The sequence below is a fragment of the Euleptes europaea genome, chromosome 18 (assembly GCF_029931775.1).
Source record: "Euleptes europaea isolate rEulEur1 chromosome 18, rEulEur1.hap1, whole genome shotgun sequence".
NCBI lineage: Eukaryota > Metazoa > Chordata > Lepidosauria > Squamata > Sphaerodactylidae > Euleptes > Euleptes europaea.
The window spans coordinates 33,603,116-33,747,294 of record NC_079329.1 but is presented as its reverse complement, the minus strand read 5'-3'; the positions used below and the strand labels follow the sequence as shown (position 1 = coordinate 33,747,294).

Genomic DNA, 144,179 nt, shown 5'->3' with positions numbered 1-144,179 from the left:
TTACTTGGAGTACAACACACAGTCCTGGTTACTGCATCTCAGAAAAGCTGGAAAAGGTGTGGAACACGGCAACCAAAATGATTATAGGGCAGGGGCGCCTGCCTTATGAGGCAAGGATCAAGCATCCCTCCCTCTCCGGGAATACTAGAACTCAGAGGTTACCTTGCAAAACCAATTGGTAGTACAGGTTGAGCATCCCTTATCCGGACTGTATTTCGGATCTTTCCGTATTTTAGAATATTTTGGAATTTTTGCAAATACATAATGAGGTATTTTGAGGATGGGACCCGTCTAAACACGAAATTCATTCATGTATTATATATGTTTTATATCTATTTTATACACATAGCCTCAATGTAATTTTAAACAATGTTTTAAATAATTTTGTGTACACTGAACCATCAGTGGCACTGCTGAGGGCCTGTGAGTAATGCCTGCATGCCGGCTCAAAAGGTCTGGTTTTCGGATCCATCAGGATATCGGACGTCCAGATAAGGGATACTCAACCTGTAGATCCAAGACAAGCAAAAGGAGGTATTTCCCAAAAGTTGTGTAGAACTCGCAGCCATGAGAGCAGTGCTGGCTACTGGCTTGGGTTTGTTCTAAGGGATGGGATAGACTCATTTTTGGAGGACAGATCAACTGCTAGCTATGAGCCATGATAGCGCAATGGGGTCTTTGTGTTCAGAGACAGAATGTCTCTAACTCTCAGGCACTGGGGAGTATTCAAAAAAGGGAAGCCTGTTGCCTGGTTCAGTAGAAGGCTTCATGAAGCCTGTGAGACTGCAGAAGTACATAAGAGTAGCCAGACTGAGTCAGACCGGTGGGCCATCTAGTTCAGCCTGCTATTTCCATCAGAGGGTACTCAGATTACACAGGTCTAGATGGATCTGATCCAGCCTGGCAACTCTTACATTCTTATGCAGCATAAGAACAACATATGAAAAGCCCTGCTGGATCAGACCAAGGTCTATCAAGTCCAGCAGTCTGTTCACACAGTGGCCAACCAGGGGCCTCTAGGAAGCCCACAAACAAGAGAACTGCAGCAGCAGCATCCTGCCTGTGTTCCACAGCACCTAATGCAATAGGCATGCTCCTCTGATACTACAGGGAATGGGTATGTATCATAACTAGTATTCATTTTGACTAGTAGCCGTGGAGAGCCCTATCCTCCATGAACATGCCCACTCCCCTCTTAAAGCCTTCCGAGTTAGCAGCCATCACCGCATCCTGGGGCAGGGAGTTCCACAATTTAACTATGCGTTGTGTGAAGAAATACTTCCTTTGATCTGTTTTGAATCTCTCACCCTCCAGCTTCAGCAGATGACCCTGTGTCCTGGTATTATGAAAGAGGGAGAAATGCTTCTCCCTGTCCACTCTCTTCATACCATGCATAATTTTAAATACCTCTATCATATCTCCCCTTAACCGCCTTCTTTCCAAGCTAAACAGCCCTAAGCATTTTAACTGCTCCCCTCATAGGGCAGTTGCATTTCATAGGCTTCATGAAGCCTTCCACTGATCCAGCAGGAACATGTGGTTTATCGTCCTGTTCTTAACCACAGTTCCACACCAGCTCTCTAGAATGGAGACAAATGCTGGGGTAAGGGGGCATGAAAGAAGGACACACAAAAATAACAGTGATAGTTACAAGATATTTATAGGAGAGGAAGTTGCAGAGGTGAAACCCAGTTAGTTTGTAGGAAAGGAACGGGAGAGAAGACGACCAAAGCAGGAGAAGGTCTTCAGAAGAAGGGATGGGAGTCAAGCTGGCAAAGAAGCAGAAACCAGAATTTGGACTCACTGTGAGAGGTGGGGCAGCGTCGTCCATTGAACCCAAACCGAGTTAGAGTCATGTCAAAATCAGAAATTACCTGGAGGCATTTTGGAAGAAAATAAAAGTACCTACAATTAAAAAAATGGCATCTGAAGATCTGGAACCTCTTCATCCTGGACAAACTTTCTTCTCAGCTTAAAATTCCTGAGAGTCCACCTAACACAACTAATTTAACAAACTCCCGCCTGGCTCTTTCTTGCATTTTTCTAATATAGGGGCCTCTTATCTTTTCTGCTTTATTGCCCCTGGGTCACTTGCTACTAACCAAAACCTCCCCAGGATCACACCTGAAAGACAAGCGGCTAAGCCTTTCCCATACACTCTTCCAGTGCCTGTGGCACAAATTTAAGATGGTATTTACTGTATTGATAGTCTGCCTTTCGCATAGATTCAAAGCGGATCACACAGTGTAAATCAATACAATCAACACATAGAGACATCTAAAAAGCTATGGACTAGGAATACCGAAATCTGATGAAGCAGAGCATATTAGGCTGATACAGAGTGCAGATATAATGCAGAGAAACTACTTTATCAGCAGAAAACAATGCAGAGACAACAGGGTAATAAGCCCAGCAAACAGATAATAACAGTAGAAGAAGAAGAGTTGGTTTTTATATGCTGACTTTCTCCACCACTTAAGGAAGAACCAAACCGACTCACAATCACTTCCTCTTCCCACTACAGGCACCCTGTGAAGTAGATGGGGCTGAGAGAGCTCTAAGAGAGCTGTGACTAGCCCAAGGTCATCCAGCTGGCTTCACGTGGAGGGCTGGGGAAACCAACCTGGTTCACTAGATTAAAGTCCGCTGCTCATGTGGAGGAGTGGGGAATCAAACCCAGTTATCCAGATTAGAGTCTACCGTAGACTAGTACAACAGATAACAGCCTGCTGCCCCTTTCTTTCTAGAAAAATACCTTTCTGAAACATCCTGGTACACTATAGGCCTATTACCTTTATAGAAAAGCCCTCATGATCTCAGTTTTACATCCTTTGTGGAATGGCAGAAGTATGACAGTCCTCCTGGCCTCATACTTCTGGGAGCCAGCGTGGTATACTGGTCAAGAGCGGTGGTTTGGAGCGGTGGACTTGATCTGGAGAACCGGGTTTGATTCCCCACTCCTCCACATGAGCAGCGGACGCTAATTTGGTGGACTGGTTTCCCCACTCCTACACATGAAGCCAGCTGGGTGGACTTGGGCTAGTCACAGTTCTCTTAGAGCTCTCTCAGCCCCACCTACCTCACAGGTGTCTGTTGTGGGGAGGGGGAGGGAAGGTGATTGTAAGCTGGTTTGAGTCTCCCTTAAGTGGTGGAGAAAGTCGGCATATAAAAACCAATTCTTCTTCTTCATGAGGCAGGCCATTCCACAGGGTGGGGGCCCCAGCACTGAAAGCATGGGTACAGGCGGTTGTTGATCTTGCCTGTTTGCAGGGCAGCACCCGCAGAAGGCCCTGATGAAGCTGTCATGGCGGAACACAGATGGAGAGGTAGTCCTGGAGGGCCAGTTAGCACTTTGAATTGAGCCCTGTAGCTGATGGGCAGCTAGTGGAGTGACTAAATGGAAAGGCTTACTTTTAGATAACAAAATCGTACAAATGACCCATCAGCAAAGAAGGACTCCCTCGGGGTTTCTAAGTGAGTCCTGGGAGAGCCTCTGGACAGTGGAAACAGAGACGCAACAGGAAAGCTCAACCAAGGGTGGGTACATAAGAAAGGCCCTGCTGGATCAGACCAAGGTCCATCAAGACCAGCAGTCTGTTCCCACAGTGGCCAACCAGGTGCCTCCAGGAAGCCCACAAGCAAGGCTTTCTCTGTCCCATTTGCACACGGGACCGGCCCAAGTTCGCCCAATCTGATGGGTATCTCTGCTCATACATAAAGACAGGCTGCTGAAGCGTGTAAAAATTTGCCTCTGGCTGCGGAAACGATATAATTCCACCCGACCACGCTGCTAAAACTTGTTTATAGAAAACAGATATGTGGGAAGACATAAAGACACCATAAGGCACATTCACCTGAAGGTGGTCCGCTCCCCCTTTTTTGAGCCTTGAAACAATCTTTTTTACTTGTTCAGCATCTTTCATCCGGACAGTAGCTTTCTCCAGCTCAGGCACCTTGTGGGAGAAAGACATCAGATATGAGAACATAAGAAAAGCCACGCTGGATCAAACAGAGATGAAAGAGGAAAGCTCAACTGAGGGTAGATACATAAGAAAGGCCCTGCTGGATCAGACCAAGGCCCACCAAGTCCAGCAGTCGGTTCACATAGTGGCCAACCAGGGGCCTCTAAGAAGCCCACAAACAAGACGACTGCAGCAGCACCATCCTGCCTGTATGCAACATGACTAGTATCCATTTTGAAACCCTCTATTAAGGAATGGAGAGAGAAATTATGGCTGTATATGCGGATGGCCAAAATTACAGATTCGTTACATGGTAAAGATATGGAACAGTTTAAAAAAACATGGTCAAAGGCCGCCGCATATTGGGATAAAGTGGCGAAAATGAACTTTACAAGTATAGTTAATGAATTATAGATTAATATTTTTTATTACATAATGGAGATAATAATAGTAATTTTAGATACTGTCGAAACACTTCTCCGGACGTCCAGTGGTGGTGGGAACACTGTTTAGGGGGTGGGGGGTATTAGAGCACTGTATATTTAGCAATTTATATTATAATGATTCTGTGATGGTGTTATAAGTGCTTTTTTCTTTTTATATTTTTGTACTTTATATGTTGTAGTGTTTTGTTGTATGTATATTATAATTTTTTCTTTTCTTTCTTTTTTTGTTATTAAAAAAACAATAACAATTTATATAAAAAATAGTATCCATTTTGATTAGCAGCCATGGATAGCCCTCTCCTCCATGAACATGTCCACTCCCCTCTAAAAGCCTTCCCAGTTGGCAGCCATCCCCACATCCTGGGGCAGGGAGTTCCACAATTTAAATCTGCATAAACATAAAGGAACTGCATTGCTCAACAAGGTTGTGTGTGTGGTTTTATTTGAGGGGGGGGGATGTGTGTGCATGTACCTTTCTATAGTCCTTAGTAATTACACAAAAGGGAGAAACAGGTCACAGAGGGTCCAAGAGACAGCATCTAAGGGGATATGTTGTCTCCGGTAAAGCAGCAATTGAATCCTGCTCCCAAGACTAGTATGGCCAAGCACACATGACCCTCCTGCCCTTGAGTTTAGCTTGGATCCCCTCATATGTCTTTCCCAGACCCTCAACTTCCCCCCAGTTTTTCTCATCGACCTTGCAAGGTCCAACAAGATTTCACTGGACTTACAAGGGCACTGTGCCCTTGTAAGTCCAGTGAAATCTTGTTGAACCTTGCAAGGTCGACGAGAAAAACTGTTAGTCAGTCCCACGCCCCAAACAGTCCCTTGACAAGGCTGCTTCTCCATGCCTCTTGTCTATTTTTTTCTATGCCCCCCATGCTTTTGAGACAGACCCACCCACTGCCCCCCCTCAAAATCAGCCTAAATTCTTCCCTCTTTCTACTAGGACCACCTCTCAGCTTCACACACCCCTGGTCATCGGCAGGGGGTAGGGGGGTAGGGTTGCCAGGTCCAGGTTGGGAAACTCCTGGAAATTTGGGGGTGGAGCCTGCAGGGGGAAGGGACCTCAGTGGGGTACAAGGCCACAGAGACCACCCTCCAAAGCGTCCCTTTTCTCCAGGGGAACTGGCCTCTGTAGTCTGTAATTCTGGGGGACCCCCAGGTCCTACCTGGAGGCTGGCATCCCTACCCACCCCAACCCTCTACCACCCATCATCCACAGCCTCCATCCGCAATGACTTTGTGGCTGCTGTTTCATTTAGAAGTAGAAGAGTTGGTCTTTATATGCAGACTTTCTCTACCACTTAAGGAAGAATCAAACCGGCTCACCTTCCCTTCCCCTCCCCACAACAAACACCCTTTGAGGTAGATGGGGCTGAGAGAGCATTAAGAGACCTGTGACTAGCCCAAGGTCACCCAGCTGGCTTCATGTGTAGGAGTGGGGAAACAAATCCAGTTCACCAGATTAGCCTCCGCCGCTCATGTGGAGGAGTGGGGAATCAATCCTGGTTCTCCAGATCGGAGTCCACCACTCCAAACCACTGCTCTTAACCACTACACCACACTGGCTCTCCGTTGCTACGGCAGGCAAGTGGGCAGCAGCCTTCTGGGCAGCTAGCTAGCCAACAGGTGAACAACCGCACACATGGCTGCCTCTTCTTGGCATCCCTCTCCAGAAGGCTGACAAGTCTGGCTTGGGAAGTTCCTGGAGATTTTAGGAGCAGAGCCTGATAAAGGCAGGGTTTGGAGCAGGAACAGGAGCTCAGTGGGATACAATGCCACAGAGTCCATCTTCCAACGCATCCATTTTCTCCAGGGGAACTAGGTTGCAAGATTCCCAATGGCAGGGGATATTGGGGGTGGGGGTGGGGTAGGGCTACCAGATCCAGTTTGGGAGACTCCTGGAGATCTAGGGATGGAGCCTTGGGAGGAGAGAGACCTCACTGCGGTACAGCCCCATACAGTCTGCCCTCCCAAGCATCCCAGGGGAATGGAGCTCTGTAGTCTGGAGACGAGCTATCATTCCAGGGATCCCCAGGTCCCACCTGGAGGCTGGCATCCCTTGCAAACATCTCTGAACCCCAAGGGTTTCCTGAAACCGCATCCTGACCGCTCCCCACAATATTTTCCCCACCTAGGGTTGCCAACCTCCAGGTAGTAACTGGAGATCTCCTGCTATTACAACTGATCTCCAGCCGGTAGAGATCAATTCCCCTGGAGAAAATGGTCGCTTTGGCAATGGCATTGAAGTCCCTCCCCAAACCCCGCCCTCTTCAGGCTACCCCCAAAAAAAACATCCTGCAGGTGGCAAAGAGGGACCTGGCAACCCTACTCCCACCCCAAACGATGCCCTACAGGGCGCAGGCAAGATGTGTGTGTGTGTAAAGTGCCGTCAAGTCGCAGCCAACTTATGGCGACCCCTTATGGGGTTTTCAAGGCAAGAGGCGAACAGAGGTGGTTTGCCAGTGCCTTCCTCTGCACAGCAACCCTGGTATTCCTTGGTGGTGTCCCATGCAAATACGAACCAGGGCTGACCCTGCTTAGCTTCCGAGATCTGACGAGATCAGGCTACACCATGCTGCCTTCCATCCTACAGGGGAGATACAGGGGGCTAAGATCGCCTCTGAAGCCTGTACGCAGGCTGACTGCCAACCAAAGCTGCTGAAAACCCTTTACTTCCCAAAAAATGCACGCGCATCCTTCAGGTGCAAATTAACCCCCGCCCCTCCTATGAGCTCCGCTTCACACATTTAAGGGCATCCCAACACCTCTTTCCCCCTAGGGTCGCCAGGTCCCTCTTCGCCACCGGAGGGAGGTTTTTGGGGGGCGGAGCCTGAGGAGGGCGGGGTTTGGGGAGGGACTTCAATGCCATAGAGTCCAATGGCCAAAGCGGCCATTTCCCCCAGGGGACCTGATCTCTGTCGGCTGGAGGTCAGTTGTAATAGCGGGAGATCTCCAGCCACCACCTGGAGGTTAGAACCAGAAAGAAAAAAGGCCCTGCGCTGTGGGGTATTGCTGAGAAAACAAAACCAGCACACAATTTCAATGCAATACTATATAATGAAGTGCAAGATACCCAGTGAATACTTATTCCTTGGTGGTCTCCCATCCAAATATTAACCAGGGCTGACCCTGCTTAGCTTCTGAGATCTGATGAGGTCAGGCTAGCCTGGGCCATCCAGGTCTACTTAACTACAAAAGAACAATATGTACACTATATACAAAAAATACAAAATACAAGGTACACAAACGTAAGTCAATCAAATTGGTTCTTCTATTAAGGTAAGTATTCTAGATCTTTTCTTAATATTTTTTGGTTTTGAGTATATAGTGTACATATCGTTCTTTAGTAGTCAAGTAGACCTGGACGGCCCAGGCTAGCCTGACCTCCTCAGATCTCAGAAGCTAAGCAGGGTCAACCCTGGTTAATATTTGGATGGGAGACCACCCAGGAAGTCCAGGGCTGCTGTGCAGAGGAAGGCGCTGGCAAACCGCCTCTGCTAGGGCGAAAACGCACGGTCGCTTGAGCCTCCTTTACTCCCTGTTCCAGCCAGGATCCAGCCAGGATTGAGCGTACGTTCGGCGGTTCGATCCTGGCTGAAACAGGGGATAAAGGAGGCTCAAGCGACCGTGCGTTTTCGCCCTTGAGCCTCCTTTCTTCCCTGTTCCAGCCAGGATCCCGCGAAAACGCACGGGCGCTGGAGCCTCCTTTCTTCCCTGTTCCAGCCAGGATCCAGCCAGGATCGAACGCACGGCCGTGCGTTCGATCCTGGCTGGATCCTGGCTGGAACAGGGAAGAAAGGAGGCTCCAGCGCCCGTGCGTTTTGGCCCTTAGTCCCTTGCCACGAAAACCCCAAACGGGGTCGCCATAAGTCGGCTGCGACTTGACGGCACTTTACGCACGCACATTCGCCGGGCATCTTGCATTTCCTTATATAGCAGCATTGCCTTGAAACGGTGCGCTGGTTTCGTTTTCTCAGCAGTACCTGGAGGTTGGCCACCCGACATCCCCCCTCCCTTGTGCAGCTCACCATGCTCTGGCCTGGGAGGGAGGCGGAAGACCCTCCTGTGCTGCGGGAGCGCCGGGGAGCGGAGCGCGCGCCGGGCTGGGCGAGCGGCTCCGTTGCGCGCGGCGGGGCGGCGGCTGCAGCTGCTGGACGAGGCCGGCCCTTGGCGAGCGGAGGCCTTGCGTAGCGTCCCTCCACCGCGCCCCCCGCCCCTGCTTTCCGGGGTGGAGCCGGTGGCCTGCTGGCGGCCGATAAGCTGCCCTGTGCGCCCTCCCGTGCCGGCGGCGGGGCGGGGCGGTGCGCTGCGCTCCTCGGGGGAGAGCCGCTGGCTTTGTGCTACGCTTTGCGCGCAGGAGCCGCCCACCCAATTATTTCGGGGGGTCGAGGCCAAACCGGACTGTGAAGCGCTCCAAAAGGATCCCCTCCGAAGGACCAAAAGGATCCCCTCCGAAGGACCAAAGTACGAAGAGAGTTGAATGCGGTCCAAGACCAGCATCAAAACAGACCAGATATGTTTTGGATGCAATGGATGCAATGTTGGATGCAATGTTGGATTGCAATGTTGGATGCAAAAAGACAATCCCTTCTTTACTGGCACAGATCACCCAAAACAAGGCAACTCAGGCTCCATTAGGAGGAAAAGGTCATGTATTTTAACGCCGGCAGGAGCATGCGAGTCTCACGACTTAAAACCACACCCTCGGATCGACTATACAAAATGTAGGGATCTTTATACCCTTTGTGAGTTCTTTGTTCGATCCCATTGCAGGAGGTCCATCTCCCCTCCCCTGAGCGCAACCCACCATGACTTCCACCATCTCGTGATATTTTTGTGTACTTGGCCGTGCTAGGTCCAATTTTAAGATTAAAAAAACACCTGTTTAAAGCAGGGGTGGGGAACCTTTTTTCTGCCGAGGGCCATTTGGATATTTATAACATCATTCGCGGGCCATACAAAATTATCAACTTAAAAATTAGCCTGCTATATTTGGTCAGACATTTAGCCAAGAGCAGCATCCTTCTGAGCTAGAGATCTGCCAGGACCCATGAAGGGCCAGACCAAATGATTTCGCGGGCCTTTTATGGCCCCCCGGGCCTGAGGTTCCCCACCCCTGGTTTAAAGCTTTGTTAGGATACACTACTCTCTACTGGCTTATATGAAACTACAGCTTACAAACATAAAATGATGTGGTTTAATGCTTTTTTATATATTTCTTGTAAATTTCTAATATGCTAAGATTAAATCAATTAAAATCCTACGCTCCCCACAGTAACGCATATAAAAGCGCATCAAGTGTGAGCCCCGATAACATCTTACAATCTCTCACTCGTAAAAGCCGTTAAGCGCTTAATTAAAAAATATTACATGTTTGGAATTAGTATAAATATAACTATAAAATCACTCAACCATTAAGTTCAACCCATGCACGCCTGATCCTCATTGCTTGCCACCCAAATTTGGCCACGTTAAAAGTTATTTCCATACCCTTGTCTGAGAGCACGTTAGAAAGACTAAAAGCTCTGGATCGCCCTGGGAGGTCCGATAATACAGAAAGAATGGCTTCTTGTATCTTGTTGTAGATTTTGCGTTCAAACACAACGTGCGCAAGGGTCTCAGTACTCCCATCAGAGCAGGGGCATAATCGTCCTGCATATGGTATCTTTTTGCATCTCCCAAGACGGCTGAAGGGAGTAGGATCTCTCCAGACTGGAGGAACGGGCATTAAAATGGCAAAGGAGATTCAATGTGAAGTGATGCATAGTGGGGCAAACAATCCCAACTTCACATATACACTGATGGGATCTGTGCTGGCAGTGACAGACCAAGAAAGAGATCTTGCGGTGGTAGTAGATAGCCCAGTGAAAATGTCAACCCAGTGTGCAGCTCAGTGGTGGAACTACTATGAAACTAATGAAGCATCACCTTTGTGTGTGTGTGTTAAGTGCCGTCAAGTCGCTTCTGACTCATGGCGACCCTATGAATGAAAGTCCTCCAAAATGTCCTGTCTTTGACAGCCTTGCTCAGATCTTGCAAATTGAAGGCTATGGCTCCCTTTATTGAGTCAGTCCATCTCTTGTTGGGTCTTCCTCTTTTCCTGCTGCCCTCAACTTTTCCTATCATGATGGTCTTTTCCAGTGACTCTTGTCGTCGCATGACGTGACCAAAATACGACAGCCTCAGTTTAGTCATTTTAGCTTCTAGGCTTAAGCTTTAGGGCCCCTAAACCCAGAGGGGTTTTTTTAATGAGTGAATTTTTCAACAAAATCGATGAAGTGTTTTAAAGTGTTTGTTATTAAAATAAAGCTATTTTAGTACTCAAATCATAAGCCAATGGGTTGAAGTACTTAATATTGACTTTAGAATATGCTCTAATGCCCATTTCATATGGCCTCAAAATGTCCCTGTAATTGGTAAAATTTCAAAATTTTCTTGGGGGCTTGCAGCTCCTGAACCCCCAGCTGTATGGGCTCACCGAGCTCACCAGAATCTATTCATAGCCTACATTTTGGCAGCTGTATCCTCAAATCCTTTGTTGGTGCACAGCTTAATAGTTCTATAGCTCAGCCCTTAGGCCGGGGAGGGCAGCTATAAATCACACAATAAATACAATGAATAAAAAGACATCTGAATGCTCAATTCAGGCTGCACTTGTCTCGCTTGTGCATTTTAACACCAAAAATCAGATTTTCATCTCAGTATCCTAACGAGCCCCCTCTGATGACCTGCTACCTCTCTATTAGAAAATGAACCAATACATCTGCCATAGAACGACCCCATTGAAGAAGATAACAGTGGTTACCCAGGCCTAGTTGTTGGTTGCAAAGGGCCCCAAAAATGTAGGTTCGCCACTGGTGCAGCTGCTGTGAAAAAGGCAAATTCCATGCTGGCCATAATTAGACGAGGAACAGAATAAAACTGCTGCTATCATACTGCCCTTGTACAAATCTATGGTGAGACCACACTTGGAATACTGTGTACAGTTCTGGTCACCACACCTAAAAAAGGATACTGCAAAGCTTGAGAAGGTGCAGAAAAGAGCAACCAAAATGATCAGGGGACTAGAGCCGTGGTCGGCAAACTTATTAGTCAAGAGAGCCAAATATCAACAGTACAACCATTGAGATTTCTTTTGAGAGCCAAATTTCTTAAACTTAAACTATATAGGTAGGTACACTGTTTATTAACTTAATAAACTTTAATTAGTTTTAAGTCTTAATTAAACTATAGGTACACTGAATAAAACTTGATATCATACTTAATAATGATCTTATTTATTGATAAAAATTAAACTGTAAGTAAGGTATCCAGACAAGGATGTATTTTATCTCCCTATCTCTTCAATCTATATGCAGAACATATAATTAGGAAAGCTGGATTAGATTTAGATGAAGGTGGAGTGAAAATTGGAGGGAGGAACATTAATAATTTGAGATATGCTGATGACACTACATTATTGGCAGAAAATAGTGAAGATTTGAAACAACTATTGCTGAAAGTTAAAAGAGAAAGTGCCAAAGCAGGACTACAGCTGAACATCAAGAAAACAAAAGTAATGACTACAGGAGAATTACACAACTTTAAGGTTGACAATGAGGAAATTGAAATTGTTCAAGACTTTCTATTCCTTGGCTCCACCATTAACCAAAAGGGAGACTGCAGCCAAGAAATTAGAAGGAGATTGAGACTGGGAAGGGCAGTGTGAGGGTCTCTGTCTTTGTGTCTCTGCTTTCCATCACCTGCGGTGTTATCAGTGAACTCGTAAAAGCAGTTCACACCTTCTGGTCTCAGGCGCCAGGCCTGATGGCCCATGTATCTTCCCCCCCGCTGTTCTTCCTGCCAGTACTCCCTCAGGCCGGTGCGGCCTTGGAAGTGTGATAGCCGCACCAGACTTCCTGGGATCCGTCTGATGTTTTGTATTATGCCAAGCTTGTAACTTCCCATAACAATAAGTGTGAACCCCAGTGCCCCAGTGCCCTGGAGTCAATATATTCTGTAAACCCGTATAGCCCCTCACTTGCAACTTTCTACCTGTGCCTGTCTCATCTCCTGAAGGCTTCAATAAATCTATTGTTTCTGTATCAACGTCTGAGCAACTGATTTGGAGAAGCAAACTCAGAGAGGGGGATCTCTCACATTAAGTTGCAAGTCCTTGCCTCTCGGACTGCAGCTGTACCGCTTTGGACAGAATGTCAGCCGACGAGGACACCACCCCTAACCCCGATGCCCCCAAGGAACCGGACGAGCCGGAGAAGCCGGACCCGAAGGAGGAGGGAGCCAAGCCAAAGAAACCGAAGGGTCGCGCCCCCGACCAAGATCGGGACGAACGTCCCCGGGGGCTTACTTATTGGCTGGACTCTCCCAAGGGCTGGTCGCTCTCGCGGACTGCGGCGAAGGATCGCCGGTTGGCCTTCCCCAGCACGGGACTCGAAGGGGACCCGGCCCGCAAAGAGGCCCTCATGGAGGAAGAACGAAAGCAGTGGCAGGAAGACCGCCGGGCTATGCAGGAGCAGATGGAGACCATGCAACGCGTAATGGGTGAGATGGCCACGACCCTAGATGCGCTGAAGTTGCAACCTCCAGCCGGTGCTCCCCCAGACGGGGCCCCGGTAGTTCCGCCCGCAACCCCTGCCCCCCCGGCCCGTCGGGACCTGAAAGTCACGTATGACGGGTCGGGAGACCAGTTGACCTTTTTTATGGTCCAAGTAGACATTTTTATGCGGGAACAAGGCCGAACCTTCGTTTCTGAGGAGTCCCGGGTGCAGTACGTGGCTTCCTTACTGCAAGGGGAGGCGGCTGCCTGGATGGTGTTGCAGTATGAACTCCGCTCGCCGGTGCTGCGAACCCTGGACGAGTTCATGGTAGCACTCCGAAACCGTTTTGAGGACCCGACTCTGGGTGAGCGGGCTAAAGCCTCCCTGATGCAACTGCGCCAAGGGACTAAGTCGGTGGCGCAGTATGCAAGTGAGTTCCAGTCACTGGCTAGCCGAATTCTGGACTGGAGTGAAGCTACCTTGGTACAATGTTTCAGGGAGGGTCTCAACCCAGACCTCCAACATTGGGCCTTCATGCAAGGGAACCCCCCGGATGTGGAAGGTTGGGTTCGCCATGCTGCTGACATCGAGAATCGCAAACAACTCCTGAACTTGTCCAAGCAACGGCTTGGGCGAGACCCCAGGCCCCGAGGTGACCGTAGCCGGGAACTCCGGCAAGGGGGTGGCGGGGGTCTCTCGGCCGCGGAACGCCGCAAGCGGTTCGAGGCCGGCGTCTGCCTGATCTGCGGGGGAAAGGGTCACTTTGCATCGCAATGCCCCTCTCGCTCAGGCCGTCCGACCCCCCCCCGCCAAACCCAGGCCGAGCCGACGAAACCGGCCGCCGACAGCCAGCCTCGCCGCAGAAGTGGACCACTGAGCCGGCGCTCCGGCGCACCCTCCGCTCTCCACGCGCGCCCCCAGGATGGGGCATCCGACTCTACGGTCCCATCGGGGTCCCGGATTACAAATGCCGTCTTTGATTCGGACGGCTCCCCGGAAGCCACCACCCCGTCCCCCTCTTCCAGCGAGGAGGAAGAGTGGGAACAGCCGGCAAAAAACGCCGTCGGTCTGCTGTAGAGGGGGCTCCGCAGCAGACCGTCCCTATCGTTGTGCAAGGAGCTCCACCGATGGTAAGCGCCCAAGAGGACAATGTATTTGTACGTGTTCATCTGTCCCTACCCAAAGGGGGTCCCCCGTTAGAGGTCCCCGCGTTGGTCGACTCGGGGTGTGCCCGCACCATGATAAATGAGGAAACTGCCAAGAAGTTGGGTGTCCGGCGCAAGCGGCTTCCGGGACCCCTCCGTTTTTCCCAAATGGACGGGAGTGACTTTAAACGGGGCCCTGTGACCCACAGAACTGCAGCCGTGATTATGTCCGTGGGGGAACATTGGGAACGGTTGTATTTCACCATCGCCCCTATTGTAACCCCTGTGGTGTTAGGGATGAACTGGTTAAGGGGACACAATCCCTCCATTGATTGGGTTAAACGGGTGCTTTCCTTCCCCGAAAACCCCTGTGGGTTGCATGACAAGGAACGGGTACTCAGAACTCCAGCCGCCGCACTGGTAGGGTCCCCCGCCCCAGTCTCTCCTCAATTACCCTCTGAGTACTCGCAGTTTACTGATGTTTTCGATGTTAGAGAGTGCGACGAACTGCCTCCCCACAGAGAAACGGACTGTGCCATCGAGATTGTAGGGGAAGGCAAACTGTCTAAGGGAAAGGTTTACCCCATGAGCCCTAGTGAAAAGACTGTATTGCGAGACTATCTGGATGTCAATCTGGCGAGGGGTTTCATACGCCCCTCCAAGGCTCCTTATTCAGCCCCAGCTTTCTTTGTAAAGAAAAAGACGGGAGATTTAAGACTGTGTATTGACTTTCGCAGACTGAACGCAGTCACCCAGTCTAATGCTTACCCCCTCCCTCTTATTCCTGACCTTCTAGCACAATTAAAGGAGGGCCGAATCTTCACCAAACTGGATTTGGTAGAAGCCTACCACCGCATTCGCATCAAAGAAGGAGACGAACCCAAAACGGCCTTTTCCAGTTGTTTTGGGATGTTTGAGTACCTAGTCATGCCGTTCGGACTTTCGGGGGCTCCGAGTGTCTTTATGCAATTAATTAATGAAGTTTTGCATGATTTACTGTTTCGGGGGGTGGTGGTATTTCTCGATGACATTCTCATTTACTCTGAGACCATGGAAGAACATGTGCGCCTAGTGCGAGAAGTGCTCCAGCGGCTGCGGGAGCACAAACTGTATGCTAAGGTGTCCAAGTGTGAATTCCACCAACCTTCTATTACATTTCTGGGGTATGTGATTTCCCACCAAGGGTTGGAAATGGACCCCGCCAAGGTCCAGGCGGTGCGGGACTGGGAAACCCCCACTACCCGCCGCCAACTTCAACAGTTTTTGGGGTTTGCCAACTTTTACCGGAATTTCATTCCCAACTTTGCCCAAGTTGCGCTTCCCCTCACTGCCCTGTTGCGTACCAAGGACAGGGGGGCTAGCGCCGCACTCCCCTCGGCCCGTCTGCAATGGTCTCCCCAGTGCCAGCAAGCTTTTGAACGTTTAAAGCTACTTTTTTCATCCGAACCCGTTTTGGCTCACCCGGATTGCACCAAGCCCTTCGTGGTGCAGGTGGATGCCTCGGATGTAGCCATGGGCGGGGCCCTATTGCAGAGGGATGAGGGGGGACGGTTGAGGCCATGCGCCTACTTCTCCAAGAAGTTTTCCCAGTCCGAAATCAACTGGGCCATTTGGGAAAAGGAGGCAGCAGCGGTCAAACATGCCCTTACCATATGGAGACACTTCTTGGAGGGGGCCGAGCTGCCGTTCGAAGTGTGCACAGATCACAAGAATCTTGAGGCTCTCAAGGGAGCTAGAAAACTCAATGCCAAACAAATTCGGTGGGCCCAATTTTTTGCAAAATTCCGGTTCACCCTCAAACATGTCCCTGGCAAAGAAAATGCCCTAGCTGATGCTTTGTCACGACTTCCCCAGTATCGCAACGATTTCGATCGCCCCGTCGACTCCCTGTTCACTCCCGAACAGCGAGGGGAGGTCCCTGGCTTGGCCGTCACCACCCGATCCCAAGCCCGCCAACCGGAGACCCCCCCTACGCTCAAAGGTATCCCGGAAGCATTCCAACAGCGACTCCGGGACGCCTCCTTACAGGAGGAGGAGCACCATCTCCTCCCCACTGGCTTGGAACGAACCAACACTTGGTGGGTGCAAGGGGGGAAACTATATGTCCCATCTTCCCTTCGCAAAGAAGTATTGGGACTTGTACATGGGGCCAGGCTAGCGGGTCATTTTGGTTTCATAAAAACGCTTCACCTGGTTCGAAGGCAATTCTGGTGGCCCGGTATGAGATCTGATGTAGAGTTGTATGTGCGCAGCTGCCCCACCTGCGCCACAGCCAAGAAACGGATGGGAAAACCCCGGGGCTTCTCAAACCGCTTGAGAACCCCTCCCGTCCCTGGGAAGTCATCGCCATGGATTTTATCACCGACCTACCTCCAAGTCGGGGGAAAACGGTTCTCTGGGTTATCACAGACCTCTTTTCCAAACAGGTTCATTTCGTTCCATGTGCAGGTCTTCCTTCAGCCCAGGGCTTAGCTAAACTGTTCATCACGCACGTCCTCAGGCTACACTCGATCCCGAGGAAGGTCCTCTCCGACCGGGGGGTCCAGTTTGTTGCCAAATTCTGGCGGGCTTTCCTAAAGTTAATGGGAGTGGAGGAACAGGGCCTTTCTTCCGCCTATCACCCCCAAACGGATGGTCAAACGGAACGAGTAAATGCGGTAGTAGAATGTTATTTGCGTTGCTATGTAAATTTCCACCAGGACGACTGGGTCGACCTGCTGCCATTTGCCGAATATGCGTACAACAATGCGCCTCATTCCTCTACCGGCTTTAGTCCCTTCCAAGTTATATACGGGACGGATTTTGGCCCTTTCGGTTCTGCCCCCGTCTCGCCAGAGCTCCAGTCTACCCCTGATCTTCAGGAGTGGATTCAGGTGGTTAAATCCACCTGGCCATGGTTGCTCAAAAATCTGGAAAGGGCAAAAAGCAAGTACAAGGAACAAGCAGACAAACACCGGTCTCCGGGATGGGAACTCAAGGTGGGGGAGCAAGTCTATCTGTCCACCAAAAACCTCCGCTCTCTTCGCCCCTGCAAAAAACTGAGCGACCGTTATGTAGGACCTTTCCCCATTACCAGAGTAATCAACGAGGTTACCGTGGAACTGAGTCTCCCTAAGACTCTCAAGGGAGTTCATCCAGTCTTCCATATAAGCCTCCTCAAACCTTATGTAGCAGCTCCCCAGTTCCACCCCCCTCCCGCTCATGAGATTCCTACCGTAGTAGGAGGGGATACCCATTTGGAAATATCCAAGGTTTTAGATTCCAAATGGAAGAAAGGGAAACTGTTTTACTTTGTTCGCTGGAAAAACCTTGGCTCCGCTCATGACGAATGGGTGGCCGCACCCCACATGGCAGCTCCTCGCTTGGTCCGAGAATTCCACCTCGCTTATCCCGATAAGCCTCGTCCTCTCGGAGGGGGGCCTTAAGGGGGGCAGAATGTGAGGGTCTCTGTCTTTGTGTCTCTGCTTTCCATCACCTGCGGTGTTATCAGTGAACTCGTAAAAGCAGTTCACACCTTCTGGTCTCAGGCGCCAGGCCTGATGGCCCATGTATCTTCCCCCCCGCTGTTCTTCCTGCCAGTACTCCCTCAGGCCGGTGCGGCCTTGGAAGTGTGATAGCCGCACCAGACTTCCTGGGATCCGTCTGATGTTTTGTATTATGCCAAGCTTGTAACTTCCCATAACAATAAGTGTGAACCCCAGTGCCCCAGTGCCCTGGAGTCAATATATTCTGTAAACCCGTATAGCCCCTCACTTGCAACTTTCTACCTGTGCCTGTCTCATCTCCTGAAGGCTTCAATAAATCTATTGTTTCTGTATCAACGTCTGAGCAACTGATTTGGAGAAGCAAACTCAGAGAGGGGGATCTCTCACAGGCAGCCATGAAGGAGCTAGAAAAGATTTTGAAGTGTAAGGATGTGACTCTGGCCACCAAGACTAGATTAATTCATGCCATCATATTCCCTATTACTATGTATGGGTGTGAAAGCTGGACAGTGAAGAAAGCTGATAGGAAGAAAATAGATTCCTTTGAAATGTGGTGTTGGAGGAGAGTGTTACGGATACTGTGGACTGCCAAAAAAACAAATCAGTGGGTTATAGATCAAATCAAGCCTGAACTGACCCTAGAAGCTAAAATGACTAAACTGAAGCTGTCGTATTTTGGTCACGTCATGAGACGACAAGAGTCACTGGAAAAGACCGTCATGATAGGAAAAGTTGAGGGCAGCAGGAAAAGAGGAAGACCCAACAAGAGATGGATTGACTCAATAAAGGAAGCCACTGCCTTCAATTTGCAAGATCTGAGCAAGGCTGTCAAAGATAGGACATTTTGGAGGACTTTCATTCATAGGGTCGCCATGAGTCGGAAGCGACTTGACGGCACTTAACACACACACACAAGGTATCCATAAAATTAAATCATGACAATGACTGACAAACACTTAATGTGAACAATGGCCTTGCATCTCCTTGGAAAGTTTGGGTAAATCAGGTTTGTATGTTGTTTTTAATTTTAGGCATGATTCCAGGTTCTCATCAATAAGACGACTTCTCAATTTACTCTTGATGAGGTTCATGCTTGAAAAAGATTGTTTGCATGAATATGTAGAACCGAAAAGGGAAAGAACAGCAAACACTAGTAGAGGAAGGGAGGGGGGAGGAAGGGAGAAAGGCAGGAACTGGGAAAGGAAAGAAGGAAGAAAGGAGGGAGGGATGGAGAAAGAAAGAGGAAGGAAGGAAGGAACTGGGAAAGGAAAGAGAAGGAAGGAATTGGGGAAGAAAGGATGAAAGGGAGGAAGGATGGAAGAAAGAGTGGGGGAGGGACAGAAAGAAAGGAAGGAAGGAACTGGGAAAGGAAAGAGAAGGAAGGAACTGGGGAAGAAAGGATGAAAGGGAGGAAGGATGGAAGGAAGAGTGGGGGAGGGACAGAAAGAAAGGAAGGAAGGAACTGGGAAAGGAAAGAAGGAAGGAACTGGGGAAGAAAGGATGAAAGGAAGGATGGAAGGAAGAGTGGGGGAGGGTCAGAAAGAAAGGAAGGAACTGGGAAAGGAAAGAGAAGGAAGGAACTGGGGAAGAAAGGATGAAAGGGAGGAAGGATGGAAGGAAGGAAGGAAGGAAGGAAGAGTGGGGGAGGGACAGAAAGAAAGGAAGGAACTGGGAAAGGAAAGAGAAGGAAGGAACTAGGGAAGAAAGGCAGCCTGGAGCTGGATTTTTGGGAGCCGCCTGAGGGGGACAAGGAGGAGGAAGGCGGCGAGGAGGAGAGTTTACCCCTTCCAAGTGGGCCGGTGATTAAGGCGCGAAATCCGCCCCCCCGCCCTGGAAGTTCCCTCGCAAGATCCCGGCCGGGCAAGACGCGGCCTGCACGGGGGGCGGGAAGGCGATGCGCCGGACCGGCTCCAAACTCTCAGTCTGAGGCGCGGGGAGGGCGAAGCGAGCTCGGTCCTGGCCCAGGAAGCATCGTCGCCTTCCCCACCCGGGGCCAGGCGGAGCCAACAGGAGGAGGAGGAGGTGGGGGGTGAGAGGTCACCCAGCTCTGGTCGCCCATAGAGACAGAGGAGGGAAGGCGATGGTGGCAGCCGAAACGAGGATCGGACAGCCACGCCTCACTCCTCGCGGTGGAGGGAAGGGAGGGAGGGAGGAGTCCCCTCTCTGCCAAACCAAGGCGCGCAGCCGGGTGGCAAGAAAAGACAGGGGGGTGGCAGCTGAGGGGCTCTTGTTGTTCTCCGGCCGCCGCCACCGCAACGGTGGGAGGCGGGGACGGCGCTGGGGCGAGAAGGAGGGCCACTCCTTCCTCTCTCAGAGACCCTCCCACTGCTTCGGCCGGCCTAGGGAGCTGCTTCCGCACATGGGAAGAGCCGCACTCAGGGGCCCAAAGAGCCACTTGCGCCTTGGGAGCTGCGCTTTTGCGACCCCTGGATTAGAGCAAGTGCCCTATGAGGAGCGGTTAAAACGCTTAGGGCTGTTTAACTTGGAAAGAAGACAGTTAAAGGGAGACATGATAGAGGTCTATAAAATTATGCACTGTTTGGAGAGAGTGGACAGGGAGAAGTTTTTCTCCCTCTCAATACCAGAATGCGGGGTCATCTGCTGAAGCTGGAGGGTGAGAGATTCAAAACTGATAAAAGGAAGTATTTCTTTACACAACGCATAGTTAAATTGTGGAACTCCCTGCCCCAGGATGTGGTGATGCCTGCCAACTTGGAAGGCTTTAAGAGGGGAGTTGACATATTCATGGAGGAGAGGAGTATTCATGGCTACCAGTAAAAATGGATACTAATCATGATGCATACCTATTCTCTCCAGGATCAGAGGAGCATGCTGAATATATTAGGTGCTGTGTGTGAAACACAAGCAGGATGGTGCTGCTGCAGTTGTCTTGTTTGTGGGCTTCCTAGAGGCACAAGGTTGGCCACTGTGTGATCAGACAACTGCTGGACTTGATGGGTCTTGCTCTGGTCCAGCATGGCTTTTCTTATGTTCTTAAGGCCTTTTCTTAATTTGGAGTTCAGTTCGTTTGTTGCAGCCCCAACAACGAAGGACACCTGAACGACAGCGGCACCTGCCATGTGTAGATTGGCTTTGTCAGATGCATGATGTGCAGGGTTTGCCAGGTCCATAGGGTTGCCAACCTCCAGGTACTGAAAAAAGGCTGCTAACTGCGAGTCATAAAAATAATATTGTAACTAACAGCTACAAAGCCAATTGAATTACAAGTGAATAAGTTACAAGTACAGTTACAATCACTCCGAGGTTGAAGTCTTCAGTTGAAGACTTCAGTTGGTTGCTATTTATGCCCTTTGAAGAGTTTTTCAACAAGAGAAGAAATGTTGAATCTATAAGAGCGGATATTGAGCAAATAATCAATTCATATGGAAAATTGTAAGTAAAAATATATAGATCTTTATTAATAGGTTAGGTAGTAATTTGATAATGTATTGTCAATTATTATGATGTATTATTATTCACATATTGTACAGAAACTGGACTGAGGAAGAATTCAAAGAATTGAAACGATCGTATCCCTGTTTATCTTTTTCTGGTTACCGTGAAGGTTCTATGAAAAAAGCCCACAAGAAAAAAGCCCACAAGAAAATTGCCCACAGAAAAAAAACCATGGTCATAAATGCACACAAGAAAAAAGCCCACATGGAAAAAAGCCCACACGGGAAAAAGCCCACACGGAAAAATACTCAAAGCAGAAAAATTTTGCCAGAAGCAAAATGAGGGAAGACATGGGAGCAGTAAGTGCTACTCCTCGCAATGTGATGGGAAATGTGTTGTCAGCGTTAAATAATGATATATTGGCCCATATGCCCAGACAATCATCCCTCGCAAGTTTTCTCTATCACAGAACAAATGGTAATTTGCCTAACCCCAAAACCATAAATTTTGACATCCCTGAAAAGTACAGTCAACTCATACTTCACGATTCAGGTGTGGAGAATCCAGACAGAATTCTGGTTTTAGGTGATAGAGATCTTATGCTCGAATTGAACAAAGATACCATCTATGGAGATGGCACATTTTACCAACTGTACACATGGCATGGCAAGGTGGGTAATTCATATCCGCCATGTATTTACATTTTACTCCAAAAAAAGAACACAGACACCTACAATAGAATGTTTCAAATAATGAAGCTATTGATTCCAAATCTGGCACCTCAAAGGGTTTTAGTCGATTTTGAGAAGGCTTGTATGAATGCAGTGAAGATTGCCTTTCCACACGCTGAGGTCAAAGGGTGTTATTTTCATCTGTGTCAGAGTCTCATTAGGAAAATCAACAATGTTGGCTTGAAGACTGAATATGAAACTAAAATGAACATAAAAATTACACTGAAGTCTCTTGCTGCATTAGCCTTTGTCCCAATAGATGATGTAAGAAATGTTTTTGAAAAGCTTGCCGCCACATTTCCAGATGAAGACAGCTACAATGAGGTGCTCACGTACGGCTTTTCTACATATATCGAGGGTGCAGCAGGAAGAGATCCACAGTTTCCTATAAGAATATGGAATCATCATGATGCAGCCCTTGAACGGTCACCAAAAACTACCAACTGTTGTGAAGGATTTCATGCCGCTCTTAATTCCCTGTTCCACTGCAGTCATCCCAGTGTGTGGTTTCTATTTGATGGACTGCAGAGGGACCTGGCTTGCCACAAATTAACATTGGCTAATGCACAAGCAGGTCGCCCAGAGGTGAAAAAGAGAAGATACCAGGCACTACATGACATGGTTGCCACTTCTGTGCAGGAGTATGAGCAAGTGGAAGATAAACTTACTTAAGAAGATTGGCTAATTTGCAGTAAAGATTTATATCTGAATTATTATTTACTCGACTTATTATTGAATGTTGGTCCCTCATTTAATCCAGGGGGTCCCCATTCATTCCGGGTTTGTTTTCAACAGCTGGCAGAGATATAAAAACAGTGAAATAGCTTCATTTTCATGACAAATGAAAAAATTGGCAGGGATATTAAAACAGTAAAATGGCTTTAATTTCATGTCAAATAATCACTGTAAAGGAATAAAGTATATAGTTAAATAACAAATAAGACTTTCACAGAAGTGTGAATAAAATTAATGTTAAATGTAAGAATAAAAAATGAATAATTATCAGGTATTATCATACCAGTACAAATAGTGTTTTTCATGATTTGGAAATAATAAAAAATGGTTCTTTCTGATCTAGTTATTTTTTATTAAGTAATTGTTAATGTTAATAGTTGTGAAAGTTATGTTATGGGTTGTAAAAATTATGTTATGGCTGTAATTTTTTAAAAACAAAATAAATACTATGAAGTATTCAAATGTGAGTACTTTCTGTGTGGGCTTTTCCCCATGTGGGCTTCTTTCCGTGTGGGCTTTTTTCTGTGTGGGGTTTTTTCTTGTGTGCATTTATGACCGTGGGCTTTTTTTTGTGAGCAATTTTCTTGTGGGCTTTTTTCATGTGGGTTTTTTCTGGTTTCAGTGAAACATATACCCAAACATTGGGTAACAAATAGCTTATTGGAAATAAAAAGGTGGGTTGGAAACTCCACCAAAGCCTCAGAAGAGAACTGAAAATTTGATTGAGAACTGATCTAACCAGACAGCAAAAATTAAGATGCTTGTTCTAAAGTAGCATAATGTGCATCAGCTTGCAATTTTCTCTCAACTCTTGGGTATGTTTACAATTTTGCATGTAGAAAACTAAGGCTTTATAACTTAAATTCTATATATATGGAAAATAGTGCATTTTTATATCAAAAGTATAAATGGTTTCTTTTTAAAGTTGCTAAAGCAGTAAAATTTAGTTTAGGTTTGCTAGGACATTAAGTGTGGCATATATTTCAGTTCCCCCCCCCCCAAATTTGTTTTTACACACACACACACACACACACACCCCTGGGGAAAACTTTCCCCCTGTGGCTTCAAAATTTCACATCTCCAGTGAACAGCAGGTCTCTCTGTACTAGATCTTCTACCCAGCTGTAGGCTAGGACCTTCAGGGTAAGAGCCAAAAGACAAGAAGCCCTCTGGCTCACACCCTCTGAGCACACCTGTGAGCAGAAGAAAAACAAACTCAGCCAAGTCTTACTCGACAGCTGCTGGCACACCTCCTCCCCCACCCTTTCTACCTCCTCAAGAATCTACCACCTCATTCTACTTTGTGTGTAGTGGACCAGGCCTTCACCGATCTCCACCCTAAATGAAACTGCAGGGTGAAGTCATCTGGGGCTTTAAGCTGCGATGCCATCAATATGTGGATGACTCTCACGGCTCCTTCCCCTTGTCCTAGTATGGCGAAGCGGCAGATGTCCTGAACAGGTAAGCCTAAACAAACTTAGTCCAGGGAAGACTAAACTGCTGTTTGTCAATGTGTTTGCACACCCCTTAACAAGCAGGCACACAGCATGGAGGTACTGGATGGCTCCTACAGAGAGGAGGTACAAGTCTCCTCTGTAGCACTGTTCACAGTATTTGCTTGGTTCTACAGATGTGATACTCCCTTAAGGGGCATGATTCGACTAGTTATTCATGCTCTGATCACATCCAGGTTGGGCTACTGCAAGGCAGTCTATGTGAGCTCCCCCTCACTGGCAGTCTTTAAGCAGAGGCTGGACAAGCACTTATCAGGGATACTCTAGGCCAGCGATTCCCAAACTGTGCTCCACGGAGCACTTGGTGCTCCGCTAAACATCTAATGCTCCATGAAGAGGTTGGAAAGAAAAATAAAATGTGATCTCAAAATTGTGAATTTTTGCGGCCATGAACTGTGAGTAGGTAAGCATCGAGTAGAAATTATTTCGCTCCTGCAGTGTGCTATGAAACAGTAACTATAAAGGGCTGGTCAGCATTCATTGTGCCAAACTCAAAGTTTGTCTCTGTTGCCCATCAAATCAGCCCTTCAGGTGCTAGGTGAAAATTAGTGCACCGTGATGAATTTCTCTCCTGAAAAGTGCTCCATGACTCAAAATGTTTGGGAACCGCTGCTCTAGGCTGATCCTGCATTAAGCAGGGGGTTGGACTAGATGGCCTGTATGGCCCCTTCCAACTCTTATGATTCTGTGAAAGTGCTTTTGACTGTCTGAGACTCCAACTGGTTCAAACACAGCAGCTGGACTGCCAGCTGGTAGAAGAGGCGGTTTGTAAAGCTCTACGCTGGCTGCCCCTTCACTTTTCAGCGCAATCGGAAGTGCTGGCCTTGATCTGTAAAGACTTTCATGGTCTGGACAGACAGTATCTGAGGAGTGACTCACCCCTCAAGAGCCAGCACACCAGGTGAGCTCTTCAGAGGCCCCACTCTGTGCACTAACATGTTCACAGGCTAGGCAGATAAACAAAAATGGAGCCTTTTCTGTAGTGGGGCCTAAACTCTAGAATTCCCTATCACAGAAGCTGATCTGGTTCGGCCTTTGCAAGCTTCAAGGCACCAGTGGAAGATGTTTTTATTCCCCCCAGACTTTTAGAGCCCCTTCCTGTTATCTTGTTTTACAGTTTTTGCAATTTGTATGGGTCTAAACCAGCTCACAGATTAGAGGCAGAGTATAAACGTTTTAAATAAAATAAATAGATAAGCTCGGAATATTGAGCTCTATCAATCTCCCCCCAAGACTGGGAGACGAATCATGAAATTTCCAGCTTGCTCTTCTTTATACTTGTTCCAAAAGTGTGGGAAGCCATCCCCTTCCTGCCTAAAGAACACCATGGCTACAAGCTGAAACTGGAGGCAGACTGCAGAAGCCAAGAGGTTTGAAATTTCTTTGTTTTGTTGGAGACTACAAAAGTAGAACATGTGCAAAAACAGCTTTGAGTAGAACAGATGCACCCATGAAAACAGTAATAGAGAAATAAAAGGTTTATTGAAATCAGATTTAGTGTTACAGAACCTTAGTACAGCATATATTGATTGCAAACATTTTAATAAGACTTTGTGCACATCCTTGGCTTAAAAAAAAGACTACACAAAGGGAGGGAATTCTGCATTTCAATTGACAAAGCTGATGCAGCTCTACTCAGTGAGCAGCAGAGCTGACTGGGGTCAGGATGAGGAAGAGAGCATGCGCTGCCTTTCGCGATCCCTGATCCATAAGCATTCCTCAGGGCTACCACCTAATTTACTGCTACATCCGTGTCTCCTTATTGGGATTTAGGGGAGGGAAGGAGTTGTAGCAGCAAAGTGCCACATGACTGGGATGTTGCCTTATTGGCAAGGGTCCCATTATTGGGGAAGGAAGAGGCAGTTAAGACTGATACGCACAATACCAGTTCAGCTCTGCAAACTCAATGGAATGTCACGACAAGATGGCTGCCTATCATACCAGCAGCATATTGAAAACAGCCCATGGGACACACTGCAAGCACTGGTATTTTACATCTTGTTGACAACCTGTGCTCTTGTTGCTGTAAGCATCGCCGCAACAAAAGTTCTTTATGGCCATGTTAGCAGCAGGTTACCTGACTGACATGACGTCAACACATCTGTTGCTTTTAATTACCCTAGCTGGACACACACACACACAAATATAAAAGCATTTGAATCTTCTAATGGGAAGATTATTTGCAAACCTATATAACCTACAGGCACTATTACTCCAGTAATAATGTCGGGTTCAGGCATCATCAAGCATTCTACTCTATTTCACGAATGTGACAAAAAAGGCAGCAGAGTGCAAAACATGCATCATAGCAGAGGATCAGGACAGCGCTTCCAAATGGAATGAAGGTTGCCTATAGAGCTTGGCAGCTGGCACATCTGCATGCCCCGCAACCCATCAACTGCAATTTGAAGGTATTCTGCTAGAAGCGGTAGGACTCCTCCGACAAGCAGCCCATTCCTAACCATGTTTGTTCAAACACACCCCACTGATCCCAGTTGGACTTTCTCCACGCTGTGCTTAGGACTGCAGCCCAGGGTTGCCAACTCCCCCCAACCCCCAAGTGCCCTTCTGAGGATTTCCCTTTGCCAGACGGCAACTGAATAGCAACGCCTTTCATCCCTACTTCTACCCAAGGACTTTGGTGCATCAAGAAGTGATGTGACTTAACAGAGGCAAGACTTTCACAAGCACCACAAAAGCTGTGCGAGAGGCACTCAGAACAGGGAGCAGGTTTGTGACCTAACAGCCAGCCAGAATTTATATCAAGAAATCCCAGCATTTGACACTACTTGCGTCAGTGTGACAGTATTGTAGATTATAAGCGATTGGCATTCACAAGCAATATCCAAGATGACAAGATTTGTTTTTAAAAAGCAAAGCATGCCAGTCAGCTTGCACAAAAACATTATCAGCAGTCAAGACATTTACAAATTTGCGGATACTGCCAACTATTCGCATTTCACACAGCAGGCCAGACATGGCTGTTGAAAGGTCTAAAAACTTGTGTTGCTTTTCAACTACAGACACATGTAGGACCACGCCTACGCTACGAACTTAAACGGATTCTTAGTCACTCTTTCCGGTTGAGATACTTAACAGAAATTTCAACAACCCTAGAAAAGCAATCAGAAACCCAATTAAATTACTAAGCTTTCCACATTTGTGTCCATAATTGACTAGGTTAATGGCCTCATGCATTTCATTTGATCAGCACCTGTTAATGGTATGGGCAGGACTGTTCATAGTCCTGGCTTGGGGTGAGAGAGTTACCATTAAGGGCTGGGTCTCTCCAGTTGTTCTGCCTCACCTACTTGCCCAAGAAGCCTTTACGAGGGAGTGCCTTTGAGAAGGGCAGACAAAACTTGCTGGGGGGAGCTCTGGTGGGAACCAGATACCCTTCTCAGACACACAGGGGACTCCACTTTCTGCTGAGCAGAGAGTCTTTCCAGCCATCATCTTCAGCTTGTACTAACAGATCAATATGGATGATCATGAAAACTGGTGAGAACTAAATTATATTTTATTTTAAATTCAAAGCTTTTTCATGAGCTCAAGACTGGTAGGCACTGATAATGATTTGGTGCATGCTTTAATATTGAGCTTGCTGGGTTGGCAGCTCACCAAAATTAACCCCCAGCACTGTTTTTAATAGTACCCTGAATTACCAGATGACAGAAGAAGCTGGTGATACTATAGATATGAGCAATAATGAAGTTGGCTCTTTACAGAAACAAAGATTACTGTTCTAAGAACAGACACCTAGTAAAAAAGCCTGAATACAGGCCAGACTCGGCTGTTGAAAGGTCTAAAAACGTGATCACAGAGTGATGTGGCAAAAGTTATTCCACAGATTTTTAGATCAAATGAAACCTCCACTCCAGATGATAAGTAGAGACGTTGTGGAACGAGAACCTGTTTCAAATGAGACTTAGTATTCTACTTCTGGCCAACTTATCTTCTAGCGAGAATGAACACTACATCTTGACTTCAAGGTTAGCAGTGCAGTTACTTGGAGAAGAAAAGGACATTAAGCAGTTACGAGTCAGCATCCAATATCATTTTAGATTTTAATTCCATTAGTTGAACTGCTAGTGGCAAATAGACAGCCTGTGTATAACAGATCAACTACACAGTGATCTGTTGGAGATAACTTATTACAAAAGTTAGGCATTCTCTTCAGGGAAAGCAGGCTGTTGCATTGTGTTTGGGTAAGTGCATAAACACTAAAAAGGAGATATAAAGCAAACAAACAGGCCCCCAAACTTCACAACACAAAGTGATGTAAAAACAAATCCACACATTCATTCAGCTCTGTCACTTTGGAATGTCGATTTTAACTCTGACCTTAGTCCATCGGTTTCCAACAGGTTAATGCCAGCCTTGCAAAGAACCCACCGTCACCACAAATGACTGGCTGGTGCACAAATGACACTGACACCAAACAAGCGGACGCTGCTTGGGATCTGATTTGTGACTTGGTTTTACAAAGCTGCATTAGTCTGAATTTTATAGCCAGTTATTTAATGCACACTAGTTTCAAACCACAATATATATATATATATTTTAGCAAAAGGTAGTATTAGGGGAAGAAATGCAAGTGAAGCCAACCTGTGCACACCCATGCAATAGAAAGACTTACCGCATTACCAGAGACAAGAATTAAGGCTTCTGGCTAAATTGGAAACACAAGAATAGACAGACCTTAAGATACTATTTCTCTCTCAAAACAAAAATGGTTGCAAGATAAACACTGTTCCAAAGATATATTAAATAATTCCCTTTTAAAGGCTACGTTCAGCAATTGGGATAAATGGCAAGAAAAATTAACTCTCCAGCACAAACCTTTTGGGGTCAAGACTGTTTCCCTCCAGACAGAGACCAGGGTTCTTTTTCTATTTAGAAGATGTATAATGTACAAAGCAACTACCCAAAGGGTAATATAACCAAACAAAATGTACAGGAAAAACCTTCATCTGATCAAATCCCCTAGTTTAAAATGTCTTCAATTGCAAAATTTCATAAATACCCCAGGTATTTAAACACAAACTACCACGGAGGTAACACAGTTGGAGAAGATAACAACCCTATTCATTTACATAAAACTCCATCTATTCTATACAGAATATCAAGGACATTCTTGGCACACAGCTCCCAATTTTGTGTAAAAATGAGAAAGAGACATTAGCTTGCCTTTTGATTCCACTGTGTGGCCTCATAGGGTCTAACTCACCTTTCTTTTCTGCTTCTATTAGTATAAGGGCAATTTATTTTAAAATCTTCATGCAATTGTATTTTACCTCAACAGGCTGCAACATATTCACAAAGGAATTTCTGTGTTAAATAAAATTTGGGGAAACAGGTACTTACTATCAGACCTGGTGGCTCTGTACCAAAATTCAACATGTTCAAAAAATTATGGGACACTATTTCCCTTCAAGCCAAACTAACCCCTTTGGCATATACATGGGATAAACAGGTTCCTCCAACTGGCAAGAACCTATAAACTCACCTTTGGTGGCTGCCAAATAACAAACAGCTCAAAAGTGAATAAAAAGAAAGATAAACCTACCTACTATTTCAACCTGGTCCTTCAAAATCTGGGAAATTGTGGTGTTAGATAAAATATCATCCCAACTGAAAGGTATGGAGAATCCTATCTATTAATGGCTCTTTCCTTTTGTATATTGAACCCAAAGACAATTTCTGTGAAAAACACACTACGTTCTGGCCAATCGATATACTTTAAACACAAATTGAAGCAACACATATTTTCTCCTGAATATAATTCATTGGTCAAAACTGATCTTTACATTCTTACTACATACTGAGCTACTGCAACCACTTTATTTTCTTGCTTCTGTCTTATGTAAACTGTGCAAATTTGTTTGGTTCCTCTGGGCCTTTTGTTATCAGTAACTTGTGAGGAACCTGTATTTAAGTACCAAAAGGTGTTTTGTTTATTTTAAAAGGTCAATTTGACAAACACTTTCCAAATTTTAATACACTGCTGTTTGCCATTCAAACAGTGATTTTACCATTAACTTTCATACTAATCTTGGCCAACTGCAGATTTTTCACATCAATTTCTCATTCTCCCATCTAAATTCTTATAAGTTACACCCTCAAACAAACCTGGAACAGTTAAGGCGGGTGAGGGTAAGAACAGAACCAAGGTGAAATAACTGGGATCTTCATAGAAAGCTCTTTTTAACTATGCCAAGAAAGGCTGGTTTTATTCTAAGTATTCAATTTCACAAAAGTCAGATGGCTACTTCAGTCAGTACTTCATCCCAAACAAGTATTCCCCTTGGTTGCTATGGCTACTCCTCTTCAGCTTCTGCAAATCTTATCACAAAGTCAGAATGCTACAATAGAAAAGGAAGGACTGGTACTTGCTGCAATAGCTCTTAGAAGATAAACTAAGTTTTGATCCCAAGAACAATCTGCAGCAGCCAACAGGAGGGGCAAGAAAACTATCAAGGTATATTTGTGGGAGGAGGGGGAAAAGAGAAAAAGCATGGTTCCTTAGCCATACTGCAATACAACTGCCTTGGACAGCTATGCATTTTGTCAGAAGAACATCACCACATATGGATCACAAGGGAGAAAATTAACAAAATAATTAAAAAAGACAAATGAAGTGTTTTGTCACATCAGTTGCTGGTAGAGAACTCTACATTTCACAGAACTCCTTACCATGCAATTTGCCTGCCTAAGGAAGAATTTTCTGAAGCTCCCAACTTTGGATAGAGAGACTTCACTTACTTTCACTTTTTTTTTTTCAAATCAACTGCACCCTTCAGAAAGCCAGGATCTTGCTTTTTGAAGGGAGGGGAAGCAGGAGACAACGTCTACCATTTTCAGAAAATTCTGCTTTACAACAGCTCAGCTCAATTGCCTGCTGGCAAAAAATAAGACACTGAAAAGACAGTAACCTTTACTGTCAAAAGTTGTACTTAAGCTGAAATTGGTCCACTCTAAAGGAAACGGCATATCATGAAGGCCAAAAGATTTGATTGTCAAAGGCAGGTTGGGTGGAAATCTTTCAAATCAGATTTACTGATTTAAAAAAAAAATTGCCATCAAGTCACATCTGACTTAAGGCGACCTAGTTGGGATTTCGGGGCAAGAGACATTCAGAGGTTGGTTTGCTGTTGCTTCCCTATGTAGCGAGCCTATACTTCTCTGAAAACACATATACTCACCCTCCCCCAAATACATATTCCCTATTTTCTAGAAGGCAAACAATCTGAATGTCTCTTGCCTTGAAAACCCTACAGGGTCGCCATAAGTCAGGTGTGACTTGAGGGCGAGCGCGCGCACACACACACACTTTCTAGAAGTTCATTCAGCTTTCTCCCTGCATTGCTGAACCCACAATTTTCAGATTTTGGGTTTGTAGAGCTGATCTATTTGGTCTTTTCACTAATTTCTTTAAGGCCACAGTTCTGAACCATTTACATACTATCCATTTAACTGAAGTAAATGGGTTTACTCCAAAGTAGTAAGAGAAGCTTCCAAAAATTACAGCAGATCCCTAAAAGTAAAAACCATCCAATATAGGACTGAGGATGATCCAACTTTTAAAATTCCATTTTCATTAACAACCATTAAGTAAGCTCTAATATCGCTAGATAAATACAACTATAAAATATTTATAAACAGAGCAACATTCTGACATTATCTAGCAAGGGATTGTGCTTTACTCATAATTTTAACTATTGCACATGGCTCCAAGTGTCAAAAAATTAAGCAGATTCATACTAACTACAGAAACAAATAAAGTAAATGCTTTAAAAAAAAGCCTGGAGTGGTGTTATGAAATTTTCCACAATATGGATGTGTTAAGAAGAAACCTCTGCTAAACACAACCTGTATGAATGCTTAAGAGGCTAAACAAGCCCCAAATGACAGGAAAATCCTTTAACCTCACTGGATTAAAGGGGCCCATACAGGAGGTGATCCTGGAAAAGGGGTCAAAGGGCCTTTGCTAAAACTGGACTTTTTCTTCAGAGACGGTCCTTCTTCTGGCTTTTGTTCTATACGGTATTTCAATGGGGAGGGGGATCAAAGATTCCAGCAGTCTGGTATGTTTGTCTATCACATACTATAGCTAAAATACATTAACTTCTCCCATGATGCTGGCAATCCTGGCAAATTATTTAACACCCAGCAAGTGAACCTCCATGAACCCCCCAATGCTTTATCCAAATGGTTTATGTTACTATTAGGGGACCACATGGCAACACAAACAGGTCTTCCTCAAACTCTGTTTATTCAAGTTAGCACTCTATCTGGGACCGCGGCATCCTCCTCAAGCTTAAGGAATGACGGTGTATCTCCTGCATCTGCCGAATCCGGTCCTTCTGCCACATTAAGTTTTGTGGCATCGGGTATCGCTGGGTACCGTGCAAGGACCGGAACGGGATTCTCACGTGACAGGCTGTTGCTCGACAGCGAGGCTGGGGCATGGGAGGTAGCAGCATCCAGCGCTTCCTCTCAGCACAGTAGCGGTAAGCCTCTTTCCTGTACTGTCTGTCTATGTCATCGCTGTTCTTCCACCCACCTATGATGAACACGTCGTCTTTGTAATAGCATACGGCCGCCCCTTCGATGCTAAGAACCTCCGGGGGCAAGCTTTCCAGAATGTCATCGGACACTGGGCCAGCAATCTTCCTCTTGGCTTCTTCATGGTCCATGGGGTAGCTTCTGGGACAACATGAGGCTGTGTGATAGAAGTTGGTGTTGGCCACGGCCATTTGGAAGCAGCAATAATTGTCCAGGAGTGGCAGAGACTCAATATCCTGCCACTGTCTTGCATCTGCATCGTATCGTATGATGACAGCCCTCAAGCCATCTTCGCTATCCCCATCCACTGGTGTGCGGGCAGCCATGTAAACAAACCTGTCATCTACAGTGATCACCTTGACATCTCGAAGTATCTTTGGTGCCGACTCTAAGTTTTGCCACTTGTCTTGGTCTGGATGGTAGACAGCTACGTCTTTAAAGCCAGGTATAAAATTTCCATGCCCCCCAATGCTGTACAGGTTCCCCTTGACCTCAGCGAGACCAAAGGAATGCTTCCTCGTTATCAGATTGGAAACCTGCTCCCACACATTTCGATTTGGGTTGTACCTTTCCACAGTCTTGGCAAAGCCAGGCTCCATGGAACCTGCTACGTAAACATAGGATTCTGTCACTGCAACAGCATGTCCGTCAAGGTGATTGTGTATGTGTGGCAAGTTCACCCACCTGTCTTCATCGATGAAATACCCCACACATTCACTCAAATAGTCACCTCCTTCCGACACGCCACCAATGACCATAATAACATCCATGTTTTGTCCGAAGCGAGGCAGCAAAGTTACGGGCGACGTGACCTGTTGAAAGGTACCTAACTGCAAGTTCTCAGCCCTCAAAGCATGGCTTTCCACCGCTTCTGACACAAGTTTGAGGCAAGCCTCATTGCCTGATACAAGCCTTTCAGATTTGACATGGCGGGTCAAGTAAGTGGGCTTCATCTGCGACAGCCGCAGAAGTTTAAAGAGTTCCCCAAAGTACTTTTCTCTGTCGTCAGGATTCCTTTGAACCCACTTTACGACCATCTCAAAAAGAACTTCTTCGGAGTCCACTGTGATTTCCAAGTCTGAAAGCCAGTCTCTGATGAGGTGGAATGGGAGAGTGTAGAATTCCTCATCTTGGATGACTTTGTAGAAGTTCCTCCTGATCATATCTGCAGCTTTTAGAGCCAGCTGATTCAAGGAATACATGTGAGCCAAACTATGGATTGCCACAGAGTTGGAGAGACTCAGCTTCTTCTTGAGAAATTCTCCACAAAACTCTTTCAAACGTAGCAGTAAAAACCTGCAACATAAACACCAGCTTAGAATCAGCTCAAAGAGGAGCAAAATATTTTAAGTAAAACATTCAAAACCTGCTTTTGTATAAGCACAAATTCCCAGTGAGTGCATACTTCTCTCTGCAGACACACAATGGGGAATATTCTCCTCCCTAGTTTTCTCACAGCTTTGTTAAGACTCTAACTGACCAGATGCAGGAAAGAAAAGGAATACCCTGCAAAGCTCTGATACAAAAGGCCACAGATGGCAGCTAGTATTTGCACTTCCACACAGGAAGTAAACTTTTCTCTCTCTTTAGTGCTATTTCAATTCAATCAGCTACTAAAGGAAAGAAACTGCTATACTCCTGCAAATGGTGTCAATGTTATTGCTGCTATGTTATTGGTGTTAGTATAGATATATTAAGGCACCTGGTTTCATTGTTAAAATTTTATATAAAGAATGAACGATTTTTAAATTTTCTTAAAATGTTGTTAGTCGCTGAGTCTGGCTTTGTCCTGGAAAGGGCAGCCTATGCATCTAATAAATCAAATCAAAACTAGCTGCAAAGGCAAAGAAAGGCCCAAGGTAGCAGAATGGACAGCAGAACATCAGACTGAAGATGGAGGACCACTGTGCTAAAAACGCAATGCAAACAGCAAACTAGCACAGAAGAAGGAGAGGGTAGAACTCCCCCCTTGTGGTAATTTTCTATCTACACAAAGGGTTGTGTTGTTTTGAGAGCCGGTATAGTGCAATTGTTAGTACATCAAAATAAGATCTGGGACACCCAGTTTTGAATCGCTGGCAAGGAAGCTGACTGAACCAGTCACTCACTCACACACACACCTTTATTGGCATAATTACATGCTTTAGCCAATGATCGAAGCAGGATATAAGTACAGCACCCTTTAAATTAGGGATTAGTAACAATCCCTATAAATTATGATTTACAAAATATACTAGTTAAAAACAGTTTTAATCTTCAGCACCGCAGCAAGAAATTGAGCTCAGCCACTCACTCTAAGCCTGAACTCTCTTGCAAGGTTGTGAGGAAGGGGCGCCAACCTCCAGGTGGGCCATCTCCTGCTATTGCAACTCATCTCCAGATTACAGAGACCAGTTCCCCTGGAGAAAACGAACGCTTTGGGGGACGGACTCCATGACATTGTACCCCAACCGAGGTCCCTGTTGTCCCCAGGCCCCATCCACAAATCCCCAGGGGTCTCCCAAGCTGGAATTGGCAACCCGACTCCCCCACCCCAGTGGCCATGGGGGCCCGAGGGACAACAAGCTCGCAAGCCTCCTTGGAGAGAAAAGCCAAGTGTGTGTGTGTGTGTGTGTGTGTATATATGTAGGTAGGTAGGTAGAATGTATATGTGTGTATGTATGTACACACACACACACACATATATACACACATACACATACATATATATACTCACATACACACACACACATACATACACACACACATATATATACACATATACACATACATATATATACTCACATACACACACATATACATACACATATACACATACATATATATACTCACATACACACACACACACATACACATGCATATATATACTCACATACACACACACATACATACACACACATATATATACACACACATATATATACACACACATACATATATATATATATATATACACACACATATATACACACATATATATACATATTAACGTGCTTAGAAACATTTATAGGCAGAGTCCCTTTTCTCCAGTCTGAATTGCTGCACCCCGTTCTCCTGCACGTGCGAACGGAGCCTTTTTAACACGCGATTCCGCCCCCCACCCACCCACCCCGTTTTCGCCGTCCCGGCCGCGCTCTGCTCACCTGTCGGCCAGCTCCAGGACCTCGTGGACGTTGCCGGGGCTGACGCGGACGCGCCCCGTGTACATGAAGCTGATGACGGCCTCCACCGTCTCCGAGTCGGGCCCGGGCTCGGAGCTCCATTTGCGCAGCTCCACGCGGCCCGAGCGGGACTCGGCGAAGTCGCCCGAGAGGAGGGGCGCGAAGTACTCGGTGGCGGCCGCCAGGACCGAGCGGTGCGCGCGGAACTCGCGCGGGGGCGGGTCGCCGGGGGAGGGGGAGGCGCCCCCCACCTCCCCGTCGCCGCCGCCGCCGAAGGCGAGCGTGACGTCACAGAAGAGGCCCAACCGCCGCTGCTGGTTCTGGCGCCAGGCCAGCTCGGAGCAGTGCGCCCCGCACGAAAACACCTCCGAGTCCGGCTCCGCGTCCGACCCGCCGTCGCCTTCCATCGCGAGAGGGTTGCCCTCGGCGCCATTGCCGCTCCCGTCGGACTCGCCGCCGCCTCCTCCAGCCGCCGCCATCTCTGAAACAGGACTGCTTCGCTTCCGCTCCGTTGCCCAAATACGTCCCGTACGTAACCATAGAGAGGAGACAGAAAGACAAGACTTCCGGTACTAAACTTGGGATAGCGGCCATTGGCTCTCGTGCCAACGGTCCCGCCCGTGAGAAACGGCCGTTACTTGCTGGCTCCGCCCACCAAGCCGTTGAGTCTGTTTCTTCTTGCTCCGCAGGCCGGAGTGTGGCCCCGCCCCTTTCTCAGTGCTTTACCTCAGCAGCTGCTGCGCATGAGCGGCGCTTTCCAGCGGCCTGTGGAGACAGAGACGCCTTTGACACCGGAAGTGATGTTAAGTATTATACCGGAAACAATATTGACTCAGAGATCTTTTTTGATGAATGCTGCCACAGCTGCAAGATTGGTTTATGCAGCAAAATGGAAACGGTCTGAAATACCGGACAAGACTGGCTGGATAAACAAAATGTTGGGACTATTAGAAATGGATAAACTTACCGCATTAGTAAATCAAAAAGAAAATGCGGAATTGATGGGAGGATGGGAGGCATGGCCAATACGCTGTGTTAACGAATTTAACTTGGGAAATATTAAAGGTTTTGATCTAATTCAAATGATCTAAGTAGGAAAAATATTATTGTTATAATTTAGATTACAAGAAAGTGTGATATATAGTTAAATTTATGCATGAAATATTATAATGAATTAGAATTTAATTACAAAGGGAACCACAGATATATAAAATAGATAGAGGAGGGGAGAGGGGAAGTCAATAAGATAGAATTATTTGCAGCGATTAGACAAAGATTGTTTATGTTATATGTTAATTGAATGATGAAACTAAATGTGATATAAGTGGAAAATAATAAAAAAAAATTAAAAAGAAAAAGATGTGCGTTTGTTTGTGCTGATAAGTTACCGTAAATGAGCGCTACGGACAGACGACACACCCCTAGACGCTATTTTAAATGTTTCCTCGTAAAATCATTCTTCAGAATTGGCTGACAAAAGATAATTTACATCTCTCAGAGCTAGGGTTGCCAACTCTGGGTTGGGGAATTCCTGGAGATTTGTGGGTGGGGAGGGCAGATTTGAGGTGGGGGGGGGGGCTCAGTTTGGAGCTCAGTTGCAATTCTGGGAGATCTGCAAACCCTGCCAACACTATTTTAGACCCTAATCCTAGTGATATGTCTGTATTATTGTATTAATTCTCAATGACAACAACACAGTAGGAGGTTGAGAGTTCAAAGCAGTTTGTTTATTAGGCCCAATATACACACCGGGTGAGAATTGCCTCAAATGCACAGGACAATTCACACACCAGAACAAAGGATTGCAACAATGTTTATAACTTCTAGTCAGGGGTGTTACAAATATGTCATATAGTGTGTAGAAACAAAGACCCAATAATGGATACATTTGGATTAGCATAACCTATCAGTGTGGTTTTGAGGCACTGGCACCTGATTCATAATGGCTGCTAGTTTATGCTAACTCAATGATCACACAGGAGTGAATAGGAACCAAAGAATACTACTTGACCCCTTATACATGGGGTATTGCCATTATATATGTGTGCAGAATATGGTATTGTGCTAGATGCTAACCCTTATGCCCCGGGCTTAGCATCTTTATAAGTGTGAGTATGCGGACTGAGTATAAAAGCATACATTTTCAATAACAATGAAGATTATAGACATTACACTAGCATTACCTCACTAGGTATTCCCAGCGATGTATCAAGAGTTTGAAAATGTTATTAAAAACATCGCTTTAAAAGGGTTTATGGATGGGGGTTACCGCACTTGTATTCCCAGCGATGTATTAAGAGACACTGTCCTTCAGTGTTACTCCTCTGAAGATGCCTGCCACAGCTGCTGGCGAAACATCAGGAAAGAAAATACCAAGACCACGGTTACACAGCCCGGATAACCTACAAGAACCAATGAACTCGGACCGTGAAAGCCTTCGACAATATTTTGATGTATTAAGAGCTTGAAAACATTATAAAAAATACTCTTCGCACTTTCTATGTATTCCCACCGATGTATTAAGCATTTGAAAACGTTATAAAAAATACTCTTCGCACTTTTGTTTGGCCCCTTTAGCTGTGAAGACATTTTCCAACCATTTATAAGCCGTGGTATCCAAAAACCCTTTTAAAGCGATGTTTTTTACAACATTTTCAAACTCTTAATACATCGCTGGGAATACAAAGTGCGGTAACCCCCATTGTTTACTTGGGAGTAAGTCCAGAGAATTTCAACAGTACTTGCAACCAAGTTCTAAATTGCAACCTTGCAAGCCCAATGCAGAGACGCCACGTCATGCATTTTAGATTATTCTATCTCTCCAGAGAGCCTGCTTTGAGTGCCTTACAAAGTAAAGCATAAGAACATAAACACCCTAAAAATTGTAGCAGCTTAAATGCTCAGCATGGGCATACAAACATAAGCTCAAAACATAAAACACATAGTACCTTACCACGAGTCTCAGAAAACACTATTCTCAGGCTAGAAGCAGGCTGCACAATCATGTTTAAAATATCAACCTCTTAATTAAAAGATGTTTTAGCCTGGCACTTTTAAGTAGGGTAAGTTCCAGGTCTCAAGAGGGAGGGTGCCACCATTAAGATGAAGCCTTCTCAAGTTCTCTCTGATGGGCACCCTTCTCACCTCTGAAGGCAGTGGCACAGAGAGTAGGCTTTTGTTTTGTTTTATTTGTTTATTCCCCATTTTTCTTCCAATGAGGACTCAAAATGTCTTACAACAGATTCCCCATCTTGGAAGCACTTGGAAACGCTTACCTCCACATTCCTAGGGTTGCCAGGTCCCTCTTTGCCACTGAAGTGCCAGCCTAAAAAGGTATTTTACCTATGGCACTGTGGAATGCCCCTGTGTATATGAACAGAGGGCAAATACCCCAGAAAGCTTTGTTTTCCTCCATTTCTCTGCCTGCTTGTTATTCAACACGTCAGCATAAGCACATACACACACTAACCGCCTTAATGTTGCAAAGCAAGGGACATTCGCTCCTCTCAGCTGCAGAGCTGGTTCAATCTAGAATTGCTTGTCTATTGTTTGCTAAGATCACGCCATGAGAACTGTCCTGATGTATCGAAATGAAGATGCTCTGAACAGAACTGTATAAAGCTTACTGCCTGTAGAACAGAAAGTTTGATTTATTTTTGCAGTCTGACTCTGTGTGGGGTTGCAGAGATTTTAAATCCCAGCTTCTGTAACTGTTTAACTTTGTACTATTAAATAGAAAAGCTGTTAAACTAATTCCTGAACTCCGGTCGCTATCTTTTATCAGAGTCATTTAGATAGCGTTTTTCTAGGTGCAACACCACCCACAGGTTTTTGGGGTGGAGCCTGAGGAGAGCGGGGTTTGGGGTGGGGAGGAACTTCAATGCCATAGAGTCCAAATGCCAAACAGTCATTTTCTCAAGGTGAACTGATCTCTAGCGGCTGGAGATCAGTTGTAAAAGCAGGAGATCTCCAGCTAGTACCTGGAGGTTGTAGCAAATGAACAGCACGTAGGTTCAAGAATCAAAGCTTAGTTTTCAAAGCTAAAGCAAAAAATACTAATCATATCATCCTTTATTGGAATAAAATCACTGTACATACGGTAGCGTGTAAAAATATAAATATTTCAGATATAACCTTAAAAATATAACCTTTATCATTAATACTAATGCAGACTTCTCTAAATGACTAATACACAATACACATAAAACCAATGGAAAAACAACGATATTCCAACCAGGGCATTAAATTCATGCCAATTCCAATCAGAGCATTAGATTCATGCCACTTCCTAGTTATACATGTAAGCTACAATATTCAATTCAATTCAATACCTTTATTGGCATATAAGAAAATATTCAGAATAGCCTACAACCACAATATCCCAAATACAATAACACAGTGGAGAAATGTACCACGCTATTGCGGGTTGTCAGCAATAGTGACATATAAAGTCTCTAGAGTAAAAATCTTGAACCAGACTTGGCTGGCTTGACACAGAACAAATAGACCAGACAAGACCGCAAGGTCGATCCAGCAGGTGCGTTTTGCAAAGCTTCCTCGGCTTGTTGTCCAATTTTTGCTCAATGAAGAGTAAATGAAATCACAATGAGCGCCATTTTTCTATCTTATTTTGCTTTTTTAACTTTTTTAGCATCTTCTGCCGCCCATACGGGCTGAATCCTCAAAGAACAGGGTCAAACACTTGAGCAGCTGGAGATCAGTTGTAATAGCAGATCTCCAGCTAGTACCTGGAGTTTGGAAACCCTACACATTCCAGACATTTATGTGTAGGGACACAGCACTGATGTTGAAAACAAGGGTCAAAGCTCAGCCTTAAATGCCAGCTTTTCCTTTGTGGGTGATGTATAGGGTGGTCCCTGGAGAGGGCTGAGGGCTGTTTCCAGTTGCAAATCTTCCCCTTTCCCCTTGCCATGGTGGTGGTCTTGGAGTTCCACGTCATGGGAGGCCATGGACAGACCCTCCTCATCCTGGGGCTGGAGACAGATGCGGCAGAGGTGAGTAGCTGACCCATCCCAATGTGGACAGCAGGGTAGATGTGCTGGTATTGGAACTGGACATTCCTTATTCTGCCCTGTTGGGGTGAGGAAGGCTTCTTTCAAGGGTGCATACTGCAAAATCAGTTTATTACAGAATATTTAATCTGATTGAATAGTCCAGACTATCCCAGTCTCATTGGATCTTGTAAACTAAATGAGGTCTAAACGAGGCCCTGGTTAGAATTTAGATGTGAGATTCAGGTTTCCTCTGTAGCACATAGCACTTTTTATCAGCTCTGGCTGGTTAGCCAGCTACAGCCATTCCTTGAAAAGTGTGATCTGGCCACTGTGGTCCATGCTCTGATCACATCCAAGTTAGATTACTGTAATGTGCTCTACATAGCGGGCCTCCGGAAAACTGTTTGGAAACATTAATTGGTCCAAAATGCAGAAGCTAGGCTACTATCAGGGTTGGTTTGTATCAATCCTGTGCTAAAAGATCTGCACTAATTACCCATCTGTTTCCAGGCACAATTCCAGGTGCTGGTTCTTAACTTTAAGGCCCTTAATTAGGGTTGCCACCCTCCAGATAGTTAGGAAATAAGCACAGGAGTGACACAACAATGTAGTTACAAAATGCAAAAAGATTCTATTGGAAAAGTTACACATAGTAAGCAACAATGCAAAAACAATGGGTCTAACAAGATCCTATATCTATAATAGTAAAGTCCAATAGTCACTGATGTATGTATTTTCAAGATAGTTCAGCAGAAGAAATATTGTTTTCCAAAGATGACACGGGAATACGGCCGTTTCAAATTTCTTCAATACAATTCATCAGTCCCCAAACATCAAGAAAACTTGATTCATATCATTTTTGACTGCAGTTAAAGATACAAGATAGTCACCACGTTCCACTTAGGATACATTCAGTGCAGCAGTAAATGTATCCTAAGTGGAACGTGGTGACTATCTTGTATCTTTATCAACAGAGATCAGTTCACCTGGAGAAAATGGCCACTTTGGAAGATGGACCGTATGGCATTATATCCCACTGAAGTCCAATCTGGAGCTGGCAACCCTACCCTAAATGGCTTGGGAAACAGGGTATCTGAAGGACTGTGGTTGCCAGCCCCCCTTTCATCTGCACACCCTGCCTCTCAGCCTGAATGGATGTAACTGCCAAACTGACACCAAGAGCAAGTCCCAAGGGGCGCACGCCAAACATGGGAAGCAACTGCCATGTTTTGTGTCTAATGGGACCATGAAGCAGTGAACACCACAAAGGATCCTGGGAGAACAACCACACCAATGCTTCCAAAGAAGCATCTCTGGGAGAAATCAGGGTGTGCCACAGCCATTAAGCCACACCAGGCAACAAGACAAAGAAGCCTCTCCCTGTATTGTCTTTTACATGAGATGCAATCACTGACCATTGACACAAGTTAAGTTCCCTGTTACAGTCTGGAACCTCCAACTCAAAGCTTCCCATTGTCCTCCAAACTCCTGCCCAATAATTGACTCACCTTAATACCTTCAGCTTTTGTAATCCTGAATCACAATTCAATCAAAAACTGCCCTACCTGATGCCCTTTAGTCAATTCTATAGTTTTCTCTTGATTACTCTCAAGTGTTCCTTTATCCTCTGTTGTAATCTTTTGTTTCCTGAACCCATTTTATGCTATGGGCCAAAAACAGTACAACTAACCTGGCTTTAGAACCAGGAAAAAGTCTCTCTCATCCTGGATACCAGCTGCAACAGACTCCCAACACACACTGGATCCCTCCTTCCTCCACCTGACTTCTTTGCAGAATAGGACAGGTAATCTTTGCTCTCCCCCTGATCTATCCCCCCGCCCTTATTTTCCAAACCACTATTTCCCATTTTCCACTTCTTCGGCTCAAACATTACCTCCTGCTCTAGACTGGAGTAGCTCTGCTGAATATTTGTCAGTTGTTGCTATATTAATTGGGATAAGGAATGTGTTTGTGCCTTGGTTTAGTATTTGCTTAGGATAAATCCCCCCACTATTGTACCAAATCCCTCAATAAACACTATATTCTTTTAAAATCAGATCTCATCATCCTTTTCCTACTAAAGGACTTGCTACTCACAGCCACCTCTTTAGGTAAAAGATCCCGGTTTGCTGCACCCTGCACACACACACAAGCTAATTCCCAATGTTAATCTGAATGTATGTCCACGTGTTTGTGGGGGTGTGGTAACAATTGCCTTCATTCTAACAATGGGTGGGGTGGCTGTTATTAAATTATGAAGTTTTCACACTTAAAGAACAACTGCCCTGTGCCCTGAGGATCTTCCACAAGGCTTCTTCAGGGAGATCTGTATATTAGAAATTTTGTGAATTTAAGTTCTTGACTTAAAACACTTCTATGCAAAACAGAAAACAGGCCCAAAATAAACCAGACCAAATAAAATAGATCAACTTCACAGAAACATTTTTCTGTTAATATGTATTATATTTTCACTTACATGACGCTCAAGTTTGGCTTTGACTGCCCCTGTCCCCCTATGTTCACAGAGTTCAGCAAATATTAACTTTATTGTTGTACTATTTATTTCAGATGGGTTACAGTGATACAGATAAAGCATTGATTATTATTGTGGATATAAGTTAAGAAGCCCCAGAGAAGACCAGTGTGGTATAGACACAGCCACTCCACAGGCCAGCAGTTGCAAGAATTGTGGGTTCACGGAAAGTTTTGTGATAAGTAAAAATCTCAGCTGCATAAATACAGGTGAAGTTTCACAGTTTTGAACAACAGTCTATGTTACAAGTTTACATTTTAAAATTACTACACCAGACTCAGAATGGCTTGTTAAAGCAGCGACGGGGCCCCCGACCAGAAAATACAATCAGACTGCAAAGATGAATACAGAGGAGTAAAAAAAAAGAAAAAAGGGGGGGGGACAAATGTACCACAAAATTATACAGCTTGTGAGAACAACGCTCAAGGTTTCTGTAATGTGGGTTCAATGACTGTCTCCAGCTCTTCAAGTCATAGGTCATAATTAAAAAAAATTAAAACATGGTGAGAAACACACTGCAGAAAAGCGGCGGGAAAAGAAATAAAAACACGCACAAAAAGCAGGCAGACACAGTGCAGCTGCTTTGACATTAAATACGGTAGGACATAGTAAGGGGTTTTGGTTTCTCATAGGATCCTGAAGGGCTGTAGAGGCCGCCTTGCAAAGAATCTCAGTCCGCTCAGTTCTCTTCCAGACATCAGCCGCGGCAATATTGTTAAGTTGTGCCAGCATACATCATCTGTACAAGCAGCACATTTTGTCCCATTGGGTGGTCACATAGTCATGTGCTCCGGCAGGACGTAGGAGATGTCATCCCATGGGTGACGGTACAGGCCCTGCTTCAACCTCTTTTGATCTAGGTAATGTCCTGGAAATGAAGAGCTTTTCATGAATATTTCTCACTTAACTGACCCTACAAACCACACACTGTTTTGCTGTTGCTAAGAAGCTACGCAGCAGAAATCGAAATTCACACCACTCACAGTGCAATCCCTATGCATAGTTACTCCAGTCTAAGCCTATTGAAATGAATGGGCTTAGAGGAGGAGGAGAAGAAGGAGAAGAAAAAGGGAGAATCAAACCGGCTTACAATCACCTTCCCTTCCCCTCCCCACAACAGACACCCTGTGAGGTAGGTGGGGCTGAGAGAGCTCTAAGAGAGCTGTGACTAGCCCAAGGTCACCCAGCTGGCCTTATGTGTAGGAGTAGGGAAACCAACCTGGTTCACCAGATTAGCCTCCGCCACTCATGTGGAGGAGTGGGGAATCAAACCCAGTTCTCCAGATCAGAGTCCACCGCTCCAAACCACCGCTCTTAACCACTACACCATGCTGGCTAAGGAGCATTGATGCGAGTACAGAACTAGGAGTGAAGACCCACATTCAGCTCTGTCCTTGGTGGGGCAGCAGTACTTGACAGGATTGCTGCAGTGGCTGTTCCCCTGCCCCCACTGCAATCCCCTTCCTGCACAGGGTCTTTTTGTTTTACAGGAATTAAGAACATAAGCACAGCCATGCTGGATCAGACCAAGGCCCATCAAATCCAGTAGTCTGTTCACACAGCGGCCAACCAGGTGCCTCTAGGATTCTGGCAAACTCGAAAGCTTACACACCCTGTTTCATAGTAGCTGCTCCCAATGAAGGTATTACTTGGACTGTAGTTTTTGAACATAGTGTGAGACAGACTGGCCTCCTGCCTTACAGATAGGGTTGCCAACCTCCAGGTGGCACCTGGAGATCTCCCACTATTACAACTGATTTCTAAATGACCAAGATCGGTTCCCCTGGAGAAAATGGCGGCTTTGGAGGGTGGACTCTATGGCGTTGTGCCCTGCTGAGGTCCCCTTCCCAGGCTCCACACCCCCAATCTCCAGGTATTTTCCAACCCAGAGCGGACAACCCTACTTACAAAGAAGGGCCCTGCACCTCAGCTATGTGACATGAAAGGAGTGAAGAGCTGGAGACCAAGCCCTATGAGGAAAGGCTGGGGGAGCTGGGAATGTTTAGTCTGGAGAAGAGGAAGTTGAGGGAGGACATAATTGCTCTCTCAAGTATTTGAAGGGCTGTCACTTAGAGGAGGGCAGGGAGCTCTCCTTGTTGGCAGCAGAGGACTTGCAATAATAGGTTTAAATTACAGGAGGAAACGTACCCGCTGGATATTAGGAAAAATATTTTTACAGTAAGAGTTGTTCGACAGTAGAATCAGCTACCTAGGGAGGTGATGAACTCCCCCTCACTGGCAGTCTTTAAGTAGAGGCTGGACAAGAACTTGTCAGGGATGCTCTAGGCCCGCAGCCGGCTCCCCAAGCCCTCTCTGTGAGCACATGCGGACCCGTCGCGTCTGCCTAGGGCTGTGCTGTGTTGCCGTGGTGAGGGCGTTGAGGGTGGTGCTCCTTCTCCCCAAGCCCATGATCCCCAAGCCTGCGCTGGCGCCCTCCCTCTCCTTGCACCTGGGGCAAGCCCCTCCCTCTCTCTCAGCTGAGCTGCGGCCACAGCTCAGCTATTTGTCGGGGCCCTGCCCGTCTTCAGTTTGGACAGGAAGGCTGTGGCCAAGCACCTTGCCACGCCCTCCCTCTCACAGCTCAGCTGTTTGTCAGGGCCCCGCCCATCTTCAGTTTGTCTGGGGCGCCACCCATCTAAAAAAGCATTTAGAAAATTCTACAACATTTGCCGACAATCCTACAAGCCATCAGGAAATCTACAAGGAATTTTCTAGCATTGTAGCAGCTGCAAAGGTGAATTTTAGTAACAGATTTTTACAGTTCTGTAAGATGGAGACAACCCTGTGTTTTCTTACTTCTCCAGATAAAGCCAATTTTGAAGAACTTGATCTTTCCTGCCTACACTGGTTAGATTTAGAAAATCTGGAAATGGAGCTAATAGAATTTCAAGAAAGCTCTATCTGGAAAAATAAATTCTATGACCTGCGTGAAACACTTGAGAAGATAGAAGGGATGACAAAGGACAGCACAGTTAGTTCTGAAAATGAAATCCTTAAAGTGTGGAATTCTCTGCCAAATAATTTTAAGTCAATGAAAGCACTTGGGATTGCTTTCCTTACTTTGTTTGGATCATCTTATGCTTGTGAGAAGCTGTTTTCAGCTTTGAATTATATCAAATCTGACACCAGAAACAGGCTAACAGATGACCTGTGCTGCATGTGTTGCTCTCAAACTTATAAAGTATGAGCCAAGGGTAGACAAATTATCAGCATGCACACAACAGCAAAAATCACATTAATTGTTCAAAAAATTTGACGATGTCCTCAAAGAGGTCACAAAAATGGTGAATTGCATCATGGCTCGTGCTCTGAATTGTCGACAGTTTCAAGCACTTCTTGAGGAGGTTCAGGCACAGTATAATTGTTTACTTATGTACAATAATGTCCGGTAGCTGAGCAGAGGACCAGTCCTGGAGAGATGGATGCCAAATGCAAACTTTTACTTTTCAATAAAAAGTTGTTTGATCCTTGAAAGCTCTGTTATTGTGTTTTTCTTTTAACGCAAAATATGTGAATGTATGAGTTGTTTTTTCTAAACTAAAACCTCAGTATTCAGATTAAATTGCCATATTGGCACTTGGCGATAAATAAGTGGGTTTTGGGTTGCAGTTTGGGGACTCGGTCTCTAAAAGGTTTGCCATCACTGCTCTAGGCTGATCCTGCATTAAGCAGGGGGTTGGACTAGATGACCTGTATGGGCCCTTGCAACTCTATGATTCTATGAAAGACTTACCGATGAATCCCATACTTCTGCCAAGCACAAAGATGCCATTGAGGGCCCCGATGTCAATGTATTCATCAGCTTCCTCCCTGGAAGAGAAATCAAATGGTTCTCAACTAAAATTCAATCCTGCATTGATTTATGGCACCAATCCAAGAGGAGAACTTCCATCCCAAACCAGTAGGATTTGTTTAAGGTTAAGAAAGCATTCCTGTCCCTGTCCCATGCATGTGGAAATTCTTGGTTCACAACCCGCAAGACAGAAGCATAAGCTTTCTTCCTTGATGTCTGGATAAGGCCAGGGTGAGGGCAAACCGTTCCCCAGCCCATCATCATAAGTCACAATGGGAAGCCGCATTAGTCTGTCTGTAGCAGTAGAAAAGAGCAAGAGTCCAGTAGCACCTTAAAGACTAACAAAATTTCTGGCAGGGTATGAGCTTTTGAGCCATAGCTCACTTCTTCAGATACAGCTAGAATGTGAGTCCATCTACCCTTTAGTAGAGATGAGTGAATTAGACACACAATGGCAATGGGAATGTCAAAAGCAAATAAATGTGATTAGCAGGCGTGACTGGATTAGGTGTTATATGCAGAGGGGTAGTATTAGCATTCAGAAATTAGCATTGTTAATGAGACAGGAATTGCAGGTCCCTATTCAATCCAGGTGAATGCAGTGTCTTGAGCTTCATTATTAGTTGTAATTCATCATCATAAGATAAGTGACTGTTTTTTTTTTCAAGCCAGGATTAGGGGATAGGCAGGCAGTCAGCCTGTGTATGAACATCTCTCAGGTCTCATGTCAACACAACTTTGACAATAAGCATTGGAAAACTATAAATACACAAGTGATGGGAAACCCCATGTATACTGAATGGGGGGCATAGCTCAGTGGTTGAGCACTTGTTTTGCAAGCACAGGATACCAAGTGCAATCCCTTTCAAGCACACCTTTGCATGCATGAGGGTAAGAATTTTTCCCCTGAAATAAAACATGAGATCCTTGAGAAACTGAGCTCTGCACTCAGTACCTGGAACCTCGCACGGTCAAGAACCTCGCACATTCTGCTGCTGAACTGTTTGTCCTTGTGGAGGACTTTGATCTCAGGTGCAGCTGGGGATGCTGGACTGACTTGTGTGCCTTTGGTAGGGAGATGTGCGATGACTGAACTTCGGAGCATTGATACAGACCCAAATGGATAACTGATTACTCACCGTGTAAAGGAGCCACAGTTCCTGAGCGCATCGACAAAGGCCACTCCAATGAACCCATCAACATTCAGGATGAGGTTAGGTTTCTAGAACAGGAAGAGAAGGAGCAAGGTCAATTGGAAGGATAGCAACTCTTATCGTCCCCTTGAGCCAGCGTGGTGTAGTGGTTAAGAGCGGTGGACTCTAATCTGGACAACTGCGTTCGATTCCCCTCTCCACCACATGAAGCCTGCTGGGTGACCTTGGGCCAGTCACAGTTTTCTCAGAACTCTCTCAGCCCCATCTGCCTCACAAGGTGTCTGTTATGGGGAGGGGAAAGGAAGGTGATTGTAAGCCACTTTGAGATTCCTTAAGGTAGAGAAAAGCGGGGTATAAAAACCAAACTCCTCTTCTTCTTGGTAATCTGTGCAACACAAGGTACTAAATATAGTTAAGTCATGACACTAGGGAAAGGACTGGTACCTTGGAAGTAGTAATCTTCTCCACTTCCAGTGCATAGTCCAAAAGGGGCGTTGCAGGAAAATGCTGTTTCACGTAATCCTTGAGGATTTGAACTCTCATATCTGGGTTGTTGATCTATAAAATTCAAGGGGGGGGGGAAGAGACAAGTTGCAGACGTTGGAATAAATGTAATGAAATTAGGACTGAACCTCCTCAAAATGACAGCTAGTCTCCTTGAACACATGAAGCCGCCTTATACTGAATCAGACCCTTGGTCCATCAAAATCAGTATCCATCAAAATCAGACCCTTGGTCCATCAAACTCAGATCGACAGCAGCTCTCCAGGGTCTCAGGCTGAGGTCTTTCACATCGCCTACTTGCCTAGTCCCTTTAACTGGAGATGCCAGGGATTGAACCTGGGACCTTCTGCATATCAAGCATGTGGGCTTGAACTAAGGGTTAATGAAAATAATGACAGCAGCTTTTTGAAGTGGATGAAAGGAGCTGTGGATTCACAAACTTCTGATGCGGTTGTAGGAGACAGAAGATAAGCATACCCAATCTCCCCCATGCACTGCTCTAAGCACCGATTGTTCTGTTAGCCAGTTGGTGAGGTAATTGCTTCGGCCAAGGCCAGAGTAAGACGAGTTACTTCATTAGCATAATAAATTGCCCACCCTAAAGGCAAAATCGCCTCCATTTTCTGATAATGGGTCGAATGAAAATATATGATGTGGGCTTAACATGACTTTGTTTGTCTGAGGTGGGGAAAGAATGATGTAAAGAGGAGAATATAACATTTGTAATGATGGGCATCTTGGCAAGTATATAATCTTATATTGGACTAAAAGTGTTGGCTTCTGCTTTGGACTAGAGTCTGTTATTCAGCTGAATAACAAATCTTTAAGCCTCCTTTGTTAGAAGATCGAGTTGTCTCCTCTCTGCCTGATTGCCTGGGGCGGGGAGGGGTTCCACTTTAGTGGCTGACAAGCAGATGCTCTACCACTGAGCCACAGCCTTCCTAATGGACTGTCCCAGCAGGGAGGAAAGGCCACGTACCGATTTGACTCGGTGACCGATGCCCATAATCAGCTTCCCTTCTTTCTTCATCTTGTTCACAAACTCCATCGGGATGATGCCGCTGTCAAAAGCTTTGCTGAACATCTTCGCCGCTGCATCAAGAGCACCACCAAATCGATCCCCCTGGGGGTGAACACAGAAGCTTAGATTCTGTTTTTTTAAAGCAGGTTAGCTTGGAGGGAGAAGAGGAGAATTGGGAGGAGGAAGCGGGAGTGATGAGTGGACTGGGGGAGTGGAGAGGAAAACAGAGTTGCACTAACCTGTAACTGCTGTTCATCTAGTGGTCTTCTGTGCAGGCACACATGGGAACTGCGCTTGCGCAGGCCAGCCGCGTGGAGAAGTTCGAATACAAGCATCCAAGCAGCCCACAGTGGAGACAGGAGGGAGGGATGTGTGCCTGCACAGAAGACCACTTGATGAACAGCAGTTACAGGTAAGTGCAACTCTGTTTTCATCGTCGTGGCTTCTGTGCAGTCCCACATGCGAAGAATAGCAAGCTCACTTACCCTGGAGGTGGGTGTGAAGCTGTTTAACGTAAAGCCAATTGCAATACTGCTCTTCCCACAGATGCCTCAGCTGCTGTCTCAACGTCCATCGAGTAGTGTTTGACGAACGTGGAAGCAGAGGACCAGGTGGCGGCTCCACAGGCATTCCTGATGTCAACACAGGCTCCCACCGCTGCAGAGGTAGCCTGTGCCCTAGTGGAATGTGCCTTGACGGAAAGGGGGCATTCTCTCCCAGTGGCCAAATATGCCATCTTTATGGCATTAACAACCCATCTGGGCAAAGATTGCGTAAACACCACTTTGCCCTGATTGCTTCCTCTAAAACAAATAAAAAGGTTATTATTTATCCTAAACTCCTGTGTTCTGTTTAAATAAAACAGGAGAGCCCTCCTAACGTTCAGGGTGTGCCAGGTCCTTTCCAGGTCCAATTGAGGGGAGGAGAAAAAAACAGGTAGCACCAAATCCTGGTTAAGGTGAAACTCTGAGACCGCCTTAGGTAGGAAGCTGACACAGGGCCAGAGGACCACCCTGTTGCCATGAAAGCTAAGGAAAGGAGAGTCGTGCCTGAGTGCTCTCAGCTCGCTCACTCTGCGGGCAGAGGTTATAGCGACCAGGAATGCCGTCTTGGCCGAGAGAGTCGCCAAACTACAGGAAGCCATAGGCTCGAAAGGTCTGCCTATCAAGCCATTGAGTACCACATGCAGCCTCCATTGAGGGACAGGGGGGCTGACGGGAGGGTAAAGATTATTCAAACCCTTAAGGAATTTTTTACACAGCTGGTGGGAAAAAAGGGAACCTTCATCCACACCCTGATGGAAGGCCGAAATAGCGGCCATATGTGCCTTAACAGAGGAGTTGGCTAAACCACCTTGCTTAAGGGATAACAGATACTGGAAAACTTGGGGAAGTTTCTGGATTCTCACTGCTTTCCTAAGTAAGGACCTGATAGAGGCAATCCTGGAAAAAGGGAGAAAAGCTTTCTCTAAGAAAACGTCCAACTCAGCCCCAATAAAGTCAATCCTTTGTGTAGGGACCAACCTTGATTTCTGATGGTTGATGACCAGCCCCAGGGATGCTAATATGTGCATCACCTTGCGCACCGTGTCTTGGAGTTCCTCCCAGGTGTCAGCCACCAGGAGCCAATCATCCAAGTACGGGAATATAGTACAACCCCTTTCGGCCAAATACACTACAACTACGGCCATGCACTTGGTGAAGACCCTAGGTGCCGTGGCCAAGCCAAAGGGGAGCATGGTATACTGATAGAACTTTCCATCACATTGGAATCTGAGGTACTTCCTGCATGCCACATGGATGGCCACATGGAAGTAAGCATACTTTAAATCAAGTACCCCGAACCATGATCCCGTATGGAGGAGGGGCAGGATATCATGCAGTGACAACATATGAAGGGAACGAACTCTGAGGTGCTTGTTAAGTTCCCTCAGGTCTAAGATTGGACGTTGCCCTCCTCCCTTCTTCTCTACTAAGAAATATCTGGAATAAAAACCAGATACGAGTTCAGCAGACGGGACCTCGGTGACTGCACCCTTCTGCAGCAACTGAGTGACTTCCTCAGTAAGAGGGGAAAGGGTACGAAGCTGGGGCCCAGATGGGGGTCCACAGGGCGGGAAAGAACGAAACTCCAGGTAGTAACCAAACTTTATTAATGACAGAATCCAGGAGTCAGAAGTATCAGAACACCAACTTTGCCAGAAAACAGACAATCTGTTGCAAAACTGTAATAAAGGACCATGAGCCACCTGAACCAGTCAGGAAGCGGCCTTCTTCCCAGAGGACCTATCAGGGGAAGATTGAGGTCCCCTTCTGCCCCTGAGCTTGTATTGAAAACGCTTGTTTTGAGCAGGTGGGTAGTAGGGTCTAGACTGGCCCTGCTGACCATAATTGTAAGGCTGATATCTGGACTATCTGCCGGGATAGGAAGACTGTCCCTGTCTAGGGTAGTACCGGGGTTGGAACCTGGACTGGAAACCCTGCTGTGTGACTCCCAAATACTTTGCATTCACCCTATTTTTTCTCATTTTGTCTAGGGTGTCATCAGTTTGATCATTGAAAGGGCCTTGCTTGTCAAAAGGCATGTCTTCCACTTTAGCCTTGGCATCTGGTGCCAGGCTGGAAGAACGTAGCCACGAGTGGTGTCGAAGCGCTACAGCAGAGGCCATAGCCCTGCTGGCTGCATCCACCACATGCCGGGCAGCATTAAGCTGGTGTCTATCCAATTTATAACCTTCAGTCTGCAGGGCCTTCCCCACAGACTTCTTATCATCGGGTAGGAGGTCAATCAACTGGTGGAACCCCTCCTAAACATCTGGTACCTGCCCATCATGGCAGAGAAACTGGCCACCCATAAGGCCATCGCACCCGAGGAATAAATTTTTCTCCCAAGGGTGTCAAGCTTCCTCCCCTCCTTATCAGATGGAGAAGACTGGGAACTGGACTTGTTTTTAGAAGTGCAAGCTTCTGTTACTAAGGAGGTTGCCGGGGGTGGGGGGTGATGGTAAAGGAATTCTGCCCTCACTTCCCTGACACGGTATAAATTTTCAATCTTTTTGATAGAGGGAACAACTGAGGCAGGTCTCTCCCATATTGCTTGGGCGATACCTAGAAGCCCCTTGACCATAGGAAGGTAAATTGGGGAAGATTCAGCTGCATAGAGCACATCCACGGCTTCATGAGAGGAAGGCACAGAAGCAGATTCAGAGTCCCTGTCTGAGTCCACAGCCTTGTCTCCATCCTCATCCCAATCGGAAGCATACCGTGGCCAACGTCTGGAGCAGACCTCTGAGCAGCCGAAGTGGATGGTCTGGGGGAAGGCTGACGTTGGTGCCAGGAGCCTCCGGCTGAAAGCGAACACATCCCATACTCAGAGCCAGGATACGGAGGGCAACACGACGAATGCTGGTGGTGATGGTGGTGGGCCCACAGACCATATGGGGTGGGAGCAGGCGCATCCCCCGCAGCGAGCCCCAAATCTGGCACTGGAACCTCCAGCGCCTCATCTTCCAACGACGAAAAACAAGCTGCATCCTGCTGAGGGGAGCGCGTGGCGCCTGGATCCGACGAGTGACGCCGAGGAGACCTCGGAGGCGAACGACCTCTTGACTCCGACTCACGACGTTGAGGAGACACATCAGGTGTCGACTCTCGGTGACGACGGAGCGATTTCGAACGATGCCTCCGGTCGCTTTTCGGGGGCGACCTAGATGGGGCTTGACTCCGATGCGGTGGGGAGGCTGATACAGCTTTTACAGCATCGATCCCCCGATTCGACGGTAATTTATCGCCCTTATCCCTCTTCGGCGCCAATTTTTCTTTCGGCGGCGAAAGGTGCTTTGACTTTTTCTTAGATTTTTTCCCAGACGGCTCAGACGTCGCCCACTTCTCCGAAGCCTTTTCCTTAGCGGGGCCTGGTTCAGTCGTAGGAATGGAAACCACCGAAGGAGCCTTGGGTCTGGAAGGTTGGGTGGATTTATCAAGGGCCTTAAGTGTTTTCTCCCAAAGGGAGGCCTTCAGTTGGGAGGCCCGTTCTTGCCTAGCCTTTGTAGTGAATAGGCTACAGGCCTTGCATGTCGAAGGAATATGGCCCTCACCGAGACAAAAGAGGCAATCATCATGCTCATCGCTCTGAGCCATCTTGGAGCCGCACGCACGGCACTTCTTGAAGAGAGCCATGGTAAATTTAGAAAAGTTTACCTCACCGAGTTCCCTCAGGAAAACTCACAAAGCTCACCAATTCGCATCCTAACTCCACGGCAGCAGAGAAAGAACTGAGGGAAGAGCGCTGCCCCTCCCCCTCGTCACGAGTCCCTTTGGGCGGGAAGAACCGTTGGGCTCGGACACGGAGCGAGGGGAGGGGGGATGAGCACTCTTAAAGAGCTATACCTCACTAAAAGCTTGCTAGAAGATCTCTGCGGCTGGCCTGCGCAAGCACAGTTCCCATGTGGGACTGCACAGAAGCCACGACGAGGAACCACATAGACCACAAGGGGGAAAGAGGAAAGATGAGGTTGGTGATTGGGAAAGGAAATGGGGAAGAAGAATGAAAGATTGGAGGAAGTGAAGGCAGAGGGAGGGTGGGCAGGCAAGCAGAGCAAAGGGAAGATGCAGGGATCAGCATGGGAGGGAATACAAAGCCCCCTCCTCAGCAATTCCTTGCGTGTTCCTCTTTTGCGATTTCCTTCAGGCTACTTCACCCCAGCTATTGTTCAGTGCTTACGATGGTGAGCAGGCCAGAGGTGAGACTGGAGACCAGGTCCTTCCCCGCTCTCGCACAGACAATAGTGTTATGTGCTCCAGACACCGCAGGCCCATGATCAGCTGTCACCATCAAACACATCTCTATGAACTGGCAGGCGTACTTGGGTAACCTAGAGGGACAAAGACATTGAAACAGCTGCTTATGATAAACATTTTATACCTTACCTTGTTTTTCTTAGATAACTTTTAAAAAAAGAAGCTAATGAAACCATACAGGAGCCCCGTGGCACTGAGTGGTAAATTGCAGTACTGCAGTCAAAGGTCTGCTCATGACCTGAGTTCGATCCTGACGGAAGTCGGTTTCAGGTAACTGGCCCAAGGTTGACTCAGCCTTCCATCCTTCCAAGGTCAGTAAAATGAGTACCCAGCTTGCTGGGGGTAAAGGGTAGACGACTGGGGAAGGCAATGGCAAACCACCCCGTAAACACAGTCTGCCTAGTAAGCGTCATGATGTGACATCACCTCATGGGTCAGTAATGACCTGGTGCTTACACAGGGGGCTACGTTTACCTTTACCTAATGAAACCATAGCCCTTAACCCATCAGTCTTAAGCAAATAATAAAACTATGCTCTAGAGCAGTGGTCGGCAAACCGCAGCTCCCGAGCCGCATGTGGCTCTTTGGCCCCTTGAGTGCGGCTCTGGAAAGCGCCCTCCTCCTCCCCCACTTTCCCTCCCCTCACAGTGCGGCCGGGTTTTGCACGCGGCGCTCAAGGGCCGGCAGTGCCAAGGCGGGCGGCGGCAGCCAATCAGCGGGCGGGATTTCTCCCGCTGGTTTTGGCTGGCGGAGGAGGCCGAGGCGTTGAGGAGGAGGAGGAGGAGGCGGCGACGGCGGGCAGGGCCGAGCTGGGGCGGCGGGCATGCTGGGCAGCGAGAACTACTACGGCAAGCACGGTGAGCCCCGGAACCACCGGGCTGAGCACGGGCGCACGGCCGCTGGCTGGGTTGGAGGGGGCGCTGGCCAGGCCCCTCGGCGGTGCCCCATCTAAATTTAGCCAAGCGGCGCAGGAAGTCGGGGCTGGGCGGCGCTGGAGCAGCGCCGAGAGCCCCGGGGGGCAGGGGGGGATCCGGCGGCATCCCGGCCGCGCGCCCAGCCCGGCTCCAAGTTTCAGTGGAGTTCGCATGGCAGCCCACCAGCCTGGGTAGTCCTCCGGCCGGGCGCATTTGGCCAGGCGGGGGGAGGCGCCGGCTTCAACCCCCGGCTGTTCCAATTAAAGGGACCGGGCAAGAAGGTGATGGGAAAGACCTCCCCCTGAGACCCTGGAAGGCCATGGGGGAGGGGCCGTGGCTCAGCAGCAGAGGCTCTGCTTGGCGCGCAGAAGGTCCCAGGTTCAACCGGTTAAAGGGACCGGGCAGGTAGGTGAGGCGAAAGACCATTTATGAATGGGAGGTTTTGCCTTGGATTTGCCACTCAGATGCACGTTTTCCCCATCCAGATTCTCAAAACTCTGCGTGGGGGGTTATTGGCCATTTGTGAATGGGAGGTTTTGCCTTGGATTTGCCACTCAGATGCACATTTTCCCCATCCAGATTCTCAAAACTCAACAATAAGCACCCCTGCAGAGTTTTGAGAATGCAGATGGGGAAAATGTGCATCTAGAGAGCGGCAAATCCAAGGCAAAATCTCCCGTGCATGAATGGTTGTTAAAAGGCGTTTTGGCTCTCAAAAGAAATCTCAATCGTTGTACTGTTGATATTTGGCTCTGTTGACTAATGAGTTTGCCGACCCCTGCTCTAGCGTGTCCTGGATGGTCCTGGCTAGCCTGATCTTGTCAGATTTCAGAAGCTAACCAGGGTCGGCCCTGGTTAGGACTTGGATGGGAGACCACCAAGAAAGTCCAGGGTCTCTACCCAGAGGCAAGGCAATGGCAAACCACCTCTGAATGTCTCTTGCCTTGAACACCCTATGGGGTCACCATTAGTCGATTGTGACTTAACAGCACCTTGCAGACACACACTCCAGAGAGGAGGACTCAAACAAGCCAAGGAACCCAAGACTAAAAAATGTTCTACACAAATTCCACTGGGTAGCTGTCTTGGTCTGTGGCAGCAGACACACTGTAAGCATCTTTCTTGCAACAACTTAAAGACTAACAAAATTTGTTATAACAAACTTATTTGGTTTCTCTGACTTAAGAAAGTCTTACACTTTTTTTCTGAATAGTTCCAACAGGAAAGGTCTGGCTGGGCGACTGATGAAAAAGGGCTGGACCGACCACAGCTATCAAGAATGCCTGCCAGTCTAAACTTGACACACAGACCACATTGATAAAAGGGATTACTTGACAGATCCTAGAGGTTGTGCCAGGATAAACGGGAGGAAATGTCTCCTAATGCTGTTTGCTAGGCTATAATTGCCACTGAAAGAGGAAAGTGCCGTCAAGTCACACCTGGCTTATGGCAACCCTGTAGGGTGGTTTTCCATTGTCTGCCTCCACATGAGCTGAGAGAACTTGGACTGGCCCAAGGTCACCCAGCAGGCTTCATGTGGAGGAGTGGGGAATCGAACCCAGTTCTTCACCATTTACCATCTGATTCTAAGTTTTTTGTTATTGACAGGATACTTACCCAGACCCTAACAATCTCACAACATGGAAAAATTACTGTTACCCAGGGAGGCCCACTGGATTTTCACTTTAAATACATTATCTCTGCATGGTCTTAATGACTGCTTGGACCTATCTCCTTTCTTATAAACTTGGCTCATGTTTGAGTTTTATCTTACAAGTATTTATGTACATAGAATATCGCAATTTCTTTGTCAGAGCTATTTTGTATGTTTTTGTAGTTGCTACAAGTTGTTAGTTAAACGCCTTGCAACTTCTGGTGCTGTATACTTTTTCCCCAGTCTTCTATCACAGGTTTCTCACCCTCCTTTTTTTTTGGAAAAAAAAATAAGCTGCTTGACTTGTGAAGAAGAAAAATAGTTCGCTTGATGTTGCCATGCTGGGTTTTTATAGAATCTGATAGTTGGAAATATTCTAAGGCAACATGGAGGCTCTGTTTTCAATCTCCATGGCTAGCAGCCATCAACAGACCTCCTGGTACTGATCTAATAATCTCCTTAAGCTATTTACGGAAAGTGTCACCACAGCGGATAGTATGGTCTGAAGAAAAGCTTCCTTTCACTGGTCACATGAACACATGAAGCTGCCTTATACTGAATCAGACCCTTGGTCTATTGAAGTCAGTATCGTCTACTCAGACCGGCAGCAACTCTCCAGGGTCTCGGGAAGAGGTCTTTCACCTCACCTACTTGCCTGGTTCCTTGGAGATGCCGGGGACTGAACCTGCGACCTTCTGCATATCGAGAAGATGATGAGAGAGAGGACATCTTGGCCATCTTCTGAGCATGGAGTAGGGGTTGCTGGGTGTGTGTGTGGGGGGAGGTACTTGTGAATTTCCTGCATTGTGCAGGCGGCTGGACTAGATGACCCTGGTGGTCCCTTCCAACTCTATGATTCTATGACAGGCTGAGAAGAAAGGATGAGGTATATGTGGGGAATCAAACTCTTTCTAGGGCCAGAAGGTGCACAAACCCCTGTCCGGAAAACTGTGCTCACCTTCTCTGGAACCACAACAGACCCAAGACACCACCGATCCCCATCTCTTCTTTGAAGACCTCAGTGATGGGCATGCCGGCATAGATCAGCTCCTGGCCCCGCTCATCGCAGATGCTCGTCATGAAGGAAGCCGGTTTCCGGATCAAACCAAGTTCCTAAAGGTTGCAGGGAGAACAGTCAACGGCTGGCTTGGTTCTCACTGAAGGGATATGCCTGCGACTGGACAACTCCACACTCAACAGGACCGCTACTATTGTACTACATCCCGTGACAGATAAATAGGTGAAATCGCCTGCTTTATCAAACTTTGAATTCCCATTGACCACAATCAAACCAAATTAGGCTGTAGATTTTATTAAGAAGTGACCATTAGAATTTAAGGTACCATTTTTAGACGATCGTTGGTCTAATAAAGACTTAAGATGTGCAACGGGACTGAATGTGCCTCCATCAACTAAACATTTGAATATTTTGAAGGACCAGTCTGAGGACCAGTTCTGGCTTTCATGGGTGAATGCTCCTCCATACAAAAACATATTCCCTTAACATCGAAAGCTGACACTTCAGAGATAGAGCTTCTAGCCTGATGGTCTCCTTGATGCTCAGGTTTTCTATGTCAAGGGAATATTTTCGTATGAACGAACAGTCAATCATGCAAGTAGGAATTAAGGGTTAAATCCAGCCAGCTTTCCCACACCACCTCATCAAATGCTCCTGCTTGGCACAGCCCCCATATAACATGGCCATTTGTTCCTGCAGGTTCCAAGATCAGCAACACAGCCTTTTTGGGTAGTCAAAGGAGATCCCTTTTCCATTTCCCGCCTCAAAACAATTCATTTTTAAAAAAGAGACACCAACAGACAACTATCCTTCAGTTCTCTTGCAAGCTACTGTGTTCAAAGGTGTTAGCAGGCAGGATTTCCAACCCCCAACAGGCAGATGCCATCTTTTAACTGACCAGCTTCTTTCTGTATAAGCTTATGCGATCTTTCAGAAGTTTTTGACTGGATGATTCCAAGAAGCCAGTTCAACCAAACTCCCTTCATAGACCAGTAATCATCCAGAAAAGAGCAAACTTACCCTTGCCCACGAGTAATCCATTGGCACAGTAGGGGGAGGAACCTCCTGAGCCGGCTCAATCACACCCTTGGAAACAAGATCTTCATATACAGACCTAGGAAGAAGGAGAGGATGAATAAACACCTGCTCCTGGATATGTATGAGGCTCACATTTCAGAGAAGTGTTTGGTCTTTTGCCATCTGGGCATACTTAAACTTGGTTACAATTTTTCCAAACCATCCCTCATTACCCTCAAAAAGGAGAATCTCCTCTTTACAAGGTTCTAGTCTTCTGAACTTTCCGGCAATGGTGCCCAAGAGTTGCTAACAGTAACTCTCACAAACAGAGAACAGGAGCCTTTTACACAGCTCAGTGGATTTTTTCTCTAACCCAACTAAGGGGACCCCCGGCAAACAGAGATACTAAGAAATCCGCCAAAGGTGGCAGCATAAAGGATCTTAGCAGAAGGCTAGAAAATGCCTTTGACATTTATTTCTGGACAGCTTTTGGTCTGAGAGGGTGGTTGTCAAACTGACAGGGCTAGAAGCAGAGCCTTTTCTGAAGAGGCCCCAACCCTGTATTGCCGGGGAAGTTTGCTTAGATCTAACCTTTACAAGCTTTAGTGCACTGAAGAAGTAAGTGTATGTCACACATGATCACAATATTTGCAGTTCCTACCCCCCACCCCAATGTTATAATCAGCTTATAATGGAGAATATCCAATATTTGATTTTTCTTTAAAATATATGCCACCTTTCCACCCAAATAGGGTCCCCAAGATGAAGAACAAGGCTCTGTTTCACTTCCCTTCTTGACAGCTAGTCTTCCCTGCTCCTTCGGATAACTAGCCACTGAGCAGGAAGCAGCAGCCCTTTCAATAAGACTTCCTTCCAATTCCTGTGCCTGCTGATGGAGGAGCCTTGAACTCTGAAGAGCCTGTCTGATTCGACAGGCAGAACTCTCAATTGGTCGGGCTGCTTTCACACAGGCAGGGTAGTACTGAGACAGGCTCTTAGGTCTTGTCTGGGACTTTGTCCCCCAAACCGGAGGGAAAGACTACTTAGGATTATGGACAGCCAAAGGAAGCAATGCAGCATCGAACCCAGGGGTGTCAAACTCAATTTGTCATGAGGGCCGGATATGACATAAATGTCACTTGATCGGGTCAGGCCGGGCCATGCCTTGCCAGCCCAGATCGTGAGTGGGGGGTGGGGGGTGGCAAGGACAAGATAGGAGCTCTCAAGGGGCCAGATCCTGCCCACGGGCCTTATGTTTGACACCACTGATCTAACCAGTTAGAAGGGAGATGCCAACCCTGCTCTTAAGGCCCACCCCTGCCATGGTTCTGATATTTGCTTCTCAGCCTTTGGGCCAGCATCTTCCCCCTTAGCAAGATGATCACAAGGACGCTCCCACCAATAAGTGGATGAATAAACTAACCAAACATGCGACCTCGGCAAAACTAACATCCTAACCTACATAATAGACCAATTTTAGAATTTCAGGGTAAATGGAACGTTTTCTTTAACGATATAGGTGAAAATTAAGAATAAAATGAAATCAAAATAGAAAAGTTAGTTTTTAAATGCCGACTTTCTCTACCACTTAACGAAGAATCAAACTGGCTTACAATCACCTTCCCCCCTCCCTACAACAGACACCCTGTGAGGTGGGTGGGGCTGAGAGAGTGTGACTAGCCCAAGGTCACCCAGCTGGCTTCGTGTGTAGGAGTGGGGAAACAAACCCGGTTCACCAAATTAGCCTTCGCCATTCATGTGGAGGAGTGGGGAATCAAATCCGGTTCTCCAGATCAGAGTCCACTGCTCCAAATCACCGCTCTTAACCAGTACACCAGAAGAAAGATATAGGTAACAAATGTCTTATAATCACTGGTATTAGTTATGAAGGTATATTGAGAAGACAGACTAACATAACTCAAAGAAGTGAACTACTAAAATGTAATTTTAAAAAGTAAGCTCCATATACACTGTAATAATATGACTGATACAGCCCATTCCTGCGGGGGACAGGACTGTAGCAGCCAGGATGGCGCAGCTGAGAAGCCTCCTCAGAGGCTTCCCGGCCGCAGCGGAGGGGGGGGAAAGCCCGTTTTCCAATATAAAAATCAATAAAAAGGCTTTTCCCACCCCCATAGGGGAAAGCGCGCCTACACCACTAAAAAAAGTGGTACAAGACAGCTGGCGCCCGGGAGGCATTCCCGGAGAGAAAGGGGTTTGGAAGCTTCCTGAAGGCAGCTCTGCCCCTTAAAACGCCGGCGTGGGGACTTGCGCTGGGAGAACACTAGTGGGGAGCTGTGCTGCTGCTGCAATTCAGGGGATCCGGCATCTGTGCCAGTTTGCACGGCGCAAGTGGCATGGACTCTGGCGTAGAGGTCACGCCGCCTCCTAAGATGATTCAGCCCCCAGCCTCAGGAATGGGCTGTTTGTCTTTAAATGGTTATATGTTTGTGAATAGAAATAAAACTTTTAAAACTTAGGAGGGGAAAAAGATGCTCCACCAACCCACTTACTGAATCACTTCGCCCAGCTCATCGAAACTCCGAGGTACATAAACACCCACTTCTTTCAGGGCTTGGTTCTTGGCCACGGCCGTTTCGGATGCCTGATTGGCACACGCCCCTGCGTGTCCAAACTGGACCTGTGAAATGAGACACAGGAAAGGCCTTCAGCAAGGCTGGTATCTTAGTTGCTGAATTCAAATCCACATCTATATTTCTAGTATGTTTTTATTTTTAATAAATATATAAAACCAGAATATAAACACATAATATAGAAGAAAAATTAAAGGTTGTAATCATGCCCATGGTTACAGTTGCGTTCATAACATCAGAATAAAAAGAAAGAATAACAACCACTATTGTTATGAGTAATGTGCATTAAAAAAAAGAAATAATAACAATTATAAATGATGTGCCGTGTTTCCCCGAAAATAAGACACTGTCTTATATTTATTTTTCCTCAAGAAGACACACTATGGCTTATTTTCAGGGGATGTCTTATTCCGAGGGAATCAGAACTGTCCTCCCTCTCGGCTCCCGTTCTCCCCTTACCACCCCCTTCCGGTCCCGCCCCCAGAGGCCCAGGTGCGCTGGTTGCCGGGCCTTTGAAGTGGCGGCGGGAGACTGCATCGGCTCAGCTGGGCTCCTCCTGTCTTCCCCGCCCCCAGAGGCCCGGGCGCGCTGGTTGCAGAGCCTTTGAAGCGGCTGCGGGAGACCGCCTCTGCTGAGCTGGGCTCCTCCTGGTCTTTTCCACCCCAGCCCCAGGCGCGCTGGTTGCCGGGCCTTTGAAGCAGCCGCGGGAGACTGCATCTGCCCAGCTGGGCTCCTCCTGGTCTTCTCCACACCAGCCCCGGGGTGCCTTATTTTCGGGGTATGGCTTATATTAAGCAAATGCTTAGAAATGCTGCTACGGCTTATTTTATGGCTATGTCTTATTTTCAGGGAAACACGGTATAATATAATAATATAGTAATAATACGTATTGAACTAAATATACTAATATTCTTAATGTAATTAATAGGGTACTTATATCATTCTTGATGTACACAATATTGACTTTGAGCCATGTTATGAAATGTATACTAGATAAAAATACTTATTATAGTAATTATTGTTATAATTGTATTTCTAAGGATATTTCTGAAATATTTAAAAATGTTTTCCTTGCTTTTTGGGCGCTTTTCAGTACAATATGTCAAGAATTTTTTTTCATTTTACATATATGTCATTACAGCAACCACCTTTTTTACACCTCCTTACTTAAAAATAGTATAAGTGACATGCTTTCTATTTATCTTGCAATTCTTTAATTGGTCTTTTGTTCAGATAATTGGTCAATTTTGCCATTAGTGCGTATTTGGCCAGTTTGTTCTCCCAGTCCTTTTCTGTTAGGACATCCTTCTGTCTTTTATTTTAAAAAATAAAGTTTCCACACCTTCAAAATGCAAATTTACTTTGCATTAGAAGAAGAAGAAGAGTTGGCGACTTTCTCTACAACTTAAGTGAGAATCAAACTGGCTTACAATCACCTTCCCTTCCCCTCCCAACAACAGACACCTTGTGAGGTAAGTGGGGCTGAGAGTGTGACTAGCCCAAGGTCACCCAGCTGGCCTTATGTATAGTAGGGAAACCAACCATGTTCACCAGATTAGAGTCCACAGCTCATATGGAGGAGTGGGGAATCAAGCCCGGTTCTCCAGATTAGAGTCCACCGCTCCAAACCACCACTCTTAACCACTACCCCATGCTAGTCCTGCTTCTTCTTTAGCTTCTAAGATTAAAGTGTTCACAGACCATAGACGTTTGGGTGGAAACAAGACCAGGACAACAATGCGCATATGCTACATGCACAGAGGCGGAGTCTAGTTGACAAGTACAGTCATACAGGAAGAAGTGAAATCCATTGGAGAGTGACAGAGAGCAGTTCTGAAATTCTGTGTTTGAGAACACAGGAGGGAAGGGAGGAAAAGCATCCTTACAGTATAGTGTGAGGGGCAGGGGAGAGAAAGGCAAGAGGATGAAGTGATAAAATGGGCTATACCATGCTATACTACAGGTAGAGGATCGCAGTTTGGAAGCTGCAGCCAGCACAGCAAGCACAGCGATGGGGGGCGGGGAGCAGGAGGAGAAGAAGAAAGAAGGAAGGAAGGAGGAGGAGGAAGAAGAAGAGTTGGTTTTCATATGCCAGTTTTCTCTACCGCTTAAGGAAGAATCAAACCAGCTTACAAATACCTTCCCTCCCCCTCCCCACAACAGACACCCTGTGAGGTAGGTAGGGCTGAGAGAGCTCTAAGAGAACTGTGACTAGCCCAAGGTCACCCAGCTGGCTTCGTGCGGAGGAGTCGGGAATCAAACCCGGTTCTCCAGATTAGAGTCCACCACTCCAAACCACTGCTCTTAACCACTACACCAAGCTGGCTCTCATCCACTTGCTATGCTGGTTTTCCATTGGCATGGAGTTTTCTCCTTTGCATTAAAAACCAGAGTCCACCACCTACAGTCCATTCTGCCAGCTCATTCTCTTGCACATGACAGCTAGACCTAAGATGGGGGTGGAGGGAGTAGGAAGGCAGAATCCTTGCTGATATGAGGGTACAGGACAGAGAGGAACAGCCGAGCAGCCAGATATTGTGGCTGCCTCCACCTGGCTTGAAGCCAGCGTGGTGTAGTGGTTAAGAGCAGTGGTTTGGAACGGTGGACTCTGATCTAGAGAACCAGGTTTGATTCCCCACTTCTCCACATGAGTGGCAGACACTAATCTGGTGAATTGGGTTTGTTTCTCCACTCCTCCACATGAAGCCAGCTGGGTGACCTTGGGCTAGTCACAGTTCTCTTAGAGCTCTCTCAGCCCCACCTACCTCACTGGGTGTCTTGTGGGGAGGGGAAGGGAAGGTGATTGTAAGCCGGTTTGATTCTTCCTTAAGTGTCAGAGAAAGTCGACATATAAATACCAACACTTCTTCTGGCACTGACAGAAGGAGAGAAACTCTGGGCTGGATCTGGTCTAAATCGGCAATCTCACCAAATCTCTCTTTGGGGTATTCACGGAGATTTGCTGCTGTTTCGACGCTGATTTGCGTCAGAGTCAAATTTTGGTTATTCACTGGAGATCCGTATTTTCCCCCACTGAGCAAAATAAGCCGCATTAAAGGAGAGGCAATCCAAACCACTTTTGAGACAATCTTTCCTGTGGACGCGTGTTTTGTTGCGCGGATGCCTATGAAAAAATGTTTGCTTCGCTCCCCGGGACATCTCCTTTCTCCTCCCCCAAGAACGGTGATTGGCTGGGGGAGTTCTGCGCTCGGACAAGAATACCGCCCCTTTTGCTGCCTGCCTGCCTAGAATCCTGGCACTTCTCTCCCTCCGTCCCCGCACGCCTTCCCTGCCCCTCGCCCGGGATGGGCCTTGGAGCTGGGCCCACACCTCCAAGCCCAGGGGGACGTCGGACGGATGGCTCCAGGGGGAGACCGGCGGGGCCATGCCATGTGCTCCTCGCGCCCTGGGGGTGGTGGTGGTGGCAGCTCAGTCTAGGGCAGCTGGACCAGTGGGGGGGGGGATGTTCAAGGGAAGGGGCTGTTGGCCCCTCTGCCCCAGAGGGGAGGGGGGATTTTTGAGAAATCGGATGGGAAAAATGTGCATCCTGAGAGCAGAAAACCCAAGGCAAAACTCCCTCCCATCACTCTTCTGCAGAGGGGCGGTCAGCCTGCTCTTATCTCCCTCCTCTCTCTAGATGCACTATGGCCGGATCATGGCCGACGTGCAATCCAGGGGCCTTCTTTCCTCTCCCCGCCCCGCCATGCACACTGGCTGGATTGGGGCTGGCGCGCAAGCTAGGAGCCCTCCTGTCTCTCACGATGCAATGTGGCCGGATCATGGCCGGATCATGGCCGGCGCGAAATCCAAGGGCCTTCTTTCCTCTTCCCCCCCCCCCCCGCCATGCACACTGGCTGGATCGGGGCTGGCGCGCAAGCTAGGAGCCCTCCTGTCTCTCATGATGCAATGTGGCCGGATCACGGCCGGCGCGCAATCCAGGGGCCTTCTTTCCTCTCCCCCCCCCCCCATGCACACTGGCTGGATCGGGGCTGGCGCGCAAGCTAGGAGCCCTCCTGTCTCTCACGATGCAATGTGGCCGGATCACGACCGGTGCGCAATCCAGGGGCCTTCTTTCCTCTCCCCCCACCCCGCCTTTCCCACTTTCAGCTAAACACTTCTCTGGGCACATGGATTCCCTGCCCCCCCCCCCAATCCTGTCTATCATTAAAGGGCAATGGGTTCCACACCTATAGAAAATAGAGGGAAGCTTTGAGGAAAGCGCTGCCTGGCCCCCCCACCCCCACAATTTGGAATCTGACTGTTCCAAAAGCAGAACAGAGCGAGGGTGGAAGAAAAATGGAGAAGACCAGAGGGACTGGTGCTTGTTTTTTGTGCTGGGGCTAGTGAACCGAACGAGGTAATCTGCTGGGCGGAGTTGGGGAGTAGCTGGGGGCAGGCATAAACAATGAGCCTGTTGGAAGGGGAGGCCTCCTGCAAAAGGGACAGACCAAACCGTTGTCAAATACAGCGTACTTTGTTCCCATGAAAAACCAAAACTACAGATAATTGACGGGGATAAATCGTGTGTTTTTTTAGTCCGTGGCAAAACAGAAGCAAAATCTACCGTGAAAAATGCCTCTTAATGTTATTCCGAAGTCCTATTCTGCCACTGGAAAATTTAGCCTGGACCCAACCCTATAATTTGACCTGGTTTCCTTACAGAGCATCCCGCTGTCCCTGAAAGCTTCCCTTTTGTCACATCCAGTTCCTAATGTAAAGGTTTTGGGGGACTTTAATTGCCTATTTTAGAGTCCAGGGTCTGGCAGCTATTAATATCCTCAGTCCCATTCAACCCCCTGTCCAACAGCTCTCCTTTTTATTATACATCCCTTTACCTCTGAAGAGAACATGGTTGCGCAGGTCCCAATACACCAGCAGACGACAGGTTTAGTGATCCGGCCTTCTTTAACCCCTCTGCAGATCTTGTACTCCTCTGTTCCTCCGATCTAGGGAAAGGAGAGAAGCGTTGCCCCATGAAACCAAACATGTTCACAAACAGGAGGCCGCAGATCTTGACATATGGTTAAGTTTGGAAAAAAGGATAACAGCGACACTAAGGAAGCCCTCAAGATTACGACTGGAAATGTTTGTTTTTTTCCATTTAAAACTTGAGTACTAGTTTTCCAAACACAAAACTACATGATATAAAAAAGAAATGTTTGTGTGTGCCGTCAAGTCACAGCTGACTTATGGCGACCCTGTAGGGTTTTCAAGGCAAGATACGTTCAGAGGTGGTTTGCCATTGTCTGCCTCCACATGGGCTGAGAGAGTTCACAGAGAACTGTGACTGGCCCAAGGTCACCCAGCAGGCTGCATGTGGAGGAGTGGGGAATCGAACCTGGATCTCCAGATTAGACTCTGCCGCTCTTAACCAGTATACCACACTGGCTCTCAAAACAAAAAAACTCCAGAGAATTTAGAAAAAATCCCCACAATTGCTCTGGATTTACAAAGAAAAAGCATCCACAGAGAGATTCCCCCCCCCCAAAAAAAAAGAACAGGCAAAATAAGAACATTTCCCCCTTAAAGAATACAATAATGCCAGCTGCCAAGCCTCTAGTGTTTCCCAAACTGTGTCCCAAGGAGCACTTGGTGCTCTGCGAAGCATCTTCTAGTGCTCCATGAAGAGATTGGAAAGAAAAATACTACTGTCATTTGGTTTAGTATATAGGTGCTAGGTGAAAATTAGTGCTCCGCGAAGAATTTCTCTCCTGAAAAGTGCTCCATGATTCAAAAAGTTTGGGAACCTCTGCTCTAGAGAAAAGCGAAATTGCATGAGGGCAGTTCAGGGGGTAAGGGATGGTTAACCCTACCCGCCAGCATCTGATTATGCAAGAGCTCTAGCACAAGCAGAAATTTTGCGCTGGATCCAACCCATACTTTTTCCAAAAGAGAGAAAAATCGAATACAAGATACTCACTTCTCCAAGCACTACTATCATCTTCACCCCTGGAGTGTCCTGGTAGCGTAAAACATGATCCATGAAAGTAGAACCAGGATATCTAGGAAGAAGGAAACAAAAAATATCTGTTGTGTGTTGGGGATGTTTAAAGATACTGCACGGGGAAGCAAAATTAGCCACTGAAGTACGAACAATTCAGTTTTCCCCCTCTGTTCCAAAGATGGGAGACATCGTAGCTTAGTGGATGAACATAGGCTTTGTACATAGAAGCCCCAATGTTCAGTCTCTGGTACCTCCAGACCCTGGCATGAGATCCTGTAATGCTTCTGCCACTCAGAGGTTGGGCAAGTGAACCCAATGTTCTGATACAGAACAAGACAGCTTTCTATGTTCACATGTATCCTCCCCTGACTTAGGAGTTGTTGACAACTTAGGCACTATATGCATGGTATGGAGAGAGTGGACAGGGAGAACCTTTTCTCCCTCTCTCATAAAACTAGAAGGCGGGGTTATCTGCTGAAACGGGGGGGTGAGAGATTCAAAACAAAGGTGAGAGAGGGTGAGAGATTCAAAACAGATAAAGGGAAGTATTTCTTCACACAACGCATAGTTAAATTGTGGAACTCCCTGCCCCAGGATGCAGTGATGGCTGCCAACTTGGAAGGGTTTAAGAAGAAAGTGAACATGTTCATGGAGGAAAGGGCTATTCATGGCTACTAGTCAAAATGGATACTAGTCATGATGCATCCCTATTCTCTCCAGGATCAGAGAAGCATGCCTATTATATTAGGTGCTGTGGAACATAGGAAGGAAAAGGCTGCAGTCGTATAGTTTGTGAGATCTGTGTCCTCACCTGTCCCCACCAATGGCTACTCCTTCGAAGACCCCGTCCGTGGTCCTGGAGATGATGTTGTTGAGTTCGTTGGACATCCCTCCTGAACGGGAAACGTAGGCTACACTGCCAGGGCGGTACAACTTCGATGCCAAGATGTTGTCCAACATTCCACCCGTGTTTCCAATCTTAAAACAGCCTGGCTTGATCCCCCCTACCTATAAAATGAAGACAAGGAGATCAAAGATCAAATTCTCTGTCATTCACACAATGGCTTAACAGCATTCAGAATTTTTTACACAAAACAGACACATGAACCATACCAAGATTAATTGCAGGACACACCTTCACAGCTATAACTCCCATTTTAAAGCCCTAGCTCAAGACTGGTGGTTTAACCAAAGCATCCATCACAGCTACACTAAATCAAGCACGAGATCCATCTACTAAAACCAGAAGGAAAGCCACAATACACTTGAATATTCTCTACCACAGCTCAACAGTAAATCCTTCTCTAGCCATAAAAAAACCACACAAAAAATCTCTTACCGTTGCAGGTCCAATAATCGTAACTCCTTTTTCATCTGCTTTCTTGATTAATCTGCGGGTCAGTGCCTCTGGGATGCCTTCCGCAATGATCGCCACAGTACGAATCTGTAGCCGAGAGAAAAGCGACAGTCAGTCCATCTTTCCTCTGTATGCAGCAAGAGTCAGGAAAGCTCAGGAAGACTTTAGGCTCCAACGGGTGAGGACAGACGTAGATTGGCCTCCCCTTAAATGCTAAAAGAAGTGTATTCTGTGCTACATTCGGCACCCAGGTGATCTATATTCTGCACTAGCTGAATTCTGCAACCTGCCTTAATGCTGCAAACTGAGCCACTTTGCGAAATCCCTCCCATTTGATGCAATTTATTCCCATTTTGGTAATCATGAGGGGAAGGGAAGAGATGGAAGGCAAGGAAACTGATGCCATATGCCCGAGCCACTGAAAATCTTCCTCGGCTACCTCTCTTGACATCTAGGATTTCAGCAGGCCTTGTCAACTCAATGCTCTGGTCCAAACATCATGGAAGTTGAAGGCCAAACAACGGTTTGACAACCAAGAATGCTCTGCAGGTTCCGACGGTCCTTCCTCTCTCCCCCTGCACTCCACCTTTCCCCCTACTTTCTTCATTGATGTTAACTATGATTCAGCATTATGGTTACGTTGGTTTGAACATATCTGACACAAACTTTTAAACCAGAGATAGAAACTAGCTTCTAACCAAGGTTTCAGTCTACAGTTATCCTCCTCCTCCTTCTTTATGGAAGAAAAAAACTCACTACCACATTCTAGGTGCCGTACAGAAATAAAGTCACAAGCCTGCTCTCAGTCACCCTGCAGTTATGCTGGTTTGGATACAAGCTGAAGCCATCATTAAGAGTGACCAAGGAAGAAAGGGAGGGAGTATAAGGGCAGAATTTAGGGATGACAGCACTGTGCAGCAGCACAGTTTGGCAACTGCTCGGATATGGGACGGGTGGGACAAATAAAACCATAAGTTGCAAGCCCACATAAAAGGAACAAGTCTACTCTCATGGATGACTGTGGATTCTGCCAGCAGGGGAAAGACACAAGAACATAAGAAAGGCCATGCTGGGTCAGACCAAGATTCATCAGGTCCAGCTGTCTGTTCACACCGTGGCCAACCAGGTGCCTCTAGGAAGCCCACAAACAAGACAACTGCAGCAGCATTATCATGCCTGTGTTCCACAGCATCTAATATAACAGGCATGCTCCTCTGATCCTGGAGAGAATAGGTATGCATCATGACTAGTATCCATTTTTACTAGCAGCCATGAATAGCCCTCTCCTCCATGAACATGTCCACTCCCTTCTTAAAGCCTTCCAAGTTGGCAGCCATCACCACATCCTGGAGCAGGGAGTTCCACAATTTAACTATGCGTTGTGTGAAGAAATACTTCCTTTTATCTGTTTTGAATCTCTCACCTTCCAGCTTCAGCAGATGATCCCGTGTTCTAGTATTATGAGAGAGAAAAGCTTCTCCCTGTCCACTGTCTTCATACCATGCATAAATTTATAGACCTCTATCACATATCCCTCTGCATTTCTTTTGAAATACAGGATATGCCTAGCTCACAGGGTTGAAGCTTGAAAATGTGACGATAAAAGTTTTACAAGGGAAGGAAAAGAAACAGAAGTTTCCAAAACTTTTCATTCACCTTTCTGCCTCCCCCTCAACCCCCCAACCCCCACGAGGGTTATGATAAACATTTGAGAGGCAGCTCAACAGAGAAAGAAGAGGATTTGGTTTCAGGGGTTCCAAATGGGATTGCCACTGGGTCTTTGCACACAGGTTCCACCTGCCCCACAAACCTGTGGATAGTTCATGGTCTCCATGGTGCTGTCATATGCTGAGCGAAGAGATGCAAAGTTGATCAACACATCCACTTCCGGGTGCTTCCTCATGGCATCCGCCATGTTCTTGAAGACGGGGATGAGGATCTCTTTGTGGCCCCAGTAGAACTTCTGTTTGTGGTCACCACTAGGAGTAAAACAATCCAAATGTATTTCTTTGTGCCAGAGAGACATGGACATCCATATGAGAACAGCAGGGACCCTAAGTCCATGTTTATAATTTAAACTTCTGGTGCAACAGCATGCAGCAGATAGAAGTGTACTTATTTGCTTGGTCTACACACTTGTACCCTGCCCGACAGTCAGAACATTGTCGAAGGCTTTCACGGTCAGAGTTCATTGGTTCTTGTAGGCTATCCGGGCTGTGTGACCGTGGTCTTGGTATTTTCTTTCCTGACGTTTCACCCGCAGCTGTGGCAGGCATCTTCAGAGGAGTAACACTGAAGGTGAAGAGACAGTGAAGAGAGACACTGTCCTTCAGTGTTACTCCTCTGAAGATGCCTGCCACAGCTGCAGGTGAAATGTCAGGAAAGAAAATACCAAGGCCATGGTCACACAGCCTGGATAGCCTACAAGAACCAGTCAGAGCATTGTTCTCAGTTTGAAACTGGTTCCTTTTCCTGACCTTGTTTAGGCCTACGTCTTCCTGAGGTGGTATACCTTGTTCCTAGATTGTATCACTTCACACTGTAAGAGCTGACTCGTATGATTGAATGCTTCTCCATTAAAAAATCCCAGTAAACAGAAAGCTAGCTTGCCAGTGAAAATAGCAGTAGAACCCACAGTTTTCTATGGGTTCACACACCTTGAATAATGCGCTTTAGTGATCATTTGCAACTGGAGTTGCTCGAGTGGAACAGCAAAATCTACTTGTGAATGGCTGCTAAAATGCACTGAAAATGCACTGAAAGGGCATTATCCAATGTCTGTGAAAGCAGCCTCAGTCTACGAATGGTTTTGTGCAGAAGACCATTCAGTTATGGGAGCCCCTCCCAGCAGTCTAAAGTGGTACAGCCCAGACACAAATTTGCCACTTCAGAAAAAACTCCACCTTAAGTGGGTATGCTTTTGCTGGCTATGAAGGAACAGCAAAATGAAGAAGACTTGGTTTTTATATGCCAATTTTCTCTACCTTTTAAGGAGGATCAAACCAGCTTACAATTTCCTTCCTTTCCTCTCCCCACCACAGGCACCTTGTGAGGTAGGTGGGGCTGAGAGAGCTCTAAGAAAACTGTGACTAGCCCAAGGTCACCCAGCTGGCTTCATGTGGAGGAGTGGGGAAACAACCCAGTTCTCCAGATTAGAGTCCACCGTTCCTAACCACTACACCACAGGAGGGCCATAAAATACCACCCTGGGATAAGGGGACAATATTAGGGGGCAGCTGGCTGCTAAGCCTGTGGGAAGTCAATTTGGACATCATGCAAAATCATGGTTTATTTCAAATATCATTTAGCTTGGGAAAGCAGGATTTGACTCACAGACATGCAAAATCATGGCTTATTTTAAATATCATTTAGCTTGGGAAAGCAGGATTAGGCTCACAGATAATCATCCTGGTTTGTGTTGCCAAATGCTGATTTAATTGCCTGCTCTCTGTAGCCAGGGAGAGCTTCTCTAGGGAATAAGCCAGGATGCCTGCATTCAGAAACTGTACTAATAATTTTTAATAAGGCAGCTTCAGGTGTGGGTATAATGGATCCTAACTAAACGATAGCTAGCTGACAATTCAGACAATTACCCTAACCATAGCTAGTTTAAGTAAACCATAGTTTTTTTTCCTGATTTCTGAACTCAGCCAGTGTTGGGCCAGGATAAATAAGCCACATGGATAAATAGAATGAGATGCTGCTAGGCCCAGGAGATCTTGCTCGTGGTTTCTGGCTCGATTGCTGCACGCCAGAGGGGTAGTTGTGTTAAGTCAACTGTAGCAAAACAAAACTGAAGTCCAGTGGCACCTTATATTTATTCCAGCATGAGCTTTTGAGAGTTAGAGTTCACTTCTTCAGATGCAATGGAAAGAAAGAAAATCACTTCCCTCATATTTATTAAAAAAAATAAACAGAAGCGGAGGGTAGGGAAGGGGAGGAGTTGAGCAAAAAGGCCTGGCGTCATACAGCAGGTGTGATTCTCTATGACGGACTTGAACAGGATCCCATGAACGTACGTGAACGGGTAGACCATGGCAGCTACCGAAGGCTCGTCTCTGGAGCAGGTGTAGTCAAAGTCCAGCATCCCCTGCACGGCCCGGGTCTGCATCCCCCATACAATTGCTTTGGTGTGACGGCTGAACAAGGTTGTGGCTTTACCTGCACAGGGGAAAGAACCCCGCCCGTCCAGGGTCAGACATTCAACACACAATGACGATGAAACACACTGACGCACGCACAGCTACGAGTCATCCCCACCCTAGCACCTTTCTCTGAGTTACAAGAAGGAGCCGACAGACCGGCCAAAGTGAAACCAAAGTGCTGGATATGAAGCATCCGAAAGACAAGATTTCATTCTCTCATCCCTTGGCCACGGCGGGAGTCCTGGCAACCCTACGTGTTGAAGAACCACATGTGGCTCTGAGCAGCAGTGAGAGAAAAAGAAAATGCTGGCATTGTGTACACCATGAAGTCACTTCTGGGGGGGAAGTGATGCCACCTCGATGTAGTTGCCTAGAGCATGCACAGTGTCAGAGCCTTCCATGTCCCTGCCCCCCAAAAGCTTTCAGTGAAATCTTTATCATTCTTACATCACACTGGCTGTCACCATACTATAAAAAATCCACCACCACACACCACAAACACGTGGAAACCTCCACAGAATAACCATCCCTTTCATTAGAGGGAGATATGCAGAGTGTGACATGTAGGGTTTCCAGCTCCGGGTTGTGAAATACCTGGAGATTTTTGGGGCGGAGCCTGAGGAGGGCAAGGTTTGGGGAGGGGAAGGACTTCAATGCCATAGAGTCCAATTGCCAAAGCGGCCATTTTCTCCAGGTGATCTGATCTCTATCGGCTGGAGATCAGTTGTAACAGCAGGAGATCTCCAGCTAGTACCTGGAGGTTGGCAACCCTAGTGACATGGCACCAGTCACGGGGAAATAATTTACTTTTTTGTTATTCCTTTGGGTAAAATTACAGCTCCAGATCTATAAGGAGATCAAGGAACAAAGAATGTTTTGTCTTACTCTCTAAATTCTAATGGAAAATACATTTCCAAGAAAATACTTTAGATAGGTTAATTTCACTTTACTGACCTTTCCCCCCAACCAAATATTTCACTTCTTTCTATTGGCTACTGAAGCACACAACATCTTTCAAGCTGTGCTGACAAAAAGGGCAATTTTGGTCCCGCCTCATCCCTTCTACAGGTTCCCAACCTATATAGCTATTAGACCACATGGATGCCACAAATGCTCTGGGGATCAGAAGAGAGCGGCACATGGGAAAGATCTGCAATCCTCTTGCCTGCAGATTGCAGGATTCAACCCATAGGTTTGATCAATAATCCACTACAGCCAGCTGGAGAAGTTTCGCCACTGCAAGCAGCCGTGCCACACAATCCAACGGGCACCCCCTAGCTCCCTTTGAAGCATCACCAAAGATGTTGGAAGACCTTATGGGCAGCAGGGATCTCCACGGTGTTCCTAGGAGGCTGCTTATGAGACACAGGAAGGCAGGCCCTACACTGCAGGGGATCACATTGACTGAGGATTGCTTCCTTGAGGTCTTGGTTAGAAAAGCAACTGCTCCACTTCCAGCGCATTTCCCAAGGAGGTCACCCTGCTGAGACTTTCCCCCTACCCAGCTCCATTATGCTGAGCAACCTCATAAAAACACAGCTCAAGACACACATCATGCCAATAGGAAGCTTCTAGAAAACAACAATCTACCACAAAATACTGGTGAGGTAGGGAAAAGCACAGCTCTTGTTTTTTAACCAAAAACTAAACTCAGAAGGCCAAAAGAACAGAGAAAGAAGCCAAGCGACAGAATTGGTATTTTTCTGTCCAGAAAGCAAAATGCAGGAATTCTAAGATGCTCTTCCACTAAGAAGCTCAGGGCAGAGTCCGTGAGGTTGATCCAACCATTTTCATGGTCACAAAAAGTCTGTGTGGTAGCTGCAACCCAGAGACTCAGTCCAAGGCCATCCAGTGAGATTTGCAGCCTAAGCAGGGATGTGAATTCAGGTCTGTACTCAAAGTTGCACTGCTTACTACACCACTTGCAGATTTATTTTGGCAAGATTCAGTCAATGGAATGGCTTATCCTGTAGGAAAAGCTGCCTTTCTAGGGGGCCCTGTTCATTTCGCTAGCTGGAAACTTCTCAAATAGAAATGCCTGATAAGCATTGCTTACACTACACTCAGGGTGCTTTCACACATGCAGAATAATGCACTTTCAATGCACTTTGACTGTTTGCAACTGGAGTTTGCCATTTTACACAGTAAAATCCAGCTGCAAAGTGCATTATTTGGCATGTGTGAAAGCACCCCCAGTAAGCTATGGATGCCAGTAGGGTCCCTGCCCTACTGTGCTGAAATAATCGAAGTGGCAACTAACACAGTTTAATAGTGACATGCCAATAAGGACTGCACTGAGACTGTACAACTTTGGGAAGAGGGGAGAGATACAGAGATACGGAGGTTGGCTACGGCTATTAAGGGCTCTCAATGTCACGTCTGCATTTACAAAGGAAGTAAACATAGTTGGGGATGAGGCCTTAAAGAACAAAATAGCAAACAAACAAAAAACCCACATCACCAAAAGCAAGAAGGGACAGAGGTCACTCTGACAGCACTGCAAATTTTTGCAAAGAGGATAAAAACAGTGGAAATAAACCCAACAACCACCCTCCAAAATAACCAATTAAGGGGGGGAAAAGAATTGGACAAGCAACAGTTAGCCAGGCTGGACACGTTGAGCTAGTGGCGGGATCCTACCTTGAACAGGTCTTGAAGATACTGATGCATCTGTTAAAGAGAGAATCACCATTGCAAGAAATCCAACATGATTGTCCACCCTGGGTTCTAGACCACATTACGATCAGGGAGATCAGAGCAGCTGTGTCCTCGGCTTACTATGAAAGCCACTGGATCTCAGGAACCCTGGGGCTTGGTGGGATCTCCTCAACAGGAAAAGCAGTTGCGTTGGGCAAGGGGTCCAGAAGACAGGTGGCACACTTTGACTCAGCTTCCTCTCAGAACACTCCCCCCCCCCGCCACCCCTCCCATGTATAAAGTTTGAGGAAAGCAGAGGATCCTGCAGCGGGCATAGCTAGAGGAGTTTTTCTCCAGGCAGCGGAGACCTGGCACTGCTGCCAATGGAATGGCTATGCTCAAAATGAAAACTGCAAAGCCTGCCCCTGTTCACACCCCTTGCACAAGCAATGTAGGGCCACACAGATGCTGTGGTGTGTGCAGAGAGCCAGTGTGGTATAGTGGTTAAGAGCGGTTGTTTGGAGTGGTGGACTCTATTCTGGAGGACCGGGTTTAATTCCCTAATCCTTCACATGAGCGGCGGAGGCTAATCTGGTGAACTGGGTTGGTTTCCCCACTCCTCCACATGAGCAGCGGACTCTAACCTGGTGAACCCGGTTTGATTCCCCACTCCTCCACATGAGCGGCAAACACTAATCTGGTGAACCGGGTTGGTTTCCCCACTCCTCCACATGAAGCCAGCTGGGTGACCTTGGGCCAGTCACGGTTCTCTTAGAGCTCTCTCAGCTTCACAGGGTGTCTCTTGTGGGAAGGGGAAGATTGTAAGCTGGTTTGATTCTTCCTTAAGTGGTAGAGAAAGTCGGCATATAAAAACCAACTCTTCTTCTATGTTTGCATGCTGGAAAGATGCCTGGCAGTGGGTTAAAGGGGCTTGGAAGGTGAACTAAGTTCAGAAGGGTGCCCAAGTTGCAAACGTTTTAGAAACACTGCCTCAAATCCACAGCACAGAACACATTTTAGGAGTTTTCATGCAGTGAGGACTGAGCCCAAACTCGCCATGCAATCCTGGGCAGAGTTACTTCAGTCTAAGCCCACAACACAGGCTGAGCACATGCCACAGAAGAACGCACCGCCCCAAAAAAATCTTCTTAAAAATGCAGGGATTGTGTGGCAGATGGCAGGGGTTCCTTGGCAGGCAAGCTGACGAAGAAAGGACTCCCTGAAGACAGGAAGATGGAAATCCATTGAGGGGAAGCGTGAAAGTTGCAGAGAGAAAAGCAAGTGGGAGTGAGTCTCCAGCTTGCAGATCTGCTCTGTATGTTCACATGTATGTTCACATGTATCCTCCCCTCTGACTTAGGAGTTGTTGACAACTTAGGCACTGTATGCATGGTATGGAGAGAGTGGACAGGGAGAAGCTTTTCTCCCTCTCTCATAAAACTAGAAGGCGGGGTTATCTGCTGAAGCTGGAGGGTGAGAGATTCAAAACAAAGGTGAGAGAGGGTGAGAGATTCAAAACAGATAAAGAGATTCAAAACAGATCCATCCATTTCTTCACACAATTAGGGTTACCACACTTGTATTTCCAGCAATGTATGAAGAGTTTAAAATATTATAAAAAATACTGTTCGCACTTTCTATGTATTCCCACCAATGTATTAAGAGTTTGAAAACGTTATAAAAAATACTGTTCACACTTTGTTTGGCTCCTTTAACTGTGAAGACGTCTTCCAACCATTTATAAGCCGTGGTATCCAAAAACCCTTTTAAAGCGATGTTTTTTATAACATTTTCAAACTCTTAGTACATCGCTGGGAATACAAAGTGCGGTAACCCCCAATGTGTAGTTAAATTGTGGAACTCCCTGCCCCAGGATGTAGTGATGGCTTCCAACTTGGAAGGCTTTAAGAGGGGAAGGGACATGTTCATGGAGGAAAGGGTTATTCATGTCTACTAGTAAAAATGGATACTAGTCATGATGCATCCCTATTCTCTCCAGGATCAGAGAAGCATGCCTATTATATTAGGTCCTGCCTGCAAACTTTTCTTGCCCTGCACTTCCCCAGTGGGACTCCCCCGAAAAAGAAACGTACATCCTGGTGCTATTGGTTCAAGATAGCAGAGAAAGAGGAGGACACAGCTTGACGGAGCGTTGCAAATTCTTTAGGCTCCTTTATTATTTAACGTGACCCTCCCTCTCCTGTGACTTAAAGCCCTGCTTCCTGTGACCTAAAGCCCTGGGAGGGGCAGTGGCTCAGTGGTAGAGCATCTGCTTGGCCTGCAGAAGGTCCCAGGTTCAATCCCCGGCATCTCCAGTTAAAGGGACTAGGCAGGTAGGTGATGTGAAAGACCCCTGCCTGAGACCCTGGAGAGCCGCTGCCGGTCAGAGTAGACAATACTGACTTTAATGGACCAAGGGTCTGATTCAGAAGAAGGCAGCTCCATGTGTTCATGTGTTCTTAATCTTATCCATCCATCGTCTTTTAAACATCCTTTGGAAACAGTCTTTACATTCCTGCTTCACCCCATCCCACCCACCCCAGCCAATACTCAATCCAGCCTTCCCTCCCCTCTCCTCCCCCAAATGGTACAATTCCTCTCTTAGTCCACCAGAAGGAATATAGATCGTACATAAAAAGGTGGGATCCAGGGATCAGAATGTAGCAGCAGCAAAGCACAAGGAAGAACCTTAAGTTGTGGGAAAGCAGCAAGGTGAAAGCAAGGCCCTGAATCGAACCAGGCACTTACCTGAAGGGGCCGCCTGCTTGGCTTTCTTGGCTGGAGCCAGCTCTTCAGGTCTGCACTCGGAAAAAGACGCTGTCCTGCTTGGTGCCGGAGTCTGAAAGAGAGCAGAGAATGGGGTCAACTTTTGCAAGAAGGTCTGGCGGATTTTTGCCTCCATCAAAAACGGCAGAAATTTTGAGCAAATTCTGTACATTTGGGAGGAACTTTACAGAGTATTTTGTCTGTAATTTGCAAACCTTATATCCTATGTGCTAGATGTAAATCAATACCACCAATCATAGGTCTTTCAGAATGGTAATTTGCTCACACAAATATCTGGTGCAAAAAAGTTTTTCCCCAGATGTGTTGTAACATTAACAACTGATTGACTCTTTCTCTCTTATATAGTGTTTTAATCCATTTTATTGTGCGCACCTAATAAGTATATTACTTTATAAGAATTTTTAGTTTCCAGCTCAACCCTTAGGTTCCATTTAGGAGGAAATGCCTTGGTAGTGTTCTGGGTTCCCAAACAAGGTTGTAAACATACCTGGGACTGAGACACACATGCACAAAATCAAGCATTCTGCAACCGATATAGGATTATGCCCAATTTTACCTATATTTGTTTATTTCTGCTCTGCTTCTGCTAGTCCTCTGAGGTGCAAAAGCTATTTATGTCCAGGAACATCTTTGGCTTCCAGGGCAATCACAGGATTCCCGTTAGGATTCTCATACCCTCGTCTTCTCCCCAACACGCTAATGGTCTTTTATATGGGGAGACATTCGGGTACGGAAGTCCTCACCTGCAGAGTGAAGTAGTACATCGCAGCAGACACAGCCTTACAACCAAAATTGTACAGACCTGCACCAGAGACCTACCGAGGAGCTGCCACTGGCATTAAGGAGGAAGTTTGCCGTGTGAGCCGCAGCGGGAGGCTGATTTGGGATGGGCCGGTGCCCCAGTGCCATGCCGACAATGGCAGTCATGTGGGTTTCTGTGCCAAAGACGTGGATTGGGATGCCGGTTGTTTTTCCTAAATGCAAATTGAATGGAAGCAGATTAGGTGGCACCTGTGAAAGCTCACGCTGGAGAGCTGGCAGGGGAAAGATCCCATGCGGCACTGGCACACAATGATGACATCATTAGTTAGCTCTGAAAGACTGCTGGGAACAGGCATTTTAAAATTATTTGTTTTACATCTGTGGTCCCTCATTGCAACTTGGGGCTGCTTGCAGGATCCCAGGAGTATGTGCCATGAGCAGGGGAGAAGAAGAAGGGGGGGCTGAGAGAGTGTGACTTGCCCAAGGTCATCCAGCTGGCTTCATGTGTAGGAGTGGATAAACCAACCCGGTTTACCAGATTAGCCTCCACCGCTCATGTGGAGGAATGGGGAATCAAACCCGGTTCTCCACCGCTCCAAACCACTACACCATGTTGGGAGCACAGTTGGCTGCTGGCTTGCAGGCTGGATAACAGGTCTTAAAGGGCCAGCCCCGGCCAGCAGGCTGCATGTTTGATACCCCTGCTCTAACCATTACACTATGCTTGCTCTCTCTCTCTCACTGTAGGGCAAATGAAGGGGGAAGCCCGCCCAGACATTAATGCCCTGGCTTAAACAACAGCAACAGATACTTTGGGTCCTTCGCTTGCCAGAGGAACAACTCACTTAGAGCAATGGTTGACGCTGGTGGACAGAACTCAAAGGTGCTCACCAGATGCCCGAGTTCCTATGCAGAGTGACCTATGCACAGGGGTGGTGTGTGTGTGTCCTTTACTTTAAAACCATGCTGGTGGTCTGAGGGGAAATCCTGAGTGCCAGAGTAAACCCTACCCTGCCCATACTTTAATGAAGCCAAACACTTAGGTTAACAGAGGATTTAAAAAAAGGCAATACACAGGAGCAAAGCCAATGGAGATTAAAAACGATGAAAACAGCCCTGCAGAATCTCCTTACCTACTTCCCCCATGACACGCAGGCCTTCCTGGTAGTTGGGCCCCCCTCTTCTGACGAAGATCCGCACCTCATGCTCTTTCAGGGGGCCCTGGTAGTCCTTAATGGCTCTAACAATTCCCTGTAAGAAGATGGGGGAGGGGGAGGAAATCTGTGTCTAATGTGCAAAGCTATTTCTTTCCTACAATAATATTTCAGGGTTTTTTTCCTTTCAGAAAGTGGAATCTAAGAATGGCAAAATGGCATGTTTTCAGCTCATAACTGTCTGCACTACATGTGTTAATTGAATTTATGGCTTCATTGTCTCATATTACCTATGTGTCCTATCGGATAAATACTTCATTTCCAATGATAGCTACAGTCACAGTCCGAAGACAGATATCAAAACAGCATACTAGCAGGCAGATCTCACTGTTGTGGTTCTGTGTTATATTATCAACACTTTTGCTTTTTGTGTTTGCTCATTATTTGTATACTGTAATATATGTTTTGCAATTTATTTGAACTTTTGTTGTTACTACTATTTTGTGAAATTTTGGAGCAGCTACAAGTTATTAGATAAATGGCTTGTAGCCTCTGGTGCTTTGCACATTTTTTTTCTGACTCAACCGTATGCCTCCACTTTCTGGTCCAAAGCAAAACGGCATGTCTCGCACGGCATTAAAAGCCACAATTCCTCTCAGTTTATCAATGGGAATGGCACTCCTTGCTCAATTTTCCAGCGCCTCTCCCTTTTGTCTTGTTCAGTTTTTGAGCCAGGAATATTCAAGGTCCCAGCTAGCACTGGAGTCTTGGTCAAGAAACCTGCAACCTTTCACTGGCTAGCACTGGCCATGAAATACCCATTTGGCCACCATAAAGCCCTTCCTGGTCAAAGCCAGCACAGGATTGCTACCTCCCTGATGTAGTTAGCCCAGGCACAGATGACCAGCAGCCGATTCAATGCCATTCTGGCCCAAGTGTAAATTCAAACTCATTAGAACATCTCTTCCAAGACTGGCAGTCAGCCAGGACATAGGCGCCATTTCCTGAGGTCATCTTTACCTTAAATGTAGCGGCTACGTTGGTGAAATTAGCAATGCTCCCTCCGATGATCAGGATTTTACCTATTGGGGGAAAAGAAAGAAAGGGGGAAGGAAAGGGAGAAAGGGGCTGCTTTATAAGAGAGAGAATTCATTTATTTGTTTAGCCACAGGCTATTACAAAACGTCCTCATATATATACAGAAAACTTAGCATGATATCAGAAAAATATAAAATTACAATGGTATACAATGCCCTGGTAAAATCAATTACATACACAATCTCTATTAAAACATTATTTGATTTCCTGTGCAGAATTTTTCTTAATAACTTCAAGAGCTCTGATCTTCCTGGCCACAATAGCAAAATGTGACATTCTGAGGGTTACATGAAAATCAGAGTCAGAAAGTAAAAAGATAAATTTATCAAATTCAGAACAAAAAATTACTCCCTTCAGGATTCCATCCAAAAATTTGGCTCTAGGCTCGCTATACAGCGGACATATTAACACATAGTGAAAGATGTCCTCCAATGATGAAGATCCACAGATACATGTGCAATATTCCTTTGGGGTTTTATTATACCGTCGTGTCAGAAGGGCCAATGGCATAGTCTGAAATCTTAGGGAGGGCAGCTTTATAAGGAACAACCTTATAACTTCAGAAACAGCTGAGGGGCAGAAGGACCATTCAATACAGCGGTGGCTCATTTGAGACAGCTGGTTGTCTGGACCAGCCCTGAAACATCCAGATACCCGGGGGAAAGCTCTATCTATGCTTTGCATGAAGTCTGGCAAGTAACCACCTCTAGACTTAGCATGTGCAAGAGGGCAGGCAGGACTGTTCTGACCCCGAGAGTATGCAGCTGTCTCCTCTGCCTCCTTTACCTTCTGGGTGTTTTTCCTGAGTCATGAGGGAGAGGATTGTTTTGGCGTAGTCATAGGTCTGCTGCTCGCTGGGAGCGCCAGAGTATTCGCCATAGTTGGCCAGTTCGTCCACCCCACCAAGGTCGCAGATGGTGTCACTAAGGAGAAAGGGCACAGGTGGTATTAGAAGGCTTAGTTAGGAGAACGGACTATGCTCGTTCATGGAAAGCAGAAGAGGAATGAGGAAGCATTTCAGTCTAGTGCAGGCTGAATAATACAGCAGAGGCAGAGAGAGAGAGATTGATTGGGCCTGAACCATTCTTAACAATCTCGAGCATTTCCCCACAGTGAGCAACACACGTACTCCGTGACATCACAGCTGCTCGGCCAATACCTGAGAGTGGTGGGCTCCAGTGAGAAAGCAAGTTTTGTTTAGATAGGGCTAAAACTTATTTAATACAAGCATGCAACTTTCCACTTGGCACAATACATTCAATTTTCAAACACAAGTATTGTAAGAATTCATACTGCAGTGTTTCATTGCTGAGACAAGTACATTTTTTACCAGCCAACGTATCTGCCAAGAGAAACCGGCAGAACTGCTCAAACACTGCTGACGATGGGGCTAACCTTGTCCCATGGATGCTTGGCCCAGCCTGATCTTGGCCTGGTGTATGGGCTGCACTCTGCTGGAAGACGGAGACCTAGCCACTAACATTCATGTCTAGGCAACCTCTAGAGGAGAGGAGAGGGGGAGGAGAAGGAGGAGGAGGAGAAGAAGAGTTGGTTTTTATATGCCGACTTTCTCTACCACTTAAAGGAGACTCAAACCGGCTTACAATCACCTTCCCTTTCCCTCCGCACTACAGACAGTGAGGTAGGTGGGGCTGAGGTAGGTGGGGCTGAGACAGCTCTAAGAGAGCTGTGACTAGCCCAAGGTCACTCAGCTGGCTTCGTGTGTAGGAGGGGGGAAACAAATCCAGTTCACCAGATTAGCCTCCACAGCTCATGTGGAGTGGGAATCAAACCCAGTTCTCCAGATCATACTCCACCGCTCTTAACCACTATACTACACTGGCTCTCACACTGTCTGTAATGATTCCTGCTTTCAGGCCTGCTTGGGGGGGGGGGCTTTACTTAATTTCTGGGGCCCAAGGCAGCTCAAGGACCCGTTCAGTCAATTTGCATGTCAATTTGTTTTACTTTTAATGTAGTTCCCCACTGCAGCCACTAGGGGCCCATGGAAGTTTGAGCACAGGAAACGGCAGCCACCCTACCTGCTAAAGCAAGCCCTTGCATGAGAGATCAGCTAAGCCAGGGGTGGGGAACGTCAGGCCCGGGGGCCGTTTAAGGCCCGTGAAATCATTTGGTCTGGCCCTTCGTGGGTCCTGACAGATCTCTAGCTCAGAAGGATCTAAGACTGGCGATCTGCCCCTTCCCGTGGACAGGAATAGCCTCTATTCAAGGCAGATGTGAGTTTGTTTTGCCGAGAAAAGGAACCTATTTCCCCCCTTGCAGAAGAGTCGTTAGCGATGGAGCTGCTAGGACCGCCCAAGAAACTGTGTTAACCCTTTCCCACCCGGGCCGTGGAGAAACATATTCCCTCTGTACTACAAGAGGGCTGGGGGCGGAAGTGGCGACATGGAGGGGTTAAAGGGGGCAGGGCCAGAATGCTCGGGGGGGGGGGGAGAGTTAAGTTGATAATTTTGTATGGCCCACAAATGATGTTATAAATATCCAAATGGCCCTTGGCGGAAAAAAGGTTCCCCACCCCTGAGCTAAGCCCATCAACCAAACCAGCAGGGGAGCAAGACAAGCCAGCATGGCTGCTACAGTAATTGCCAGGATGCAGCCTGCTCATAAGATCATTGTCTACTGCAGTCCTTTTGCTTTATTAACAAAGCTCCTTCGACCAGAGCTCTCAAGCCATATAAGATTAAAATTCATTAATTATAAAGTATGCAATATTGTTCAACCACACTATAACATAAGATCATCATAACGAACATTATTAATTCTGAGCCAGAGGGTGCTTTAAAAATATTACAGCAGGCAGAAACTTAGGTTACAGATCTAGTAGTTTCTTGACCAAAGCAGCTAGCAGAAAAGAGACTACCTTTGGCTCAAAAGCAAGTTGATACTTCCTCAAAATAGGGGTGGATCCACAATTCTCTAAGTGAAACCCATTGCACACAGAATAATAGCACATAGTCAATATCCTCAATGCTACCAGTAGAACAACTACATAGTTGGCCAGAGAATGGAATTCAGCTGTAGCGCCCATTCAGTCCTGCTGTCTACAGCACTCTATGGTTTCTCTCTTCCTTTTGTTCCCCTCCAGCTCCATAGTTTTGTCTGCTCAGCCAGATCTTGAAAAGAAGTAGTGCGTGTATTGTAGCGAAATAAAACAACCTTTCCCTCTTTTTCTTCTCTCCCTCTTTTCCACGCTTTTCTGCCTCCATTTCGCCCCCAGCCTGCCCACTACTGCAAGAGCCCGCCTCTTGGTACCTGTACACGACAGAAGCTCCGCCTCCAGCCACCATGGTCCAAATTCTGCCCTTGGGATTCAAGATAGTCAACTTTAAACTGGCTCCACTCTTGGCGTCTAGGTCAGCAATGTAGGCTTCCTGCCAAACAGAACCCCAGCGTTATTAGAACCACAGAATCAACATTTCTCTAATCTGGAGAACCGGGTTCGATTCCCCGCTCCTCCACATGAGTGGCGGACTCTAATCCGGTGAACTGGGTTGGTTTCTGCACTCCTACACATGAAGCCAGCTGGGTGACATCAGGCTAATCACAGTTCTCTCTGAACTCTCTCAGCCCCACCTACCTCGCAAGGTGTCTGTTGTGGGGAAGGGAAAAAGATTGTAAGCCATTTTGAGTCTCCTTACAAGGTAGAGAAAATCGGCATATAAAAACCAATTCTTCTTCTTCTAATATGAATCTGGGGCGATTTTGCAAGGAAATAATTAGGAGGGAGAGTGCTTAACCTTCTCCTACCCATTAATTTGCTCCTGCAAGTGTCCGCTAAACCATCATTCCCCAATGCCAGCGGAGCTGCAGGCCCCCTAAGCCGCCATCTGTGAACACACAAAAATGCCTTCTCCTGAGTCAGACCTCTGTGAGGGTCTGTATGCCTTTGCCTGGTGTGTTTCCTTCCCCCCCCCCTTGGACTCGTAAAAGCAGTCCAGGCCTTTTGCCTTTCCTTGGTTCAGGCGCTGGGTCTGACAGGCACCAGGTTGGAATGTCTCTTCCCACGTCCGCCTTCCTTACTCTCTCTGACTCCCTCCCGCCAGCTGTGGCCTTGGCGGGTAGATAGCCTAACGAGTTCCCTGAGGTCTTTGATGTTCTTGTACCATGCACAATTATCTCGTAGATTCCCATAACATACGTTTGACATCTGCTTTCCTGTAGGGGTTATAATTCTGTCTTTGTGAATCTGTAAGCACTTGCAACTTTACCAGTGTAAGGCCTGTACTACCTGAAGCTTCCAATAAAGTTCCTTGTTTCTGCATGACCATCTGAGCAAGTGATTTTATGGAGTTTGCACAGGAAGGTTGGGAACCCTCACAACCTCTTGGTCTATCACAGTCACTCTTGTCCACTTGGACTGGCAGGGCTCTCCAGGGTCTCAGGCAGAAGTCATCTACCTCACCTACACCCTGCACCTTTTAACTGGACATGCTGGGGATTGGGAGAATCAGCAAAAAAAGGAAAGGATTAAGAAGGACTATGCCCTGCAAGTCCAGTTATGACAAGATTTGTGTTCTCAAAAATGGGTATTTCAGACAACAGCTCCCTTCAAGAAGAGGAGGAGGAGGAGGAAGAGGAGGAGGAGGAAGAGGAGAAGGAAGGGGGGAAGGAGAGGAAGAGGAAGAGTTTGTTTTTATATGCTGATTTTCTCTACCTTTTAAGGAGAATCAAACCAGATTACAATCTCCTTCCCTTTCTTTCCCCACAAAAGACACCTTGGGAGATAGATGGGGCTGAGAGTTCAGAGAACTGTGACTAGCCCAAGGTCACCCAGCAGGCTTCATGTGGAGGAGTGGGGAAACTAGCCCAGTTCTCCAGATTAGAGTCCGCTGCTCATGTGGAGGAGTGGGGAAAAACTCAGTTCTCCAGAGTATAGAGTCCTCCACTCTTAACTACTACACCATGCCAGCTTTCTGGCGGTTAGAAAATGTGGCAACTGACATAACTACCTATTCCCCCAGTAGGGTTGCCAAGACCCTCTTCACCACTGGCGAGAGATTCTTGGGGTGGATCCTGAGGAAGGCAGGGCTTGAAGAGGCGAGGGACTTCAATGCCATAGAGTCCAATTGCCAAAGCGGCCATTTTCTCCATCTGAACAGATCTCTATCAGCTGGAGATCAGTTGTAATAGCAGGATATCTCCAGCTACTACCTGGAGGTTGGCAACCCTATTCCCCAGAGAAGCCCTCGGGAACAAGAAGAGGGAAAGGGATCTCTTCCAGAGAATCCTCAGTCAGTATTTGTTGAGAAGGCATGACTGTTACTGATTTAGAACTAGTTTATATTTCTCTCCACAAACACAGGAACAGAGAAAGACTAAGGAAGCAGAAACACAGGATTGAGTTATACAACTCCGCTACAAAATATTAGGGGGGGGGGTGGAGAATAAGTTGAAGGCAGTAGGAAAAGAGGAAGACCCAACATGATATGGACTGGCTCAATAAAAGAAGCCACGGCCCTCAGTCTGCAAGACCTGACCAATACTGTTAATGTTAGGATGTTTTGGAAGACATTAATTCATAGGGAAGCAACTTGGCGGCAAGATAACAGACACAGAGACAGAACCAGGGCACCACATTCAGCCAGCTCCATGTGAAAAGAAAAACAAGTTGATGAAGCCGAAGGCTCAGATCTCAGTGGGCATCGACTTAAGTCTCCCTTCACAATGCCTCCAGTTGCACTTGGGAGATAGTGCTTATTAAAATTCCTAACAAGACCAGGGAGTCTACCAGACTTCATTAGTGCCTGGCAAGGTGAATGATTCAGTGCAGCTGAAATTAAAACTAATCCATTAGAAACTCGGCCAAATTGAGTTACGGAGCGGCCTCCAAGCAGCACACAAGATGGGAAGGAGCCAGAAAAAGGAGTATCTATATCCAAATGGGTTTCTTGGCCACCATCCTTCTGCTTGCATCGTTACAATTATTAAATTGAACATTCTGGAACATCAGATATCCTTTGGTAATGTTCAGCAAAGCAGCAGATTAGCCCCATTGCAGGGTGAATGGACCCATACCGTTTCGAAGGGAATCCGGACTTCCTGATAGTACAGAGACTCAGCGTGGTATAGTGGTTAAGAGTGATGGAGTCTGAACTGGAGAACCGGGTTTGATTCCCCACTCCTCCACATGAGTGGCGGAGGCTAATCTGGTGAACTGGATTTGTTTCCCCACTCCTACACACGAAGCCAGCTGGATGACCTTGGGCTGGTCACACTCTCTCAGCCCCACCTACCTCACAGGGAGTCTGTTGTGGAGAGGGGAAGGGAAGGTGATTGTAAGCCGGTTTGAGTCTTCCTTAAGTGGTGGAGAAACTCGGCATATAAAAACCAACTCCTCTTCTTCTTCTACAGTACGCACAACCAGGGCTCTCGGCATATTCCAGTTCTGCCTCACACGAGAGAAAACACGTGTCGCACCATGTGGTGTAGCTGACCACTGAGACTGATTTCTAGTAGGTGTTGCAAGCGTTTTAATCGATCTTGTGGGTGGTCCCTGCCTTGGGAAACTTCAAACACTTTTGAGAGCACAAGAGCTCTTAGATCTGCCTCCTCTCACGCCTAGGATAGAAGGGAGCACCTCCGAAAAACAGGCCTCTTCATTTAAAAATTGCATTAACACGAAACAAAGTCAGATGGGAGGTTTCCCAAGACACTGTGCAAAGCCAACCCAACTCCTGCACCCACAAAATCGATGTGCAAAATAATAATGAAGTGCCATCAAGTCACAAATGCCTCATGGCAACCCCACAGGGTTTTTTTCCAAGACAAGAGATAAGCAGAGGTGGTTTGCAAACCCTGGGCCTTTCATGCATGGCTGTGTCATTCACCGTCACCCCTCCGATGACTTCGACTCTTTGCATGTCACTCTCCCCCTGCGTTTCGCCTGCATTTTCTGGGACCTGTTTTATCTTGAATTTGAAAACACGGGCAAAACGAGATGGGAAACGCAGGGGGAGAGCGAGGCGACCTCTGATGGTCAGAAACGGCATGCATAATCAAAACAAAGACCCAACGTCGTCAGGGGGTGACCGTAAGGGAAACAGCCATGCATAAAAGGACGTGGTCTTTGTCAGTGGCTCCCATCCAAGTACTAACCATGGCTGACCCTGCTTCTCTTCCAAGCTTGTCTGAGCTTGGGGTAGTCTGGGCTATTCAGGATTGCTATCCATGTGCATAACAACAACAAAAAGCCACACGACTGATCACCATCTCAACAACCCTTGCAACTATTGTAGCTTGGATATGAAGACTTGCTTGTGTTTGTGCCCGTCGGTCTGTTCTACTGTACAGCTGCATTTCCCTCCAGCACTAGGTACTTTTTGGCTCATTGAAAAACATTAGTCTTATGTGACGTCTAGCAGCAGGGGAACAGGCTCTGCAGAAGATGGTCCCCATAACAGAAAAGGAGCAGTGCAGGGAAGAAGAAGAGGAGTTGGTTTTTAAATGCTGACTTTCTCTACCACTTAAGGCAGAATCAAACTGGCTTACAATCACCTTCCCCTCCCCACAACAGACACCCTGTGAGGTAGGCTGAGAGAGCTGTGACTAGCCCAAGGTCACCCAGCTGGCTTCATGTATAGGAGTGGGGAAACAAATCCAGTTCGCCAGATTAGCCTCCACCGCTCAAGTGGAGGAGTGGGGAATCAAACCCGGTTCTCCAGATCAGAGTCCACCGCTCCAAACCACTGCTCTTAACCACTACACCATGCTGGCTCCCATCCGTTTAGGATCCAGTTTCCTGTATGATCCAGTGAAAGTATTCTTCTTCAGTATTTACAGATGCAGAGCCAAGACAGAAAGAGTCATGGTTTGCTTAAACATGACCTAGGGATGGGGTTGCCAGCCCCGCCCCCCTGGCCACCAGCAGGGGATAGGGAATTAGGGTTAAAAGATGCAGGTTGGAAAATTCCTGGAGATTTGGGGATGGAGCCTGGGAGGACAGGGGGAGGGGGCACAATGCCATAGAATCCACCTCCAAAACATCCATTTCTCCAGGGGAACTGATCTCTGTAGTCTGGAGATGAGCTGTGATTCCAGGGGATCTCCAGGTTCCACCTGGAGGCTGGCATCCCTACCTAGGGTGGTCAAAGCAAGATTTGACCAGAGAGAGAGAGGATACTTCCCTGCTGACAGCTCACGGGCCATGAAATGGCACTAGCTCCAATGAAACTCTTTTGAGCCGGGGGCACGGCTTTGCACGACAACGCCTGAGGTCACCAGCAATTGGCTCCACGGCCCTTTTACTTGCCTCTGGATAAGCCTCTCTTCCAAAGGGAGGGGGGAACTCCACATCGCCCCATTTCACTTTGCAGATATAGTCAGCTGTCGCATCGATCTTTGCCGCCAGGTCCAGCACGTAAACACCGTCAGCGGTTACGACTGTATTTAGGGGAAGGGAAAAGAACAGTGAGCCAGCATGCACTTCTCCCTAGCAGCCCCTTCACAGAGAAAAGCAACACAAGGCAGTTTACTTGAGGGACATTTCAGGGTACTGCCAAGAACCGACATTACCCCTCAATATCAGAGTCTCACCTCCATTAGAATGTTTGGGTGAAACAGTTCTACCATCACAGAGATAACTGCACAGACACAGGACTGGTCCACTGCTGATTTACTGGTTTACTGCTGGTTTACTGCTGATACAAGAGTGAGGAGGGGGTCCCTCTGGACCCCAGAAGACCGTGTCAAAGTGAGAACTACCAAGTGCCTGCATTGCACCTGACTTTCCTTGGCATGTCTCTTCTAAGGCAGGTAGCTGCCCAGCATCTCTGCACTGGAGGCGACAGCATCATACCCAATTTCAAGATGTCACACAATTACCTAACCCCAGCAGAAGCTGTATGGAAAAAGGCAAATTCAGAGTAGTGACAGGCAGCCTTCCTTTTTGGTCACGGGATACTTTTAAATCTATTTCTTGTGACATACCTAATTCTATTTGCATAGGACCAGTGAACTGATCTGAGGGTTGGCTTAGACATTTAGGGACATGCTGTAGATTCAGGGTCAAGATACCCAAATCAGCAAAGAAATCCACTGTCCACAGGAAGCTCTCTTCAGACTTCCTGCAAATTGTGTTCCTTCTAAATCCACTACTACCCTTTCCTTTACATGACCTTGAAACCAGGCTGCATCTAAACGTACAGGCTGCATGCCTTAAAGACTAACAAATTTTCTGGCAGAGTATGAGGTTTCATGAGCCACAGCTCACTTCTTCAGATACTGTGGCTCACGAAAGCTCATACCCTGCCAGAAATTTTGTTAGTCTTTAAGGTGCTAATGGACACTTGCTCTTTTCTACTGCTACAGGCAGACTAACACAGCTACCCATCATGATTAGGCTGCATGCCTGTTTTGCCCAAGATAATTTGAGAATGAAATCTGACTGAGAAAAGCCACGACCCCCTCTGTTCACAAAAACGCTCCCCTCTTCAGTAACTGAGTTCACACCAAAGAGCTCTTGCAAGAGCCTCTGTGTAATTTTCTCCCGGGAATTCTATATACCAACACAGGTTTCTGCTTATGAAGAGAAAAGCAAAACACTTTCACAAACACTGGAATGCTTCTTTTAGCCTGCAACAAGCCACAAAATGCCTGCCGAAGGAGGCGCGGCCAGCACAAAATGGCCACCACAGGCGACTTTCAGTCACCCAGTGAGGGTCTTTGTGCTGTGGTGGCAGCTGCTGCCAAAGCAACATCTTTAAAAAACCTGCACAGCTGATCAACTCTCTGGTGGCAATCAGAAGCCATCTTGCTGGGCAAAAGCCTCACCTGGCACCGCCCACTTTCTAAAAACACTGGGTGGGCGACAGGAAAGGTGTTAATGGGTGCCAGGGTACCCATGGGCACCACACACTGCGGACCTCTGCTATAAACAAACACTTGTGGGACTGTTCCTATAATGCATGGTTCCCCAACATGGGGCAGAGGGGCACAACTGCACAGCTGCAAGGCAGGGTTTGTTATTGGCGGCCCTATTTCAAATGGAAGGGTTTCCCATGGCTGCAGTAGCAGCCACAATCACTGGAGGATCAGGCGCACTGGTAAGCCATTCCACCTTCAGGCTTTCTTTCCCTTTTATTCCCCCTTCTTTCTCCATCCTTTCCCCTTCTGAGATTTGTTTGCAAAACGTGGAGGGACAACTGAAGGAAAAAGGGGAACAAAGAAACTCAACCTAAAAGTCAAGAAACCAAAGGGATTGAGCTCAACACTATCTAATATAACAACAACCAGTAAATCTATTTTATACTGTGCACAAATGTATTTAAAAACAGAGGGCCTAAAATACAGGCTTCTTAAAAAGATTATGTCACGTAAGATTATGTCATTCTTTTCTTCACATTTGTTGATGTTCTACACATCCTGAAACGCTGGTTGCCACATACAAGGTCAGTTTTAACTGGAAATTTGGGATATTTCTAAGGAATGGGAGGGTTGTTATAGAAAGAATTATTTGATGGGCATTATAACTTAAGATTTTAATATATATATATCTTGACCCAGGTGGGAGCCATGTTTTAAGGCACATGGACCAACTATTTTAACATAAAGCCACACAGACTAAAAGATAATTTCAGTTTTAAAAAATTGGGAGGGTCATATTATTTATTAAGGTAATACTAATTGGATTTTTCATCCCTCTTTTTTCTCCTTCCAAGAGGCTTTTATATATTTTCGACCTTGTACAACGTTTGTGTTTATGTCAGGATGTGTCTTGTAAAACTGTGCATGTATCACCACTGAGAAAGGCCTGTAAAAGGCCAAAACGCGTCTGGTCAGATTTTGGTCATTTTATGTACTAACGTTATGTACTAAGCTATGTGCTTTTTAAGAAGTCTGCATTTTAGGCCCTATGTTTTATTGGTTGTTACATTAAATGTGGAGGGAGGTATCCTGTTTGTCTCTGCCTCTCACAGCAGCCATTTTGGGTTTGATGGCACCTCCTCTCGAAATTCAAGAGGTGCCCAGAGTCTCGAAAAGGTTGGCAACTCCTGCTACAATGTATGAAACGGTCCTCAGAACGAAAGGCCATTCATGCACTGGTACTTAGACTCGTGTTCTCTGCCAGACTGACTCGGTTCTTCGTTGGAGTTATGTATGATTTTTCTGTCCCTCAGAGTTCACCTCGCTCTTTCCCAATGCTGTTTTGGCATGAATTTAAAGTGTGATCCGAGCTCAACTCGAAGCAAATCGAGGCCATTTGTGTGACTATGGTTAAATTCGGGTTTCTCACCCCCCCACACACACACCGCCCATTTTTGCTTCTCCCTCCCTCATCCAACTCCTCCCCTAGAAGCCATTTTGGTCAGCTTAAACAGTGTTTGCAGATCTCCGGGAATGGAGCTGGCTGATCGCCCCACCCCCCCAAGGCTTCCTCTCTGGTCAGCTTAAGCAGCGTTTGCAGATTTGCAGGAACAGAGCTGGCTGATTCCCTCCATCCCCAAACGCTGATCTGAAGATGCATAATTGCACACAAGGTACTCTTGGAATTTCTTTGGGGCAAAAAGCCCCCATGCATAGAGTTTTGAGAATTTGGATGAGAATATATCCTTTGCAATTGAAAGGGGAGGTCTTGTGTGTGTGTGTGTGTGTGTGTGTGTGTGTGTGTGTGTATGTATATGTATATGTAGAAAAGAGCAAGAGTCCAGCAGCACCTTAAAGACTAACAAAAATATTTTCTGGCAGGGTATGAGCTTTAAGGTGCTACTGGACTCTTGCTCTTTTCTACTACTGCAGACAGACTAACACGGCTACCCACTGTGTATGTATATGTGTGTGGGTATAATTAGTGTGTGTGTGTGTGTATATATATATATATGTGTGTGTGTGTGTGTGTGTATATGTGTGTGTATATATATATATGTGTGTGTATATATATATGTGTGTGTATATATATGTGTGTGTGTGTGTGTGTGTGTGTGTGTGTATATATATATATATATATATATAGCTTGATTTCTTTTGTTTTTTTTATGTATGTCTATGCCTATGTACTGAAATAAAAATTCTAGCGTAAAAGAAAAAGAGAATTCGGATGAGAAAAGTGTGCGTTAAAAGAGTGTCGAACCCAAGGTAAAATTCCCATGCATAAATGGCCAAAGAAAACCACACACATTTGGTCAATTTGGTTCTTCCATCTATTTCACAAAAGGCTGGGAGTTCAAAAATGCTCTTCACAAATGACACTAAGAACAAAGTTTCCATCCTTCACAGTTTTCTAAAACGTCACATGAATATTAATCCTTGAATCCGTTCTCTTATATCAGCATGCTGAAAGACCGATGGGGCACTTTCTGCATTTCCCGTTTGCGGAGGAGGAATAATTTAAACTTATTTTGACAACAAGGGCTCATGGAAATGTACTCGCTGTCTACAGCACAGACCCTGCGTTCATCTTCATTAGGAGACATACTGGAGAAAGAAAGATGAAATACGGTTGTTTTGTGGAAAGTAACAGTTGGATAAGTTACCTAGTGGGTTGATTTCCAGATACGTAAAGTATAAGTCTTCATAGAGGTTGAACAGGCCAGAGATGAAGCTTGCCAAGACGCTGCATAAAGGAGGTTAATTTTGGAAAAAAGCAAACTTATTACAATCAGACAGACATGTACTAATCCACTTGCCCTCCACACTTGGCCAGCCATATCAGTAATGCCTTCAATCTGCCTGCCAGCGATCCAGCAGATGACGCAGAGGCCCAGCTGGGATGAGTCAAGTTCCCCAGCCGCCGCCCTTTGCCCCCTCCAACTTTATTGCAATGCTTTAATCTTGTTAGATGGAATTAAAAGTATCCTTTGGAACTTCTCAAAGGCAGCTTCATTTGAGGAGCCGCATGCAAAAACATGTAGTTAAGTAAGAAGTCAGATCACTAAAGTCTTTTATGCATGGCTGTTTCCCTTATGGTCACCCCCTCTGATGACTTTGGGTCTTTGTTTTGATTATGCATGCCATTTCCAACCGTCAGAGGTCACCTTGCTCTCCTCCTGCGTTTCCCCGCATTTTACCTGCATTTTCAAGTTCAACATAAAACGGGTCCCTGAAAACGCGGGCAAAACATGCAAAAACACAGGGGGAGAGTGAGGCGACCTCTGACGGTCGGAAACGGCATGCATAATCAAAACAAGACCGGAAGTCGTCGCAGGGAAACAACCATGCATAAAAGGCCTAAGAAACATGATGCAAGCAAACAGACGAAGCCCACCCACCATGTAAGGCGGAAGAAGCTAACTTCTGAAGAGAAGCATGACAGCCCACAAGCTGACCACAAGGACAAGCCCTTGGCACAAGAGAACCCAGGTTACATGGTGACCCCCAAGCTTGTGCATCAAAACGTGCACAGTACGTTAGAGGAGGGAAGTGGCTTTTCTGGGATCTACCAACTGAAGTACGCCTACGCAGGAGTCCCCCAACCTTTTCAAGCTTGCGGCACCTTTAGACTTCTGACACAGGAGGTGGGGCCAGCCACAAAATGGCTGCCATGGCTTATTTTCAATCACACAGCAAAGATCCTTGTGCTGAGGCAGCAGCTGCAGCCAAGGTAACATTTTTAAAAATCTGCAAAGCCAATCAAATCTCCAGTGGCAAATGAGAATCCTTGCTGGGCAAAAGCCCCACACACTTTCTAAAAATACTCAGCAGGCACCAGGAAAAGTGTCGGCGGGCACCATGGCACCCAGAGGTACCATGCTGGGGATCCCTGTCCCAAGGTGTGTCTTTCCACCATTGCAAAGCAGAGCGGAAAAGAACTTTAGGATACCCTCAGGTAAGAGTTGTCCGACAGTGGAATCAGCTACCTAGGGAGGTGGAGAGCTCCCCCTCCCTGGCAGTCTTTAAGCAGAGGCTGGACAAACACTTGCCAGGGATGCTCTAGGCTGATACTGCATTGAGCAGCGGGTTGGACTAGATGGCCTGTATGGCCCCTTCCAACTCTATGATTCTATTTACACACAAGATTCTTCTTCTATGAGGGAAACAGCTAAGCAGTATTTCACCCCAGACTATTCAATCTCTGTGATCACGCGAACAGAGCCACTACTATGATGTGCCATCCCCAAACCCATGGTTAATAGGATACAAAACAGCGCCTCAGAATTACTCTTTCTTGTTTGGCGGAGCATGCACCAAAAGGTGCTTCTTGATAGCTGATTCGTCGAGCTTCTTGTCAACGCCCACCAGCAGCTTCTGAGCCTTGGCATCCACATCGCCCACATCCACGCCACCCTGGTGGTAGAACAGCACGTAGTCCCCCTCACGGGCAGCATAGATGCACACGTAGAACTCCTCTGCCTACGAATTCAACACACAGAACTGGTAAGATTTTGGTAGGCCAGTCAGCAGTTTAAACCTATGTTGTGATCGGCAATGATATACAATGCAGTGCATTTTTGGAAATTCCTGACAATAAAGAGCAGGGTATCTGTAGCGATGGCCTGAGGGAAGAGAACACTTTTTCATTATTATTTTTTCTTCTCCTGAAAAGAAAAAAAAGGTATGCCAAGTGAGGGGAAGATAGAGGGGGAAAAATGATGGCATTCTTCAAATGCCTGAAGGGCTGTCCAACAGACGAGGGCAAAGACTTGCTCTCTGCCGCTTCAGAGGGCAAAACTCGATCTACCGGGCTTAAGTTGCAGGAGGGTAGAAGAAGAAGAGTTGGCTTTTATATGCCGACTTTCTCTAACTTTTAAGGAGAACCAAACAGGCTTACAATTGCCTTCCCTTCCTCTGCCCACAACAGACACCTTGTGAAGTAAGTGGGACTGAGAGAGTTTGGAGAGAACTGTGACTAGTCCAGGGTCACCCAGCTGGCTTCATGTGTACAAGTGGGGAAACCAACCCGGTTCTCCAGATGAGAGTCCGCTGCTCTTAACCAATACACTGCGTGGACTCTCTTTTCAGGCATGTGACTATGCCACTGAGGGCAAAACAAAGGTCGTTAAAGTGGAGGCACTTCTCTCACTGGGGCATCACCTCTTCAAAAGGCAGTGCCCTCAGTTCAAACCACTCAGCTTCATGTTCCCTTCAGTCTGGTAGCCAAATCCAACTTGGCTCAATTACAACACCTCTAGGTAACTGGAGGAAGAGCAATTTGAAAGGAAGAGACACAGTGCAGAAACTGCAGCTGCTCCGAGTTGCAAACACCAGTGAACTGGTGTGGAAAAGGTACAAATGGTCTGGGAAGAGGATGGAATCAACTGGTGTAGAGAGGGGTGGACACAAGTAAGTGTATGCACGCTGGCTCTGTCCCAGTAACTGGGAATGCAGCTTTTTCAAATGTTCCTGATCATGTGGAGGAAGCTTTCCATGCCCCTATGATAACTCTGCACAGAGCCATGCAAGTGAAACAAACCTGTTTGTGTGGAACGAAAGGTTCTATCAAGAAGTTCTTCAGGATGCCTTTCGCTTTGGCAATCTGTGGAAAACAAGAAACACACAGGCCACTCAGAAGCAAAATGAGACACATCCCCCACCGTGTATTTTAAAAGGCTGCCCATTCCCAAGACTCCAAGGATCGTTTTCTCCCTTTACTTCAGTTTGCGACTGTTCTACCATGCCTTCAAGGAGCTCAGAAGAGCCTCTCAGCTCCACAACAACCCAGACAAGGCAGTTGAAACTGTCAGGTTATGGACCGGTACTCACTGTGGTTTCATGGCCCAGCCGTGGCTTTAGCCATGTCTTCACTTGATCCAAGGTGAGATTCACCCCTACTAGACCCAGCTTGCCACGCCGTTTGATCAGCTGGTCAGGCTTCACCACCAGACGCTGGAATTTTATAAAGCAAGAAAGGAAGTAAAGGGGGGAAATCGAAAACCTTTCTCTTGTGGGTAAACTTATTTACAAGCTGCCAGTTTTGCAAGAGGTGAAGAGGTTTGCAAGAGGTTAGATGTCCTAAAATCCTCCAACTGGAGAGGCAGGATACCTGCAGCCACATGACAGAAGCCAGGTACCAGCTCATGTTGATGGGTGCCTTTTGAACACATGCAGTGGAGTGTTTCTTTTAGCCACATTTCTTTTGCAGATGCACATCCCCACCAGGAAGTAACACTTGGCAACTCAGTCATGAGAGCTTACATATTATTTCTTTTACACTGTTGTAGCCAAGAAAAAGAGAGAGAACTAGGTGAGAGAACTCTAGAGACGGGGGCCACACCCCCACGTTGTTGGCTATTTCACAAAAACATTTTTTGTGCCTACACGTACTCCCTTCCAAAGTGAACCAACTTTTGCATAGCTACCCTGCCCAATTAGCTGGGGCAATTCTACTTATAAGATGACCCATGACAGGCAGGCCTGGAAGCTTCAGATCCTGAAAAGGGGGGGGGGGTAAGCAACACTCTGGTCTTCCTCCCTCTCTCGGCCTTCAAAGGCCCCCCAAACCCTTTGCTACTTTCTGGCAAGATTCACAGAGTCCAATCATCTCCTTGCTGATGCATGCCAGCAACCGACTCATTTAATTAGCTAATGATACAACTGCTTCCCATCAGCGAGAAAAATGGGACTGAACCGCAGATCCATGTTGTATAGCTAAATGTGATTAAACAACTGGATGGGAGCCGAAGAGGGAGAAGAGGGGAATGAGAGAAAGGACAGACAAATGTCTCCTGCATGCAATTCAATTTGCACCGCTGAGATATGAGAGACCAAAAAAAGGACTCTCAAACATCAACACCAATCATTGGCGCCACTGGCCAGATCAAAGATGAGCAGCCCTTGCAGGGCTGGCATCTAGCTATTCAGGGCCATTCAGCCGGGCCTGCCCCTGTTCACATTCCACTAGCTTTGCTTAAGCAGATTGTCCTCCCTGGGGCTGCATTTCAAGCATCACCCACACGGTGTTTGCATGAATGAAACCAGAACTTAGATATGGGAGCTTTTAGGAACTAAAACCAGGCCTGGCAGAGATCTTCATATGACGAGTGCCTTGTAAGTGATAGGGAGAAGATGCCACAGCTTATTCCACTCACCTCAGTCAAAAGCCAGGGATGATCTTGGATCAGATGGTCCCAGTCGGTCTCGGGCGTTACTCTGGCATATTTAAAGCGGTTCTGGATGGCGGACGAGGTGCAAATGTATTTATACAAAAACTCCTTCCCGGTCTGCTCAGAAATAGCTTTGGCGGACATGGCTTCCTAAAGCAGATTAAAAAGGGGCACACCAAACTTAGCTACAGAACGTTTTAGGATTTACTCTTTAAACATTATATTGCTGATAGAGCTATTATTAGGAATATTTCAACTACCGTGAGGGTCTTAGTTCTCCAGGGGTAGTGCACTGCAAAGCCTGATCTACATATTCAGTAAAGTCATGTGGTACAGCCTTCCTGCGAGGGACTATACCACTTCAAAATGCAGGTGGGATATCACATGTTTGTCCCCTTGTATGGGGGGGGAGGGGGAGAAGAGACAGAAATCTCCCTGTACATAAACTGGGCCAGCAGTGCGATATGCTTTGTTCTGAACAAGCGGACTTTCAGAAAGTTTGACAGTAGATCTCAGCAGACTCAAGAGCTGCCTTATGCTGAATCAGACCCTTGGTCCATCAAAGTCAGTATTGTCTACCAGCAGCGGCTCTCCAGGGTCTCAGGTAGAGGTCTTTCACATCACCTACTTGCCTAGTCCCTTTAACTGGAGATGCCGGGAATTGAACCTGGGACCTTCTGCATGCCAAGCAGATGCTCTACCACTGAGCCACAGCCCCTCCCCAATATGGATGGTTTGGAAAAGCAGTATAAACTGGACTCCAGATACTAGAGATAGCTCCATCTCTGAAACAAAGCACAAGTATCCCAAATATGTCGGGGCAGTGAAAAGGTAGGCTGTGATCTACTGGCTGACCACGGATCAATTTTTGGTGGACCACCTAGTAGATACTAGACTGGGCTGGAGTTTGACAAGATCCAACAAGATACTTATTAAGCCATTAAGCAAGAATACATGCTCAGGATTACTTAGCACATGAGTTATATATCTCAGCTCAAGAGACCTCAAGTTGAATCTTGCTTCCTGAATGCAGATATACATACCACAGAGCTTCATTTCATTGACCTTGCTTACAGAGATATTTGAACCAGGTATAACAACTATCTGAAAAATCATTCTTGATGGTCCTAATTTATTCCAATAATGAAGGGGGGTTATCTAGTGAATGAACTGGCCCTACTTCTTAGGTGTGTTTTAAGGTTAGAAAGGTTGAATTTTGAATAATTTCACTTTATGGTGTGCACTTTAACAATTTGTACCAATGAGGAAGGCCTATTGGCCAAAACGCGTTTGGTTTCAATGGACATTTTTGTACTATTTGTAATGTATTCGAGTTTTGTTAATTTATTATATGTCACCCATTAGTATTCATTCTGTTATTAAGCCTTTTATCAACCTTCTTAGTTGCCTGTTTTTTCTGGGTTGAAGTTTTTTGGTTATTTTAGTAAAATGACAGCAGAACATGGAAGACGAAAGTAAGCCCATCCTCAATATATATACCAACCCAAAATTCTTATCGCAAGCATACATGACTCCCTTCCCTCCAAAAGAGAAAAAGTTGACCATTGCCCTTATCTAACCACATATTTGAATTTCAAATGCCATGTGACTGTTCCGTTCCCAAGATAAATTTCAGCTTCTGGTAAGTCTGTTTTTTTTTCCAATTATATGCCGACACTAAGTATTTCTTTAAAAAGAATCCTTGAAAGACAAATATCAGATTGCTCTCAATACACTTAAGAGCCCATTTAACACGACCTTTGGTGTTTGCCCCGAAGAATCCCCTCAAGGAACCATGCAAAACAACAGCAGAGTGTGGCTATGCAAACGAAGGAGAAGGCGAGTGGGGGGGTGGAATTTCTCCTTTTGCGTCGGGACCGTGAATAGTCACATTTAAAGTCGCATTTTTAAAAAAAGAGCTTTGAGAAAACAAAATTGACCATGCATAAATGGCCTAGGAGTTTCCCAACCTGGATCTGGCAACCCTACCTCCCCTCACCCCACTGGTGGCCAGGGGGACCTGGAAACCGTAACTTAGAAGGACACAGCCCTGCTTAAAATGGGACTGTTACACTATTCCTTTACAACAAACCACATCTTGTCAGTAATCTTATCTTACGCACCCAGATCTACTTGTTCTGCAAAAGGTATAAAATATTCTTGCTTCAAGCAAATATTTTGATAATGGAAGGCTTGGAGATGGGGGCTGCTTGATTTGAAGAGGAATGAATCCAGACTCATGCTAAGGAGTGGATGTTTCGCAAATCCGTCCCCCACCCCACCCCGGGTGTCCTTGTGAACAAGCTGGAAATACAAGATACCCAGCAGAACAGGTCTAGGTGAAAACGGAGGCATTCTCCCATATTTCCATTCAGAGGTATTTACCATGTGAATCTAATGAGCTAAAGACATAGGTGGATTCAGGCTATAACGGAGGTACATGCATACACACTTTGGCATTATTGATGAGCAGTGCATTGCAGATTTTTCACATATCTGATTTGTAAGACAGAAACTACAGCTCAGCAACAAAGAATGTGATTGGCATGAAGAAGGCTGTCCCAGGTTTAACGTCTGCCTTTGCCAGGAAAGATGTGAAGTAGCAGGACTGGAAAAACTTCTCAGTCAAGACTCTGAAAAGCCATTGTGCATCACAACAGACAGCCCTGGGGCTACACAGCTCCCGTAGGCTACTCTAGGTTTATAAGTGGAAGAAAGCCAACTGTCAGACTGGCTTTCACCGGCTATAGAAGGCTAATAGAAGGCTAACTAGAATTTGGGATAGACCATGATGGGTAGCTGCGTTAGTCTGTCAATGGCAGTAGAAAAGAGCAAGAGTCCCGTAGCACCTTAAAGGCTACCAAAAGTTCTGGTAGGGTATGAGCTTTTGTGAGCCACAGCTCACTTCTTCAAATACAGCTAGAATGTGAGTCCATCTATCCTTAAGTAGGGAAGAATGAATTAGACACACAACGGCAATGTAAATGTTAAAAAGCAAGTAAATGACATTAGCCGGAGTGATTGGATTAGGTGTGATATGCAGAGGCCTGGAGAAATTAGCCCTGGTGATGAGACAGGAATCCCAGATCTCTGTTCAATCCAGGAGAATGCATAGTCTTGAGCTTCATTATTAGTTGTAATTCAGCAGTGTCTCTTTCTCATCTCCCTTTGAAATCCCTTTGTAAGAGAACTGCTACTCTTAAATCAGCAACTGTATTTGGGACTTATGGAGCTGTTAGATCCCAGACTTCTTGCTGAAGGACATGTAAGCAAGATTCTTATCTGGGATGTGGTTGAATCCAGGCCCAAATTGAACATTTTCTCTACTAAAACAGAGATTCGGATTAAAATTAAAACATGCTCCCAAGCCACCAGGTTCTTTGTTCCCTTTTCACAACCCAGCAGGGCAGCAAAGATGATGCAATTATGAATAAAGCAATCCTACAGAGCGGGTTGATTGAAGGACCTCCATCAAGCAGCCAAAGCAACAAGAAAAGTAAAGGAATGGAAGAGACTAGAGGAGGGGTGGGGGTGGGAGCAGAAGGCAGAACAAGGAGTAACCCCTTCTTGGGGGTTTGAAATAATTTGCAGGAACAAGCAATTCACAAATTAAGCTTGGGAATAAGAGAACTGCTAACTGTCTTTGTGGAAAATTAGTAATTCAATAGGAAGAAGAAGAAGGGTCGGTTTTTATATGCCGACTTTCTTATATTTGTGGCATTGTTGATATGTTTGTAATGGCCTAAGGTTATATGCAAATAAACCATTCATATGCCGCCTTTCTCCACCACTTAAGGAAGAATCAAACCCGCTTACAATCACCTTCCCTTCCCACAACAGGCACCTTGTGAGGTAGGTGAGGCTGAGAGAGCTCTAAGAGAGCTGTGACTAGCCCAAGGTCACCCAGTTGACTTCATGGGTAGGAGTGGGAAACCAGCCCAGTTTACCAGGTTAGCATCCACCGCTCAAATGGAGGAGTGGGGAATCAAGCTGTGAGGGTCTCTGTCTTTGTGTCTCTGCTTTCCATCACCTGCTGTGTTATCAGTGAACTCGTAAAAGCAGTTCACACCTTCTGGTCTCAGGCGCCAGGCCTGATGGCCCATGTATCTTCCCCCCCCCGCTGTTCTTCCTGCCAGTACTCCCTCAGGCCGATGCGGCCTTGGAAGTGTGATAGCCGCCCAGACTTCCTGGGATCTGTCTGATGTTTTGTATTATGCCAAGCTTGTAACTTCCCATAACAATAAGTGTGAACCCCAGTGCCCCAGTGCCCTGGAGTCAATATATTCTGTAAACCCGTATAGCCCCTCACTTGCAACTTTCTACCTGTGCCTGTCTCATCTCCTGAAGGCTTCAATAAATCGATTGTTTCTGTATCAACGTCTGAGCAACTGATTTGGAGAAGCAAACTCAGAGAGGGGGATCTCTCACATTAAGTTGCAAGTCCTTGCCTCTCGGACTGCAGCTGTACCGCTTTGGACAGAATGTCAGCCGACGAGGACACCACCCCTAACCCCGATGCCCCCAAGGAACCGGACGAGCCGGAGAAGCCGGACCCTAAAGAGGAGGGAGCCAAGCCAAAGAAACCGAAGGGTCGCGCCCCCGACCAAGATCGGGACGGACGTCCCCGGGGGCTCACTTATTGGCTGGACTCTCCCAAGGGCTGGTCGCTCTCGCGGACTGCGGCGAAGGATCGCCGGTTGGCCTTCCCCAGCACGGGACTCGAAGGGGACCCGGCCCGCAAAGAGGCCCTCATGGAGGAAGAACGAAAGCAGTGGCAGGAAGACCGCCGGGCTATGCAGGAACAGATGGAGATCATGCAACGCGTAATGGGTGAGATGGCCACGACCCTAGATGCGCTGAAATTGCAACCTCCAGCCGGTGCTCCCCCAGACGGGGCGCCAGTAGTTCCGCCCGCAACCCCTGCCCCCCCGGCCCGTCGGGACCTGAAAGTCACGTATGACGGGTCGGGAGACCAGTTGACCTTTTTTATGGTCCAAGTAGACATTTTTATGCGGGAACAAGGCCGAACCTTCGTTTCTGAGGAGTCCCGGGTGCAGTACGTGGCTTCCTTACTGCAAGGGGAGGCGGCTGCCTGGATGGTGTTGCAGTATGAACTCCGCTCGCCGGTGCTGCGAACCCTGGACGAGTTCATGGTAGCACTCCGAAACCGTTTTGAGGACCCGACTCTAGGTGAGCGGGCTAAAGCCTCCCTGATGCAACTGCGCCAAGGGACTAAGTCGGTGGCGCAGTATGCAAGTGAGTTCCAGTCACTGGCTAGCCGAATTCTGGACTGGAGTGAGGCTACCTTGGTACAATGTTTCAGGGAGGGTCTCAACCCAGACCTCCAACATTGGGCCTTCATGCAAGGGAACCCCCCGGATGTGGAAGGTTGGGTTCGCCATGCTGCTGACATCGAGAATCGCAAACAACTCCTGAACTTGTCCAAGCAACGGATTGGGCGAGACCCCAGGCCCCGGGGTGACCGTGGCCGGGAACTCCGGCAAGGGGGTGGCGGGGTCCTCTCGGCCGCGGAACGCCGCAAGCGGTTCGAGGCCGGCGTCTGCCTGATCTGCGGGGGAAAGGGTCACTTTGCATCGCAATGCCCCTCTCGCTCAGGCCGTCCGACCCCTCCCCGCCAAACCCAGGCCGAGCCGACGAAACCGGCCGCCGACAGCCAGCCTCGCCGCAGAAGTGGACCACTGAGCCGGCGCTCCGGCGCACCCTCCGCTCTCCACGCACGTCCCCAGGATGGGGCATCCGACTCTACGGTCCCATCGGGGTCCCGGATTACAAATACCGTCTTTGATTCGGACGGCTCCCCGGAGGCCACTACCCCGTCCCCCTCTTCCAGCGAGGAGGAAGAGTGGGAACAGCCGGCAAAAAACGCCGTCGGTCTGCTGTAGAGGGGGCTCCGCAGCAGACCGTCCCTATCGTTGTGCAAGGAGCTCCACCGATGGTAAGCGCCCAAGAGGACAATGTATTTGTGCGTGTCCATCTGTCCCTACCCAAAGGGGGTTCCCCGTTAGAGGTCCCCGCGTTGGTCGACTCGGGGTGTGCCCGCACCATGATAAATGAGGAAACTGCCAAGAAGTTGGGTGTCCGGCGCAAGCGGCTTCCGGGACCCCTCCGTTTTTCCCAAATGGACGGGAGTGACTTTAAACGGGGCCCGGTGACCCACAGAACTGCAGCCGTGATTATGTCCGTGGGGGAACATTGGGAACGGTTGTATTTCACTATCGCCCCTATTGTAACCCCTGTGGTGTTAGGGATGAACTGGTTAAGGGGGCACAATCCCTCCATTGATTGGGTTAAACGGGTGCTTTCCTTCCCCGAAAACCCCTGTGGGTTGCATGACAAGGAACGGGTACTCAGGACTCCAGCCGCCGCACTGGTAGGGTCCCCCGCCCCAGTCTCTCCTCAATTACCCTCTGAGTACTCGCAATTTACTGATGTTTTTGATGTTAGAGAGTGCGACGAACTGCCTCCCCACAGAGAAACGGACTGTGCCATCGAGATTGTAGGGGAAGGCAAACTGTCTAAGGGAAAGGTTTACCCCATGAGCCCTAGTGAAAAGACAGTGTTGCGAGACTATCTGGATGTCAATCTGGCGAGGGGTTTCATACGCCCCTCCAAGGCTCCTTATTCAGCCCCAGCTTTCTTTGTAAAGAAAAAGACGGGAGATTTAAGACTGTGTATTGACTTTCGCAGACTGAACGCAGTCACCCAGTCTAATGCTTACCCCCTCCCTCTTATTCCTGACCTTCTAGCACAATTAAAGGAGGGCCGAATCTTCACCAAACTGGACTTGGTAGAAGCCTACCACCGCATTCGCATCAAAGAAGGAGACGAACCCAAAACGGCCTTTTCCAGTTGTTTTGGGATGTTTGAGTACCTAGTCATGCCGTTCGGACTTTCGGGGGCTCCGAGTGTCTTTATGCAATTAATTAATGAGGTTTTGCATGATTTGCTGTTTCGGGGGGTGGTGGTATTTCTCGATGACATCCTTATTTACTCTGAAACCATGGAAGACCATGTGCGCCTAGTGCGAGAGGTGCTCCAGCGGCTGCGGGAGCACAAACTGTATGCTAAGGTGTCCAAATGTGAATTCCACCAACCCTCCATTACATTTCTGGGGTATGTGATCTCCCACCAAGGGTTGGAAATGGACCCCGCCAAGGTCCAGGCAGTGCGGGACTGGGAACCCCCCACTACCCGCCGCCAACTTCAGCAGTTTTTGGGGTTTGCCAATTTTTACCGGAACTTCATTCCTAACTTTGCCCAAGTTGCGCTTCCCCTCACTGCCCTGTTGCGTACCAAGGACAAGGGGGCTAGCGCCGCGCTTCCCTCAGCCCGTTTGCAATGGTCCCCCCAGTGCCAGCTAGCTTTTGAACGTTTGAAGCTACTTTTTTCATCCGAACCCGTTTTGGCTCACCCAGATTGCACCAAGCCTTTTGTGGTGCAAGTGGATGCCTCGGATGTAGCCATGGGCGGGGCCCTATTGCAGAGGGATGAGGGGGGACGGTTGAGACCATGCGCCTACTTCTCCAAGAAGTTTTCCCAGTCTGAAATCAACTGGGCCATTTGGGAGAAGGAGGCAGCAGCGGTCAAACATGCCCTTACCATATGGCGACACTTCTTGGAAGGGGCCGAACTGCCATTCGAAGTGTGTACCGATCACAAGAATCTTGAGGCCCTCAAGGGGGCTAGAAAACTCAATGCCAAACAGGTTCGGTGGGCCCAATTTTTCGCTAAGTTCCGGTTCACTCTCAGACATGTCCCTGGCAAAGAAAATGCCCTAGCCGACGCTTTGTCACGACTTCCCCAGTATCGCAACGATTTCGATCGCCCAGTCGACTCCCTGTTCACTCCCGAGCAGCGAGGGGAAGTTCCTAGCTTAGCCGTCACCACCCGGTCCCAAGCCCGACCACCGGAGACCCCCCCTACACTCAAAGGCATCCCGGAAGCCTTCCAACAGCGACTCCGGGACGCCTCCTTGCAGGAGGAGGAGCATCATCTCCTCCCCACTGGTCTGGAACGTACCAACACTTGGTGGGTGCAAGGGGGGAAACTGTACGTCCCCTCCTCTCTTCGCAAGGAAGTATTGGGACTTGTACATGGTGCCAGGCTAGCGGGTCATTTTGGTTTCATAAAAACGCTTCACCTGGTTCGAAGACAATTCTGGTGGCCCGGTATGAGATCTGATGTAGAGTTGTATGTGCGCAGCTGCCCCACCTGCGCCACAGCCAAGAAACGGATGGGAAAACCCCCAGGGCTTCTCAAACCGCTTGAGAGCCCCTCCCGTCCCTGGGAAGTCATCGCCATGGATTTTATCACCGACCTACCTCCGAGTCGGGGAAAGACGGTTCTTTGGGTTATCACAGACCTCTTTTCCAAACAGGTTCACTTCGTTCCATGTGCAGGCCTTCCTTCAGCCCAGGGCTTAGCTAAACTGTTCATCACACACGTCCTCAGGCTACACTCGATCCCGAGGAAGGTCCTCTCCGACCGGGGGGTCCAGTTTGTTGCCAAATTCTGGCGGGCCTTCCTAAAGTTAATGGGAGTGGAAGAGCAGGGCCTTTCTTCCGCCTATCACCCCCAAACGGATGGTCAAACAGAACGAGTAAATGCGGTGGTAGAATGTTATTTGCGTTGCTATGTAAATTTCCACCAGGACGACTGGGTCGACCTGCTGCCATTTGCCGAATATGCGTATAACAATGCGCCTCATTCCTCTACCGGCTTTAGTCCCTTCCAAGTTATATACGGGACGGATTTCGGCCCTTTCGGTTCTGCCCCCGTCTCGCCAGAGCTCCAGTCTACCCCTGACCTTCAGGAGTGGATTCAGGTGGTTAAATCCACCTGGCCATGGTTGCTCAAAAATCTGGAAAGGGCAAAAAGCAAGTACAAGGAACAAGCAGACAAACACCGGTCTCCGGGATGGGAACTCAAGGTGGGGGAGCAAGTCTATCTGTCCACCAAAAACCTCCGCTCTCTTCGCCCCTGCAAAAAACTGAGCGACCGTTATGTGGGACCTTTCCCCATTACCAGAGTAATCAACGAGGTTACTGTGGAACTGGACCTCCCAAAAACTCTGAAAGGAGTCCATCCAGTCTTTCATATAAGCCTCCTCAAACCCTATGTGGCAGCCCCCCAGTTCCACCCCCCTCCCGCACACGAGATTCCTACCGTAGTAGGAGGGGACACCCATTTGGAAATATCCAAGGTTTTAGACTCCAAATGGAAGAAAGGGAAACTGTTTTACTTTGTTCGCTGGAAAAACCTTGGCTCCGCTCATGACGAATGGGTGGCCGCACCCCACATGGCGGCTCCTCGCTTAGTCCGGGAATTCCACCTTGCTTATCCCGATAAGCCTCGTCCTCTCGGGGACCCCGGGGGGGGGCCTTAAGGGGGGCAGAATGTGAGGGTCTCTGTCTTTGTGTCTCTGCTTTCCATCACCTGCTGTGTTATCAGTGAACTCGTAAAAGCAGTTCACACCTTCTGGTCTCAGGCGCCAGGCCTGATGGCCCATGTATCTTCCCCCCCCCGCTGTTCTTCCTGCCAGTACTCCCTCAGGCCGATGCGGCCTTGGAAGTGTGATAGCCGCCCAGACTTCCTGGGATCTGTCTGATGTTTTGTATTATGCCAAGCTTGTAACTTCCCATAACAATAAGTGTGAACCCCAGTGCCCCAGTGCCCTGGAGTCAATATATTCTGTAAACCCGTATAGCCCCTCACTTGCAACTTTCTACCTGTGCCTGTCTCATCTCCTGAAGGCTTCAATAAATCGATTGTTTCTGTATCAACGTCTGAGCAACTGATTTGGAGAAGCAAACTCAGAGAGGGGGATCTCTCACACAAGCCCAGTTCTCCAGATTAGAGTCCACCGCTCTTAACCCCAACAGATGAGGCTGCCTACTGCATCTCTGCATAAGTCACTGTTCCGGACTTGGCACCTTTCAGTCAGTATCCACTAATGGTTGTCATTGAATGAGCCCATTATTCCCAAATACAGAGTTACAACACTACTGATACCACATTCAGCTCTTTCAGACCAGAGGAAGAGTGCGACACACATAAGCATAGCCTTTGTTTTGTTTTTTTAAAAAACCTTTCCAATGTCAATTGGCCAACCGAGACCAGGAAGTATCTCTTCATACAACACGTAGTTAAATTGTGGAACTCCCTGCCCCAGGAGGTGGAGATGACTGCCAACTTGGAAGGCTTGAAGAGGGGAGTGGACATGTTCATGGAGGAAAGGGCTATCCATGGCTACTAGTCAAAATGGATACTAGTCATGATGCATACCTATTCTCTCCAGGATTAAAGGACTGTGCCCATTATATTGGGTGCTTTGTCAGGATAATGCTGCTGCAGTCGTCTTGTTTGTGGGCTTCCTAGAGGCACCTGGTTGGCCACTGTGTGAACAGACTGCTAGACTTGATGGGCCTTGGTCTGATCCAGCAGGGCTTTTTTCATGTTCTTAAGACGTAAATGCAGTTTCAGAGGGGAGGTAATAAGTGAAAGCCAGTGAAAATGAAAATATGAACACACTCCTATCTAAATTGTGAATATTTCACGTGTTTGTTGAGAATGAGATACTGACACCAATTTGGGGGGGGGATTTACATTTAACACACTTCAAGCACCCAAAAATCCTTGGCCCAGGGCTGCCATGTTGCCTCTTTGAGATCTTCTACACAGGCCCCTGCCAGTTGTGGTTGCAATTCAAATACTCCATGCATTTAAAAAGAAAAACACGATTATGCTCTTCAACTGTGTTGTCAAACAGGCTCCAGAGCCCCAAGGCTGCTCTGGGGCCACAAACCTCTCCCTCTGCCGGGGGCTCTCCACACTCGAGGTGAAAGTCGCAGTCCCTCCTCCTCCTCCTCCTCCTCTCTCTCAATAGCTCTAAAGCCACAGGGGATGCATCAGCGCTTGTTTTACCGACCTTGCCAAAAGGCAGCTTTGTAAGGAAAGTGGCATCATCGTGTCTTGGGAACAAGAACCCCAGGAAATCCGGGGAGGAGGAGGCAGCAAATCCTCCCTTTAGAACCATCGTGAAGATAAAAAGTTCGCTTTTTATTGTTCTTTGCAAAGAAACTCAAAATAAAGCCAGCATAAGCACTAGGGTTGCCAACCTCCAGGTGGTTAACAAAACTTGGCAAATTGAAGCGGTCCGTGAGTTATCATTAATTGTTATTTACTGTTAGATTACCGTTACTTAAAAAAAACTACATTTGAAGTTGCTGCAGTATTTTGCATACTGATATTGTATAAGATTGTAATGTTATATTGAAAGTGGGATACATTGATATTTAGTAAAATCACTGGATTTGGCTAAGCTTTGCTATATTTAGTTCATATCAGTATACTAGCCATAGTTGCTGTCTGTTTTTGCAAACCTCCAGGTGGTGGCGGGAGATCTGCTATTACAACTGATCTCCAGGCGATAGAAATCAGTTTCCCGGGAGAAAATGACTGCTTTGGCAATTGGACTCTATGGCGTTGAAGTCCCTCCCCTCTTCAAACCCCACCCTCAGACTCTCCTGGTATTTCCCAACTCGGAGCTGGCAACCCTAAAAGAGACACAGCGTGTTTGCATGGCCTTCTAGATCCGGAAAGAGTTTAGGAACCTCCTCCTGCTACCCTCAGTCTACCACCAAGTTCTGGCAGGAATCTGGCTTTTGACAACTGCAGGGTATGAAGAAATTGAAACTTCATGTTAGGAAAGGAATATTTTACTCCAAGCCATTGCGTTCTAGTGTTTTCTATGGTTTATGGTGCTTTAAAAAAATTAATCCCCAGAGTGGATTAGGAAAGCACTGTTGGTAGGAAGTAGCGAGGTACTTGGTGAATAGAGTCATGAAAGAATGGGGGGGGGGGGAGACCCTAGAAAAAACACACTCTTCTCTCTTACCCAAGGAAAACTGAAATGTTCCAATGAAATATTTTCTCTTTTGGAATAAATAAGCAAAGGACAAATTAGGGTTTACCCTAAATGTGTAGGGTAACATGAAGATTTATTGTATTTTATTTCATTTACTTCTTCAATCCCATTCCCGTCTCTATTTATTCAGTTTATATACCCCGTCTTTCTCTCTAATGGGGACCCAAAAGGGCTTACATCATTCCGGTCTTTTCCATTTTACCCTCACAATAACAAAGCGAGGTAGATTAAGTTGAGAGTGTGTGAACGGCCCAAAGTTACCTAGTTCCATGGCAAATCTGAAACTGGGTCTCCCAGATCCTAGTCCAACAATAACCACTATACCACACTGCACATAATACAATACGGTATTAGACGGCAGTCATTCCTGTGTTTACTGTAGACTTCTACACCAAATGTTGATCGTATGATTACTGTGGTCCATAACATTTAACTCTATACGCAAATACACTGCTAGTACTATGGTTCAAATAATATAGTTTGTGTTTACTACAAAATGTATGCTTTGTTTTTAATGTTTATTCTTCCCACCTCTCAGGAGGCAAAAAAGAAGGTATGTGCGCTAAAGTAGCAGAGGGTGCAGGAGTGTTCACCTCTCTCTGCTGTACAGGCTTATATTCAAAGGTTTGCTTGTAGAAGACGAAGGCATTTACATGTTTCAATTCCAAAAATATGTCTAATAGTACAATTGCATATACCAAGTTGCATTTTATGCTGTTAAAGCAGTAAAACAAGATCAGGGTTGATCAGAAAATAACATGTATTTCAATTTTTGCCCAAATTTTCCATTCCCACCCCCATGGCATCAAATTTTCTCTCTTCTAGTGAAGCCCCAGGATCCAACATGATGTAGTGGTTAAGAGCAGTGGACTCTAATCTGGAGAACTGGGCTTGATTCCTCACTCCTACAAATGAAGCCAGCTGAATGACCTTGGGCCAGTCACAGTTCTCTCTGAACTCTCTCAGCCCCACCTACCTCTCAAGGTGTTTGTTGCGGGGAAAGGAAGGGAAGGCGATTGTAAGTCGGTCTGATTCTTCTTAAAAAGGTATAGAAAATCAGCATATAAAACCAACTCTTCCTCCTCTTCTATCGGACCTCCATGTAAATGAACACTTAAAAAAATTAACTGTATTACAAGAAAGGGACCCACAATGACTTGTGGGGGCTATCTCATTTTACCCTCCTGCATTAGTTTCGCTTTTGCTTCCCTTAAAGCCCCTATAACCTCTCCCCTTTGCCTGCTTCCTTGTCTCCTTCCCACCCCACAGCCAACCTATCTTTATTTGCCTCCATCTTCAGCTCCCTCCCTGGCAGTCTCTACCCGGGAAAATGATGGCCCAGTTGTAAGGTGCCAGCTGCTGGGCCAGGCCCACTTGCATGGCAGGGACACGCAAGGATGTACAGGGGGCACCACACATTCCCCTGTACCCCCTCCCTGCACTATTTCCTCTTTCCCTCCTCCTGGCAACCTCATATCACCTCCCCTTTTCTGCTCATAGATTCACAACCCTGCATTTTATCTGCCTCCCATCTTCAGCTATATTTATTATTTACTTGCATCATTTATGCCTCATCATTTATTTCTCCACAGTCAGGAACAAAGCTGCTTACATCATTCTCTTCTCCTCTTTACCCTCACAACAATCCTGTGAGGTATGTTAGGCTAAAAGTACATGACTGGCCCAAGGCTACCCAGCAACCTTACACGACAGAGCGAGGATTTGAACCCGGGTCTCCCAGACCCTAGCCTAAAACTCTAACCACTACACTACACTGGCGTTCATAAGGTGGCTGCTGTTGAACAGTAGCAAGCAGCCAGGCTTGGGCGAATCACACAAGTCAGATGGTAGTGAGTCGCTGGTGGTTGCTGCCAGGCCTGGCCCCGATGAATCCTCTCTCAAAGGTAAAACAACCTGGAAAGGGTCTTGCCCCGTCTCCCTACCTTTTACTGACAGAAACCAGACCTGAAACCCTGGCAAAAGTGTTGTGGTTGCCTAGCAATGGCCACTGAGGACATCCGTTTCTTAAAGCATCATTTTGGGGTTTTTTTTAACCCCCTCCACAGTGTCTTTTCTTTTATTCTTCAGATTTTTCTGCAAGCCTGGGGTGTTTTTCAGATCTGCTCACAGCTGCCATATCCGGATTTGAGTATCCTCAGATCTGGCCAGGTTGAGAATTAGAATACACAACCAAGAACCCTCAAGGATTTCCGGGTGGAGGTATTTCATTTCCCCCTTCCCCACTATTTCCTCTTTCCCTTCCTTGGAAGTACCCATATACAGCCTCTCACCTTTTCCTGTCTCCTTCACACCCACCAGCCCACCTACCTTTACCTACCCCTCACGCTTAATCTCCTTCCCTATCCCTGGCAGTTTCTGCCAAGAAAAACTAGAAGGTATGTAGCCAGGGCTGCTGTTCCCACATTGGCAGAATCTTCCAAGTATCGAGTAAAATTGCCCTCTTTTCTATAACAGAGTCAAAAATACATCCCCTACATTTGTTTGAGGAAGGAACCTCAGGCTCTCTGGCTTCTACCCTCCCCCCAAAAATTCGATTTATCTTGCTTCATCTGCAGTCCTGCTTTGGGTCCACTCCTATGGTATCTTCATGCGCAACCGGAACAAGGCAAGGTAAACACTTGATTCTCACAGTGCCGAAGGGCTATACATTTCCATTCTCTGAGCTGTCGTGAAAAACTTGCAAAGCCGTCAACTGTTTCCAGGGTGCCCCATGAGACCGGTCTCCAAGGTCTATGCATGGAGGTCACATCCATCTCCCAGATGCTGCTGTCAAGCTGTGCTCTGAATCTAAACAGAAGGGGCAGAGGAGCATGTCTGAAGAAAATCAGAACTGCTCCAAGGAGCTCGGTAAACATCTCATGCAAAGAAAACCAAGCATCAGCTGCTCCTCTCTCTCATCATACGGTGCCCCTGAATAGCCTCTGCTCTACAGAAAACTCAAAAATCTGGGAATAGCTGAAAGGGCCTTCATCAGTGGTTAATAAAAACCATTTAAGCCTGCACACATTCACAGAAATAAATAAATACATACATATACATATATTTATGTATGTATTGTATATGTGTGTATGTATTTCTGTAAAAGTGTGCAGGCTTAACATGGTTTTTATTAACCACTGATGAAGGCCCCACAGGCCGAAACGCGTTTGATATTCTTTCTACCTAACCTTGGGTACCCAGCTTCTGTTTTCAGGTTGGGTTTTATTCCCCCTATTTTTTTTCTTCCACGTAGCTAAAAGGGCAACACCATAAGATTCAGGAGATTCTCCTTAAGGAGCCTGATTGGGTCACAATTCACATCTTAATAGGTTTGCTCTCTTACAGGTTCAAATATACAGGGCTGCCACTCAGTTTTAAAAAATCTCAATTACCGTATTTGTTCAGGTTGATTTCATATAAACCTGCACAAAAGGAACAGCTGTGAAGGGGGGAATGTATACCTTAAGATGATGTATTCTCATGCCACACCATCTTAAAAGAACCAGCGTGGTATAGTGGTTAAGAGCGGTGGTTTGGAGCAGTGGACTCTGATCTGGAGAACCGGGTTTGATTCCCCACTCCTCCACATGAGCTGCGGAGGCTAATCTGGTAAACTGGATTTGTTTTCCCACTCCTACACACAAAGCCAACTGGGTGACCTTGGGCTAGTCACACTCTCTTAGCCTCACCTTCCTCACAGGGTGTCTGTTGTGGGGAGGAGAAGATGATTGTAAGCCGGTTTGATTCTTCCTTAAGTGGTAGAGAAAGTTGGCATATAAAAAACCAACTCTTCTTCATATTTTTCTGAGAGAACAGGCTGAGGTTCACTGGTAGAGGGCTTAGTTTACATGCAGGAGGTTCCCGGTTCAAACCCCGACATCTCCTGTTAAAAGGATTAGGTGATGTAAAAAATCTCTGCCTGAGCTGCTGCCAGTCAGAGTAGGCTAAACTGACCTTGATGGACCAGCAGCCTGACTCACTATGGCAGGCTCGTTTAGGGAGAAGCAATCAGCGGCAGAGCATTTTCTGTGCATGCAGAAGGTCCCAGGTTCAATTCCTGGCACCACCAGTTAAAAGGATTAGGTAGCAGGTGATGGGAAAAACCTCCTGAGACCCTGGAGAGCTGCTGCCAGTCAGAGTAGACAATACTGACCTTGACAAACTGACGGTCTAACTCAGTATAAGACACCTTTGTGTGGGGAAAGCCCCTTCCAAGATATCACCTCATCTGCAGGTTTTTGTAACTACTCATTCAAAAAAGTTTTAACCCCCCCCCCAATTATGTTGCTTAATTCATCAGGGCTATGTTCTGAAGACAAGTGATGCAGCAACCTCGCTAAACCAAAGCAAGTCACAGTCCAGATGGCAGATCGCCTGAGCCCTCTACTAGGGTTGCCAACTTCCAATTGGGGCCTGGAGAATTACCAGAGTTCTCCAGACTACAGAGATCGTTCCCATTGGAGAAAATGGCTGCTTTGGAGGGTGGACTCCATGGCATTCAACCCTGGTGAGGCCCTGCTCCCAGACGGCCAAGAATTTCCCAAGCTGGAGTTCGCAACCCTACTCTCTATGTACCCGATCTGAGCTCCAGAGAAAAAATACAGGGTATAAACAGATTATTATCAGGGGCACCTTTTAAAAAAACAGATTCACCCAGCCAATAAAATGCTGCTAACCTAGCAAAATGCCAAGGTGACTCAACAGCCTTGGTTGATAACCCCTGCTCCAATCAGGGCTGCAGAAGTGATTGTGGGGAGGCTACATCTTGAGCAAAAAACAAAAATAAGAAAACCCTTCCACCCACTCTGGTGAATTGAACACAACTGCACTCAGAATTGCGCAGGTCATACATTATACCAGGGGTGGGCCCAGGGGCCATTTAAGGCTGCAAAATCATTTGGTCTGGCTCTTCGTGGGTCCTGGCAGATCACTAGCTCAGGAGGATCTAAGACTGGTGATCCGCACCCTCCCACGAACAGGAATAGCCTTTATTCAAGGCATATGTGTGTTTGATTTGCTGAGAAAAGGAATATTTTTTCCCCCTTTCAGAAGAGTCCTTAGCTATGGAGCTGCCAGGACCACCCAATAAACTGTGTTAACCCTTTCCCACCCGGGCCATGGAGAAACGTATTGGTCGGCTAATTTTTAAGTTGATAATTTTGTATGGCCCACGAATGAGGTTATAAATATCCAAATGGCCCTTGGCGGAAAAAAGGTTCCCCACCCCTGCATTATACATTCTATAGGAAACCAAGCAGTGTGGTATATAGAGTATTGGACAAGATCTAGGAGACCCAGGTTCAAATCCCTACTCTGTCGTGGAAGCTTGCTGGGTGACCTTACGTCAGTCACACCCTCTTAGCTTGCCCTACCTCATAGGATCGTTGTGAGGATAAAACTGATGAGCAGAAGAATGACGTCGTAAGCTACCTTGGGTCACCATTGGGGAGAAAAGTGGCATATAAATAAATATTTCAGTAGCCCTCCTGTACTGTATTAAATACACAAGGACAAGAAGCGGAATGAGGAAGGCTGCAAGCATTCTGCATGATAAAAATATTCATAATTCAGCATAAAGCAAAGCTGAATTCCGCAACCTGCATAAGTACCAAATGTGCATCTATTTGCTCATCTAGCATGGTTTATTTGTCTCTCGATGCAATGCTATGCAGAGTTACTCCCATCTAAGCCCATGAAACCGAACCACGAAAATAGGCTCCAACAGGGGTTAACTCTTCATAGAACTGCTCGGTCACAAAAGACACTGAAGGCCAAGAATGCAAAATTTGCACAATGAATACTAATCATGGATGGGCATGCCTTTCCAGAGGTGCAACAGACACTTTGCCACTTGCCAAAACAAAGGGACTGTCAACTATTTCACTGTTAGCATTGCTTATAGATGTACAGGCCTTCTGTCTGTAGACTCTTGCATAAACTTAGCATTCATGGGATAAGAGGATGGGTCCTCTTATGTATTAAAAATTGGTTAAACGACAGGAAGCAAAGAGTAGGAATAAACGGACAGTTCTCACAATGGAGGGAAGTATACAGTGGGATCCCACAAGGATCAGTATAAGGGCCAGTACTATTTAATTTGTTCAAAAATGATCTGAGACTAGGGGTGAGTAGTGTAGTGGCCAAGTTTGCGAATGACACAGAATTAGGATGATGAAAACCAAGGTTGGCTGTGAAGAGCTCCAGGAGGCTGTCCACAAACTGGGGGAGTGGGCAGCAAAGAGGCGAATTAAGTTCAGTGTTGGTAGGTGTAAAGTGATGCACGCTGGGACAAAAAAAAATCCCAACTTCAAGTATAGGGTCTGAACTTGCTGAGGCTGAGAGGGGAAAAGATCTTGGGGTCGTAGTAGAAAGCTCAATGGAAGTGTCAACCCAGTGTGCTGCAGCATTGACAAAGGCAAACTCTATATTAGGGATTGGGAAAGGTATTGAAAATAAAATGGCCGATATTATAATATTGTGTATTGGGTGCAGTTCTGGACAGAATCAAACAGGTGCAGAGGAGAGTAACAAGGATGATCAGGGGCCTGGAGACCAAGTCCTATGAGGAAAAACTGCAGGAGTCGGGAATGCTCAGTCTGGAAAAGAGGAGGTTGAGGGGGGACATGTTTACTCTCTTTAAGTATTTGAAGGCTGTCACTTAGAGGAGGTCAGGGAGCTGTTCCTGTTGTCAGCAGAGGATAGGACTCACAAGAATGGGTATAAATTGCAGGAGGAAAGGTACCCGCTGGATATTAGGAAACATTTTTTACAGTAAGAGTTGTTTGACAGTGGAATCATCTACCTAGGGAGGTGGTGAGCTCCCCCTCCCTGGCAGTCTTTAAGCAGAGGCTGAACAAACACTTGTCAGGGATGCTCTAGGCTGATCCTGCATTGAGCAGGGGTTGGACTAGATGGCCTGTATGGCCCCCTCCAACTCCATGATTCAATGAATCTATGATGCCCCTGTATAGATCTACTGTGCGGCCTCATTTGGAATGCTGTGTGCAGTTCTGCTCACCATAGCTCAAAAATGACATCACATAGCCAAAAAAGGACAGAAGAGGGCAACCAAGATGATTAAGGGGTTGGAGCACCTTCCCTATGAGCAAAGGTTGAAGAATCTGGACTTTTCAGTTTCGTACATGATAGAGGTTTATAAAATTATGCACGGGGTGGAGAGAGTTGACAAAGAGAGCTTTGTCTCCCTCTTCCAAAATACTAGAACTTGAGGGCATCCAATGAAGTTGATGGGCAGTAGATTCAGGACGGACGAAAGGAAATACTTCTTTACACAATGAGTAACTAAAATGCGGGGATTCACTGCCAAAGGATGTAGAGATGGCCAAATGCATAGATGGCTTTAAAGGGGGATTAGACAGATTCACAGAGGACAAGTCTATCAGTGCCTACTAGCCATGGTGACTAAAGAGATCTTCCATGTTCAAAGGTAATACATTTCTGAATATCAGTGCCAGGAGGCAAAATCAGGAATATACCTTGGCCTCTATGCCCTGTTGTTGGCTCTCCAGAGGAACCGGTTGGCCTCTGTGTGGGACAGGATGCTGGACTAGATCCAGCACTAGTCTGGTCCAGCAGGGCTCTTCTTATGTCTATACAAGACGAGTATAAGGCATCTCTACCATAAAGGAAAAACAAGGTTTCATGCCGAATGACTGACAGTTTATTTTGCTGGGTGAACAAAGCTCTGTACCTGTCATGGACCTGTGCCGCTGGCATCTTGCCAATTCATAAATTAAAATACACCATCTGTACATAGTAACAACCTCCTCTTTGATGTTCATCAACAAAGGTTGGGGTTTTTTTTGCTGTACACACACAGCCACATGACCAGGTAATATCTTCAGCGTTCCTAAAGTGTGCAGGGAGGAAGACTATTTACCCTTGTCCCATGTGCTCGATCTCAGGCAGAGAAGAACAGCTGCTGCTCACAGCAGGGATGCTGGTCTAGAAAAGTTGCAACATCTGGCAAGTTGCCTCAGGCAAACAAACCACGTTGCTGTGGGCAAACAAACTGCAGCCAAACCAGTCAAGGCGGAGTGACAGCCACCCTTCCTCCATCCTGTTCACTCCACTATTTATTGACGTCGTTTATGCTCTGGCTTTATCCCCCATGGGGACTTAAAGGGATTTGTATAGTTCTCTTCTCCTCCTTTTTATCCTCACAACAACCCTGCGAGGTAGGTTAGGCTGAGAGTCTGTGACTGGACAAAGATCACTCAGCAAGCTTCCACGGCAGAGTGGGGGATTCAAACCTGGGTCTCCCAGATCCTAGTCCAACACCTTAACCACTATACCACAGTGGCTCTCTACAAACCCAGCAGCAGGATCCTAACTTGCAAAAATCTTTGTTACGTTAAAATGTTGCCTAATTACAGGTACTGAACCCTCTCTCCTGAAGTTAAATCAGAGTCTAACATTGTCCCCCTTCCCCCCAAAATGAACAAACCTGAAGAGCCACACACTATACCATTTAGGAACAACATAGAAAAATAACAGCCAGGTATAAGGAAGGATAAGGGGGGAAAGTACTCTTCTGTGGAGAGTAAATACTGCTTCCTAGTAACCAGGCAAGGAATGATTACAACAGTTATTTTCTTTTAGGATACAAATGACCAACATAAGGATATTTAGGCAGTCAGCCTAGTAAAAAAAAAAGTGTTGTTATTTGCAAGACTGGTATAAGAGGTGCTTTTGTGTATGGGGTGGTGTTGGTGCAAGTGGGTGGGGTCTGTCATTACAAAAGAAGCAGGTGCCATGAGCTAGGTCAAATCCATTGCAAATGTACAACCTGCAAAGCAAGACACATCTGTGGCATTACCTACTACCAAGCTTGCCATCTGCTTGCTGGCAGCAGGCAATCCCCTGCCCTCGATAATTTGAGGAGGAAGAGGGAAAAAATGGGAGGAGGGAAGAAATGGCATTGATTATGACACTCTAGGAATTTCGACTAGTTTCTATGGTCCTTACCACAGGGATGGGGGGATTCCTAGAGCATCCTCTGGAAGTGACGCCACTTCCTCCTGGAACTGTACCCTCCCCAAGCACAATCCACTAACTTCATTTGTCTACTTGGTGGCAACAGCTGAAAACCCTCTGAGTGGGTACCTTTGCACCTACCCTGTCAAACCAGATAATTTTACTTCAGCAGTGAAGTACCTGTACCGTCCACATTGCCAGCTCAGTTTAATCCCTACTACTAATCCTGCTGTGAAGGACACATTTAGGAACAAGATCAGTCCATTTAGCTCAACATTGTTTTCAGCAACTGGCATTGGCTTACGGAAGTCTCAAGCAGATGGTCCCTTCTCAACCCCTTGTTCCTTCCAATTGGAGAGACCACAAATTAAAGGCTAGAGCAGGGGTGTCGAACTCATTTGTTATGAGGGCCGCATATGACATAAATGTCAATAGGTTGGGCCGGGCCATATGTACCAAATCAATAAATGCCATAAAATGCAATGCCAGGTACCAGAGATACAAACGTCATAGAAGACACAGGCAAAGTCAATTAATGATGTTATTTTTGGGATTGTTTTAAGCGTGTTTGTATTTTAAGTAAAAAAAAAAATATCATTAATTGGCTTTGCCTGTGTCTTCTGTACAGTTTATATCTCTGGTCCCTAGCATTAAATTTAATCTGGACTGGGAACAGAATTTGTGCTCTGGGACTGGAATGACATGTCGCAGAGTGGAATGACAGTCCCTGGGAGTAGCAGAAGCATTCTGGGACTGTCATTCCAGTCCCAGAACACTTCTGTTACACCCAGGGGCTGTCATTCCACTCTGCAACCTGTCATTCCATTCCCATACACTTCTGCTACTCCTAGGTGCTGCCATTCCACTTGCGGGCTGTCATTCCAGTCCCAGAACACTTCTGCTACCCAGAGGTTGTCATTCCACTCTGCGACCTGTCATTCCAGTCCCAGAGTAGTGTATTTGGGCCCAGAGACTATAATGGAAAATCCATTCCGCATTTTCTTTGCAATTTTTTTGTGCTGTAATGTATTTCAATGGAGCCCATGTAAGTCAACTGGCATTCCTGGATCCCATTATCTCCAGTGGGCCTGCAAGCGTCTCCCATCGTTTTCAATGGGCAATCCTGTCATTCCTTTTAGTACATCCCCTTGGTTTTTTTTTAGGAATTGCATGGAGAATTAACATTCGGGAAGTTCTTCCCGCCTATAGAGCAGCAGAGTAAGATTGCTGAGGCTTGAGGATAGGAGACCAGCATCTTGCTCACTTAGTCCTGACTCTCAGAGGTTGCCCTAGAGCTCCAGCTGCTGAGGTTTACACTCGTTGAGCAGGAAGCTGCTCATCTTGCTGCATAATTTGAGCAGTGCAATGTAGGGAAATACATATTTAGGGTATTGGAGGAGAGTGTTACGGATTCCATGGACTGTCAAAAAAACAAATAAGTGGGTTATAGATCAAATCAAGCTGGAACTGACCCTAGAAGCTAAAATTACTAAACTGAGGCTGTCGTACTTTGGACACATTATGAGAAGACAAGAGTCACTGGAAAAGACAATAACGCTAGGAAAAGTTGAAGGCAGCAGGAAAAGAGGAAGACCCCACAAGAGATGGATTGACTCCATCAAAAGGAAGCCACGGCCCTCAATTTGCAAGACCTGAGCAAGGCTGTTAAGGATAGGACGTTTGGGAGGACATTGATTCATAGGCTCGCCATGAGTTGGAAGCGACTTCACGGCACTTCACACACTCACACACACGCACAAATAAGATCCCTCTGGGCTGGAGCAGGGAAGGAGTGAAGAACGTCAGTTCCCCCACCCCCCAGTCAAGCTCCACATGGGACTCGGGTGTTGAGGGAATGAAGATCGCGCTGCCTCCCGGCCAGGAGACAGCACAATCTTCAGTTCCACCCCCACCCCAGGCAAGTTCCACGTGGGGCTTGGCTGGGGAGGGGAGGGAATGAAGATTGCACTGCCTCCCAGCAGGGAGGGAAGGCCGGAAGGGACGGCAGAAGGTGGCTGGCTGGGCTCGCAGGCCAGAGCAGCCCCAGGAAGCCCAGAAAGGGGTAGGGGGAGTGGTTGCTGGCTGCTTCGCGGGCCGGAGGGAAGCCCTCTGGAGGCCGCATCCAGCCGGCGGGCCGCATGCTTGACACCCCTGGGCACGCATTCGGTTAATACCCTATGGGCATTCGCCAAAAATGTCAGCTAAACCAGGGGTCTCCAACTTGGTTGACCCTGTGGACATTTTTGAAATGCTGAGAAAAAGTAGTGCGCACCACCACAAAATGGCTGCTACAGGGCAGAGGCCAATCACAAAATGCTGGGAGGTTCTAAGCCGGGGGCCCCAACATGGTACCCATAGGTGCCCTGGCACCTGCCAACACCTTTTCTGGCAGCTGCCAAGTGTTTTTAGGAAGTGGGTGGGGCCAGGTATGGCTTTTGCCCAGCAAGGCTTCTGAATGGCTACTGGAGATTTGTTTGGCTCTGCTGATGTTCCTCTGGCAGCAGCTGCCACCACAGCACCACATTGCGTTAACTGAAGTAAAGAAATGGCAATCATTTGGTGGCTGGTTCCGCCTCCAGAGGCAGCCATTTTGTGGCTGTGCCAGAATTCCAGAGGTGCCCGCAGGCTCAAAAAAAGTTGGGGACCCCTGGTCTAAGCGACGGATCCTCCTATAACGGAGGCAGCAGTTTCTGAATAGGTCCTTCTTGCAAACACAAAGGTGATGCCTCCTGGGCTCTTTGAAAGCACCTCCTGCCCCAACGAGGCAGATGGGTCATTTGCTTCGAGGAAGGAGCAAATGGGCACCAGGAAGCACATTGGCAGGTACCCACGTTGGGGATCACCGAGCAGAAAAATCAGACTCTGAGCAATCAGACCTGATTTCAGTTAGGAAAGCATCCCCGAACCAGGTCAGCCAGATAGAAATCCGACAATGCAGAAAAGCAAAGATAGTTAAATACATTTTAAGTAGCTTGTAAATCACTCTCCGCCATGACTTTGTTTGCAGGATACATCACTGGCGACATGAAGACTGTTAAGTCCGCGTGGGAAGGATTCACGAGATCCGAGACGGAGTTCAACAACACAGCTTTAGTTGATTTCAGCACAGAACTAACTTACACACTGAACGTGCCCTGCTTATATGCCCCCCTGGCCGCCTGCGGCCACTCCCCCCCTGATCCGTGATAGGGGGGAATACCCTCTCGGTGACCAATGGGACATGCTGGCTTAGGGCCAATAGGATCCGTTTGCTTAGCCAATAGGGCGAGCAGGGTTTAGGATCCTTCATGCGGAACTCAAGCTCCTAAGTCTCCCCTTGCTTACTACCCTACTAAATGCATACACAACAAAGACTATGAAACAAAAAGGAGCGTTGGGGAATCTGACACGATCATTTATGATGGGAAAGGTATAGACTGCAGAAAAGATCTACCACTTTGGTCAAGAAAGCACTGGGTGAGCCACTCCGGCAGTTAGAGCCCCCTCCCCTTTCCCAGCAAAAACCAGATTTTGTTTGGTGCTTTGATGCCATCCTTGGAAATTCAAAACCAGAACGTTAAAATCTGGACCCAGAGAGAACGTAACAGATTACCTACAGAAGCAAGATGGCAGAAGGAACAGGAGACTAAATCGCAACAGATTAAGTTGACAGAGCTGAGCATTTGTACATTTTAAAATAGTGCCTTTAAAAAAAATAAACCTACGTCACAGCATAAAGTGAACTGTTCAAGAACAGACGTCGCTATACAAATAATGCTCACGTACAGCCTTCAGCCAAACATTGCAGAATCCCTGACGGCCTTTTGAGAAATGGCAGAGGTCCAAGAAACACAGACTGAACACCAAGCCCTATTAAGATCAACGCCTATTTGGCCCTATGAAGAAATCTACAACACTCAAATTTGCAATGTCTTTAAAAAACTGGTTGGTCCAATAAAATATGTATCACCCATCCTGCTTCTTCAGAACAACCATAGTATCTTGAAATGCAATTGAACACAAGGAATTATTTTGTTTTAATTCAAGGAATTATTTTGTTTTAATTCATTCTTTTTTAATCCTTGGGATAAACAGTTAAGTTTTAACTCAAAATAAATCTTAAATTGAGGTTACATTTGAATTAAGACACCTACAGTTATTCAGGACTGCTCGATCCTGTGTTCAAACCCTTAATTTTTTTTATTTAATAATTTTTTTATTCAGTATCTTAATATAATCATAATTCAACATTATATAAGGGATTAAATCAAAGAATATCCTTTGAATGGTCCCATTAAAAACTGCTTTTCACCGTAAAGTCTCCACACCTCCCATTCCCCCCAAAATTGTACATTATCAGTCTGATTTATCAAAGCCGTACGTTTTGCCATTTCTGTCAATTCTAGCATCTTATTTAACCAGCCCTTTATTCAAACCTTTAATTTGATACCATCCTTCAGCCAACCCAAGAAGAGTGGTGCAGTGGTTAGAATGGGGGAGTCCCCAACATGGTACCCGGGTTTCCAAGAAGTAGGCGGGGCCAAGTAGGGCTTTTGCCCAGCAAAGATTTGGATTGGCTTTGCACATTTTTAAAAATGTTGCTATGGCAGCAGCTGTCATTATGTAACTATGTCAGAACGGTCACTATGTTACTGAAGCTAAGCCGCGGCGATCATTCTGGGGCTGGCCCCGCCTCCTGCGGCAGCCATTTTGCGGCAGCCATTTTGTTGCTGAGCCCACCAGGCTGTGTTCGAACTCCAGTTGTGCCCACAGGCTCAAAAAAGGTTGAGGACCCCTGGTTTAAAGTGCCAGACCTTGGGTTGCTTGCATACTCTTAACCTAACCTCCCTCACAGGATTATTGCGAGGATAAAATGGGGGTTTTTTTTGCTGTAAACCCCTCTGGGTCCCCCAGGGGAGATGAGTGGGGCATAAAAGAATACATCTGAAAAACACCTAGACCATCGCTGACAAACAAAGTTAGCCTACAAGAAGCACATACACACAACCTCAAACTCTACATATCATAGTCAAAAAGGGCAAGAGTCCAGTAGCACCTTAAAGACTAACAAAAATATTTTCTGGTAGGGTATGAGTTTCGTGAGCCACAGCTCACTTCTTCAGATACTTCTTCAGGTATCTGAAGAAGTGAGCTGTGGCTCACGAAAGCTCATACCCTACCAGAAAATATTTTTGTTAGTCTTTAAGGTGCTACTGGACTCTTGCCCTTTTTGACTACTGCAAACAGACTAACACGGCTACCCACTGTGAATTATCTACATATCATGAAGAGGTTTCTGTACCTGTCCTGCTGAATACAAAGCTGCTGAAGGTCACCTCAAAAAGGTTTTCAGCTAAACACTAGGAAAAACTTTCTGACAGCTAGAGCGGTTCCCCAGTGGAACAGGCTTCCTCAGGAGGCGGTGGATCTCCTTCCCTGGAGGTTTTAAGCAGAGGCTAGATGGCCATCTGTCAGCAATGCTGATTCTGTGACCTTAGGCAGATGATGAGAGGGAGGGCAGGAAGGTTTGTGTCAGTGTTTGGCTCTTGTGGCCCTTTCTTGCATGCCCAGGGTAGTGCCAACTGCTAGCGCGGTGAGTGGTTAAGAGCGGTGGTTTGGAGCAGAGGACTCTGATCTGGAGAACCGGGTTTGTTCCCCCACTTCTCCACATGAGCGGCGGACGCTAATCTGGTGAACTGGATTTATTTCCCCGCTCATACAGATGAAGCCAGCTGGGTGACCTTGGGCTAGTCACACTTGCTCAGCCCCACCTACCTCACAGGGTGTCTATTGTGGGGAGGGGAAGGGAAGGTGATTGTAAGCCGGTTCAATTCTTCCTTAAGTGGTAGAGAAAGTCAGCATATAAAAACCAACTCTTCTTAGAAAGCAATTTTCCTCCAGGCCAGATTGGCCAGGGATCCTAGACGGTTGGGTTTTTTTTGGGGGGGGGGGGCTTGGAGTAGGGGTCACTAGGTAGTTGTGAATTTTCTGCATTCTGCGGAGGGTTGGAATAGATGACCCTGGTAGTCCTTTCCAGCTCTATGATTCTATGAAAGCACCAGACTTAAAATTTAGGAGGGCTTTGCCACCTATACTCGATTTCCTATACTCTATTTCCTGGCTATGGGATTAGAGATGCGTAGACACACGGTGCCATAGCATCAAGAATACATCTACATCACAAGTTCCACTAAAAGCCAAAGAAAGGATCGACCTATTCCTGTCTCTCCTCTGCCACCCACACCATTGACCTGGACAATGAAAGAAAAGCATTAAAAGACACTGTGACTGGAAGACTAGAAAAACACTCTAAAATGCAGATATTTTGCTAAAATGGCTGCAAGCGCTGGATTACAGAAGTGTGTTGAAAATATATCAAATGTGAACCCATCACACGCACACTCGCCCCTTAAATTCTTAACGGCAAACAGGTCGCAGATGTTACTTTGCACTATTGTACTCATGGATAAGCTGAACTCTTGCTTTGTTTGATGGATAGAAGAAGAGCTGGTCTGTATATGCTGATTTTCTCTACCTTTTAAGAAGAATCAAACCAATTTACAATCTCCTTCCCTTTCTCTCCCCACCACAGGCACCCTGTGAGGTAGGTGGGGCTGAGAGAGCTCGAAGAGAGCTGTGACTAGCCCAAGACACCCAGCTGGCTTCATGTGGAGGAATGGGGAATCCAACCCAACTCTCCAGATTAGACACCATCACTCTTAACCACTACACCATGCTGGCTACTTTCAGCCAGAACTCATTCAGACTGTCAGAGGCATAGCAAACAGGATGAGACCACTGGTCTAATTAATTTATTTTGAATTAGGACTACAATTAAAACAAGCTAGGCTGGGTCTATAATTTCTGGATTTTCAGAATACAAGTTATGCCTGCCTATGTGTGCAAACCACCTTCTGCTGAAGATGAGGGGGGATCAGTTATTTGAAAGAAAGAAGGGATTTACACAGCTAAATTTGTTGTATTTGCGTAGCGACCATGAAACGAGAGAGAAAATGAGAACTCATCCTTTGCCTTTTCTTTATCTGATGTCAGCTGCAATGTTTTTGATCACACTGCATTTTTTTTAAAGCCAAGGTATGGGTGAAAAATAAGCCTTTAGCATCACTGTGGGAACCTGAAGCTTTGAAAATTGGTACAACCCCAGCAATGACTGTGGTGCAAGAACCGGAGTGTTTAATCTTGTAGAGCGTTCCACTGTAAGTGCATTGATTTCAGCGGTCTTAGACAGAAGTAACTCAGCACAGAACAGCACTGTAAATAATCCAGCCCATCTCAAAATTTTTGCCAACATAATGGCAAAACTGCATACCAAAAATGAAGCCTGAGGGTTGAACTGTGTTTTGGGGTGGGGTGATGCAGAATATGTCTTGATGACCTTATGGTTTCTTCCTGCCCCAAGAGATGATTGCTTTGATATATGGCATAATTAGACAGGATAGAGGTGAGAAGTCAGACATCCCACCCACCCCGTCCCTTGCTTATATATTCTGGAATATTCCTCAGGACCAGAATTTCAACATTTCTTCTCTATTCAGTCCAGTTTTCTTCGTGTTTAACATCTGGCTTAGGAACTTGTTTTCTATTTCTCTTTGGTAGAGTAGCAGTTTTCTGATTCTTTTTTCAGATTTGCATATCAACATATAACGATGGGAAATCAAAGTTATAACCAATTCAGACTAAAGGAAAATTCCAGTAATGTTTATACCCTTGCCTGACATACTTCACTGAGTATATGTTTGGCACACAAATTCACTAGGCACATGGTGGTATAATTCCAGGTTCTAAACCAGAGGATTCTAACATTTTACTGAGGAGTCCCTAGAGCCTCTTCCTCAAGAACTCACTTTTTGGCACATTGACTGCTTGAGTCTTCCAGGCAAAGGTTCAGTTAGGTCTTCCAACTTTCTGACTCAGGGTCATTTATAAGCCTTTTTGCCTTGTTACAAAATTTAAACAAGTTATCCAGTATAGCTCAAGTAAAGAAATTAAGGGAAAAGTCAGTATCTGGGAGAAAGAAAAATCCATAGATTTTCGTGGCATATACAACTCAGCAGAGAAGCACATATTTTGCATATATAAGATCCCAAGTTCAACATCCAGCATCTCCCATTAAAAAATTACCACAGTATCAAGTCATCTTTGGAAAGCTATTTGCCCATCAGACAGTACAGGGCACAAGGCCCCTTTTTAGGTCGGCAAAATATTGGTTCTCTCATCGAGGAGGAGAATTAGGTTCTGAATTTCAGTACTCGTCTGTCAAGCCTTCTCTTCTTGAAGCAGCTCCCTTACCACTGCACACTTTCAACTCCATGCTAATGTCAACGGCATGGTAGGCATGCCCGCCAAGAGGCAGGAGAAAGTTAACAGCAGCTGCAACAGGCCCGCATACGGAAAGACCAGAGGAGGATCCACTCTGTTGCATCACACCACAAACCCTCTTTTTCAATCATCTGATAAATTTCAGGTGTCATGCTGTAACTAAGCAGGAACAACCCTGCTGGCTCCCATACCAAGCCAGAAGGCCTAGCTCAGCATCTCGTCCCCAACAGTGGTCAGCCAAGCGCCGTCCCAAAGCCCACAATCAGGTCATGAAGGCAACAGCCCTGCCCTTATCCTGGCATACGACACTCTGACGTAGGCTGCCTCTGAACAGGGAGGGTATATTTTTGATCCCATGGTTAATAACCATTGAGCAATCTATCCTCCCAAACTTTAAAAGCACACTAAAGCTCTAGTCATCCTCTCTAGTCCAGGTATTCGACAAGTTAATTACGTGATAGGAGATTACTTTTCCTCCATCCTGAACTTCCCACCAATCAGTCTCATTGAATGCTCCCAATTTCTAACATTTATGAACAAGGAAGACAAACATTCTCTCTACCCAAAATAACACTTTAAAGTACATCCCCCTCATATGTACATGCTCTCCCCCAAGCCCCATTACCACTTTCTCACCTGAAGAGCCTACAAAGGGCTGGGAGAAAAGCCCCCCCCCATGCTCCCTTTATCACCCAGCACACCTGTAGCCCTTTCAGACCGAGGAGCTTAGCCCCAGCCACAAGGGCCATTTGATGCTCAATACAGGTTAAGCAGAGTCAAACCTAATAGAACAGTCTCTGCTCCCGAGGAGCCTACACTCTTCCATCAACGTTGGTCCAAGAAAATAAGGGAACCCCCCCAACCATCCCTGCTCATGTTTGAAGACTGATGCTCTGAAAGTATTGACAGCCCAAAGGGGGGGCAGTCTTTTTTCCATCCCACGGGGAGCAGAGTGGGAAGTATCCCGAGCAAAGCTTGGGAGGGGCTGTGGCTCAGTGGTAGAGCATCTGCTCAGCATGCAGAAGGTCCCAGGTTCAACCCCTGGCATCTCCAGTTAAAGGGACTAGGCAGGTCGGTGATGTGAAAGACCTCTACCTGAGACCCTGGAGAGGGGCTGTGGCTCAGTGGTAGAGCATCTGCTCGGCATGCAGAAGGTCCCAGGTTCAACCCCCGGCATCTCCAGTTAAAGGGACTAGGCAAGTAGTTGATGTGACACCCTGGAGAGCCATGGGGAGGGGCTGTGGCTCAGTGGTAGAGCACCTGCTCGGCATGCAGAAGGTCCCAGGTTCAACCCCCGGCATCTCCAGTTAAAGCAGTGGTTCCCAACCATTTTTTGACCAGGGACCACTAGGACTTTTTTGTTCGGTGCAGGGACCCCAAGGTTCAAAATAAAAATTCAGGGAATTTGAAAATAAACTTTAATCATAACTGTTAGTTAAACATTAAACTTAGAATTATATTTGAATATATATATATATAATAATAGAGAACTTTTAATTGAAAATATTAATTTATTATGGGTTTATAACTTTGTTTCGCAGGCCTTAATTTAGTTCTCGCGGACCCCTGGGGGTCCATGGACCCCTGGTTAGGAACCAGTGAGTTAAAGGGACTAGGCAGGTCGGTGATGTGAAAGACCTCTACCTGAGACGCTGGAGAGCCATGGAGAGGGGCCGTGGCTCAGTGGTAGAGCCTCTGCTCGGCATGCAGAAGGTCCCCGGTTCAACCCCCGGCATCTCCAGTTAAAGGGACCAGGCAAGTAAGTGATGGGAAAGACCCCTGCCTGAGACCCTGGAGAGCTGCTGCCGGTCTGAGCCAACAATACTGACTTCGAGGGAACAAGGGTCTGTCTGGTTCAGCATAAGGCAGCTTCACGTGTTCAAAGCCCCGTCTCCCACTCTCACCTGGCTGCACGGGGCGCCTTCGCTTGCTGCTTCTGCCGAGGCTGCAACGCTTTCCTCCCAGCCTCTTTTCCGGTCGGCTTCCTCTCCGGCTGTCCCTTCCCCCCTCCCCCCTTGCCTCATCTCATATGGCTTCACGCACTCCCCGCCGCGCCATAGGGCAGCCTGGCCCCCACGTGCCGCTTGCCTGAGCGGCGCCGGACGTCGCCCATTGGCTCGCCTTCCGTGGGTAGAGCGGTGCGTGATTGGGAGGGTGGAGGGAGGGTTTCAAAGGCTTCTGGGAGTTGTAGTTTTTTCTTCCTTTCACCCACGGGCTCTCTTAACTTTTCACTCGCAGTGGGTCGCCGTGTTAGTCTGTCTGCAGTAGTCGAAAAGGGCAAGAGTCCAGCAGCACCTTAAAGACTAACAAAAAAAATTTCTGGTAGGGTGTGAGCTCATACTCTACCAGAAAATAACTTTTCATTGTAAAACAAAATATATATATATTTTTTTATTATTCTTTTTGTATTTTTTTTTCAGTAATACGTAAATATACAGGGGGGAAATTGGGAAAGGGAAAATAATATTAATTCACATATCATTTTGTTGGTATCTAACAATCTCTACCCCTCTAAAACAAACATTTTTTTTTATTATTCTTTTTTCTTTTTTCCCCCCAGTAATAAGTAAATATACAGGAGGGAAATTGGGAAAGGGAAAATAATATTAATTCACATATCATTTTGTTGATATCTAACAATCTCTACCCCTCTAAAACAATTTTTAAATTATTATTCTTTTTTTTCCCCCAGTAATAAATAAATATACAGGGGGGAAATTGGGAAAGGGAAAATAATATTAATTCACATATCATTTTGTTGATATCTAACAATCTCTACCCCTCTAAAACAAACAATTTTTTTTATTATTCTTTTTTTTTTCCTTTCAGTAATAAGTAAATATACAGGGGGGGAATTGGGAAAGGGAAAATAATATTAATTCACATATCATTTTGTTGATATCTAACAATCTCTACCCCTCTAAAACAAACATTTTTTTTTATTTTTCTTTTTTTCTTTTTCTTTCAGTAATAAGTAAATATACAAGGGGGAAATTGGGAAAGGGAAAATAATATTAATTTACATATCATTTTGTTGATATCTAACAATCTCTACCCCTCTTTATAATACCGTTTTCCATATATTTTATAACCAAAAAATAATTTGATTTGATTAAATCTTTTGTTTGGTGTTTTTAATAAATTCATTAAAAGGTCTCCATCGCTCATGATTCTGTTCTTGTGTATTGTCTTTCATGTATTCTGTTAATTGTGCCATAGTACTGTATTCTAAGGACTTGTCTAACCATGCTTGAAGTGTTGGGATCTTATTTGTTTTCCAAAGTGATGCCAGCGCTACTCTTGCCGCAGTTGCAAGATATCTTAATACAATCTGTTGATCCTGATTCATGGTATGTGGTGCTTTATTCAGAAGAAAAAGTTTGGTATCGTATTTTATGCTCTTACAATGCCTTCGAGGTTCTTATGGATTTTTTTCCAATATTTCTGTACGACTTCACATGTCCACCAACAGTGGAAAAAGGTGCCTCTGAATTTATGACACTTCCAACAGAGTCCCGAAGCTTTGCTGTTCATATTCTGAATATCGCTGGGCGTTATGTACCATCTGTGCAGCATTTTTAGGCAATTTTCCTGAATACTTTGGGATAAAGTGAACTTGGAGTTTTCCCGGAAAATCTGTTCCCATTCTTCTATCGTTATCGTTTCATTTAGGTTTTCCATCCATTTGATTTGGCATACTTTAACTTGTTCTTCCTCTGTATCAAACGATATTAAAAGTTTATAGAACTTTCCTAAAAGATGTTGTAGTGGTTTACTCATTAGTTGTTCAAATTCCTTCTCTTTTCTGATTTTACCTCTAAGTGTACAGTCCTCCTTGAATCTCGATATTAATTGATGATGTGTCATCCAAGATATCTGTGGGTAATCTTCCTGAATTTCCGTTAATGTTTTCAGTGTTTCATCTTAAAAAAAAATTTTTTTAAGGGATTTATTACATTTATATCCTTTCGTCCGACTAGTGAAGTGCCTGGTTGTCTTATAGAGTCCAATAAAGACAACTAGGAGGAGGTTAAAAGCAACAGTTCTTTATTTAGCTAAACACAGACCTGGGGTGCAACTAACCCACAAATAAGATGCAGAGTTACTCACCAGAGAAACAAAGGAAGCTTAGTATCATTTATGCATTCGCATGGGGCAGGCCCATGGCTGCTGACAAGCAGATTGATACACAAAAGCACCAATGCACATTAGGTGTCTGTGTGTGTGTAAAGTGCCTTCAAGTTGCAGCCGACCTATGGCGACCCCTTATGGGGTTTTCATGGCAAGAGACTAACAGAGGTGGTTTGCCAGTGCCTTCCTCTGCACAGCAACCCTGGTCTTCCTTGGTGGTCTCCCATCCAAATACTAACCAGGGCTGACCCTGCTTAGCTTCTGAGATCTGACGAGATCAGGCTAGCCTGGGCCATCCAGGTCAGGGCTACATTAGGTGTCTACTCCACTCTAATTAGCATAGCCTATAGATATTGCCCGAAGGCGTCTCTGAGCAAGTTGTCTTGGAAGTAGGTCTTGTGATCTTGGAAGTAGAAATCACATTCCTAAGGATGAAGGTAATTCAAAGACACTGTTTTCTCTACTGGTGAAAGGCCGTACCAGGCGAGCAATGTAATCTGTTGGCCTCTTATAGTTGTGGATGCCAACGTTCCCAAAGCTTCCATGTGTGTGCGTATGAATACATAGTGTTCTAAACCAGCCCTTATATCTGGGCATTACACTAGGAAATAACATATGTCGGGTTCCCAATAGAAACGTCAGATTTGGTTGCTGTATCATGTGTTTTCAGTTTAGGGCCACCGTAAACTGAGAAGAATTAAGCATGTTTCAAACCAGTCCTTCGAGTTAAAGTTGATCTCCGGATACCAGGGCCTGAGGAGGAGAGGGTTTGAGGAAGGGACGGACCTCAGTGGGGTATAATGCCATAAAGTCCACCTTCCAAAGCAGCCATTGTCTCCAGAGGAATGGATCTCTGGCCAAGAGAGAGCATTAGACATGTCAAGACTCATAACTGTATACACTGGAAAAACAAAAGTCCCAAGATTTCCTGGGGACACTGGTCTCATTGCTCAGTTTCCCTTCTTTGTCACCATTAGCAATCAGTGACTAAAATGTTTCTCTTTGGAGCCATAACAGTGCAATCCTAAAAAGAATTACACCAGTCTAAAGCCATTAATTTCAAACTGCTTAGACTGGAGTAACTCCTTTTAGAATTACACTGGAAATCATAACATTGTAACTTTTTTCTAGCTTAACAGATTTTGTACTACATAGCCTGGTTTTCTGACACGGACTACAGGCGCATTGCACATAGTAATCCTCACATAATATCCCCCTATTTGCATTAACAGTTGGATAAAAGCTTCCTGATATTTTCTTTGATTTGCTTGCATTGCTCTGTAAAGCATCATGTGCTACTGAGAGTTCCATTAATTTATATAGTGCTTTAGCATATTAAAGCAAAGCAAGTCCAGTAACACCTTAGAGACCAACCCGGTTTTCAGGGTATAAATCACTGCACACAAACTATCTGCTGTAATTAATACCATAACCTGCAAGGGAAGCCAAAGGGAAGCCAAATCTAATTATCCCCAAATTACAGTTGGGATACCAAGGCTGACAAAATGGTGATTTGAATAATGTTCACTTTACCCTCAGTTTCTCATTTGTAAAATGGAAAATGAGAATTGCTGAAATAGCTACAAGCAGTGATCCCCACATGGTGTCCAACAGTGTGTTTTCTGGCATTGGGAACCCATGGCTAAGAGCGTCAACGGTTAAATCCCCATGTCAAATCTCACCACAGCCATAACTTGACTGTCTCTTGGTGACTTATGCAAACCGCTGTCCCCACAGCCTGAGCTCTGCCATTTCTGACAAAAGGGAGGGGCTGTTGCTCAGTGACAACAGCATCTACTTTGAATGCAGAAGATCTGTTTCAGTCACTAGCATCTACAGTTAAAATGAAAAGACCTCTACCTGAGACCCTGGAAAATCGCTGCCAGTCACAGTAGACAAGGCTGACCTTGATAATGATCCTGCATTAAGCAGGGGGTTGGACTAGATGACCTGTATGGCCCCTTCCAACTCTATGATTCTATGAGTCTAGGTACCTGAAAATGTAGGCAAAATGCACAGGGGAGAGTGAAAGGCAGGGGGAGAGTGAGGTGACCTCTGACAGTGGGAAACGGCATGCATAATCAACACAAAGACCCAAATTCATTGGAGGGGGGGGTGACAGTGAGTGAAACAGCCATGCATAAAAGACCTTCAATACTCTACAGCACTAATACATGCTTATAAAGATTATTGTGTGCATTTATAAATGGTAAATCAGCCCAGGATGTGATGACATACAGTCCACTCTTGGAAGCTGCCATTTTCTCCAAGGGATTGATCTCTATAGTCTGGAGAACACTCGCAATTCCAGAAGAACTCCAGGCTTCACCTGGAGAAGAAGAAGAGTTAGTTTTTATATGCCGACTTTCTCTGCCACTGAAGGGAGCATCAAACCGGCTTACAATCACCTCCCCTTCCCCTCCCCACAACAGACACCCTGGGGGGTAGGTGGGGCTGAGAGAGCTCTAACAGAGCTGTAACTTGCCCAAGGTCACCCAGCTGGCTTCGTGTGTAGGAGTGGGGAAACAAATCCAGTCCCCCAGATTAGCTTCTGCCGCTCATATGGAGGAGTGGGGAATCAAACCCAGTTCTCCAGATCAAAATCCACTGCTCCAAACCACCGCTCTTAACCACTACACCACTCAGACTGCTGAGACTTCATGTAATAAAATACTTGGCAGCTAATATGCCATTTTCACTATACGATTATATCTGCTTGGAAACAAGGGAGTCGATGTTGAAATTAGAGGCGGTTTCTGTTTGGTTCTGTATTCAAATGGAAGGACACTAAGCACGGTCACTGGAAGACCAGGGCCAAAACCAGTATAGAGTTAGGTGTGTGGGATGGGGAGCCAAGTGCCCAGAGCTTTCCAAAAGCAAGGGTGTGTGTGTGTAAAGTGCCATCAAGTCACAGCTGATGTATGGCAAGAGACTTACAGAAGTGGTTTGCCATTTATTTCCTCTGCATAGCGACCCTGGAATCCACTTAGCTTCTGAGTTCTGATAAAATCAGGCTAGCCTGGGCCATCCAGGTCAGCACAAAAGCAAGGGAGATGCTTATTATTGAAGAAGAAGAAGAAGAAGAAGAAGAGGAGGAGGAGGAGGAGGAGGAGGAGGAGGAGCAAATTTTAACAAACTTAAACTTATGCTAGGTAGAATCCTACGGTCAGAAATACTTAAGGAGAAGGGAGTTCAAGAAGGGTGGGCATTTCTTAATAATCAGATACTGAAGGCACAATCCCAAACCATTCTTATGAGAAGGAAAAATGGGAGGAGCCTAAAGAGGCCAGGGTGGCTCCATAAACAGCTTTTTAAAGAGTTGAGAAATAAAAAAGACTCATTTAGGAAGTGGAAGGAGGGCCTTATAACCAAAGAGGAATATAAGCAAATAACTAGTGCTTGTAGGGAGAGTGTTAGGAAAGCTAAAGCTCAGTATGAACTTAGGCTAGCGAGAGATGCTAAACGCAACAAAAAAGGGATCTTTTCCTATGTACAGAGTAAGAACAAGGACAAGATAAGCCCATTGCGTGGACCGGAAAGTTAATGGTTCCTCGTCCACTTGGAGAGAAGTGACTAGTGGAGTTCCTCAGGGATCTGTGCTGGGCCCTGTGTTGTTCAACATCTTTATAAATGATTTGGATGAAGGAATAGAGGGGATCCATCATGTGAAGTGATGGTATCGCTTTACTCTGCTCTGGTTAGACCTCAACTGGAGTACTGTGTTCAGTTTTGGGCACCACAATTTAAGAAAGATGTAGACAAGCTGGAATGTGTCCAGAGAAGGGCAACAAAGATGGTGAGGGGTCTGGAGACCAAGTCCTATGAGGAAAGGTTGAAGGAGCTTGGTTTGTTTAGCCTGAAGAGGAGAAGACTGAGAGGGGATATGATAACCATGTTCAAGTACTTGAAGGGCTGTCATATAGAGGAGGGTGCCAAGTTGTTTTCTGTTGCTCAAGAAGGTCGGACCAGAACCAACGGGTTGAAATTAAATCAAAAGAGTCTCCGTCTAGACATTAGGAAGAATTTTCTAACAGTTAGAGCGGTTCCTCAGTGGAACAGGCTTCCTCGGGAGGTGGTAAGCTCTCCTTCCCTGGAGGTTTTAAAGAAGAGGTTAGATGGCCATCTGTCAGCAATGCTGATTCTGTGACCTTAGGCAGATGATGAGAGGGAGGGCATCTTGGCCATCTTCTGGTCACTAGGGGTGTGGAGGGAGGGAGGTAGTTGTGCATTTCCAACTCTATGATTAGAAGAAGAAGAGTTGGTTTTTATATGCCGACTTTCTCTGCCACTTAAGGGAGAATCAAACCAGCTTACAATCACCTTCCCTCACAGCAGACACCCTGTGAGGTAGGTGGGACTGAGAGTGTGACTCGCCCAAGGTCACCCAGCTGGCTTCGTGTGTAGGAGTGGGGAAACAAATCCAGTTCAACAGATTAGCATCTGCGGCTCATGTGGAGGAGTGGGGAATCAAACCCAGTTCTTCCAATTCAGACTCCACAGCTCCAAACCACCGCTCTTAACCACTACACCAAGCTGGCAACTCTATCAGAGATGACATGGTGAACGTGCTGGCTTCATGGTGTCACACAGCCAATTAGATCTGGGTATGACATGATGCCTCAGAAGATGAATGAAGCCTCTTCTTGCCACACTCTGAAGGGAGCACAGAGAAAAGCTATGTGTCCCTGTTGCCAAGGCATTGGGTTGATGTGCCCTGTTTTGCCATGCTTCTCACTATTTTTCTTGCCAGGCTGTGCCTGCATGGCAAAACATTGATCCTGATCCTGCTCCAGAGGTGTGACTATTGTAGATGGGAATGTGCACTTGGATGTACACTGCAGATATTACTACATGGGAGTAATACTCTCAAATTCATCCATGGTATGCTTAAATCCATCCAATCACAATAAGTCAAATATGCATAGCGTGATCAGGCCAAGTCACAGCGCAGTCCTAAACAAAGTTATACCCTACCTTGTCTGTTCAGGTCAATATGCTTAAAAGGATCACACTGTGCCTAGGACTGCACTTGGCTGAATTGCTTTAGCAGTGGCAACCTGTTCCCTTTTCCCTCGGACACTTTCTCCCTTGTGAACACACTGGAATCTTTTTTTTTGGGGGGGGGGTTTAAAAATGCTGAAAGGGGGTATGTTTCATGGAGATCAGTATGTGAGCAAAAAGCATGCCTCCCCATTTTGTCTCAGCATTACCACTGACTACAGCCTCACCGGGCAGCTCAACTCTGTTTGTTTGGTTTTTTTTAAACCTGGATTTGAGAACACTGAGTGGGAAAGAGAGATTGCAAAAGAGAGAGTAGGAGTCAAGGAGCCCTGGAGAGAGGGAGTGTAGCAAAGACGGGCGTTGGGATTGCAATGTCGCACCATCAGTGTGGCCTGACTGTGGCTCGACTGAGTTGCACCCTGTTGCTCATGCTTTGGGCAAGATCTGGGAGGGCATTCAAGTGTACATGTGAGACGCCTGCAGAGCGCATGATCTGGATGTCAGTGACCTTCCCCAAGTGGCTGGGGGAGAGTTGGGCAATACAGGGGGGGAGGGGGAGTGGCCGTTGCTTGGCAGAAGACAGGGTGTTTCCTCACCACCCCTTTAATCTCTTTGCCCAAATCATGACCACCGAATTTGCAAAACCACCCAAACTGGACTCCGTGCCTCTGAGAAAGTGGCCTCTAATCCATGAAAGTTTATGCGGGACGCAAATGGTGTTAATGATTAAGTCGCCTGTTTAATTTTGCTGCAAGGGGCTCAAAGATGGCTATTCCTGGGGAACGGCAGCTTGATAGGAGCAGGAGAAAAGATTGCTCAGGGGCAGAAGTGAATACTGGCAGCTAAGAATTTCCAAAGGCAGGCAATGCACAAGGTCAGGCCATTTTATTCCAGGTGGATAGGGTTGCCAACCTCCAAGTGATGGCTGGAGATCTCCCGCTATTACATCTGATCTCCAAGTGACAGAGATCAGTTCCCCTGGAGAAAATGGCTGCTTTGGAGGATGGACTCCATGGCATTATACCACTCTAAGGTCCCTCCCCTCCCCAAACCCAGCTCTCCCCAGGCTCTGCCCCCAAAATCTCCAGGTATTTCCCAACCTGGAGCTGACAACCCTACAGATGAATTATTTCCAAATGTAACGGTCACCTCCTGATCAGGCAGGCAACAATCCCTCGCTAAACAAAGGGGCAGACAAGCTGCAGCTGCAGCCAGGATCATCAGTTAACAAAAAGCACACAATTCCATCATGGGATTTACAACAAAATCTAATGGCAGCATACCACGTGTGCATAGAGCCAAATTAGGTGGCAGATTGACACATAATCTATATGGGATTCTGGGAATGGATCTCCTTTCATTTGGTACAGAAACCCATAGTCCAATTAGGGTTGGCAACCTCCAGGTGGCAATTGGAGAACTCCTCCTAGGGTTGCCATGTTCCCCCTGCCCACTGGTAGGGGATGGGGAGGACAGGGACTTCAGCAGGGTATAATGCCACAGAGTCCACCCTCCAAAGCATCCATTTTCCCCAGGGGAACTGATCTATATTGTCTGGAGATGAGCTGTAATTCCGGGGGATCCCCAGGTCCCACCTGGAGGTTGGCATCCTTACGTCCTGCTATTACAATTGATCTCCAGACAACCAAGACCAGTTCCCCTGGAGAAAATGGATGCTTTGGAGGGTTGACTCTACGGCATTATACCCTGCTGAGGTCCCTTCTCTCCCCAGACTCCACTGCCAAAATCTCCAGGTATTTCCCAACCCAGAGCTGGTCATCTTATCCAGACTATGGCAGAAGAGGACTTCTCATGCACCTTCCAAAAACAAACAAAACGGGGTGGGGGGCTCTACTCATGGATCTTCCAGCCGGAGGTGTTCGAATTCTGGAGTGAACCATTTAAGACTGCAGGTGAACTATAACATGTGAGAATGCTCCCGCTGTGGTATACAAACAGCTCCTTGAAAGTAAAAGCAACGTAATATTTTGAGGACAATAGGCTAAAAATTTATCCCTGATGTCCTAGTTTGCAATACGCAAGGCGCTTTGACATAGGGAAGGGTGTAAAACTGTGATTCCACATCTACATTCTTTTTTTTTAAATGTTTTTATTAAAAAAATTTATAACATAAAAAGAAAGAAAAAAGGGAAAAAAAGAAAAATAACAATTGTTACAACAACAACAACAACAAATATATAATAACCAAAGTAACAATAAGAAAAACCAGGAGTATCCATATATATTCACTAATACAATTAAAAGTATCATTATTAAATCTATTAAGATACCCCTTTTCCCACCACCCACCACCTTTTGTGACCCTTCACCTGACTTCCGAAGAAGTGCTATGACAGTTTCAAACTTACTTATTACTATAAAATATAAAAATATTTTAAAAAAGCTAATTTCTATAACTCACTAAGTAATTTAATAAAATCCGTTTTTGCCAGTTTATCCCAATATGAGGCGGCCCACATCTACATTCTGAAATGGTGCAGTCCCTACTAGCACCTTGCCTCAGTTGGTGGCATGCGCATGAGAGACTGGCATCCCTGACCACAGGCCACCAAACAAAGATGCAAACAACACTTTCGCAAACGTAAAACATCCAGAAGGCGAGGGAGAAAGGGGAATGTGCAAATAGTGAGAAAAATGAATCCAGCCCGTCTTAACTGAGTGGGGATTTACTTCCTCATCCCTTCACAGAGCCAAAACCAGAACATGCGCTTGGAGTTCCATTTTCACTTACATGTTCAGCCCTCACATGAGAAAAAATGAGGAAGGGGGGCTTCTTGGCTTCTGGAGTCCTTTCGGTTCAGTGGCTCTGCTACTGTTGCATGGGTAGCATGTTGCATGTGCAGGGATGGTCTGAACCATGGGGTAACGGTAGCAGTTCCACTGGGCCCCACACTAGCTGGGCCCCATGATGGAGCATCCCCAGCCATCCCTGAATATACAGCTGCTACACCGCCACCAGTGGCCTCTCTGCAGTCATGGTGGCATTAAAAAATACTTATTTGGTTGCCAACTCCAGTTTGTAAAATTCCTGGAGATGTAAGGATGGAGCAGGGGAAGGGCAGGGTTTCCACAGGAACGGGAGCTCAGCAGGCTATACGTGTATGCCTGGGCTCCCCAGCCTTTTTAAGCCTGCTGGCACATTTTAAAGGTAAATCCACCCTGTTAAGATTTCAAAACGGAGTAACATTTGCAGATACTCAGTCTAAACTAGGGCTGCCACCTCCAGGTGGTGGCTGGAGATCTCCCACTATTACAACTGATCTCCAGGTGACAGAGATCAGTTCCACTGGACAAAAGGGCTGCTTTGGCAATTGGACTCTATGACACTGAAGTCCCTCCCCTCTCCAAACCCCTCCCTGCTCAGGCTCTGCCCCCCAACATCTCCAGGTATTTCCCAACCCGGAGCTGGCAACCCTAGTCTAAACGAATATGGGTTCTTGACACCTCGGAGATACAGATACACATCAGGGCGGTAACGAAATTGCCTAGATACAGTCTTGCACCAGCTATCTGGCGTACAATTGCCACCCACTCACCTGCCCCTTACAGGTTCTCAAAGATGTCATGCTTCTTTTCCCCATCCACACCTTTCCAGACAGAATTGCAACAATCTCTTTAATGTTACACAATTTCCTGAAATCTTGATTGGACAAAAGTAACCTTTTCTCCCTTCTGATCCACCCCCTCTTCAGAGTAGGGTTGCCAACCCCCAGGTACTAGCTGGAGAGCTCCTGCTATTACAACTGATCTCCAGCTAGGGTTGCCAACTTCCAGGTAGTAGCTGGAGGTCTCCTGATATTACCACTGATCTCCAGCCGATAGAGATCAGTCCACCCAGGGAAAATGGCTGCTTTGGCTATTGGACTCTATGGCACTGAAGTCCCTCCCCTCCCCAAACCCCACCTTCCTCAGGCCCCACCCCCAAAATCTCCAAGGTAATTCCCAGCCCAGAGCTGGCAACCCTATTGCCAATGCTAACCTCCATGTCAGGGCTGGTCCAGTAACTACAACTAATCTCCAAACTACAGAGATCTGTTCCCATGGATAGGAGTTTTCAGGATGGAGCCTAAAGGGGGCTTCCCCACTCCGCCATGGAAGCTTACTGGGTGACCTTGAGCCAGGCATATGCGGTCAGCCTAACCTATCTCCCAGGGTCGTTGTGAGGATAAAAGAGAGGAAAGGAGAACAATGTGAGCCTATTTGGGTGTGTGCGTGTGTGTCCCCATTGGGGAGAAAGTTGGGATATAAATAAATAAAATTTCCCCCCAAATCTCTCCATAAAAGGACTAGACACCTATTATAAAATCTTGGTCACACCACCATGTATATACAAAGGGGTCGAAGTGAAATTGTCGTCCCAAGGTATTCTGATATTGCTAGAGGCTACAATGATGTGCCATTTTTGCATGAATTTGTGAAGGTGATTTGCCCCATAAGGGTCAGAAGCAATGGTGTTTCACATTTGACTCAAGGAGTTTTTCATCTGTGCTCTGTAGGGTTTCCAGGTCTGGGTTGGGAAATACCTGGAGATTTTGGGGGCGGAGCCTGAGGAAGGCGGGGTTTGGGAGGGTGGACTTCAATGCCACAGAGTCCAATTGCCAAAGCGGCCATTTTCTCCAGGTGAACTGATCTCCATCGGCTGGAGATCAGTTGTAATAGCGGGAGATTTCCAGCCACCACCTGGAGGTTGGCATCCCTAGTGGTCTGCCATTGCTGGGTTTGTGATAGGGCACAGGAAGGAGTGCTTTGGGGCTCACGGGAATCCTTTCAGTTGTTATTGATTTATGATTTTGCAGGGCGCTCCTCTGGCAATTCTCTGAGCGCGACAGACACGTTAGTCGGTTTGTGGCAAAAACCTTTGAGGTGCAACAAAACTCCTGCTTATGTTTTATTCCAGCAAAAGTATTAATGCACTCTGAACCCCCCCCCCCCCAATTGCATCTGACCAAGTGGGCTCTGGTCCACAAAAGCATCTGCTGGAATAAAATCTCGTTCAGGGCCGCCAGCCTCCTGTTTATTCTGGCAGCGTGCTCAAGACACACGGAGTGTGCTGCAGGCAAGCATGCCGTTGGGAACTGCTGTCCTGTGTGGTTCCTGAACGGATGTCAACCATTGACGATAGCATGGGATGATTTCAGGTCTGCTCATGCTTTCCCTCCCAGATGGTTTTGCCAAAGAGGGTGCGGCAGGGCTTTGGAATATTTGGAAAACGTCACTTGGCAAAGGTTGACATTCTCGTGGAAAAATCCTCGCTCCCCCCCGCTTCACTATGACACGCAGATTTCATTTCAAGTTTCAAGCGGCCAGGGGCAGAGGGGAATGTAAAATGGTAAGTTACTCATGAAGAATTAACTGTTAAAATGGCTTACTGATAGGGTTGCCAACCTCCAGGTAGTGGGGAGAAAAACGGCACCTCTGTACTCGTACCAAAAGGTTTAGAAAAACAGTACAGGAAACTGTATATACACAAAGTGCAAATATTTATCAGCTACTGAGGTGAAACATAGACCATATACGTGACATATATACAACACAATTATATACAATATGTACAGTTCACACAAACTGCACTATGTGATGTACTTTACTGACGTCTGATTGTAATTGCTTATACTTACCCTGTGTGGGAAGGAATGATGAATATGTAACAGCACTTTTGTATTAAGGACTGAAGAAAGATTTCCACTGCTGTGGATCTGAAACGGCCGTATCCACCGATGATTGTGGCTCTATATGAACTTTACACAAGGATTACAATATTAGCATTCATTTGGTACTCAGTTGAGACCTTTGGAACTTCCTCTATATATTTTTGGTACTCAGTTGAGACCTTTGGAAATTTCTCTACATTTTTTGTGTGAACTGTACATATTGTATATAATTGTGTTGTATATATGTCACGTATATGGTCTATGTTTCACCTCAGTAGCTTATAAATATTTGCACTTTGTGTATATACAACCTCCAGGTAGTAGCAGGAGATTTCTTTCTATTACAACTGATCTCCAGCCGATAGAGATCAGTTCACCTGGAGAAAATGGCCGCCTTTGGCAATTGGACTCTATGGCATTGAAGTCCCTCCCCAAACCCCGCCCTCCTCAGGCTCCGCCCCAAAAACCTCCCGCTGGTTGTGAAGAGGGACCTGGCAACCCTACTTACTGAAGCAAACAAAGTCCCATCTTTTTGCCCACCCTCCCCTCTTGCTCAGAATACTCCTGAATTCTCTTTGTATGCATCTATAGTGGTGGCGTAGTGTCCAATGACCAAAGCAGCCATTTTCTCCAGGGGAACTGATCTCTATCACCTGGAGATCAGTTGTAATAGTGGGAGATCTCCAGCCACTACCTGGAGGTTAGCAACCCTAATTGGCAATCCTAGGTCCAAGTCCTGGGTCTTTACTAGTTACGCTATGGGCAAGGCCAGCTATCAGTTGATTCTGGACAGAACTTTTCATCAGAGTTAATTTAATTCTGGCAACCAAATAAAAATGTTGCTGACATATATAGTACCTTGGGCTACATTTTCAATTTGTGGAAATCTGTAAAAAGATTTTAAAAAGTGGATCCCTAGAGCTTGTTGGTAGCAAACTAGCTAATATAACAAGACTGTAAGGTTAAGAATCCATTATGAGCAAAGTTCACACTCTAGCAAATTATGAGTTATAACAATTATCTGTTATTGTGTACTACTGCTAGGGTTGCCAGCTCTGGGTTGGGAACTACCTGGAGATTTTTGGGGCGGAGCCTGAGGAGGGCAGCGTTAGGGGAGGGGAGGGACTTCAATGCCATAGAGCCCAATTGCCAAAGCGGCCATTTTCTCCAGGTGAAACTGATCTCTATCGGCTGGAGATCAGTTGTAACAGCAGGAGATCTCCAGCTACTACCTGGAGGTTGGCAACCTTAACTACTGCATAAGGATATTTACCAAGACATTTGGTTAATGTAAATTGAGGCATTTGCATAAGACCTATAGTAATCTTAATGGATAGAACACAAAATTGGACAACACTTTGAGATTTTTTTAATAGGGATGAATTATTTCACACCCCCTTTTCCTTCTTTTCAAATTTATTGCTACAACTTTATTTCAAAAATCTTTTAATTTTTGTATAAGGATCCATTGTTTGTGCTGACAGTGGTACGCTCAGCATCAGTTTCTGATGGATCACTACGATGTTATTCTT

General features: G+C 46.5%; 3 protein-coding genes and 1 non-coding gene across 4 annotated transcripts in view; 1 reads left to right on the top strand and 3 right to left on the bottom strand.

Moving 5' to 3' along the window:
* The window catches only part of NT5C3B (5'-nucleotidase, cytosolic IIIB), a 19,794-nt gene extending 10,880 nt beyond the window's left edge, over positions 1–8,914 (bottom strand). Inside the window, exons 1-3 of the mRNA XM_056864685.1 lie at positions 8,319–8,914; positions 3,855–3,999; positions 1,805–1,874 (exon numbers count right to left, since the gene is read on the bottom strand). Of these exons, the coding sequence (XP_056720663.1) occupies positions 1,805–1,874; positions 3,855–3,999; positions 8,319–8,914 (811 nt within the window). The remainder of the gene's footprint in view (positions 1–1,804; positions 1,875–3,854; positions 4,000–8,318) is intronic.
* Positions 8,915–32,158: 23,244 nt separating this feature from the next.
* KLHL11 (kelch like family member 11) lies at positions 32,159–36,165 on the bottom strand. Its single transcript, XM_056863375.1, has 2 exons — positions 35,669–36,165; positions 32,159–33,821 (listed from the first exon to the last, which is right to left on the bottom strand). The coding sequence occupies exons 1-2, from the start codon at positions 36,163–36,165 to the stop codon at positions 32,240–32,242; spliced, it is 2,079 nt and encodes a 692-aa protein (XP_056719353.1). The 3' UTR covers positions 32,159–32,239.
* A 7,800-nt stretch (positions 36,166–43,965) lies between these two features.
* Positions 43,966–129,766, bottom strand: ACLY (ATP citrate lyase). Its single transcript, XM_056863195.1, has 28 exons — positions 129,748–129,766; positions 98,566–98,730; positions 97,241–97,363; positions 96,951–97,013; positions 95,700–95,890; positions 94,075–94,154; positions 89,852–89,986; positions 84,860–84,974; positions 82,373–82,509; positions 81,509–81,570; positions 80,468–80,585; positions 79,392–79,546; positions 78,534–78,624; positions 73,023–73,164; positions 70,814–70,982; positions 68,986–69,090; positions 68,458–68,654; positions 67,623–67,704; positions 66,538–66,648; positions 61,622–61,749; positions 59,112–59,205; positions 58,032–58,186; positions 54,429–54,579; positions 49,665–49,808; positions 48,626–48,739; positions 48,167–48,249; positions 46,968–47,044; positions 43,966–44,102 (listed from the first exon to the last, which is right to left on the bottom strand). Exons 2-28 carry the CDS (start codon positions 98,722–98,724, stop codon positions 44,008–44,010), a joined length of 3,276 nt encoding a protein of 1,091 aa, XP_056719173.1. The 5' UTR covers positions 98,725–98,730; positions 129,748–129,766; the 3' UTR covers positions 43,966–44,007.
* Positions 128,825–128,896, top strand: TRNAA-AGC (transfer RNA alanine (anticodon AGC)). Its single transcript has one exon. It is a non-coding gene; the product is annotated as a tRNA-Ala (tRNA).
* Positions 129,767–144,179: the final 14,413 nt, after the last annotated feature.

Bases quoted from the DNA above. Each gene is read 5' to 3' on its own strand.
- KLHL11 (XM_056863375.1), bottom strand. From the start codon at position 36,165: ATGGCGGCGGCTGGAGGAGGCGGCGGCGAGTCCGACGGGAGCGGCAAT. The intron at 33,822-35,668 runs GTGAGCAGAGCG...TTTATGTTGCAG, and splicing joins GTCCTGGAGCTGGCCGACAG to GTTTTTACTGCTACGTTTGA.
- ACLY (XM_056863195.1), bottom strand. From the start codon at position 98,724: ATGTCCGCCAAAGCTATTTCTGAGCAGACCGGGAAGGAGTTTTTGTAT. The intron at 97,364-98,565 runs GTGAGTGGAATA...ATAAAATTCCAG, and splicing joins ATCCCTGGCTTTTGACTGAG to CGTCTGGTGGTGAAGCCTGA. The intron at 73,165-78,533 runs GTAAGTGCCTGG...TCCCCTGTGCAG, and splicing joins CAAGCAGGCGGCCCCTTCAG to GTAAAGCCACAACCTTGTTC.